The sequence below is a fragment of the Thermobia domestica genome, chromosome 13 (genome assembly GCF_964235325.1).
Source record: "Thermobia domestica chromosome 13, izTheDome1.hap1.1, whole genome shotgun sequence".
NCBI classification, from domain to species: Eukaryota; Metazoa; Arthropoda; class Insecta; order Zygentoma; family Lepismatidae; genus Thermobia; species Thermobia domestica.
In genome coordinates, this window is record NC_137466.1 from 102,757,844 (window position 1) to 102,889,158 (window position 131,315).

Below are 131,315 nucleotides of genomic sequence, written 5' to 3' on the forward strand. Positions count from 1 at the left end.
CACATCAAATTATATGCCCTAGCCAAAGCGCTTCTATAAAAATTGATGCGTGAGTATCTTAGAATTCTGAAACATGTATTTTTGGATAGTTCACATATTAGTTCCTAAGTGAAATCTTGACCCGACTATGGTAGGTCTTGGTTTTGGAACTATGGACCTTTAAAGTTCATTTTGTCATTTTTTCGACAGCCTATAACTCCGAAAGGAAGTATTTGTGCACCCAGGATGGTCTATACTTTTCGTCTTATCTTGGTGTCAGGAATCATCTCCCAAACGTTGTCAGTGTTGTTTTGAAATACCCTGTATCTATCTATCTATTATTGATTTGATCTGGGATTATTTGGGTAACTTTAATAGAGGATTGACTAAGATTCAATAAGTTCATGAAACGTAAGTTGTTCGAAGTGCTTATTAATGCGATCAGTTTAACTTAAATACAAGAAAAAAGGAAACATTACAAGTTATTATTAACTTGTCTGTAGAGGATTAAATTCAAAGATAGTCTTGAATATTACATTATATTTTATTACATTTCAATAAATTTTAAAAACAAAAATCATAAAAGTTTTGAATCGAAAATAATCGAACGCTTAATGTTTATTAATCTTTACTGGGTATTACGTTTAAGTGGATCATTTACTTGACGCTAAAAGTTTGTCCGGTAGAAGAATAATCTTCCAAATGTTAATCACGATTTCAAAGTACATTGTAACCATTAAATAAGCATATAGACAAAAATCTGATTAAGTTATGTTTTCCTATTAATTTTTTTTAGATGCTAAAATATGTAGTAGCACATACCAATTTAGTAGAATAACATTTTTTTAAAATTATTTTAATATAGATGTATTATTTTCCTGCGTATTGTGACGACAATTGAATACGCTTTTTAAAACTTAAACGTCCTAAAATTATGTTCCGAGACTAAGGGAAATGACGATGATATTGAGGAATAAAGGACAAAATGAAGAATGTGAGAGGAAACGGAAGAAACTCGAGAAAACCATGTACACGGTGTTTATCTACCTCAAGACCACTTGGAGAGAGTTAGGAGATCACAAGAATACCTATGCACTAGAGGTACGCGCTCTACCACTAAGTCACCAAGGCCCTTAATACGATTTATTTTTAATATAATCTGAGATATCAGTTATTTCTAGTCAAGTATGTAATTAAAGTCAACAACAAATATTTCAGAGTTCTGTCCATTAAAAAAAACGTTAGTTACTTAATTGGCTTTGGGAACATTTTTTAATCCTGTAAGGATTTAGTTTGGATAATAGATTACAACTATACGAAAGACAGTCAACAAATAAGGAGACTCCTAGACTAATGCCCACTGAAGTTGCCCACGTTATGCATGACAAAATAAGTAAAACGAAAATGGATGTTTAATTTAGTGCATAGTACTCATAATGGAAATAAATCGAGCAAATAATGTCGTATATGGAAGCGACTATATCATGCTACCTTTAAAAATTTTGTCTCTAAGCCTTAACTATGCTACACTAAATACAGCGAAACCTCTCTAAAGCGGACAGCCGTGGGGAATCAAAAATTGTCCGCTATAGAGAGGTGTCCGCCTTAGAGAGGTTTCAATATTTTCTTACATAAATTAATAAACAAGGTAATATGCAATTAGAAAAAAATATTTTTGCATGAATCACGTATTTATGAATATTACCAAAATGTTACTGTTCCTGCATTATTTTGCGTCATCCAATTCCCTATGTTCGACATGGAAATAAGATGTTATAGTTCTCTGTACTTTACACTTATGGCTACTTACTACGTTTTCGGTGTGTTGCTTTAATTTCTGAGTTAATTGCAGTCCAGTAATGACTTAAAAAAAAAAGACAATATGCGTACCCGTGATCAAAAATACGAAACTTATCTTCTGTTTGGTTAGAGATTCCAGCGGGACAGTAGAATGATGTGTCATCCCAAACAGTGGGCAACTGTCAATTACTTTTGTTTCTGAAGCAGGTTGGGTGGGAGTGGAATGCAAGCAAAGGATATAAGGGTGTTGTGAAACAGAGTACCTTCCTCTGGGTTGCTGAAGAAACAGTTGAGGAGGCAAAATGTTGTCACACCTTCATGTTCTTCCTTGATGACATACGTATGAATTACTAAAAGTGTATTTTTACTGTACTTTTCAACTTGTTTCTAGAGAAAGTGTCCGTAATACGGAGGTAAATAATACCTATAAAAGACAAGAAAGACTGTCCGTGTCCGTACTAGAGAGTGTCCGCTTTAGAGAGGTTTACCAATATGTTTTTTCCTATTACAGTGTTTGGGGATTACAAAATATGTCCGTTATGGGAGGTGTCCGCTTTATAGAGGTGTCCGTTAGTAGAGGTTTCACTGTATTGCATTTTTTGATATTTTGTACTACTGCTCTTCAACATTTATTCTTTCTCTTTTACTGATGCTTAACCTTTGTATCTAGAACAGGGTTTCTCAACATTTTCCATCGGCGTACCACAAAAGATCATTATTAATCAATACTATCATAAGTCGTACGTGCCTCTAATAGCGACTCGTGTGCCATAGGTTGAGTGCCCTGATCTATAATGTATCCACTAAGATCGTTTTCATTCGATAGGTATTTAATTTTAAATGTGTGAGATGTTATAAATAAATGTCTCTATGTGGTAAAAGTATTTTATTCATTTAGATTAAATGGAGTTCATAATGTGAATAGGGTTGAACGCGAGACGAGACGAGACAGATCTTCCAATTGAAACAAAATACACTTTTCGAGACGAGACAGAGAGCTCTTCCAATGAAAACAAATTATATTATTAGAGAGGAAACATCAGTTTCACGACACATTTTTGATACGACACAGCCTCAACTCTTGTCTTGCTTGCATTCCTAAGACAATTACTTAGCCCCATATCCTAGTAGCTATACTTTCCCGCAATATTTAGAAGAAGATTTGGATACATATACAATAGGCAACAAAGTAAAGCCTTTCCTGTGTTGCTTATTTCATTATTATACTATTTTTTATCTCACAGGCGCAGTGTAAAGTAAAAAAAAGGAATAAAACAGTATATACATATTACATTTATTAAAAACTAAAAATTGAGTTAAAGGCTTGGAAATGAGTTTTAGAAATTAAAATTTATAATAACTACCTAGTAATCAGAAATGTGAGGCTGTGAATTTATTGGATCAAAGAAAAATAAGTGTGGTTTTCACTCAGAGAAAACTTCATATGCTCAAATTGCTTTATCTCTCAGACAGAAAATAATCTACTAGGAAGCCTCATCTCTGTTCACTTTGATCTTACAAAGAGAAGAAAGTATTTTCTCTTGGTGTGGGATTAGATGCAGGCAGAGGAGTGGGTTGAGTGGGGAGGAACATGATTGAAGAAGGATTCTGCCTTCATTAACATTTCAACCGAAAATCAGCGCTGACTGACTGACTTATAACTGGTGACGTCTGACAAATTTGGGTTAGCCGAGCAAATATAACCATCACTGTATTTTACACCCTTCCCTCTATCCCCATTCTCTGCTTGTAATGCTAGGAAATTTAAAGAAAAGAAGCAGCGCGCAGCGGAGGGGAAATAAATGCGTGAAAATGCTGTGAAAAACCTTCAGTGCCTTATCCTTGGAAGATTAAAAACTGTAACTCATTACGCAAATGCATCACGTTCGCCCTTTTATCTTGCTGCAGCGGTACAGAAACAAAATTCTGCTTTCCATAGCTACACATAAAGAAGAAAGGCGTTTTGCGTGCCCTCTGGAGAGAAAAATAAGAAGCAGAAGGGAAAAGAAAGCGAAATAGTAGAAATGGTAAAAAAGAGAACAGATTAAGGTAAAGACAAGGAACTCTGGAGAAGAAGAAAAGAAGAAAATCTAACGCAATCACTGAAAATGAAAGAGAAAAAACAGGAGAATAAATTCGATAACGTAAAATGTGTGATGAATGAACGATTGTTGTGTTCTTGCGAAAGAAGGAAGAAATAAAGCATTTGCATGCTTTTCACTATTCTCCCTGAAGAATTAACAGTTGAGGAACTATTTTTTTCGAAGATTAAATTCATGTAATCTTTTTTTCAGGCATCTATATATGTGTTTGTGTGTTTTAAATACCACCTGTGATTGACTTGTTTCAAATGCTTTAAAGGGTATCATTCATTGTCTCTCTGAAACGGCGAAGTGTAGGCAATGAGTGGTGTTCACTTCAGGTGTTTACATTTTTTTCTTTGTTGATTGATTGATCGAAATTTAACACTCGTTTTCAGTACCGTAGTTATATGAGACAAAACAACAATAGTAATTCGAATCAACGACTTGGATTATGTGCAGGTGAGCAGCTCCACTGGGGATTGAACACTGTAAAGTTCCACCCTTATCCTGTAAGCTTTAGGAAATAGACTATGATTGTAAATGAATAATTATAGAAAAGCGTTAGTAGTATTAAAAGCTCACGAAGAAACGAGAGATAATTCAAATGAACTATGTTGTTTACCTCTCTTGGTATAAAACAACGTATCATATGCAGCAGAGGTGATCATTATGGAACTAAGTCACTTCGACGCCTCAGCTCAATCGTGATAATTACGGGCAAGTCGCCATATACGTTATAAGTAAAGAAACTGTTCATTATTGCTATTATACGAGGATCATTCCGAAAGTATTAATGTTTTTATACAACATCCGATCCCAGGCGGATGTTGTTGGCATTATAGTATAGATGGAATCTTCCAGCTAATACTCGGTTATTTTGTCATCTTCAGACAGATAGAAGAAGCAACTCAACAGTCAACGAAAATGGTGTCTGACATAAAGGTACGTACGAAACATGGGTGTGTTATTGAGTTCCTGACTGTTAAGCGAATTGCACTTATTGACAATCATCAACGATTGCTGAAGGTCTACGGAGACGATACAGAGGATGTGAGTACAGTAAGGCGATGGGTAGTGCGTTTCAGAAGTGGTGAAAAAGATATACACAGTTGAATGTCGGCTGTAATGAAAAGATATTGGATAGCCTGGATATCACAAAGTTTGTGCGAGATACATCCCGAGGATGCTTATAAACAATCACAAAACTCAATGCATTGACATGTGTCAAGATCAGAACGAGGCTAAAAGTGTCAGTTTCCTGAACAGCATCGTCGGCCAGGATGAGACGTGGTCTTACCACTATGAGCCGGAGTGCAAAGAAACAGTTCATGGGGTGGCGATATACGAATTCTCTATAAAAACAAAGAAGTTCAAGATAAAATCTTCTACAAGAAAACTTGTGTTTTATCCTTTGGGATAGGCAGACTGTGATTCTCTTGGATGTTTTGGAGCCTGCAGAACAGTTAATTCAGAACGTACAAGAAGACACTGACTAACCTAAAGACCCGAACTGCAAGAATCAGGTCAGAGAAAAACGAAAAAAAAATCACTTGCAAGATAATAACAACAGGTCTCATGCTAATATTGTGACTATGAAGCTTATTTCAAAATTTGGTTGGATTGTTCACATCCGTCATACAGTCCGAACTTGGTATCTTCCGATTTCCATCTCTTTGGTCCTATGAAGGATGGACCACGTGCGCAACGTTTTCCTGATGTGGATGTTGTCATCATAATTTAAAAAAAAAAAAAAAAAAAAAAACACTTGCCTCTGCTGGTCACGAGTTTTACGAACGTCGCATATAGGCTCTGGTTGTGGTAACGGGTGATGGTAACATGTATGAAAATTAGACTGTAAGTAACTGAAATTTAACTTATTGTGTTGTATAATTCAGTTATTTGCATCTCTAGTAGTTTACATAAAAAATAAAGGTATTATTTTCAGAAATGACCCTTCGGAGAAACAAATCCCATTACTAGAATCTTTTACAATTAGAAGTTTACAACCTATTTTGTACTCGTCGGCAGTGACAAGTTACTTCCTCAAATAGCAAAATATAAAAAAAAAATCATGTCAAATTCTTGTTTCCATATCAGTCCAAAGAATTTCCCAGAATAGGAAATTCCTGAGCTCCCTCGTGGCTAAGCGGTTAGCGTATTCGCCTTTGGTGTGATAGACTCGGGTTCGATTCCTGCGGGAGCTCAAGTGGTTCGGATTCTACGTTAAGCTGTAGCCCCAAGTCTCATATAGTCTCGCTGCTGAAAGGGACGCAAAACTAAATATCAAATCAAATCAATCAAATAGGGAATTCCGAAGTATATGCGAGTCCCAATATCCTTCTTCCTCTCTCGTTCACCTCTAATGCGTGGGGTTCCTGATCCCAGCTCGTGGGGTTCCCAGCTCGCTCTAAGTAGGCTTTGTAGAAACACCGTGTACTTGGGTTTTCTCGGGGTTCTTCCGATTCTCCCATTTACTTCATTTCATCATTTCATTCACTTTTATCATCACCGTCTTCTTTAACCTACACATGTAAGTTAAAACGGAGCAAGATACCGATAGACCTGGCCTGGAGAGTATAATTAACTGGCAACTTCAGCGTCGAGTTTTTCGTGCTCTAGGGATAACGTCTTCAGTCCTGGTCACCTCTGAAAGAAGTACTGTTTAAACACAACGGAATAAGCAAAATATCTTTTTCATCATCTGGGTTACCGAGTCTCAGTCGAATTGCCGGGTCACTACGGGTTTGAATCCTCGATCCAGTGGTGGTCCATAAGCTAACCAACATCATCCGACTGACACTATGATCCATTTGAGCTCTAGCGTGTTCATTCTATCTTGCAACGTTATATTCGCAAGAGATGAAAGTGATGCTGGATGTTCGGAACAGATAAATCTTCGGAAAAGTCTAGAAAATGGCAACCTCTTTGGTTATTTGGAAACAAATTTTATTAATACTAGTTCGACACAAATTTATTTCCATCCCATAATTCAATGTGATTTATTCACGTTGAAATTTGAAACATGCAAGGTCTGCTACATCTATAAGGAACATCCAATTTTCCATTTGAACATTTGTAACTTTTTATTATGATACGGTTTGGACTTCTAATATGAGATATTTCTGATAAAAAAAATTACCTGTAAAATAGCACTCATTCACTTTTATCTTTCTCTCTTTCTTCCTTTTTCTTTTCGTTTTTTCTTCTTTTTTGTTCACTTTGCATTAGTACTGTGGAATGGAAGATATGACCTACGCTACCTACTGGGTTTATTAGAATGTAGTTTGCATCAGTACGTCCAATGAACACTACCGAATTTACAACCGAGCCATGCAGAAACAAAGCATGTGTGGTCATGTCATGACATTATCTGTCATGACAAAGCATGTTTTGACATTATCTTAGATGTGTCTGTAAGATCTACAGTTCCAGTGGAAATTGAGTATGCTATCCTTTATGAAAGAGACTTAATGAAAGTTTTAAGCATCCTCTATATATTCGAACAGTCCTGAAAAAATATCTAAAAATAAACGTTATTTCTATATTACTGTTGGATTTATAGTAACGGAACTTTATAATGTTAGGTTCTTTACTTATTAAGTTTAAAATTCCGCATTTTTATCTGTTCTCGCTTTTCTTTTTCTTCTTCTCTCGCCTTCTCTCTCTCTGCCTCATTTCTGAACCTCTGTGTAATAGACATCCATTGGTTTGAATTTTTGATTGTGTGTGTTTCAGTTTCTCCCTAAATCAACTTATGAATCTTGTTACGTCTCGGTTTTGTTATTTCATTTTATCGATACTAATACATGTGTAGTTTGAAATTAGAATTGCGTTCATGTTGTTAGCAAATATTAGTATGGGAGAGAAAAAAGGAGGAGAGAGAGGGGATCTCTTTACCAGACATGATTATGGGATAAGAAGGTGTATATTTGGTGGCCTTGCTGCACGGCGTTAGCTATCGCAATTTTTTGATGCGGAGTGTACAAGACCTAAGAAATAATTTGTCCTCTGAAGGATTACTTTCCTAGGAGTTTGTATAGTGAATGATCTTTAGAATACTTTCTTCTTAGAAGAGTGCCCTTTGTTAGTCTGGATGGTGTATGATCAGTGCAACATGCATTAAGGAGTTTGAACGATTTATTTGAAATTTCTAGCGAAAAGCGCTTGGAAAATATTCAAATTCAAATATTTTTGCTTTATGTTGGAGTGACCACCTTCTATTTTCCACCATAGAAGCAGCACCATCTTTCCTATAATGTATTTTGACCGTGGTTTGATACTCGCGGTGCAACTTAGTGTAAAATGAAGAAAACAAAATTCGGACACGCCTGGAAGATATACAACCCACGTTACGCCATAAATGTTTTGGCCGGCACTGTCAAAGATGATTGAGCTTGAGTTTCTGACTCGTCATGAATGGTTCTACATATGAATATAACTCTCATAATCGTACCTCTTCCAGAAACAACATGGGAGCACTAGTGCCATTGGTTTTTCAGTCTGCTTTAGTAGAATACCAATATTTTAAATCGTGATTTACAGAAAACAATAGTTTTGATTATCCTTACATGTAATGTATAACATATATAAGGTAGAAAATATTATAATGCACAAGATGATGATAATACAAAAATATTCAAAATGTTTTTACAATGTTTTCCGGTACTAAAAAAACATTACAAGGAAAACGTATGTGAAACCTTGACATGGTATGTGAAACCTTCATCACTATGTGCGTTTATTACTGGGGTGACAAGATTGGCAACACACAATTTGCTCAAAATCTCTGTTGACCGAAACAATCTTAACAAAGTATCGAGTACGTGAAAGGTAATAAATGTTCGCAGCGACATATATGAACAAAATCAAACTATTCGATTGTCATGTGCACATTCACAATACGGCTTTAGACCCGAATACCCTATTGTATTTGGAACAAAATTAATATAACACCTGTATGTCTTCCTACTAATGTGTCGAGATCGTACCTCGAATTTAACGGTGTGGGTATTTTATTTCTGGAGATTGATGCTGTTATCTTCATTCATCATTGCATAAGTTGAGTTAATTTTAACATCCCTTTCAGCAGCGAGATTATATGAGAAGTGGACCTACTGATTAACGTGGAATCCGAAGTACATGAGCTCCCGCCCGAATTCGAACCCGGGTTTCCCAAGCCAAAGGCAAGTACGCTAACCGCTTAACCATGTAAGGAGTTCTAGTTTATCATTTTGGTCGAGTCGGGAACTGCCTGAGACAACTGCTAGAAACCTGTATAAAGCATTTTAAAGTTTTTTTTTTCTATCAACTCCTGGAAGTCCAGGATGTCCGCAGACGTCACATTTGCTAAAGAGCGTGTACACCTATCCCAACCTTGCTCTTCTACTTTTAATCCTAATGTATTTTTTGCGATATGCTGTCGTTCCATTTGTTGAACTTCCTCATCGAGGCCATCATCAGAATTAAGACAATTACCAAAGTATTACTAGAAAAAAATATCCATTACTTAAAAAAAAGAGTTGTACTGCCATGTAGAGACATTCATGACGAGTCAGAATTCAAACTTGGCCATCTTTGACTTCTGGCAGTATTAGTACTGGCTAAAACATTTATGGCGTAACGCGGGTTGCATATCTTCCAGGCGTACCCGAATTTGATTTCCCTCATTTTACACCAAGTTGCACCGCGAGTATCAAACCATGGTCAAAATATATTATAGGGGAGATAGTGCTGCTTCTATGCATGGAAAACAAAAGGTGGTCACTCAAACATAAAGCAAAAATATTTCAATTCGGATATTTTCGACGCGCGTTTCGCAAGAAATTTGAAGAGCGAAATAAATAGTTTTTTTTTTTTTTTTTGTGAAGCCCTTCAAACAAAGTGTATTCTTATTTTGTTTCAACCTCGTAACTTAGATCGTTTTCGAGATACGATCACTTTTTGATTTTTGAATTTTCAACAGTAACTTCGACATTCGAAGGAATTTGAAGTTGATTTTCTGGTCAAAGTTATCTTTGGATATGAGGTATTTATATCACAGCAATCCGTGTAAGGGCACTTTTCACTGCCTTATCCGGCTATACCTTTTTAGATACGTAAAAAATTTATATTAATTTAAAAAACTCTCAAAAAAGTTTTGTTGCAGTATATCACTGATGTTTGGTTCATTTCTGGTGTTTTGGTGTTCGGAGCAAAGGATTTGGTGTTTAAATCAGATTCATCGTGTTAAATAAATTTAGCCGAGTTTCTATTATTCTTTGCACGACATCTTAGTCATTGCTGGAACGGTTGCTGTAATACAAGCCCACAGGCCAATCATTATTTGGTTCTGAAAGCATGGAGATTCTTTGAACTTTCCAACAGGAAAGTCGCAGAACGTCATGTCCGGATAAATCGAAGAACAAAGTAGAAGTTTTCTTAGGATTAGGAATTAGATTTGAGCTTTCGGCATCTATAGCCATGTTAGCCCGTCACGTATGAGGGATGATGTCCCTTGGAGATGATACTATCAGAGGCAAGGGAAGGAAGGAAGTGGCCTGGGACCTGTATGTTAGATACCGTCCTGGCATTTTCCTGGTATGAATGAGGAAAATCCAGGGAAACCTCACTTAGGATGGCTGGTCTGGAAAAGCTTTTACGCTTTTTTGAACCGAGTGTCCCCACCGGGTAGAAGTTTTCTTATGATGATCAAAGTAATAAATAATTTATTGAGTTCAGAATTTCTGACTTTGTTGTAAAAATATGGAGGTAACGACGGAAGTTGAAACCGGAAAAAATCCTTCTTTAAATACCATTGACGATGGATTTATATAGAATGTATCTGAAACTGACATGAATTTGCTCCAATATATACTCCCTTACTGACAGACTATGTGTTGGTTTCTATTTTAAATGTATATAAACACTACTTACGAATTGTATACCCAGTGAGTGAATCGGTCCTGTAAGATTTTCCACTTCAACGGTGTTCCTAAGGCGCTTAGTTACGGAACTCATTTGCGGTGTTGTTTCAACTGCATGAAATGTCAGAAACTAATTTAAGTATGATGCATTCCTTTACCATTCCTGGGCCAAATGTACAATTGATGTTTTTCGCGGCTAGATATAAAAAAAAAAAAAAAAAAATCACAGTTTGAACTTGTAAAGGAAAATCTCTCGCAATTATATGTTCCCCATAGCGTTTTTACACACAATCCTGTTCAATAACACACTGTCTCCTGACTTATAAGAGCCCCATCCTTTTTTTTTAGAACATGTGTAGAGTTTGTGACCTCATAATCATGTCCTCCGTTCATCCATTGGTTCCGTTAGAGCGGTAAAATTGGTGATTTCAATCGCACTAATACAACACGTTCCATATTTAGTTGCTGTAGGTAGCAACATCTGCATATTAGATATAGTAGTAATTTCGTAGGTGCATGCTACTTGTATACTTAGATACTTTTGTTAACTCCTATAACAGTATATATATCTTGATATATGTATGATACATACATATCAGTTGTGGTTATGCATACTATAGTACTGCACGTATATTTAATTTTGTTTGCAGTACACAATAATATATTCTTTGATACGGATTGCAGTATGTCGCATACAGTCGAGGGTATATATGTTCCCTTCAGGCAAATCGTTACATTTGAAGCAAGATGCTTCTTATGCTATTTCATTTGGTCACGAATTTACAAGATTTAAGTATAAAACATTCCGATTACAGTGCTTTTTTCTCTTAGAGTATAGTCACTTGTTCTTGGGTCTACAATATTTTAAGTCTAAAATAGTATAATATTGTAGTTAAAACAACGGTATTTAATTTGGAAGTATTTTGAAGGGAAAAATATTTAACCCTTTCCGGATCCTGGCTTTTTGGGCTATTTTTTAGACTTTCAGTCAAGCAGCTACTGTATCGTCACTATTTATCCTAGGATGATGGTTCATATCTCATTCTCTTCAGAATAAAGCTGGCTTTCAAATGGTAGCACTTGCGTGCTCATACCATATACCAGAAGCGGGGAAAAAATGTCAAAGTGAAAATTTCGGAGGGAAATTTTTTTTCTCGAACTTTGGCCCCCCCTGGCCCCCCCTGTGTGATCGTAGCCATCTAAAAAAAATCTGATAAATAGTACTTGATATACTGAATGTGTGTGCCAAATTTCAAGTTTCTATCTTGAATAGTAAGGGCGGGAGAATTTTTATCACAAATTCCCACAGTGCCCCAAAGTACCATAAAACACTATGATCTCAGGGGAAAAAATCCTGAGACATCCCTAATTACCCTAGGACTATAATCCGCCAATCATTCTCTTCAGAATAGAACTGTCTTTCAGGCGGTACCATTCATATGTCTCCATCATGTATCTTAGGCGGGAAATTCCTGAAAAAAGGGATTTTTTGGGACAAAATTTCCCTTTTTTCAACTTTTGCCCCTCTGAATCCCCCCTGTTTTTACGCAGAAATCGAAAAAAAAACTTCTGGTAAATACTACTCGGTGGACTGAATGTTTGTGCAAAATTTCAATCTTCTACGTGAAAAAATAGACCCGCCAGCAAAAATTTCCCTCCAATGCCCCACTTTTACCCTATACAGAAGTATATTTGGATAAAAATTCACTGAGACGGCCCTAATTACCCTAAAATAATAATTCGACCGTCGTTCTCTTAAGAATGGAACGGCCTTTCAGACGGTATGACTCGCGTGGTCCTATCATGTTTTTTTGGCGGGAAAATGACGAAATACGGAATTTTGGGGGTAAAAAATCCCTATTTTTACCCCTTTTTCCCTCTATTTCCCCCCTGCTTTAGCACTGACATCGGAACAAAAAATCTGGTAAATAGTACTCGGTGGACTGAATGTTTGTGCAAAATTTCAATCTTCTACGTAGAAAACTAAGCCCGCCAAAAAATATTGAACATAGGCTTAAAAAATGAGAAGAGAAATTTTTGACTTGTGACGTCATTACCACCTGTGTCTGGACGCAGGACGGTCTGAAACCATATGTAATGTCTTCTACAAGGACTCTGGACTTGGAAAACAAAAAAAAAAAAAAAAAAAAAAACCCGGACGAAAAAGCTCAAATAGAAGAGAAATAACGCAATGTACCATGAAAAGTGCATATGGTACAAATTGTACCATAGGACCCCGAAAGGGTTAATATTTATAGAATTGAGAAAGTATAATACAAACAGATCTTCTAGGGGTTAGCACCCAGGTAAATACTGTTGTATCATATCTTGCAACGTTTCTAGGGCTGACATTGTTCTCATTTTCAGGCAAATATGTATGATGGGGCAATAGAGTGCGTGAAATATTGTATATACATTGTATATATTGTATGTGTGTGTGATTGGACTCTTCTGATTGGTGGTTGAAATGGCGGTTTCTGCTTTGTGCTTGAAATAGCGGGATATGATTGGTGTCCATGTTTGACTCAGTTAGAGTCCTGTGTCTCTGTTAATGTAATTTTATCACTACAAACTTGGGGAAAATACTTTTGTAAATTTATAATTTCTTTCGTTGGTTTGTACCAATAAAAGTGTAATGTTTTATTAATGTGACATCCCTCAATTGCAGCCACTGCTCTGCATATCATTATATCTATTTAAAAAAACAGAAATCGATTTAGAAATGAATTACTGCCGAAATACTGCAATCGTTCGAGGAAACAAAATTAAACTAGGAAAAGGTTGGATTACGTGCTCTTCATTTACTGTATCGAATTTACTTAATATAGTAATTAATAAGTATGAAGCCTAGAGCTTATTTTAAATGTTTACAGCTGGTAGTATTTTCGCAATCTTAATTTACTATTTGTACGCCATAGTGGCTCATACTGACCATTATTATTATTATTATTATTATTATTATTATTATTATTATTATTATTATTATATGAAGATTGTCTGGAGTTCATGTATTTGCTCGTAGAAAATTGCAATCGTAACTCTTCTGTGAGTTACAACCCTACTTATTTGAAGGAAATTAATCAGTCAAAAAGTTAAGAACGGAAAAGAAAAAAGAGAGGGAAGGAACGAAGGAAAATAAATTGGTAGAAAGATGGACAGCCAAAAAGAGTCAGAAAGTAACACTTTCTTTTCTTTCTCTATGCACAATATATTTCGTTCGTATTCATGAGAATAGAAGTTTAAAAGAGAGATCTGGTTGAGGGAATATCAGGTAAAAGTAAAGTTAGTAAAAGAGGGGAGTTAAAAAAGGGGAAAAAGAGAGAAATAGAGCAGAAGAGATCTATTTTTGCAGTTCTTTTTCCTTTATCTTTGAGCTGTATGTAATTAGTTGTACCTCGGGGCCCCATCAAATGAGAAAGGTGGGAACCTTGAGATTTAATTGAGTTGAATCTTCCTTCAATTTCTTTCTTCGTAACCTGGGAAAGGGAGTATCTAAGCGGTCTAAATGAGAAGAAAATGGGAACTATGAAAGACAAAGTTTAAAGGCATGTGCTCTCTTGTTGCCACGTGTGTATGTGTGCGTCTTTGGAGCGTACTGCCCAAAGTTCGATTCTTGATGAGAGTACATTATTGCCAGAGTTGACTCGTAACTATGACGTAATTAGGAAGCTGCTACTTGAATTAAAAGTTAAGAGTTCGGAACAGGTTTGCCCATCACACACTAAACAATTGCACATGCACCATTTAGCTCAGCAGAGCCTTTTGTAAGCTGTGGCGTCAGGAAATTTAGTTTAAAGGTGTGAGTATGTATGTACACTTAGTTCTCTCAAATTTGTTAGGGAGGTAAATACATTTAAATCTGTGGTGCTTTTCAATGGCAAAATTTGTAGCATATGCGTTCTATTACGGATGAACACATTTCATTATTGCTACTAATATTGAAAAAGATTAATATTTAAAATACATGAAAACATCAAGTTTCCTTTTGTGCTGTATGAATGGGAAAATTAATCAATAATTTCACTGAAATGAACATCTGCTAGCAGTTTCCAAAAAGAATAGTTTTAAATAAAATATCGGACAAAATTTAGACATAGAATGGGAAAAGTGATTTTTTTTTTGTTATCATTATTTGAGCTTCTTTTCGGTGTCGCAGCTATTAATTTTTATAAATTTATATGAAATTGAATAACTAATGATGTAATAATTATTGAATCAATAACTAATGACGTAATAATTATTGAATAAATAATTGGTATTGGTCTCTATGTCTTACGGTTCCTGTGATATGGGTCCTTAAATCTTCTGAAATCAGAACTTTTTTTACCAATATTTCGGGAGTGGCACGAAAGATTCCATCACTTCTTTCAGATACAAACTATTACATTCCTTTCAACTTGGCCAAAAATTATTACATTAGGTTGATGTGAATGAAGTGGCCGCTCCTAATGTGTTGTTTCCTAAGAGGAAAAAACCTACAATACTTGGTTACTCAAAATAATCGCCGTCTGCAACCACACACTTTACACTTTTGCCATCGCTCAGCCGTTGGGAAAGTCTGGAGTCTGCGATGTTAAGAAGTCTTCAACCCCACCTCCCGGTCATCACGGAAGGCTTTCCCTTACAAAAAGCGACCGAGATGCCGGAAGAGATGGTAGTTGGTGGGAGAGACATCAGCAGAATACGGTGGATGAGAATGAATTTCATACTGCAACTCATGAAGAGTCCTTCGAGCGACTTCCGCGCATGTGTTGTCATTCAACGCGAGGACACGATGTCTCTTGAACATTCCTGAATACTTGAGAGCTAAGTTGTGGTGCATTTAATGAAGTTCAGTGCCGTAACGATCTGCAGTGATGGTTTTGTCTCGCCTAGGAAAGTCATAATGGATCAATCCCACCATAGATGACCATATTAGCAACGTCGTCTTCTTGGGGTTTTGAAAACCGTCAACTTTGATAAAAGTTCAATCACTATCATTTCTAATCAAAAGTGACAATCTGCTTCCCGCTTATTCTGTACATTCAGAGAAACCTTCAGACATCAATCCTCCTTGACTGCTATCAACTCGTGTGATACGCTACTGATTCACGAGACACATCCTTTTACATCTTATCGATTGCACGAGTAGCCGAACGACAGTGGCATTATGTATGCCTAACTTGTCTGCAATGGCACGATTATTTTTCCATGAGTTTACTTCCACGGTGTTCCTGAGGAACTCATCCGAACACGACGTTGATCAGAGCTCCTCCGTGGCTAAGCGGTTAGTGTACGCGCCTTTGGCGTGGGAGATCCGGGTTCGATTCCCGGTGGGAGCTCATGTGGTTCGGATTCCACGTTAATCAGTAGGTCCACGTCTCATATAGCCTCGCTGCTGAACGGGACGTTAAACTCAAAATCACCTCACCTCATGACGTTGATTAGTGCTCACGTGGCTCATTTTGCACTGCTGAGTCACCGGGATGAACTTCGATAAACCAATAGCTAATGATTGGTTTCTCAATTTGAATGCATAAAGAAAAATCACCCGCAATTATGCCCTCCATTGTGGACTTTCATACGACACTATTCAACAACACATTGCCTTCTGACTCTCTGGGTACTCCTGAATGTATGTTTGGATATATGTTTTGAGTTTGTGATGTTAGATAGGTGGCTTTAGCCTATCGCTGTGTTGTGTTATGAAGACGAGTTTATTACCAGAGGACATTTCATCAAAGAGGATATTTCATTCACACCACCATAATAAAAGAAATAATTTCTAATGTTATTTTATGCAAAAGTTATTTTACAAATAACAATATGTAAATATAGTACACAAGGCATTGTAGTTTACGTAAATATGCAAGCAAGCATTTGAAAACTTCGAAAGAAAAACATATACGTGTACTTACATGTAAGCTCACATGCAGTGAGTACGTAATACAATAGACATTGTAATCGAAAAAGGAGAAACAGCGTGTAGTAAACAACGTGTTTGCACACTGTTTACTGTTGAATAATTTTATTACAATACAGTATTTTTGTCATGTTGTAATGTGTCCTTTTCTGTTCCTTAGTCGAGTATTCACTTGCAAATAAAATCATTTTATATTAATATGTTCATTTGTAATTTGGATTACTCTCAAGACGAGACTTTTTAAGTTGAAGTGCTCATTATACTATATAATTTTTAGGAGTACACCCCTGGCGCCTACCGGTGCTCCATCCCAGTCTTATTGCCTTCTTCGGCAACTTTAATGAAACTCTTTTATACATTACAACGAGCGCAAAGCTACATACCCCACAGTTTAAATATGCACTCAATTCTAACTTAAATAGAATCAGTCTTTGTGCAATGGATCACAAAATAATCAGTTTAATACAAAAGCATATTAAATTATAGTAAGACTAATCCACGGATGACTTGAACACTCATTGTTTCACAAAAATGCATTAGGTAAGCGGTCATTGCTATATTCAAAGTATTTTTTACCACCAAATTCCGTCATTCTGTAATTTCAAAGTAATTTTCACTGATTTATTCTTGAAAATTAAAAGAAATCAACAGTCATTTCAAATCTTAACTCTAATAATAAACGATAAACATCTTAGTTTGTGCGTCACACTAATTCTAATCATAAACAGTCATGCTAATAAATGTCACTATCTACGCTATCGGCAGTACTAGTTGTTTTAAATCGGGAAATTGCTTGCATGGCGTTAATAGGTGTGACTACCTGTGGTATCGAGTGTTAAACTGCTCAGGCAAATTGCCTATTTAAAACTATTAGTATTTGCAAACGATATTATCTTTTAAGAAAGATTCTTTGGACTTCATGCTTTTGTTCGCAGTACAGCTACAGATTGCTTGAATAGCAGGAAATACGAAAAATAAGTAGATCTGGTAACACTGCCTTTCCCATTGCTTCTATTCTCTCTGCCCATGTGACTATATTGTCAATTTGAAGTTAAGCATGAGCATATTTTTAGGGGCTATCAGACGGGCCTACGAGTATATAGCTATCGTTACGCCGCTGGTTCTTACATCTATTAATTTATTTATTTAAATGAAGAGCAAATTTGGAATAACTATAACGCCTCTTCTTAATGTATACTGAAGCTTCAGATTAAACTTTTCAATGCTATTTTTATATTTTTACGAAATATCTTTAGCGAAATATGAAATATAATACGAAATATCGATTATTCTCTGTAGATTAATGTATAAAACGAAAAATACGCATAAATTATAATTATAAAATAATTAATGCACAAGTAATAGAAAACAAACTGTCCTTGTGAAAACTGACTCACATATAGAGTTAGGGGCCGCGGTGGCTCAGTGGTAGAGCGTTCGCCTCTGGTACTTGGAGTCCCTGGTTCGATCCCAGCTAGCGTCATATGAACTTCGTGTTGGACAAACACCGTGTTCGTGGGTTTCCTCTGGGCTCAAGCTTTTCCTTCCACTTTTTCATTCCACCATTTCATTCATTTCTCATCATCACCGTTTCTTTTAGCCTATCCAGCATAATCGTGGGACGTAAAGCTCTAAGATTTTATTTCATTTCACGTATAAAGTTAGTGTATCCTGAATATCATAAGAGCTCGCTTGTGGCTGTATGATTCGCGATCGTTCTTCGGTGTAGGAGATCCGGTTTCGATCTCCGGCCATAGTTCGGACTCCACGATAATCTGTATGTCAACGTCTTATATAGCCTCAGTACTGAAATAACTCTAACTCCAATCGAGTCAATTAAATTAACCTCACAAAGGTTTTACTTCGAATTGAGTTTGTAACACTTCACTACTTTAAAAAAGCACTGTAGTAGAGTGTCCCCGTAATGCTGAATCTCAAGGGGGAAAAAATATATCGAAATTGTGATGAATATAAGAACGAGAATCTCTTTTCACTTTCTCTCGTATCCAATTATAGAAGCAAAGAATACAAATAGAGGTTCGTTCTTCTGTATTGTGCGGTGTGAATACGTTTCCTGCAACTAAGCTACGTTGTAGGAAGAAAATCAATCGAAAGTTCAATGTGATGTGGTGAAGCTTCCCAGAAACTGTGGGTTGCTTTGGAAACTCCTCTAGAGACCAAGTAAATGTTGTCTATAATGTATGAATCCAGGCCACTTGAATGCGTAACACAGCAACGATAGACCGACCGCCGAAGGTCGATTCTTGTTACCTTGTGCTCCATTTAACACCATTCCGCTGCGCGTTTCTTCTTTGTTTTCGTACATTGGACTCAAAATGGAGTTCGTGACATACTCCCGTGCTGGATTAACTTTCAGATACAAATAATCTACAGTATTATGCCTCATGCTTCTAGCTTGTAAATATAAATTATTTACAAAATTCCAGAGAGAAATTTAAGATATTTTGGAGACTTTTTAAACTTTTTAAAATTTTTTGTGTATGCCCGCTCTCCATAGTACATCTTTGATGCTTAGAAATTTGGTTTCTATGGTATAGTCATGAAATTGTTACACTATGAACCAGTGCTGTAGTCCTAAAATTTTCAGAAGGTATACGCTGTTTTGTGATCATCTATGATTGTCGTAAGAGACTTGAAGGCATTTTAATGAACAAATGTAAATCGTATGTATTATTTAATTTAATTAAAATATAAAGAATACACTACTGTTTTATAGTTTAAAAGCATTTCATGCTATTTCCTTGAAACACTCCTTACTTAAATCACACCATTAAAACATAAATGGGTGTAGGTCTGGATAAGGAACCAACTCACTCCGAGAAGGAACAGAAAAAATCGCGCCGGATTTTTTTCATGACTCATATATTTGAACACCTCTTAAGAATATGAGAAAAAAAGTGATATAGTCACATTACCATTGGAGTCGTGGCCCGATTAAATAAATAAATATGAGTGAAACAAAAATAGAAAGTACTATACGCTTTGAAGCAGAAGGTACACTCTAATGACTAAGGTTAAGCAGAAGGTATACGGCGTGTACTGCTGTGTACCTTTGACTACAGCCCCGCTATGAACATGGGAAATCATGATATCTATTATCAGCACTTCATTTATAAAAGACACTGTTGGTAATATTTTATCTTGAAACAATCATGAATTAATTGCTCGGTGTTCATATTTTACTAAATACTTTGAATCAGAAAGATTTAATAGTTAAAAAATTCATTAATTTGTAATCAAGTAATTAATTTTTTTATGTTGTTAATCTTATTTACTGTATCAATCCTTAAAAAGTAATAATAATCCACTTTGTAAGAACCTATCATTTAACAGACCTGTTTAAGCTGCTAAAATCAGCAACTTATTTAGTACCAGTAACAAAAAGTTAACCAATTCAGGAACGTCATTTACCAGGGCAGAGAGCAATTGCCTCTTTAAGTTTGATAAATACGAGGGTAAGTCAATAAGTATCTTCAATCAATTTTAATTATTTATTACCATAAGAGTACAATATTATTATTCATATCATTTCTTCAACGTAGTCACCCTGCTTTTCAATACACATGGTCCACAATTGCACAAGCTTTCCGATACCCATTGCAAAGAATTTTTGATTGCGCAGCAAGTCATGAATGCATAGCTTCCTTCACTTGTTGATCGGAGCTGAATCGACGGTCTCTGAGAGCATCTTTAAGTGGACCAAACAGGTGATAATCCGACTGGGCGAGATCGGGACCCTATGCAGTATGCTCCAACACCTCGAAACGCAGGGTTTGAAGAGTTTGAGCGGTGTAGGTGGCGGTATGTGGACGCGCATTGTCATGCAACACAAGAATACCTTCCGAACCGACCTATGCTTTTATTACGAATTGAAGGCTTCAACTTACCTACCAGCACATCATTGTACTTTTTACTCTTTATTGTTGGCTCCTTTTCCAGGCAATGTTCCAGGATTGACACTTGTGAGTTTCAAAACACTTCGAGCATCACTTTCCCTGCAGAAGGTTGACTCTTGAATTTCTTCTTAACAGAAGATCCAGGGTACTTCCATTCCATGCTCTTGCGTTTGCTCTCTGGTTCAAAGTGATGAACCCACGTTTCATCTCCAGTGATTATTGGCCTGAGAAACGTTTCACCTTCGTTAGTATACCGGTCCAGTAGGTGCTGACAGATTCTTACACGGTTTCGGTTGTGCTCTTCATCGAGTTTTTTCGGAACCCATCTCGCACAGACTCCGTGAAAGTTGAGCCTGTTATGCATGATGTCATATGCAGAACCATGACTAATCTGCATATGCTGTTATGCAGAATCAAGGCACAGACTCGTTTAACGATGTCATGAGTTGTTTCTGTAACTGAGCACCCTGCTCTTATCTAATCCTTTATGCTTGTTCGACCATTTATGAACTATTAAATCAACTGGTAAACACTTCACTGTGGCAACATATTGTTTTGAAAGTCTTCTATGAATTTCCGCTCCGGTTATAACTTCAGACCTCAAAAAATGGATGATAGAACACTATTCTTCTCTGGTGCACACAGAGAGTGGCGCGGCCATCTCTACTTCGCAACAGCACAAGCGAATTGGTGTGATAACGCTACAACTTACCACAGCCAACGGTGACACCTAGCGTCCGGTGAGCACACAATGCTGTAGAGTCAATCTGACAAGAAATAGAAAAATATTGCAGTTATGTATTGAGTTATCCTCGTATATAAATGGTACATATAAGGTAACTTCTGTATATAACGCCACCAATTCAACATATTGCTATGGTATTCAGGTGGTTTTATCTTTACATCCGTAAAATGGGCATGGATAAGAGAGTGAATCAGGCCGTATCCACGGGGGTCTAGGGGACGGCCCCCTAAAATTTTCACGGTAGGCTTGCAAATGAACTATAATATGATGATGAACTATATGGTTGGATCGGCCCCTCTAACTTCTAACGGGTCCCCTACATTTTTAGGCTGGCTACGGGCCTGGAGTAAACCCTTTGCTATAATGCAATAAAGAAATAGAAGTATTATGCACACCAGGGTTGTTTTGTTTAAAACAAATTGTCAAAAATTGCTTCCCATTCAGAAGGCTATTTTCTTCCAGTGTGAATGTTTTGATTTCTCGTGGCTGCTGCAGGTCAATCTGATGATCTACAATTGAGGAGTTTGATGCAATAAGGGCGTAAGTCTGAAATATGCAGTTGGAGAAAAATGATGTTGAAAATTTAAGTAATGTTTTTCTCTTACATAAAGCAATGTAATATGCAGCATTTTATTTCGATATTGAATTGAAATGTTACCAGGAGGCTAAACAAGCATGGCAAAAGCCACAAATGCGTTTGATACAAAAAGGGCGTAAACTTGCTTACGCCCTTATTACATCAAACTCCTCAATTTACTTTGTCTCTTTTTTCCTTGTTTTCAGCGTTTATTGTATTGTTTAAATGCTTATCAGTTAACGAGCGAGAAAGTGTCGTAATCGAAGGTTGGACTACTTATAGAAATGATATTAAAAAATAAATAAAAAGAATATCTTGGAAACAAGTTTTTGTGTTGTATTCAGAAAACAAACAAAGCCTGATACTTATTGTTACATCACTGCTGAACGTCAGTGAAGCTCCTGGGACCAGAGATGTGCGTCTACGCGTAAAAAACGATAGTTTAAGTTTGCGTGTCAACTATGCGTAGACAATGTAAACAACGTAGACTATGTAGAATATGTCAACCATGGGCGGCGATTAGGGGGGCAAAGGGGGGCAGTTGCCCCCGCACTTTTTTTAAGTAACCAATTAATGTATATAGTTTCATTTGGAAATGTAACGATTTTGTATGTGTTACTGATTAATAGGAAAAAATGCTGCCATATAATATTTGCTGTTGCGTGAATACGTATTGGTTGTCTTCCCGTGGAGTAAAGAAAGCTACAGTAATTGCGTTTTAATCGCCACAGAAAATAACCCCAAAAAATAACCTATTGGAGCACAATTTCAGCATACTTTCATTTCTTCTTACAAGGGCTCGATATGTTAGTGAGCCGCTTTGAAGCTAATCGAAAGAACATTATGCAAAAAAGTAGGGCTTATTTCACAAGTTATTCTTTAATTGCACAAAAATTGACAGTTCCTAAAATGTCTTTTCTTCTTTCTAAAGTAAGGAATATCGATTAAAAAGAGCGTGATAAGAAACAACTTCTACCTTTTCCATTGTTTTGTAGTGTAACATACGAGTGAAGTGTTGTGTTTAAGGATGTACGAGTGTATATACAATAAAATTTAGTAAATTGAACATAATTCTAGGTTTTAAGTTTATTTTGTATAACTGAAGTGTGGATTGTAAGTATTGTGTTTTGATGTGTTCCAAGAAAGTGAAATCTGCCTAATGGCAACGAACATATTTCAAGAAGTTGCAAAAGCAAATATTTCTTTAAATGTCGTAGCATATGCTTGTAGTATTTACTGTCTTTCATTTTCTAAGAGTAATAACATACATTTAATAGCATGTGTGGAATTAAATATTAAGTTTTTCATTAATCCTCAGTTTCAATATAACTTTTGCAAAACAAGCATCATTATTCATTACTATGATTAATATTATCCTTTCTATTTATTTGTTTTGCAAATTTATTAAATAATCTGATCACACAATTTTCCAGACAGAATTTTAAGATGTTCATGAGCAAGGAATCAAATCTCTTCTTACACTTTCGTTGTTTAAGAGTACAAAGGGCTAGTATCTACTTGCGTTGTTCTTCTCAATTTACTTAATAAACTATTATATACGATATACGGTATTTTAACTGAAAATATAGTATCCTATTAGTTATACAACCTTTCGTCAAACAAAATGTTAGAAACAACCAGGAAAACTAACATTTATATACAAATATTCAGATCATGTCTTGCCCCCTCACTTTTAACGTCCAACCGCCGCCACTGATGTCAACAACGCGTAATTTAATATGGCATCATGGACAATAAAGGAGCTTTATTTTGTCGTTACCTTGCGAAATTGCGTACAAAATAAAATTCCTAGACCAGCGAATAGTAACTTTCGAATACTTAGTTTCGTCTTGATGAAGGAAAATGAAAAATATTATGCATTTTGTAAAATATGCAAGAAAAAATTGGCAAATACAGCAGATTCAAGACTGAAAGCCCACAGGTGAGAATTAGTTTTGTAAATTTCATTATAAAATCAGTGCTCGAAGTGGAAAATCTAAAGAAGTGGTATGTGCAGAGCAGAGTAAACATACAGATTAGATAATTCCCTTTACTTTTTATATGTTAGTCGCTTCCCTAACCTTTCGCTGTACCGAAGCAAAACAACTGAGTGAGGAAATATGAACAAACGAGCAACGAAATTCTTCCTTACATTTGATAGTGTTTGTCTACATAGTCTACACGGGAAAAGGTGTAATGTAGATTACATATAGATTACAGTAGACAATCGCGTAGACGTATAATTATAGTTTACGGCACATCACTGCCTGGGACGACTTGATCTACATTTGTTTCTGTATATATATACTAGCAGCGTTCACCCCGCTTCGCTGCGGTCACCCCGGAACGCAATAAACGTTGTTACTTAGATAATTTTTACTTTTTCGCTTTCAAGTGATATGATAAAAACCATAGAAGATTGCAGTAAATGTTAACATTATATCGCCTGTCATTTATGTTAACCCGCCCCGCTTCGCTGCGGTCACCCCGGAACGCAATAAACTTTGTTACTTAGATAATTTTTACTTTTTCGCTTTCAAGTGATATGATAAAAACCATAGTAGATTGCAGTAAATGTTAACATTATATCGCCTGTCATTTATGTTAACCCGCCGAGTGACACGGTCATGCGGGTTGCATATAAATACGTTTATTTTTACCTATGATGAACTAACAAAGGATTTGTACGTTATGGACACTTGAATGGTCAATTATCTCAAGACACTGGTAATTAAAAATTAAAGTGATATGATAAAAACCATCTAGGGTCCAAATCCTAATAACCCCCCAAAAATGAAAGAAATTGGTTCAGCCGTATTAGCGTGATGAGGGAACAAAGGATTTGTGCGTTCTCTTTTATATATATAGATATATTTTAACAAAAGAGACACTGACCAAAGCTTAAAACTTTACTTTATTTTAAATTATAATTTGTAACTGTTTCGGATATCTAGCATATCCTTCTTCAGACACGATCGAAATTAATGAAAATACAGACATATATATAAATGTTGTTATAACAGAGTTTAAATTCTTCTCTAACGTAACGGAAGAACGTAACAAGGAGAAGGCCTGGTTACGAGGTGGTACCAGAAAGAGTGCTCAGCAGGAGTGTACTGCCATGAGAGGAGCGACGTGGATAGGAGTACAAAGAGAAATTTCATAACAAATATGATAAGAAGAATAGAAATGATGGAGGACGAAGAGGAAGGAAGGAAGGAGAGCATACAGAAATTCTACAGACAGTTAGAGAAGAACGGTTACAGCAAGAAAGAGTTAGAGAAGGAAGAAGAACGCAGGAAGAGGAAGAGAGGGAGAAAGAAGAATGAAGAGGATGAGAGTGGAAAATGGCATGGCATAGAAAGTATGGGAGAAGAAACGGAGAAACTGAAGAATTTATTGAAGAAAGGAGGGGTCAGAACTTATGGAAAGAGTGGAGAAACTTTATTAAGATCAATAAAGAAGAAGAATAGAAAAGGAACTAAAAAGATTAATGAAGAGGAAGAAGGGGTCATTTACAGGGTATGGTGTGAGGACTGCGATATGTCATATATAGGAGAGACAGGAAAGAGAATGAAAGAAAGGATAAAACAACATGAAGATGATGTTAGGAAGAAAAAAGATACAAATGCCATATACAAACATGTTAAGGAGACGAATCACGCAATTAATTGGGATAAGACGGAAGTATTGGAGATGGAGAAAAGAATGATAATAAGGAAGTGGAAAGAAGCGGATTGGATAAAGAAGGTAGGAAGAGATAAACTGATGAACTGGACAGGGGGCTTACCAATTAATGAATCATGGCAAGGAAGTTTGAATAACATAGAGAGGAAGAAAAAAAGAAAAAAAATAAATAAATAAAAATAAAAGGCCCTTATAAGAACCAAAAATAAAGGAAGTGATTAATTGGAAAGTGAACACGAAAACTTATAGGATGGGCTGAAGGCCTCGGTAAATAAGAAAAATAAATAAATAAAAAAATAAAAAGTACAACAATTACTCTATATATGACTGTTAAAAGAATTTAAAATTTTTTTATAACAATGAATATATATATATGACGGTTAAAGAATTTAAACTCTGTTATAACAACATTTATATATATGTCTGTATTTTCATTAATTTCGATCGTGTCTGAAGAAGGATATGCTAGATATCCGAAACAGTTACAAATTATAATTTAAAATAAAGTAAAGTTTTAAGCTTTGGTCAGTGTCTCTTTTGTTAAAACAATTAATCCAAAGCCATGAATAGTCTTACTATATATATATATATGGGGCCGCGATGGCTCAGTGGTAGAGCGTTCACCTCTGGTGCTTGGGGTCCCGGGTTCGATCCCAGCCCCCGCCAAGTGAACTTTGTGGTGGACAAACACCGTGTGCGTGGGTTTTCTCGGGGTTCTCCCGTTTCCTCCCACTTTCTTCATTCCACCATTTCATTCATTACTCATCATCACCGTCTCCTTTAGCCTAACCGGCATAACCGTGGGACGTAAAACTTAAAGATTTCATTTCATTTCATATATATATATATATATCATGCTACGGGCGCAATTTTCGGTCTTTTAACATTAAATTTTGAGGGTAGAGGCACGAGACGAACACGTTCGGACCCCACTTTAAATGGGTTGATTTTGAGTTTAACGTTTGAGAAAGGATGTGATGTGGGCTAGAGTTTCATAGGACAACCGCTAGACAATGGCGTTTCTGAAACAAGGGAACAGGAGGAATAATTTCCCCCTCCCTGCTCATAAAGTAAAGATATTAACATTATATTGTATACGCAGCAGCGTGGGAAAGATTAACAAAGTCAAGTTCCGAATGCCATAGTCAGTGATGCATAATTACGTTAAATAAATGTAGAGTATGTCAAAAAGAATACACCGAGGGAAAACAACCCCCTACCTTCGTAACCACGAATCCGAACGAAAGAAAGAAAAACTACGTGACAAGGTGCACTCTAGAATTTTATATGATTGTCGGTCGCTAGAGAGGGGCGTCCGCTTGGAGTTCATCCGCCTCCTATCCTGAATTTCAGATTTTGGGGGCAGTAATGCAGATTTAGAAACTTTTTGCTGAGCAAAGTCCAACAGAACAAATTTGAAGTATTTACTCCGAATAAATAGGGATTTTGATTAGTTATCATACATTTCCATTGGCCGCAAGGAGCTATAGGCCTATATTGCTTTTTTGTATTTCCCCCAAGGATTCCAAAGGTGGCTCTAGTTCCGGGTTTCATTCCTGCTTAAAATTCTGGAAATTGGGCCTAAGCAACTTTCCAATTTTGATCATCTGCATTTCCTCCGTATTTATCCGGTGTAAGGACCTCAAACTTGTTCTGTTGGACTTCACTTATCAAAAGGTTTCTAAATCTGCCTTACTGTCCCAAAATCTGAAATACAGATGGGGGTGAGGGTGGCTACTCTCCTGCCCCTCACTGACGCCCCTGTCTAGTGGCTGTCATATGAAACTAGTCGACGCCCTTTCACGTGGTTTTAGTTTCAATTATTTCGGACTCTTGACTTCGAAGATATTACGTTTTGAAATAGAATTCATTTGCTGAGCAACACTGAACCTTATTGAAAATGGACTTCGATCCATTGTGCTCTGAATGCCCCAAATATTACTTTTCTTCAATATAATTATTGACTTGAAAAAAAAAAAAAAAAACAACCAATACATAAGCTTTGCAGAAAATATTCTAAAGCTAGCACAACACGAAGTGTGCTTCAAACATTACTTTTCGAAAATTTATTATTTTAAAAGAATTTTATTAGCATCAGTGTTCCTAAATAATCAACTTTTGCAACTAAAATTTCACCCACCTCCAATGTGACATATTAAGTAAAAATTATGCACACGTGTGTACAATTCCGATAACAATACAATTATTTGAGCCAAAATGCTGCAAAGAATGCCATGTTAAATCCAATGGTCATTCGAAAGTCATTTTGCAAACCACTAGTGTTACACAAAGAAGTTAGGTAAAAAAAAAAAAAAAAAGTGCTTTATCAATAATAGTTTATGAAAATAGAAAGTCAGCGTTTTGAATTCGATATGGACACTCAAAAGTCATTTCCAAAAACCACTGGTGCTACAAACACGAAATTTGGTATGCTATATTAAGGTCCATTATCACTAGTGGACTACAAATATATATCACGAAAATCACCTTAAATCCAATATGGCCAACAAAAATTCATTAATAATCTATATAACAGCTTTTCCGGTGGCGCAAGCACAATGACATACGCACGCTCGTCACTAGTACGGAAAGAGTTAATATATTAAACGAGGTATCATTGTATGCAATGTTGGGAAGGACGTGAGTGTGAGCAGTAAAAGAGATATACGTATGTCAAATAAAAAATCAATATTTTACTTACGTTCCTTTAGAGACAAACATTAAAAGGAATTTCTGTGCTTCCTAATAGTTCTTGGTTTCTATTCCTGGTGGAAACTTATGTAATTTGAATCACATGTTAAGCTGTAGGAAATTCCATGTAACATTGATACTAAAAGGGGATGCTAAACTCAAAACCAAACAACTAATCTTAGAAATGTCTGCTTTAGAAGTAAAACGAATGTTAAAGATTTTTACTCGTTTCCTTCATATAAAATACAGGTACATGAGATTCAATCTGACTTGTTTATTTACGTATGTAGTTTACCTTATTAGAATTTGTTGTAACTATTTGTTATTGACAGATTTTGTAACTATATTTTTGTTTAAATTTCATATGAAAACTATATTAATTATCTAGTGTTCTGCAGAGGGGATTTTGCTGACCTGACCTTTATCCATATTCGTATCGTAAAGAAAAAATTGTAATGATATTCCTTAATTGTTGTTACTGTGTTCTCTACTTAGCGATCATTGGCGAAACAGACAGAGGTGGACGTTTCTTTTATGCTTGCAATGATTACATAGTGTGCTCCCTCGTGGCTATGCTGTATGGTTTGAATAAGGACTTTCGCGCAAGAACCTGAATTCGACCTCCAGTGGGAGCTCATGTGGTTTGAAGTAGATCCATGTTTCATATAGCTTTGGAGCTGGAAAGGACATTAAACGCCAATTCAAACACCAAAGTGTTAGTTTCGGATGCAATCATCGGGATAATCAATAATAAAAGTTTTTTTTTAACTGTCATTAGAAAATATTGAAATTACTCTTATTTATTAAATACAACTCTACTACTACAACTCAACAGTGTCCGTCCGCCCTGAAACTGCCTGGGAGCAATTCCTCCAAATTTATCATTCTCCACCCCCAGAAAGTAGTAGCCTGTGCTCTCTCCTTTAAGATATAATCAGTCTTGTATATTGTTCAATAGACATATAACTTTGGAAATATTTAACATGTATTAATAAAACTTAACTGACCAAAGCACTAAATATATCAACAGTTTCGGCAACGTAATAGTGCCTTCATCAGACAAGTTACCAAGACGTTATCACACACATCGCCTTCATCAGGCGCAAATAGATAACTTGTCTGATGAAGGCGATGTTATTTTGGCGAAGCTGTTACACAGGTGTTATTAATGTATTTAGTGCCTTAGCCACATGAATCAATCTATATCCGCTTACGCCATCCTACAGTTTTGTCCTTTCAGTCAAAAGAAAAAAATGAAATGAAATATTTAGTTTAACGTCCCACGATTACGCACCGAGACTGAGAGAGACAGTGATGATGAGAAATGAATGAAATGAAGGAAGTGGGAGGAAACGGGAGAACCTCGAGAAAACCTACACACCGCCACAAAGCTCACTTGGGACGAGCTGGGATCGAACGAGGATCCCCACGCACCAGAGGTGAACGCTTTACCACTGAGACAATGCGGCCACGTCAATCAAAAGAAAACTTATTCTTTGCCATGACAACTGTTTAAAATATTATTCATGCTAATATCTCCTTCACAGTTACTACCCTTAAAAGCTTAGTTATTATATAGTTAAAATTCGATTGTGTCATTTCGAATGAAAAATCCCCCATCCTCCAATATTTCATGACAGCAGCATGCGCTCTAAAATCCGTCTGTGGGCATCCCTACAAGAACAACGTACTACTACTACTACTACTACTACTACTACTACTACTACTACTACTACTACTACTAATAATAATAATAATAATAATAATAATAATAATAATAATAATAATAATAATAATAATAATAACAGACGAAGCATTTACGAAATGAGTGGCTTTTGAACACTAATGCAACACTAATGTCTTTATTTTTTCTTACCGGCTCTGCAATATTAGGTTCTCTAATTAGACTGCCATATAAAATTATACTGATAGAGCTTTAGAAATATAAACCAGATAAGAGTAAACCAATAAATGTTTTGAAACTGTTTTTATAAAACCAACTAAATTTCCATGTTCTCATTGATTTTTTTAAATATATATTTTCGCATTTTTCGTAACTGAAAGGATTGTACTTTTTTATATGGCTAATTTAGAAATGCAACTTAATTTTCTCTTACAACTTAGTGAGACAGGAATAGGCTTAAAGTTATTGATTAGTTTTGTAACCTTGTAGACGTGAATTCATTATGATTCTACTGCAAGCGACTTACGTTCTTCATTTGTTTACGGCTGCGCAATGGCTGATGGGAAATAGTTCTTTAGAAATTATAGAGCGGGCAAGATTAGTGCAAAGAAGTATATTATCGTAATTGAAACTTACAGAAAATGGTGTTGTTTATATCGTTAGATTACATTTCGGAATAAACATGTTAACTCCAGTTTAGTATGCCTGTAGATAGAGTAAGTACTGCTGGTATATAATGTATGTAATATAAATTATAAGGATAATTGATTACTGGTAAAAATTCACCCAACAATTTGTTTTCGAATTTCTTTACAATAATGCTTTTAATAATATTTAATTATTATAATACCTGACCTGAGCCTTGAAGTTTTACATAAATGTTAATAATAGGCCTACTCATCGATTATTTTATTTGTAGTGCAAGTCGTTTTGCAAAGTGGCCTATGTTTAGCAGAAGGGATCCAGCTCTTTTCTCTAATAAATGTTACAATTTTGGTAATTTCTGTTCACATTCGGTTAGTTTAGGGTAGGTTAGGTTAGTTTAGTTTATGTTATGTTATGACTTATTAGTGTAGGGGTCCCGCATAATTTTCCAAAAAATGATAGAATTTCGCTTATTTCTATTAATATTAGGTTAGTTTAGGTTGGTTCAGGTTACTTTATGTTAGCTTGTGTTAGATTTGGTTACGGTACGTTATGTTACGTCTAAGTACGTGCATCATTCATTTCTCCTGTAAATTTTGTGTTTTTTACGTGCTTTTGGACCCCTTGTACTAAACATACTCCGAGTAGAAGTCTGATGAATACAGATAGTATCTTGAAACCATTACTTGAGTGTGTTTTTATATGTATATACCGGTATATATTTTTTATCACATGCAGTGTCTTGTGTTTAGTTTGACCAGAGCCGTATTTATAAATTGTGCGCCCCTGTGCTCTAAATAATTTGCCGCTCCTCTACACACAATATTGTTTCTAACAAGGAAACAAGCCGTGATTTTGCAAACATACCAGTACTTGTTGAGTAGGAGTTTAGGTATGACAAGTTACAACGTAATTTTAAATAGCCTAATTCTCTCGATGATGATTATATTGTGGTGTTCTGACTGAAGGTAGGTGTTCGACCCGAAGGTCCTTGGGCAAGGTGAACCCATGGTAGATTGCCATTGTCATGATGATGATGTACTAAGGACGGGACCTACAGCTTAACTTGGAATCCGAACCACTTGTCTCCATCGGTAATCGAACCTGGGACCCCTTGATTACAAGGCAACGAGCTTAACCACTCATCCATTCGGGACACATTCTCTCAATACTGGCATGTAATTTATTCATGTAGGTTTTATGGGGTCAGAGGAACTGAGCTCTTATTGATCAGGTCTTATCTAGAAAGTAGGAAACAAGTTGTGTGTGTGCAAAATAAACAGTCAAACACACTTGAAATATTAACAGGAGTGCCACAGGGAAGTGTCATTGGACCTTTTCTATTTCTGGTATATATCAACGATTTACCTGACTACTTATTAGAAACCACTGTTATGTATGCCGATGACACTAATAACGAAAGATAATAATATCAACGCAATACACACGAAAAATAATAAAGCGATAGATAAATCTACTATTTGGCTGTTCCACAATAAATTACATTTGAATCATAATAAAATAGAGAAGGTATACTTTCATCTCAGCAGCTCTACAACTGATACAAAAGAATGCTCAGTTAATCTATTAGGGATGTACTTAGATACGAAATTAAACTGGAATGTGCATACTATGCAACTTTGTAAAAAATTATCAAGGGCAGTATATGTGTTACGTAAATTAAAAATATCTGTAAGTAAAAGTCTATTAATCACTGCATATTATGCTTTCTTTCACTCTCATCTGTCGTATGGCATATTATTATGGGGTAATTCTTCCGGGGCACAAACAGTATTTAAGTGGGAAAAAAGCGCGATAAGAACGATGACAGGAATTCCAGAGAGAGAATCTTGTAGACATTTTTTCAAAAATTTTGAAATAATGACCATCCCATCCCTGTACATATTATCGTGCGTTATGTATATCAAAGAGAAATGGAGATTAAAAATTTTAATTTTTTTTGTAAAAAGTGGCTCTTAAAAAGTGTATATAAAGTATTATAAAATATAAAGTATTTCAGAATTTCAGGATTAGAATAGAAAAGTAGTACTAGGTAAAATATAAAGTATTGTATTGATTAATTAAAATTGTAAATATTACATGTACGCAAACTTAAATTTTGACGTTGTCTATTACAACATCCGGAGAAAATGCATTCTATTAATTCTTAAGCTCTCTGTACCGCTTTTCCACTCGAGAACCATAATAGATAGAAACATGAAATTTTAATGTTTTAAGGCTCTCATAGAAATGATCCAAATGACCTGTTCCAGTCCCACCTGAGCTGAGGTATGGGGGTGTAAAGTCTCCATAAGAATAACATGGGGGCATTTAAAAAAAATCGTAAACGAGCAGTATTAGAGTTGAATTCATAGTTTGTGGGATAGCTGAGATGAATAGTGACAATTTTAATCCAATTCAAGTTCGAGTCATACTCCACTTTCCAGGGAGGGGGCGAAATTTTGAAAGTAATCGAAAACGAGAGATATTAGTGTTGAATTCATAGTTTTCGAGGTCGCTGAGTTTAACGGTATAATTTTTCATGACTTTCAAATTCATCCTCACCCCTTGGGGTGGAGGTGGGAGAGGTTGACTTTTTAAAGTAATCAGATAAGCTAGCTAATTAGTAACTACTGTAATTAGAATGAATTTAACACAATAACATATTTTCTCGCGCTTGCGCGGGACTCTGCAGGTTGCTATTTTTAAATATTACTTACTGTGAATCTTAAAAAATCCAAAATTCTGCCGCCCTGTTCTCGAGCATAGAATAGCACTTACCCAAATACGGGCTTGAGTTTGACAAATTAATTTCTAATTTAGAAGTTCAGACCTAAGTTTAGTTGAAGGCAGGCATTCTTTTTTTTTTTCTTCGAAAACCATACAATTTCACTAATTTCTGTTTAATACTAGATTAGGTAGGGATAACTACTTGCACCATTGCATTCCTATTCTCTTATATGCACTTCTGGTAAGTACATATAGTCTCTATAACATTTCTCATTTCTACAACAATGTACTTTATTCGATTCTTAAATGAGACACAAATCAATTACGTTTCCCTTAGTTAAACTCATTTATCCTTTTTTTTTTTTTTTTTTTTTTTTTTTTTATAACCTACTGCTGACCCCCTTGATCTAAGCATTCCCCGATGTTAATTTGCAATATATTTTCGCATAGTAAATGCTACAGTATGATGTTGTCTTAACAGAATAACAAATTTTGTAACTGTTTTGGAACTTTTATCAAATAATCAAGTCTTTTTCGTACATCTTGTCATTGAGCTGTTTTATTACATATAATTTTAATTGTATTCTCAGAAAAGCGGACGAATGTTTGCTGTGCGTATTCCTGCACTGTTCTAGTAGATATTCTTAGATGGAATTCCCTTGTAACTATATGGTTAGCGTACGTGTGGAAGACCCGGGTTCGATTCCTAGTGGGAGCTCATGTAGTTCGGATCCCACGTGAAGCTGTAGATCCACGCCTCATATAACTCACTGATGAAAGGGACACTTAATTTTAATCCAACCAACCAATCTTAGGTGGTTAATTTCAGTGACCTTCTATTGAAGGGAGGAGGTTAAAGGAATTAATTTATCTTTTTATTTTATTGTTCTACAAATATAGTTTAATCAATATATGCTAATGGTAGACTCACCGACTTCTGGAAAATGTAGGTAACAGATATTGGGGTAAGTTAGTTTGACCCCATATATTTGTTTCCTATCCTACCGAGAAATATCTTTAACTAAAATAAAAGATTAAATATGAATATTGTCCTAAAATTTTTGATAACTGCGAGCTTATTAGCAAATGTTCGAAAAACATGACAGCTTTTGGTCTTCTGAAAGCTATGTATTCTAAGCTGCAAGTAGAATATTTTAACCTTTGTCCGGGCAAGCTATTTTTGTAACGTAGACGACAACTGGGGCCTTACCAACTCGATATGTTCATGACTTTAACTTCGACTAAAGATAGAGAATTCAAAATTTTATGTCATCGAAATATTTATGGTTATTGAGAAATTCAAAAAAAAAAAAAAAAAAAAAAAAAAAAAAAAAAAAAAATTGAAGCTACTGGGCCTGGGAGACCCCGCTTGTCCGGATAAGTGTTAATGGTTAATGACTCAGTGAAAGAGACCAGCAAGATGAGCTTTTGTTTTATATAATTTCACCTATGGGTAATTGAAACCGAGAATATCAAACTAGTTTAAACTTTGCAGAAAGTTTTAGTCTTAATATCTTATCATTAACAAATTATTGGTATCGAGAAGTATTGATAGTGAATTAATTTGAAATAAACCTGTGCTGTGTAGAAAGCTTATTTTTCGTTGGAAGTTTAAGAGATGGATGTCTTTAAGGTGTCTTGAAACTTCTATGGAAGTATCATAATGTTAGAAATTGATATAAAACGAATAGTACGACTAATTATCTCAAATATATATTTCTGTTAGTTATATTGAAAATCGTTATACCAGGTTTCAGCAAAGTATTGAAAGCATAAGTGTCGATTTCTTTCTTCAATTGAGTTTATATTTGTTACACAAGTAAATAAATTTATTACGTTTATTATCCTGTTTAACAGATGTTATTAAATTATTTCATCATATTCTTATATCTTCTTCAGTAATTCATAAGTTAGTTACCTTACTCATTAAAAAGATTTTATATATGTGTTGAAGTATCAAAGAGGAATTAATGAGACGTAAATTATCAGAAAGCCCAACATACAGAAGAACCTTTTAATCAGTCAGATCATGGATTACTGAAGACGACACCAGAACATGTTGAAGATATTAAAAATTTGTTGAACCAGTTACTGAATATAATAAATTATATCCATTTTTACAGAATGCATCTTACATAAGTCATAAGTAAATATTTGTTACGTTAATAATAATAATAATAGTCTTTTGGTTATGTGTATTTAATTTTCCAGTGTACTATGATATGATGCAATTGTTTATTTTGCAACATAGTTCAGGATTATTAACTGTCTTTCTTGTGTCCCAGGGCGCTGTTAGCAGAGGATCGAGGAAAGAACTAAAGAGAGATCCGAGAGGTTCAACTTTAAAAGGAGACAATGTGAAAGATGACAGAAGAAATGCACTGAAAAAGAAGGAAGCAAGTGAACCCAGAAGTAAAAGCAATGAGAGAATTAGAGGTAGATATGAAATTGAGAAAAGAGATGCCTCTTTAACAAGAAAGAAGGACAAAGAAGCAGAAGAGGTACCTTTGAGACGAAAGGCTCCAACTACAAGGTCCAAAGCTCCTGAAATATCCAGAATAAGGAATGTGAATAGAGACGTGGCAAGAGACACAGAGAAGTTGAGGGAATCATTAGCAAAAAATAGAGCTACTAAAGATGATACTAGGAGGAATGCTAAACCATTAAAAACACGAGATCAAACTCCAAGTAAAGTAAGCTCTAAAACTAGTAGTGAAAGGAATGCACCTGCTAAACAAGTTTCAAGAGGTGAGTTCGGTTTTTCTTTCATGTTTTGAAAATTAATTCAGTTGATTACCCATACTGTAATGCTGGGATTTCCAACTATTTTTTGACTGGCAACATACCGCCCACAGCATCGCATCACACTTACGTTAGGGACTGTGCTATTGATTCATATATCATGTATCGAACTCAAGGTCATCAAAATTGATTTTCAGTCATTATTAAAGGCTTCATAAAAATAAATGTGGCATATACTACCTAGACCTATACAGCATTTATTTTTAAATTCTAAAATTTCGCGTCGCACCTGTTGGGAATCACTACTGTAATTCATTTTTAATACAATTTATTATTTCTTACTCATAGTTATTCTCGTATATAGATTAAAAAAAAAAGAAAAAATAAACAACGAGAAAAGTACTTAATGTTTCTTTCAAAAAATTATCTACGTGGCCTGTTAGAAGAGTATCCGATTTTTTTTTTTTTTTTCGAAAACCTGATGGAGTTGAAACAAGCACGCTTGCGTGAGCCGACCTTAGACCTTCGTGCGCATACATTTATTTTCTCCCGCCTGTCGATAACGTTAGTTGCTGGCAAGCAGCATTTCAGTGAAGTAGGGTGTAGTGCCTGGTCGGGTGTAGTGCAAGAGAAATGACAGAATACTGGAGCAGCACTACTGCATCAAATTTCGTCAAAAACTGGGGGACGGCCAGGTGGGAACCATTCGGAAGATCCAGACGGCTTTCGGGAACGATGCTATGGGCTTCACATAGATAAAGTAGTGGTGGTTTAAAAACTTCCGAACATCGGTGGAGAGCGAGCCATGCTCCAGTCGCCCATCAGCGTGCCGAAATGACTAGATCATTGCCAACGAGAACGCTGTGGTGATGCGGGACCGTCGTGTGGCTATCCGAGAAATAGCGGGAGAGGTGGGCATAAGCACTTTTTTGGCACATTCCATTTTGACCCAAGATTTCGGCGGCGAAATTTGTGCCGAAGGTGGTAACGGCGGAGCAAAAGCAATTTCGTATTGAAGTCGCACAGGACATGTTGGCCTCTGCAAACAGTGATCTCGGCTACATGAACACATCACTGGTGACGAGTCTTGGGTGTACGGGTACGATCTGGAAACCAAATCCCAGTCGTCACAGTGGAAGCATTTCTTGTCACCAAGTCAAAAGAAGGTCCGCCAAGTGCTTAGCAACGTCAAAGTGATGCCGACTGCTTTCTTTGACTCCCACGATGTGGTACGCCACGAGTACGCACCACAAGGTCAATCACCAAAGAGCACTACAGAGATATCCTCCGTCGCCTACGTGATGCTGTGCGGCGCAAGAGACCGGACTTGTGGTCAACAGGTGTTTGGCGCCTCCATCACGATAATACTCCAGCACATTTCTCGCACTTGATTCATACTTTTTTGACGAAGCACCAGACTCCTGTTCTATTAAAAATTATGACCTAGCAGCTGTTTTCAATAAATCATATGAACAAATATTAAAGTGTGTAAACCAGGGATCGATTCTCACAGACTTAGTACAGGAGGATACTTACTAAGGCAGTGGTTTCCAACCAATGTGTCACGCAGTCTCATAGGGTGTGTCGCGAAATTTTAGAACAAGTTACGAAACCTATAATAATAAATTGAAATCAATTTTGAGGCACACTGTACTTATTAGCGCCTCCAGTAGTAAGAGTAATGCACATACTACATAAAGTGACTACTTTATAGAAACTTATAAACCTTCACTATTATAATAATTTATATTATTATTAGTAATCAAACCAATGTGTTGCGATGTCGTAGGCCTTCAGTAACGTACGTTGTCAGTGAAAAAAGTTGAGAACCACTGCGCTAAAACACTGTGGTCCTTTTGCAAACCGTCTGTTCGACCTCCTGAGTAAGTAGTATGTTTTGATACATAGGCTTCCAAAGATGAAAATTTTGTTTGCCACAATCCTACACACGGGTAAGAATACAGAATTGAGAAAACAGGTATGTTTTTTTTTTTTCTTCTTTCTTCTTCTTGGTTTGGGCTACTCTTGTGACAGATCTAAGTATTAAAATGTTAACGATGTAGAGGGAGAAAAAAAAAACGTTTTAGAGATAACTAGATGAACATCTTTGTTAATAGGATGGTTCAAAAGTTGATAACTCACTACAAAATTTTGTTACGAAAGTAATGTGTGAGTGGGTAAAAATTATTTTTGTAATTTTTAAAGGTTTTTAAAAATTATTTGAAAGTACAGGGAATTTTAAGGCTTTATAGTATTTATTACAGTTAACTTACAATTATAAATAATACATCAAGTGAAAGCAACTCACGCATGCACATGCACTGTTTCCTCTGTCTGCTGTTAGAAAGCGCTAGTAGCAAAGATGGTGACATCTAGTGAGCAGAAAGCTTTTTGTGTTTTACATTTTGCAAAGACTGAATCTGTAGTTACAGTTCAGCCATCTGTGTGGAAAATTTTAAGCAGACGCTTTCAACTACGTCCTTATCATTTGCAGTTGCTACAAGCTCTAATACCTACAGACTATGGTTTACATGCCAACTTTGCAAATGAAATGTTGCTGTATGACGATGTAGATTTTCTGGATTGCGTCATTTACAGTGATGAATCGACATTTCACCTAAGTGGTTATGTGAATACTCATAATGTACGCATCTGGGGATCAGCAAATCCCCACGAGGAAGTACAGTTGCAACGAGACTTCCCTAAATTGAATGTGTTTTGTACCGTATTCCAGCGGAAAGTTTATGGACTTCTCTTGCTTATCGACTCTATGTGTACCGTGGGGGGCGCGGTGGCTCAGTGGTAGAGCGTTTACTTCTGGTGCTTGGGGTCCCGGGTTCGATCCCAGCCTCCGCCAAGTGAACTTTGTGGTGGACAAACACCGTGCTCGTGGGTTTTCTCGGGGTTCTCCCGTTTCCTCCCACTTTCTTCATTCCACCATTTCACTCATCTCTCATAATCACCGTCTCCTTTAGCCTAACCGGCATAACCGTGGGACGTAAAACTCAAAGATTTCATTTCATTTTTCTATGTGTACCGTGTGACGAATGTTGCTCACATTAAACACTTGTAGCAAAACTGTTTAAGTTGCCCTTTCATGTGATGTATTATTTATATAATTGAACGTTAAATGTAATAAATACTACAAAACCTTAAAGTCGCGATATTCATTTTGAAACACCCTGTATACTGAAATTGTACGTAATCGATAGCGTCTGTACAATAACAACGGAATGTATTAGTGCTTGTTTCCGTGAGTATAGGGCATTGTTTATATTATAGTTACCTCATACAGTAATAAAAGCGGTAGCTGAGCTGACTTGTAGAGCTTATCTCTGGTGAAAGTTCCTGGCTCGATCTCATACTATCTGAGCTTATGGTGGACGACATATTTTATATAGTGTTCTCGGAATACTCCTTTGTCCTTTTACTTTAATTCACCCTCTCTCATCATGATTCGCTTGTATTTATCGATCCCCTCCTTTTGCCAACAGAGCATTAGACTGAAGATCTCATTTCAACATTATAAGATTTGCCTTTTTTTTTTTCTTTTAGGAGCTGAGAGATTATATGGATCGAGAACTAGTAAAGAACCTCTAGCTGTACCTAGAAGTAAGAGAAGTGTCCCAAAGGTACAGGTGGAACCAGCCAACGGCAGTGGCGATGGTGACAAAAAGGACAAATCACGAAGCAGAACGAGCAGAAAGGAACAGCCAGTGTCATATCAAAAACTTAGCCGAGAAAGAACCCGTACGAGGACTTTGAGTCCGAAAGAGGTTAAAATTGCGAAGAATGAACAGAGTTATTTAGCGGCAACTTCAAAATCAAAACGTAGTACTAGGGTACCAACTCCCCAGCCTAGAGATGAAATTGAAGAGGATATCCCAGATGAAGCAGTTGAAAGCGGCATTACTGCGGCAACAGCTGGACTCGAAGCTTCAGGAAATGAAGATGAGATTGTAGAAGCCGTTGATGATGATGGAGATGGAGATTATGACTATGAGGATGATTTTGAGGTGAGCACATTTTGATGCAGACAAACATATGATCATTAGTTTCTAATGGTTAAAGAATGACGATATTACATGATAAAAATAGTTTGTTTTGTGGTATTTCTTGTACTGTTTAACACTGAAAGAATAAACTTAAACATTTACTAATTGAATGCAAAGAACACATTTGACATAGAAATAATACCGACCTGGATGTGTTCCTATGGTATCGATCTGTATATTAAAATGCTAGGTTTATATGCTTGTGGTCAAGAAAAGTTTATATATTTGTGACCATTCTTTTGACAATGATATCTCGAAAACCACAAGCTCTAGAAAGATGCGGCTTACACTTATCGAACGCAGATTTTGTGTTGATTGTTTAGTTCGAATTGAATATTAAAAAAAAAGTGGCCGTTATTTCTTTATTACATTTTTTCGAGGGTACACTGGAAGTATTGAAATTTTAAAAAGTAAAGCGTCATTACTCAACACCACACATTTGAATACGGGGTTAGTATATCTCCCCGGCGTTTGTTTCATGGCCAAAATAATAATAAAAAAACGAAGAATAACTATTTCTCCAGTCTAAGTTGAATCTTTATTGTTTGGAGTGTTTTTTTGCCCAATGAACACCATATATCGCTTACATTATAATTAATTGTGTGTGTAATGTGTTTGCTTATTACATACTACATGCAAGAAGAAAGAAAACACTGATCATACGTAAATTAGAAACTCCAAGGTGGTAGGTTCAATCTTGCAAACTGAGCGAGATATTGAAAAAATAATCGGAGAAATCTCTCCTTTATGATACCTCTTGCCGATTTTTATCAAGACGTCCTTCACTTGTATCTGTAAAGGGACATGTACAGATGTTGTGAAAAATGACAGAGATATTCATGCTCATATGTGAATGATCCGCTATGTAAAGAGCGCAGGTTCAGCTAGTGTTTTTCCTTAAAATCTTCATCAATCTATAACTTTGCCTGAAATATTGATAAGACTTTAGTGAAAATGTTATCATAGGAACACATCCAGGATAATATTACTTATACGTCAAAACTTGGTTTTTCAACCGATGGTGTCAAATTAGGTTGTAGAGAGGAGTGACGATTTTCGTAGAGTGGAGTCACATTTCTAAACATTATCTTATTATTATTACCCTTGTTCAATCATAAAATTGTCAAATCAGCTAGGTAGATAACACCGTACATTTTGTTGACATTATTGTATAGTTGGCTTATACTCTTTTTTAAATGTTATTTATTTTTATTAACCACAAAAGAATGGGCCAATTGAATGTAATTTTCTGTAATTTAAAAGTTTTGAGATGTAGATATCGATAAAATTGCCTTATTACTTATTGTCGCTGGTAGTTGCTAGCATTAATCACTGTTCTTACAATAATTATTTCCAATAATAAGAATAATTACTTACTATAAACATATCATATTTATTCTCCAATCACAATACGTATCATGAATACATAAACATAACGTCATTTTATCCTTTTCTATCTCTTTAACTACCTGGCGTTACATACTTAGCATCTATTTGCCAACTCTGATCTACAACTTTATACTCTTACTTGAGGCTTTCTTTGTTTTCTTGCCCATTAGTGTACATAGGAAAATTGTTCATTTTACTTTCCTTAATTTTGAACCAAGATTTTAATCCTGCAAGTCTTTTCCTCGTGATTATTATATCAGCTTGGCTTCTCATTTGATGAGTTCTGTATGGGTCAAATTTTGCTATTCATAAGTTTCCGATTTCCAGCTTTCAGGGTGTATGCAAGACATCTTGCTGAACTTCTTTCACGTCACCATTCTTCTTCCTGAAAGTTTTCTATTTTATTCGTCTTTTTTCCATATACTTTCCTACTCCGCTCGTCCATCTGTTCCGTATTTTTCCACGGAGCCGTTTTCCTATCATTTTCATATTAGGAAATTCTTAGAGAAAGAATGTAAGCCATTGCAGAGGATGCGGTTTGATTTTGTAACATACAGAGACAATCATATATATATATATATATATTGTAAGGATCCCCACATCACGACAAAAGCACATGTCAACACAACACGTGTTATTGATTGTAAACAGCGTAGCAGACGAGAAGCCGACCCGAAAGACACCGAGGAACGCCGAAAGAAGGCGGACCACACGAAAGGACCCGAAGAGGACAGATAAAAGCCCGACCATCAAAGGACCTGGCATCCCTGGTACACCTATCCTTATCCGAAATCGCATTGGACTAGGGATCCTTACTACAACCAAGCGTCGCGAAGCTGCCTTGGGCTGAGGTGGCTATCCTTGAAGACTCACCAGAACCAGCAGGTGCCTTGGAGACTGCCTTGAGAGAAGGGGCACCGTGCAAAACACCTATTTCCTCTCATCTGGTCAATAACAATTTGGTCACTATTTTACTCTTTGTAATCAAAGACATTTGTATTTACCAATTTTTATAATAAATTGGTGAAGGGGAAAAGACTAGCCCGGACCGTCATTTAGCCTCTACCTATAAAATCATTACAATATAGTTTGAACTTTATTACAAAGTAGTTATATTTCTCAATGATACATATCACTTGTTTAGCTCACTTCAATAATACACATTTGTTTGGTATTACAGCCCATAAAAAGTGTTGGGAGTTTAAAGATTAAATGTTTTAATTTTATTTAATAAATGCCAAAAAATCTCTCATTTCTCAGTCCTTAAGAGTAATACAAATGTTCGTATATTTATATATGTGTAGGATTATGAATCTGACTTTGAGGAATGTACTGATTCAGAAGATGAGATTGAAGAGGAAGATGATGATGAATCTGGTCATGAAGAAGGTGAAGATGAGGAAGAAGCAAGCGTAATTGAAGCAGAGGAGGAGGATGACACAGTGCAAAATACAACTGAAGAAGAGAAGAAAATGGACTCCGGCAATTATGACTTGGCTGGTCAAGAGCGAACACGGAAAGAAATGGACGAACTTAAAAAAGCGATGGAAAGAGAGAATTCTGCAGCAATGACTAGAAGGTGAGTGGTGTGTTACTTGTTTCTATATTGCTGACGGTAGAAAGAAAAAAGTATTATTTCACCCACTTAAAATAACCAATTGCTTTCGTGTGTGGTTGTAATTTTACGCGTAGCAATTCAAGACTTACATGCGAGAAACGTTCGGCATGCTAATTTTGTATATCAGTAACAGCATTAGCGTAACTAAAAATACTACCACAGTATTTGCATTTTGTAATTTGTTACTCCGGAACTGGAATTTGACACTATCTGCTATTCGAGTGCTATGTTGCTATTCCCATTCAACTATAGTTATGGATTTCTGTTATATGTATGTACAAAACAATTACAGTTTTGCTTTAAGCATTTTATATATAGGAGATATTGCAGCATAAATCGACAAGCTTTTCAATTATTTTGACCAAGAAAAGGAACATCAAAATCAACCTACGTTCCTTATAGGAACTATAAAATCTGTTTAGCTACATATTGCTTCACATGAAGCTGGATTTCTAATAATTTTGAATTTTAACATTCACTTTTCACACGTGTAACAGATATGCATAGCAGGGTTGACAAAAACCATGTTTTTTATTGAAAAAACCAAAAAACCCGGTTTTTATGGCTTAAACCCTTTTTTTTTTTTTTTGTTTGTTTGTTTGTTTGTTTGTTTGTTTAAATAATTTATATCACATATGGACAGAAACAAGTTTGATTCGCCTTGGTGTTATTATGCAACAACCGGGTTATGCTGGAAGGGGTCACATAAGCTTAAAGCGGAATCCAAACCGCTTTTCGGCTTATATCTGAGAGAAACTGTCCTCCATTTGAATTCGAAACCGGGACTAATTGTCCACAAATTCGATACGTCTGCCGACTCACTCACGAAGGACTCCTGATAAAAATACACTGTATTGATCTTTATATACTTGTTAATATAATTGTCAAGAGTAATTTCAGAAGGACAAAAGGATAAACAGATGCACAAGTGAAACCATTATACAGAATTACATATTGACAATTTCAAAATACTGCAGAGTACAGAAGAACTAATTTAGTCCAAGTTAGTTCACTACGACTTTTATTAGTCCAAGTTAAAGAAATACAACGACTTAATTTGCATATCAGTAAGAAAAGTGAATAAAGATACGGATTATTTGAGTCCACTTTGGCTCTGACCCATTTATACATAAATAGATACCAAAGATACTTCTGATTTCAATAAATGCCTATCGTTTGGTTTGTATGACCCTTCCCCCCAAAAAAAGGGGGGACGGCATTTCGATGTATTTTATCAATAGTAAACGTTATTAAAATGAAACAACATTAGGATTTTTCTTTGATTATAATTGCATAATAAGAATAACAAATTATGAAAAAATCACAAAAGAAACATTCATAAACTTATTTTTTAAAAAAGGTTGCTTTTGTAGATAATCTCTTTGAGTAATGAATGGGGAATTTAGGTCTGAATATAATACGAATAATATAAGGAGTGAAACGTGATAACTCACATATGTGTGCTCATCAAGATTTTACTAACACTTACACTTTTACGAAAATATTTCGTTTTTTGGTTTAAACCAGTTGTTTTTTTTATGAAAAAACCAGCTGGTTTAAACCAGCCAACCCTGATGCATAGTGTGTTTTATTTTGTTTTTTCGAGGTGCGGGGGAGGGTAAGAAATTTTTTAAAAAATACACTTTTTAATAGAGTTTATGCATCAACATGGAATGTCCATTAAATTATATTCATCCATAGTGTATGTAACACTCGTAATTAAAGTTGATTTGTGGCATGGTATCGTAATTAATACGCTTAAAGGCTTCAGAAATTATGTAAAACTATTTTACCGTACTCTTCCTTTGCTCTTTACTGTTTATCACAAATTGTCGATCTAATGCGCAGAGCAATGTGTCATGTAGCATGCACTATGGATTGAAAAGTAAAACAGCTTTGATAGAAATAGGATAAGGTTGTTCTGACGCTTTTAAGGACGAGATCAAGGGTGGTGATTTTAAGTCAAGATATTAAGGGATTTCAGTTACTCGCATACCGAGGATATTGTGAAATGAGTATGTTTTTATTAATTTGTATTAACAGTGATATACATCTATCATTTAATAACAAGTTGAGGAACTAGTTATACTTGATTACAAATATTAGTTAAGACTAACGTTAGTATACAGTGTTTTTATTTATTGTTTTTCCACCTAGGTGTGTGTGTGTATTACGAAGACATTGTTAATATTTCATTGTCAGTGTTTGTAAATGTTTAATACAAAAATGTATTGCAGCCGATTGAAAGCTCTTGTGCTGGAACCAGAAACTGCAGTACCTGACGAAGGCTTTGAGGATATGAAGGTTGAAAATAAGCAATATAAACCCTATGGGCAAAAGGAGCCATCCTCGAATTCTAAAACAGTTTCACCACAGAGAAATTTCATTAATTTTGCCCAGGCCAAGAAGAGGCAACAAGAAAAAAAGGTTTGAACTTTTATTGTTAAAGCTGAGGAAAGCGTTATCATTGTGAGATCGCCTTCAGCACCTCTTCTTCAGAATTCGTTGATTTTCGATCACTTCGGTTTATCAAACTTAAAAAGTGGATAGCTTGTAAAAACGGAATAAGTGCATATCTCACCTTAATTGATGATTTGTATGATATTACCTTTCTGCATTTGTGTTCGGAGAAAGTTCAATACGTTGATTGAAAATCAATAATTTCAAAATAAAGGTGTCGAAGACGATTGAGGTAGATGTTAACTGAGATTAAGATTAGAACTTATTTTTGATTTGTAAGTAAATTCACATTCTTTTCGAATTCTGTATTTTCTATTTATTTATTTATTAAATTACATTTCTAGTTAGTGTGTTATAAATTGTATCATCTTGTTTAATTTTAGAAAGTTATATTGAAGAACAAGAAATAAATATAAAAATACAAAATTTAGATTCAGGATGAAAATTGTTATTTTCCCACGAGCTTATTTAATATGTTCAAAATCTTCGAAGCATCACAACTGATATGTTCCCGGAAATAGTATTGATTGCTAGAGGACGTAATAAATTTTTGTATTACATTGTACTTGTCCTAAATCTTAGCAATCTCATTTTTAAAAATTAATACTTAGCCTTCTATATTGCGATTCTTTAGAACTTATTATTGTATATGTATAAAGTTTTTGTCACGAACTTTTAAATCAAACTAAGATTCATTCACTTGTTTCGTTTGTTTCCAACGTTATATTCTTGGCGATACAACTCATCAATCATTCATAAGTTTTAGGAAAATGTACGACTGGTTTAAAAAAAAAAAAAAAAGTATACCTAAGTATATCATTTTGGAAACTATATACCTAACCAGATTGTAAAATTTGTGAAGGGCTGTCTTAGTGAAACAGTCTGTAAGATAAGAATTTTTCAGATTCGTTTTGGGATTCATAACAGCCTAGAACAGGGAGAAGCCTGCTTTAGAATTGATCATCAAGAAAATCAAAATTAGCAACAGAGGATAACACTGAACGGCCGTAAGCAGATATTCGTACACTCGGACAACATAGCTTGGCAGATGATGATTTACGAACAGCGCAAGAAAATGCGATAAACAATGGGAGTAAAGTAGAAGAAGTAAACAAATTTAAATACTACGCCTATTTGCACCGAGTACGAGTGAAGTTGACGAAGAAATTAAAGATAGACTGATGGCGGGAAATGCATATAATTTCTCGGTACATAAAATTATCGTCGCGGCTCGCATCAAGGAACTTAAAATAGAAAATTTATAAGAGATTAGTATTGCTCATCGTACTCTAGATCTCAAAGTCGGTCATTAACATAACTGGATCAAGTATTCAAAAATAAAATATTTTGAGGAAACCCACTGGGGTCAAAACGAGTAAATGAACAAACGTGCAATAACGCAAAACTCTCCAATAAACATTATTCAAAAAGAGTAATGCAAAACTAAAGCGTATTCTTTTTTACTGAAACGACAAAGAGAAGCGAAATCTGTCGGAAAGAAGAAGAAAGGAAGATTCTAAGTTTTTTATATTCCGTGTTTGTAGTGTACGTCAAAGCTACTAGACGTTCTAGTTGTGTAAACAGTTAACAATGCAAATAGCGACCATGAAGGTAGAGAGTGCACTTTATGTGATGGAATTGAATTTGGGTTGCAGAAGTTTGAATCCACTGGATGTTTGTGCTCCAGAAAGGCTCCTGGTTGACTACAAACATCGATGTAGGCAGTGGAAGGATCCATGCCGCATTTAAAAGTAGTCACCCGATCCTGCAACTTCTTTCTGGAGGTGAGAGTGGGTGGGTGAAGGAATCTGTATAGTTTCTCCCATTGTCAGAGGACCTACATGATTTGAAACGACGCATCTCTAATGCATTGAAAAAAATAACCGGAATGCGTCTAACAAGAATTAGATTATCGGTTGAACGTCTGCCGTGTTACCCAGGGTGCTCATATTCAACACTTGTAATGTCTACAAAAACTTACAATCTTCTTTTTTTCTTTGCGACTAATTTGGTTTTTGTATGTCGCTCCAGTACGTTTTAGTTTTGCACTATCCTTTTTGAATAATCCTGTACGCGAGTCACCAGTTGTTACAAAAGTTATTAGATCAATATACATAAGATTAGCGAGACACGTCGCTTGTATGGCCAACTCGCTTAAGGTGTAAAAAAATTCAGATCGGAAAGAATTTGTTTAAAAACCTTTGGATACGCTTATAAACAAGACTTAGAGAAGCAGATATACCGACCCCGACTTTATTGGATTCGCACAGGATTCCATTTGCTTCAATTGGATTCCAATGCCAGTCTTTTATTTTTCTGGCGATGAACCTTCAGGTTCCTTAAATCCTTAGAATTACTCCAAATTAGTCATCTAGTAATGTTCCTCCGTCAATTTTTCTCTCAATATTTCGAGTGTAAGGCTTTGAACACTAATCCTTAGGGGCATGAATGGCTTAAGTTTTTTTTTCTTTCTTTCTTTTCTTCAGAACACGGTCTTCATATTGTTCTTTCCACTTTAGTGTAATGAATACGTAATAACGAATTCCCTATCAGAAAGTACAAGTATAGTGATGGTTATCTAAATATTGCAAACATCTGCAGCTTCCAACACGTAAGTTGTGTGAGGTGATAATGGAGATCGCTCGGACTTTCAAAGAGGCCGAATTGTGAATATGCGACTAGTTAGTGGAGCTATATCTAAGGTGGCCAGTGTGTTAGGTATGTCACGAGGAACAGTATCTGAGGTGATGACGGCTTACAAAACTCATATTTAAACATCATCGAATAGTAATAATGGACGGAAAAAAAGCTTCAGTAACAGGGGTCGTGGTTTCGTGTGTGCAATAAGTTATACAAGATGAGAAATCTTTTCCGATTTTCAAAGGGGATAAATTGTGGGTATGTGGTTAGTTGGAGCATAGAGTATCTAACACTACAAATATATTAGGTGTATCGAGAGCGTCAGTGTCTAAGATGATAATGACGTACGGAACTCGTGATAGCACATCACTAGAGAAAAGGAATAGTGAAATGGAAACTAATCCTAGATGAGAGAGATCGCTGAACATCAAATAAAACTGAGCATCTGGAATGATCTGTTTTTACAATCATAGTTCGACAAGGGCTACGTGTTGCCTTGTAGGCAGAGGGTATTGCAACAATACAAGGGTATTGTTCGCAGTCGAGTTGCGATTTGGAAACCTCTGGTACTTGATCGGAAGAGAGTAATATGGACGATGAGTCATCTCTCCCCTTGTTGTCTCCTAACAATAAGGTGGGATTATATATGGCGAATGCTCAAAGAAGCATATGCTTCAGATTGCTTACCTCGTATCGGTAAATATGGCGTTGGCTCTGTGCTACTGTAGGCTGTAATTTCGTGGTATATCATTATCGTATTATTATTCTCAAAGGACAAACTACTACCAGTGAGTATTAAATATTTTAGAAAACCGTGCTCCTATGGTACTGATGTTATTCACTAGCAAAATGGCAATGCACCAACACATACAGCCAGACCTGTTCAGGCGTGGTTTGAAAAACTTCAGCAGTTCCCCTAGCCCTCCTTGCCCTGATTTGAATATTACTGAACATCTCTTGAGCTCATGCAGATTTCCTCATCGAGCAACTGAGTGCTCATTACTGGCTGTCAATATCCTGACTTGACCATTATTGAACATCTGTACGGGTGACACATTTCCTCGATGACACAACTGAGTGCTGCATTGCTGGTTCTCTCAATGCCCTAACTTGTACAATACTGAACATCTTTGGAACTGACGCAGCTTAGTGCTACATTGCATAAGGAATTGTCCAGTATTTCTCTGGAAACGATTCACGAGCTGTATGACTGAATCCTGCGACGAATATAATCTGTGTTATAGGCTAAAGGTGTCCCCAATCAGATAAGTTGTATTTTATTACTACAATGTACTTAAGACAAATAAGAAATGTAAATGGATAGTAGAAGAAAATTTTAAACATGATTATATTGTCAGTTGAAAACTTAAATTTATCTTTCCTTGCGTGTTTTTCAGGCAACAGCTAAATCTCGTAAAAGAGGCGAAGTATTGCTCAGTATGATTTCTTTAGATGAAATGAGTTTTGCTTTATTTGAACTTCCACCCATACAGTATGAAGTTTTCATGAAGAACTTCGGGAGATCTAATACGTTACAGGTGTGTATTTTTTTATTTCTTTGTCGCAGCAACTAGGGTGGTATTGAAATAGAATGAGTTTTTTGAGGTTTTTATTGGTCTTACAAATTGTGAAAATTCGTGTGTTAGGAAATATGCTTGATGGGAAGGAGAAACGTTTTTTTAATTCATTTTATTTAGTGAAATCTTTATATAAGTGTGCGTGTTGCCTTGTCCTTCCCCTTTTAACTTAACTTCTGTAAATATAAATATAACACTAGCAAACTCCTTTGGATTTTAATGAGATATATTTAAAATGCTTGCAAATGCAACTGAAATGAAATTTCTAGTTTTACGTCCCATGACTGTATTCGATAGGCTAAAGCAGACAGATGTGTAATGAAAGTGAATTATTATGAAAGAATTAGTGGAATAAGAATGGCAGAGGAAACCCAGAGACACAATGTTATCCACAACAAACTCATTACCTGGGATTAAAATGCTTGCATTTAATACTACATTATGTTTTAATAGTAGCTGAAATTATCTGATAAATTTAACTTTATACATAATAAATAAATCAAGTCATACTGTAATTCGTGTGTCTCGATTAACGAATAAAGAAGAGGATTTTAAAACACGGTGAAACACTCTATGCTAATGAAGACTGTGGGCCCACGGTAATAAAGCGTTTACTTTGGTGCGTAGGTCTCGGCTTCAATCCCAGATAGAGGTCTGCACGGGCCGGAATTTTTAGCCCGACCTGGCCCGGGAATTTATAATGTAAGACCCGACCCGAGTCTGAAATATGTTTTAGCATTTAGGCCCGAGCGCATGTGATAATGAAATGAGCCCGAAATTAGCCCTTATTACAGAAACTTAATTAATATCTCAAAATTGTATTTTTATGTACAGCAATTAGAGGTTTAATTTTGCAATTGTGCTTTAAAAGTTTTTCCAGAAAGAACGGTCCAATAAATATCGTTATAAAGTTAAACCCGAGAAATATGATTGTATATTTAAAAATTTTACGGCACGAGCCCCTTGCAGCCTCTAATCCCAGATCGCATCAACTTTGCTTTGTGCTGGACAAATACCATGTGTGTGGGTTTTCTTGGAGGTTCTCTGTTTTCTCCCACTTTCTTCATTCCAACATTTCATTTATTCTCATCATTACCTCCTCTTTCCTTTAGCTTACACGGCATAACTCTGGTACGTAAAACTGAAAAATATCATTTATTACGTCCCACTTTGGATTTATCAAACTGAGATCCACAGTATAGGTATTGTAATACCTATTTGTAATACCTTTGAAATATTTCCTGTACGAGGAACATTGGGAAGAAATTTACTGGTTGTGGCAAAAGAGAGAACGATGGTGTCATTTCATATTAAGTATTTCTGGAAAAATATTAAATAAAGGAGAAAAAAGTAATTTAACGAGAATCAGTAGTTAGGATTTTTGTTCGCTCTTCAGATGTAATTTAGTTGTTAAGTTAGTACACCTAGTATAGATAGGAAAGTTGTAAAATAGAGTTTAATTAATTTAGTCATATAAACCGAAGTAGATCGGAACTATAGGTTTCAAAGCAAGAGTGCATAACGAATAACGTGTAATTCAAACATGATAATTAGTGCAAGGGATACATTTGTAGTGTAAACAAAAGGGGTTGGCTGGATGATGAGATGGATAGTTTGGTGCCATACTTTAATTAATTTTGCAATGTAATAGTAAACTCATACCTTTGGGAAGGTAGAGAGGCATATCATGTTACAAAATTCGTGTTCTGTGTAAGAAATTCTAACCTAAATTAAATTTGTGTGGCTAAATGGTAATAAGTGGATTAAAAAAGTATAGTAGAGAAGTACACGAAAAAGTATCGTCTCAAGAGAGAGTATACTCTTGCACTAGAAAATTGTATCCAACCTCATGCTTTTGTTTAGCTTCTACTTTAGTAGTTATTCCGCAGTAAGCGTTTCATTTGTTTCAAACTTATAAATGATTTAATACTAATGATACGGCCTACTTCACTTATACCCTAATTCTGAATAGTAAATGATGCAGTAAAATCCTAAGATTCGATGGTAGCATAAGAGGCTGCCAATTCGTACTTTGCTATGGAAATCATATGTGTAAAATATTTTAAGTAGTAAATAAAAGTAAATACAATGTGCGGTGTTTTAGTAAGTTTCAGTGTGAATATTTCCTGCTGTGCTTGGTTCTGAACGATTCATGAGAGCGAATTGATTTGTTGCCTATGACAGGGAGCGAAGATGTTGAATATGCTTTCTTACCATTTCAAGGTAGTGATATTATTATACTGAGGTACTGTGACCTAAAAATGTGAATTTCATTTTTTAATTTTTTAAAAATCGATTTATACTTAAAAACAGTATTTTTGATTTATATGTTTTAACATTTATCTTATTTTTCAGGCAACCGTCCAAACAAATGAAGACAATTTATCAGAAGAAGTGCAAACGGATGAGATTAAGATGAAGAATAAGTGGACCCAAAAGCCTGTTTCCTTTCGAACTAAGAACAGTGAAACGTTAGAAAATAGTAAAGTTTTTGATTATTCTCAGGTATGAATTACGTGTAGAGTTATTAAGGGATTCGCTAGATATAGTACACAAATGTACAGAGATTAGGCATATTTACAAAATACTTAGTTATTTTATTTTATGTATTTCTTATTTTAAAGATTACGATTAGGTATCAGATTTCTGGGCTTTCGACATCTCTAATCATTTAGCCCGTCACGTATGAGGGACGATCGCACTGCCCGGGAAATTCGAGAGGAAGAAAGGAATGGGGAAGGAAAGGGGCGGTCTGGGACCATTATGTTACACACGATCCAGGATTTGCCTGGTGTGAATGAGGAAAACCCAGGAAAACCTCACTCAGGATGCTGGTCTGAAAAAGCTATTACACTTTTGCGACTTAGTGACTCCACCGAGAATCGAACCTGGAATTGCTCGCACCAAAGGCGAGAACGTTATCCACTTACGCTACATTTCTTATTTTAAGTATCTTCGGTTAACTATTTCATTGTTACGATGTAAATGAATTGAACACCGATCTTCTTGAAAGCTGTGTACTTGCATCCATAGATTGCATGTTTGGAAATATTTTAGTGAGAAAGTCAAAATACGTACAGAATATATGATTATGTTTGCTGCGATTGTAACTGAGAAAAAGTGTGTATGAAGATGCTGAGGAAGAGACAAATGTTCGTTTCGTAAGATAGAAGAATACTTGAAGCAGTTAGCATTTATTAGAACACGAAACTAAAAATTCCAAGAAACGATTAGATTACGCTGTTGTTTAAATACTGTTTTATTCTTTCTTGTTTCTATTGGGTTCGTACTTCAAATCCTGTATATCTACTGTTTATAAGGTACGGTAGAGATTTTGACCATGTTCTGTGACGAAGCAGCGTAGGAGCGATGAAAGTAATGAAATTCCAGTCATACCTAGCAGCAGGAACATCATTTAGGAAAGCAGGATGATGCATTTCTCCCCTTTCCCTCAGTTATATATATATATATATATATATATATATATATATATATATATATATATATAAATCATAAGTATAATATTATTATTATTATTATTATTATTAAAAACTGAAATGACTCCTGCCGGGAAGTGCTGTAAATTCTATAATAGTATTGACATGTGAAGAATATGTAAAGAGAAAAATAGGTAATGATGCAATAATATATTTTCTGTAGGTAATGAATCACTCGATGTCCTTCTAGTTAAGAAAAATACGTAACTGGGCCGATGATCGGACCCTAGCCTTAGACTTAGCATCGCAGGGCGCTAACCCCTATGTCACCTAGTTCTTTCCCAGACGAACCATTTAGTTTCATTCTTGAAGTCGATGTTCAGCCAACTGTCTAGCTCCCTTTTTTGTCCTGGATACTAAAAGAATGGGTGCATTTTCTGAAAGAAATGACAGTTTAGCATGCAATAGCTGCGAATTTTCAGTTGTTCATTACTGTGTATTTTGAGGGTATGTGTGCTTGGATGAGATAACCTATACGTATATACAGTATTTTACTACATATACGTGCTTGAATATTGGCCTTTCTTTCCAGCACAGGGTAAGTCAGGACGCATGAATAAAATCCATAAATTTGTGAAATACAAGCAAAATTTCGCGTAGGAACAGATTGTCTTAAAAGAGTTTTTCCTGATAGAATGAGACATATTACTAAGCTGAAAGAGAAAGAAAAGGATGAATGTGTAATATATAATGGCAAACTGCTTTTTCATGATTCATCTAATATATAGGAAGAGAGGATTATTAATTATTATTTTGCCATTTTCATTTGTGTGGACACAACCACCTCCTCCTCCTCCTCCTCCTCCTCCTCCTCCTCCTCCTCCTCCTTCTTCTTCTTCTTCTTCTTCTTATTATTATTATTATTATTATTATTATTATTATTATTATTATTATTATTATTATTATTATTATTATTATTATTATTATTATTATTATTATTGATTTGTTTCTAATCGTAATTTACCCTGAAAATCCGTAAAAACTAAATTTCATGGAGCTACAACCCTCGTGAGTCTGACCAGATTACGTTTATTTTGGTTCACTCACAATCTTTCAGCAATAATTTCTGGCTTCTGGACAAGAGTTCACTGTTTCATAATTCAACTAGCTCTCCAGTAGGTTATCATTCGGGATCCGCATCAGGAATCGAACCTGGGAGGACGCGCGCTAATGGTTCAGGTACACAGTTCCTGGTATTCCATTGGATTTTACTTATGTAAAGATCGTAGATAAGATACAGACAGTCCCATTATCATCATCATCGGTATTCTGCCATTATTGGCAGGTCACTTGCCACACCTGAGAAGCTTCCATGCTCCACGGTCTTTAGCTAAGCTCTTCATCTTTACGTATGATTTTTCTGTTTTGACACTGTCCATCAGCTTTAACCTCCTTCGCTCTCTCCCTCTCTTTCCTGCGAGCACACCCTCTAGCACGTCTCTCATCATACAATTCCTTCTCAGTCAGTATCACAGCTAGTTACGTGAACTCCAAGCTAAACAAATTCAACATACATAAATTTAAACTTAGGTAAGGAATTTGTGATATAAGTAAAATCTACAAATAGTACTTAGATATGAAATAAATATTAAATTTCTAAATTCTATTTTGAGAACCGTCTAGTGAATGAGGTATGAACTAATTAGGTAATTAACTATTGTGGAACTGTTATTAGTTAGATTTTTTGTGTCATCGATGTTGTAAGGATATAAGATACTGTACTCTATTTGTAAAGCATAGTATGCAATTGAGTTTTTCATTTCAGTATTATTTTTAAACATGTATTTTTTAAAACATATTTGCGACAAGGCTTAGGTTATTATATACGCTAAGTCGAGAACTGTGTGGAATTAAAAAAAAAAATCCCATATCTTTCGTTGTGCTTTACTGAAACTAGCCTTCTAAGAGTAAATGATATCTTTCAATTCTTCATGTGCATTCATTGTAATAGCAGAGAAATGACTTGCCTTAACACTTTATTTCCAGGATCATCTTGGCGTAGGTGGTGATATGGAAGATGAGGATCCTAATGCTTGGAAAGAAAGACTGAAAGTAAATTCCGTGAGACTAAACAAGTTTCTCGAGTATGCAGGACAGGTAATTTATTTCTATATTCATTTATGTTAACAACTCTTAGTTCATATGTGTTTTCGAGTTATGTTTCGCCATTTATGATTGCTGGTGTTACATGTATTAGACTTAAAAACTATTCTAATCATGTGTCGAAAGTCTTATAGAACGCTATGTCCATACGTTGACAGGTAACAGCAAAACAGGTCAGATATATAAAGAACCTGTATTTTGCAATCGAGTCAGTATCCCAAGAATAAGTTCTCTCTCCTCTGTTAGCCTGTTATTCACACCGGAAGTGGTTGAAATTAGTCATTTCCGATTTCACCTTTTTTTCGCCGTAGAACAAATTCAGTAATAGGTAGCGACAAGCAATCGATTCAGCAAGGAAACATATGGTCACCATCTGCAACACCTGCCAAAACCGGAAGTGGTTGAAATTTTCTACTACTTTCGGTGTCAAGCTTTCAATACTGATTTCTATAGACGAAAACGATAGAAGATACTGCGAAGCGGTTTTTTGCAATCGAGTTAGCCTTCCAAGAATAGATATCATCTGCTAGGCTAATCCTCTATTCAAATCTGAAGTGTTAGAATTCATCCATTTTCGGTATTAGAGTTTATTGCCATAGAACAGAAATGGTAGCGGATAGCGACAGGCAGTTTTTTGCAGTCGGTTCAGCATCTCAAGAGATCATGTCATCACCACCTGCAACACAGCACCAAAACCAGAAATGGTTGAAATGTACTAGTACTTACGGTTTCAAACTAATTTTCATGAAGCAAACGGTAAAATATATCGAGAAACGGCTTCTTGCAATCAATGTAGTGCCCTAAGAATAGGTTCCATCTCTTCCCTTGCTCCTTTATTCAAACCGGAAGTGGTAAAAATAAATCATTTCTGGTTTCAACGTTCATCGCTGTATAACAGAAACGGTTATAGATAGAGAAAAACATTTTTTGCAATCGATTCAGCGTCTCAAGAGAACATACCACTACCATCTGCAACAGTCTACTGATACCGAAAGTGGTGGAAATGTACTACTCGGTTCCAACATTGATTTCCATAGAGCAAGAACTGTGAAAGATATCGAGAAGCTTTATAATTTTATTTTAAAAATCGATTCAGCATCCCAAGAGTAAGTCTCAAATCTTCTTAACCCTCTATTCAAATCGGAAGTGGTAGAAATTAACCGTTTCCGGGTTTAACGTTGATCCCATAGAACAATAACGGTAATAGCTAGCGACAAACGATTTTCAATAATTGATTCAGCGCTACCAAAAGAACATACCATTACTATGTACGGCACTCTACCAAAGTCAGAAGTGGCTGGAATTTACTAATACTTCCGGTTTCAGTACTTATTTCCATAGAGCAAAAACAGTAAGAGATATCAAAAAATTGTTTTGACACAGATTTAGCGCCCCAAGGATGAGTTTTGTCTTGATTTTTATTTGTCTGTTGAAACAGTAAGTGATGAAAATCTAAGTGTATTCTATTACAACGCTCGCACAATGGAGAAAACGGAAATAGTTAACGACAGACAGATTGTTTTATATGGATTCAGTAATAAGAGTATGTTTCATCTCTGACTTTGTTCTTTTTGTTGCAACCAGAAGTGATAGACATCCATTACCACTTCCAGTTTTAATACTAATCCTCATAGAGCAAGATCAGTAAGAAATAGCGAATAATGGCTTTTTGATATGGATTCAGCGTCCGAGGAACAAAATCTATCTTTGATCTTATTCATCTATTGCAGTTAGTAGTTATAGACATACTACTGCAAGTTTGAGTATTAAATTCACAGAATTTGGAAGTCAACCATAGATTTCACACTGTGAAATGAAACTCATGTATTATTACAAATATGAAATAAACTCTGTCTTTATAAAATCTCGAATAGTAACCAATGTCAATTATGGATTTATAAAAATTACCCGTATTGATCCCTACACAGGAAATAAAAACATATCAAATAGGTCTATTATTTTAAGGAATTATCAAAAGCAAACTTCAATAAGCGATTGTCAACAATATATTCAGTAAATAATCGATTATGACAGAGTCTTAAAAAATTACCTTCCGTATAAATTTTCGCCGCAAACATAATTCTATTGCAGTTCTAGTATAATATAACATGAGCGTTGTCACAGATAACCAGGGTCAACGACAGTTATTTGAACAGCTTAAAATATTTGATTGCATTGTGGTACATATAACACTAATATAAAGTAACTGTAGAAATATGAAAGAGCTGATATTGTTATATATATGCAATGTGAAGTTATGTTTTGCTGCAATATTTCATAAATTTCACAGTTTGCTTTTTCCAGCAGACCTTTTTCGCGACTACTTCCTGAATCGTTTCGAATCTGTGAAATGAAATTTCTAGTTTTACATCTCAGAGTTATACTCTTTATGCTAAAGAAGACGAATTCTTAATGAACGTGAATGATAATGAATGAATTGGTGAAATGGGCATGGAGGAGGAAACCTCGAGAAAACCCACGGATATGATGTTGTCCACAACAAACATTTGACCTGGGATCGAACTAGGAACACCTAGTATTAGAGGTGAGCACTTTGCACTGGGTCGCCATATCTCCTCGCAACATATTCATATTGTTCGTCTTGTATACGAGGAAAAGGATAACTTCAGCACTTAAGGTCAAAATCAAGCAAGTTAATATGCCTATTGTCTTTTGAGAATTGATATAAAATGCGCACAGAATACTTTATTATGAATGTATGGTAACCGCTTGAAACAGTGTTTCCATATCCATTAACACTGAAGAAGATGCAGTGTATTATTCAGTCTCCTCAATTTCAGGGATTAATCTAAAGCTCGGGGAGGAGGGGAGTGAACAATAAGATTTTAATTTTGCTGTAGTTATAACACTCACTTTTTAAAGAATGAAATCATGAAAAGAGGGAGGAAACATGTACCATATGAACTCCCATTTTATGCGCATTTACTTAATTATACATTCATTCCCTGTCAAGAGGATGGAAGGGTCGAAGGTACAACAAAATATTATCCTCTTCAACATTTGGGAATATTAACTAGTTTGTAATAACAATAGACTTTTTAAAAAAAAGTTGCAATAACACGAAAAGAGTTATATTTTCCCTTGAGGAGGGCGCGCGCGCTTACTTTTAGATCCGCCACAGATCCATATAAGAACGTTGGAAAATGATTATACTTGTAATTTTTTTCATAAGCTGAAGATGCATACTCATTCAGTCAAATGATATGCAACATTTTCGTGTACTACACTTTTAATATAACATGGTCTATTTTTAATACACCATTTTCACTTTTAAAAAGAGGTAGTCCAACTCTTGTAGGGGGTGCACGGTACCATATTTTAATAATATTTCTCATGTGGGAAGATTCCAGTTCACTCGTGCCTTCCATTGATATTAACACAAGCGAACTTAAGTAACCGGATATTAGTTGCAGTTTTAATTTCGTGCAAATTCGTGTCATACTTGAAAATGACCTTTCAACTTTGCAGCTACTGACAGGACATTTAATTTGGCATCTGGATGTCGTAATATAGGACAACTATCCTCTGTGTCCTCTACTTGAAGTTCACAGATCACTCAACTTCGTACTCTTCTCAGCAACTTCTTAAAATGGAATGAAAACACTTATATTCACTTATGCTCTTTTCATAGTTTAAGGAGGGATGGGGGGGGGGGGATAACAAAGATTTTATTACTTAAATAGTATTATCCATAGGCATTAGCACAGTTGAACACTTGAGAAAACGAAATTTTGCCGATCAGAATCTCCAAATCTTCTATCAAAATTTTGTAACAATGTTATGACATATGACCGCACTACTATTTTCAGAATTTTGTGGGGAGGGGGATTTTCATACCCGAACGTATCTTGATAAAACGCTGGTAGATGGATGTTTTGTTGCGTTTACTAATACACATACTACATTTAAACCTAGTATTTGTTGGGAAGGTTAGAAACTTGTCAACAATTTCTCGTAGATGTAATGTGTCCCTTTGACTCCGCACGTAGGTAGCCTTTCTTAAACTGTAAACCATGTTCTTCTAATTGTATGTTGCTTAACCTAGATGCTAGCTGCGATATTATTGCGAGACATGAGTTAAAGTTCGTTAAGTAAACTTCTGACTTTTTATGGACTTACTACGCTGTAAATAAATTATAAAGAACATTCGAATTTTGCATTTTTAGCACGCACACACAGTCTTTTTGGTCAGTTAAAGTCGCTGACATTTCATAGTTGTTTATAATATTAAGACAGGGAAAACAATCTCTCAATACAGTTCATGTTTAGTTAAGTTGAGGATTTGATTACGTAAAAGATATTATCATTCATATAAATAAAATACATAAAATATGTTGTAATTCATATAAATATGGAAAAGTGGAATTAAGTACCCGTGAAATCACAGTAATAATGTCAATTTTAGAACAAAGATCCTAATATAACAGTTAATATACATAAATATTACTGTAATTATTGTCATGTTTCATGACTAACATTCCTTATATAAAGTGTTTCATATGCTTTATATACAGATGTATGTTCCTTGTGAATTATTATTTTAAAAGCATAACATTAGATTATATTTATGATTTACTTCATTGTGCAGCACAAGGAATAAGAAAACATGAAACTTACGGCTTTATGACTATTAATCAGATTTATATTCGAGCTATCGAAACGAAAACATACTCGTCAGTCGAAAAGATCATTAAAACCTAATGTGTATAATAATATAAGAAATATAGTAAAGAAGAAGACATAAGGTAATTGGTATGATCATAATTATCTTCCTTTCAATATCACTCATTATTTTGCCTACGTTTGCCTACGAAAGCGGCGCTCAGATATTGATAGCTTTTGTATGTTAATCTAGATTATCAATAGTACCAGATTTTTTTTTTTAAGCTACTCATTAATTTTACCAAGCTGTTGCATTCTGTCATAGCAATAGGCGAAGTCACGCAGCTTTCTTTTTTCTCTCCTACTTTTTTATTTTTGTGTGGAAACTTGTCATGAAGTGTTTTTCCTTAGCTTAAACGTATAAAAAAATCTTTTCTCTCTTTGCAGTCGATGTTAGTTCTTTTAGAAGAGGAAGATTGTAGCAATGTAAATAACCTCAAATACAATTCCATAGAAATTGCTTTCAGTGAAGGTTTCATATTTTTGGGAACTGAGAACGTATCCTTTTTGAAAGGTCGTACTGTTACTGCACTCCAGTTCCCAGCAAATGAACCTAATCTGCTGCTAACGATACATCAAAGTATTCATACGGTATGTATATTGTTTATTTTCATTCACAATGACAGATCTACATTATAGTAGTGTTGCGTAACTCATGTAAGCACTGAGAGAACCTTGGCCACGTCTAATACGACTGTCGATTTCGGAGTAACCTTTTAGTTTTGGTACATTAAGCAGTGCACTTTTGCTGTTCCTTCTCAACCTCTGTAGTAAGTATGTGGTAGACAACTTTGTGTTCGTGGGTTTTCTCGGGGTCTACCATTTCCTCCCACTTTCTTATTCTACTAGTTCTTTCATCATCATTTACTTGAGTTAATCATCATCTCGCATAACGTGGGACGTTAAACTGAAAGACGTTTTATTTCATTTTCATGAACCCGGAACCTTGGATTGCAAACCAAGCAGCATTGTTGCATCGAGGACAAATGCCTGTCAGCTAAACTGGACAATTCCAAGGAGCTGTCCAGACAACCAACATTGCAAGAGAAGAATCGACACTAAGATTGCAGTAAGGTAAGAGAAACACGCCTGAAGTAATATCAGTCATCAAACCTTAGGAATACCCCGAGATGAGGAACAATGAGAATTACAAATAAAGGAATGGAATCATCGATAGGTGGAACTTCGAGATATTACAAATATATAAAAAGAAATATAAAAAATATCATGTGACGACGTAATTGACGTGTGTAAAGATTCTTCGGTACCATGAACTTTTACCAGGATTATATTTCAGGCGCACTGACTTCTGGAAAACGCCGATTCTCTACTTTCACAAATCTCTTATCTACCATTCCTTTCAAGCTTGTACTATCTTCTGATACCAATTCTTGTGTTTTATTTCGTATTTTGAGCTATGCAAGTACACTATGGAATTTGAGGTGTATCTTCTATTAGCTCGTACTATGTGAAGGTAACAAACCTAGCACTTTTAAGCTTTACTTTTCTGGTAGACTTGTCGGTGGAACTCCATTAGGAACCATTAGGTCCAATCTTTTTAGAAGTTGTTTTCAGGGTACGAACTATGGTCCCTAATTCTAAGTATTATTACTCATGTACACCCTAATTGGGCATGCAACATGGTTGCAGATGACTGGGATTCTGTCTCTGTAGTATCTTTTTCCTTCTTTTCATCGCAAACCTTCTTTCCTGTTTTTTACTAGTTCCTTTTCTCTCTTTCTCTGATCTAGTCAAGTCACTCCTATATCCACTTTATTATTATTATTATTATTATTATTATTATTATTATTATTATTATTATTATTATTATTATTATTAAAGAGCTAACTGTAAACGATCTTTTTACAGTGGTGTAGTGCTTATTTACAGTGTACAGAAGTTGTGGCTCGGAGGTCAACTGTCATACTTTGGCGTGGCTGTAGATTAGCTGTGAAACAATCCAGAAAATCATGTCTTTCTTTCTGGGATCGCGGATCGAACCAGGGTTCTCCTAGACCGTAGACAGGTTATGCAACAGTACTGTAGAATAAGTACAGAAGTATCAACATCTATTATATAAATCGTGAGATGGGGAAGGGAGGAAATGTTCGAAGTTTTTTGTTCTAGTATTTATTTAATAATCGTGTAATAAGCCATATCAGTACATAAGCTATGCCAGACAGAATGTGATGTTGCACGTTTTCGATTGTTTGCCACTGATGTTATGTATTCATAATCTTGCAAATATTGTATTCTTTAACTGTTATGTGTTAGTGCCGTAGTTTACTGTTGTTACTGGATAAGGTTAAAAGAGCCCGAAACGTACTACGTATTGACAGCTTTTTAAAGACTTAAATTGTGTTTCCTATATTAGAAACTTTTCTTCTTCTTCTTCTTCTTCTTCTTCTTCTTCTTCTTCTTATTATTATTATTATTATTATTATTATTATTATTATTATTATTATTATTATTATTATTATTATTATTATTATTATTATTATTATTGATAGTGAAAATGTTGTAGCTGATTTTTGCTTCCGTTTGTTAGAGTGAAAAAATTGACAAATTGACAAAATTTGTTAGGAAAACTATGTTGGTGTGTGATTGTTTACTAATGTGTTCGCAGGAATCAACAGAAGAAACATTAGTACCTGAGCTGTCTAGATGTATGATATGTGTTTGGAATATTTTAGAACCGTCCTTACCACAAAAAATCCTTGTAGCGTCTCATGATGTAACATGTTGCTGCTTCAGTCCAGAAAAAGCGAGTTTAGTTTTTGGAGGCCTCAAAGATGGGTAAGTTACCAACCGTTAAGTCAATTACCCTTCGTTCATTGAAATTTTCACTGTATGAGTTAGCTTCAACATTTATGAAAGAAAAAAAGCAAAAGAGTTCACGTATATGTAATAAATAGTTAAATCAAATAAATACATATATATAGATACACGAAAAGAAAAGTAGATTTTCTTGTCTTTCTTTCCAGTGGAAAGTTTTGTATAGAAAATACTTGTTGCGATTTCACTGCCTGTATGCTTCATTTATACTATATGTATAGAACGAATTTTCAAATTTGAACGTATTTGGTATTTCAGACTAATTTTCGAATTTCATCTGAAATACCATTTTATAGTCAATTGGAAAGAAAGCTTCAGTTTGTGATTAACAAATTTAATACTTAGTCAGTGGTTGCCACGGTGCCATTTTTTTTTTTTTTTTCTGCCATTTTAAAAGATAGAACAATAATAGATCCCATTTACAAAATTACTGTTACACAACCATATCGGAAACTGAAAATTTGTGGTTAGTTATGAAGTAATTTTCAGTTTGCCGTACAGTTTTTTTTTTTTTTTTAAATAATGAAAATTTACTCTTTAAATTGTTGCTAATCCATTTATTAAGATGGTATAGGAAAGATACAGCTTATAAAGTGGAATTATACAGATATGGTTAAATATACTATATTACTGCCATTTTTCACCTGTTGATGTTTTTAAAAGAGGTAGAAATTTAAAGAGAGATCGTATTTACAATAAAAAATACAAGTGAAAAAAACGCATTATGAATTATGACTCAGAAATAATATTTCAAATCTCGAATCTTGTACAGTTGGTAAGATAAAATATTAAATTTTCTGATATCGTGTTTACTAATTGTCAGTGTACTAAGAAATTTTACTAAAAGGGAATTTAGCACGTACAAAACACTAATTCCAGTATAGTACCACTCTTAAAACAGAACGACTTTGCTTAGGAAAACACATAGAGTGTTTTCAAAGTTGGTCTGCCGGATTGAACAATTTTCTAAAGACAAGGCCCATCAAAATCAAATTAAATGGAAAACTTTGCACAAACTTTAATTTTTTTTTAAGACACTGTAAGCTGTTATCCTCCATTCACATTCAAACACTCTTCAGCACTTTCCAGAATCCAAGAATCAGTATGTTGACGATATTCATTGGGAAGTTCTGAATATTATTTTCTAAATACAGATTTATACAGGTCATACTAGGTACAGGTTTAAAATTTTTCAGCATACAGTTTTGTTTTAACACTCTTCAGAACCAGAAGTCGTAGGGTCTCAAAGCTCTGACTTATTGTTGAAAAAGTGTTTCCCTGCGATCAGTCAATCTCTTTCCAAATATTCGTCTAAATAATGTCTTACTTGAATGACGAAGTAGGAAATTAACTCTTTCATTTGAAACATTATGATATCTCTTGAATTACAAAATCAGAAATGTTTGCAAGTACGTTTTTCCAGTGAGAGTACCCTCCTCGAACAAAGATAGGCCTATTAAATGTTTCCCTGAAATTACGTATTACGTATTAACTCGGGCCATTCCTTCTTTAAGTTCTTAAACAACTTTGAAATATTCTAGAAATTCTGATCCCTAAAAAATTTTTGCACTTCCGAAATGAAATGTGTGTATCGAGGATGTTGTAAATGTAGAGTTTCCATATCTACGTAACTTTCCAACTAAAGTTTATGTAGAGTTCGCCCACATTCTTTCAGAAAAGTAACGAGAGTAAATTAAACTTGTCTGAATTTATTTTACCTCTCAGTCCAGACCAATGTGCTTGTGTAGACTAAAAGAAGCAACTGAATGACTCTAGGCTCTTCCAGTAGACACGCTGCCTCCAGCGTAGTCTCGAAATTCCCTGTATACTTTTCTCTTAGAATTTTTTAGTATACTATACGAGCTGCTATCTAAATTAAGCACGCAGAATAAAACCTTGATTATTAGTCCAAGTAACAAAATAAATCAATATGAGCAAAGAAAACTAGACTGCAAATATAGTGCAATTGTGGTGTCATTTTTACAGATCTGTGTGTGTTTGGGACTTAAGAGAGCAATCATCTCATCATGTGCCAGTTTCTGTAGATGGAAAAGATTGGACACTTCGTTCTCCAACATACAGTACAGGTAAGTAAAGTGCATTATTATCCTGGAGGAAAAAGCATGTTTTATATATAGTCCATGAATTTTCTGTTTGCTGTGAAACGGATTCATTCCTCCAATCAGTTAAAAAAATAAAAATTGTTTTTGAAGCTCCATTGTTACTAAAATACAGGTGCCATGAAAATTACATTGTTAATCTACGTCCACTGTGTTTAGCCAACATTAGTTAGATTCAATACATAAAACTCACATCCTAAGCGTAATTTCCCGAATAAATGTCCTGAACTGCAAGAGGGAAAAAAATTATATGAATGACTTCTAGAAATAGTATAGCGATAAATGAATGCCTCTTAAGCGCTCAATATCCGAGACGTGTAAATTAAATTAGATGTTTCACTTTTTAGGAAGACATCATGCATGATTGCTGTCATAATTCTAGCTCATCGTCAATATTACCACTCTTATATAGAACAAGATGAAAAGATAATCCAGACCCATCTTCGAGCCACATTAGATAAACCACATAATTTTATAAAGAAGCAGCTTTCAATGCTTGCAGTTGGTGATTGGGAATTCAGGAGAAAGTTTGGTAAACTGAAACACATAGATTGATGAATGCATTCTATTTAACTTCCGTATTTTTTTTTCTTTCTTTATTAGAGGTCTAAGACCTTAATACTTTGAATGTTGGAGATTAATTGTCGAATATTGCTTAACTTCTTGGACAATCACAGGTAAAAGTTCTGCATATCGTAAAGTCACCATGATTTGTTTCATTCGCATCGCTTCGCCAGTGAGTTTATAATGCCTTTACGACACCAACACGAAAACTTGCCAGTACTTTTGTTTTAAGAAAATGTGAGTTGGGGATGGTGTAAAGGACGTGACAGATAACTGGTTCTTTTAGTAAAGCGATCAAATTGCGTATGTAAACACTTCACCATGTGAAAAAAAAAAAAAAAAAAAAAAAAAAAAAAAAGCTGGCCGTTAGATTAAGATGTAAACATGTTCTTTTACTGCGTCTAGTATTTAATGTACTATAAACTGTATTGTTTCGTGTACGGAAAGACCTTTAAAAGAAGAGGGTTCTAGTACAAGGAAGGTGTCGTATTACGGGGTATCTACTGGTACTTGAAATACTGGAAATTTGTATCGATATTGGAAATACTAAAAGCCTACTGTAAGTTATTGTGTAATACTGAAAAGATACACAGTCACTTTCTTCTGTGCTCTGAGGCTTTCCTATTTGTGTCAGCACTACTTCCTTTTTTCGTACTGAAGTGCCTATTTGACTTCTCATCTACTTCTTTCATCTTTGAACATTATACATGCTGCTCTTTGATATTTGTAATTAATTGGTCTTCTACTTAATAATGTTTTCTGTACCAAATGTAATACGAATATTTAAAAAAAAAAAAAAGTCTAAATATATGTAATACGGCGAACCAGATGAAGAAAGGGCTGCAAACACTTACTCCTCTGTTTTTTTTTTTTTTTTCTTTCTTCGATTTTAACCGACTGCTTGCTGTGCATTCTTTCTATTAAAATATTGAAGAAGGAGACTGCTTTTTCAACATATTTTACATACTGTTAAATATTACATCATACTGCGCAGCAAGAAAAGAAGAAAAATTACAAATTTCTCATAGTTCACACACACACACACACAGAAAAAGAATTTTTCTTGGAGGAGAGGGAGAAAAACTATAATTGTCCTTGGTCTACGAAAAATAGGATAAATACTCTGAGAGTGATTTTCACAATGTGTTTACTTCTAAATGAGCAAATTTGCTCCTTAGAGGGGAAGGGTGAAATTACTCAAAATTTTACAGCACTGACTAAAAAAAAAAAAAAATAAAAAAAAAAACGCAAGTACAGAGATTTGAAACCATAAATCTTCCACCATGTGCAGTGGAGTAATTATCAGCGCCTGGAGCTCACATGTAATTGAGTAATCAAGGGGATGATCGGGGATAAAAGCTGACAAATCTCCCTTGCATCTTATATATTACCAAATTATGCTTGGAAATACATAAATCAAACTCTGCACTTAGAAAATGTAGAAAATAGACCAAAATGGTGAAGGGTAAAAAGGAGTGGAATAGCGAGAAGAAATTCACTTTAGGATACGGAAAACGAGCACAGTACTTTTAATGTGCGTCGATCATTAGTGCTTTCTCGGAGACGTGGAAGATGGAGATGTGGCTATGGCTGAATGGACGGGTCTCAAACATAGACGATACAATTGCAGACGTGTTCCATGGTGCGTAAGTGATTCATACAGTCAGCAGTCTAGGAGCGACAAAATAGTGCTCTGTTGAATATGAATCTGGTTTGAACCTGTATTAGAGATGATTGCTTCTGCGGTGTTGTATCTCAACGAAGATTAGCAACGGTTCCTCAGCCGGGAGACAATCTCTTGGCTTCATGGATGGAAGCATTGACCTGAGTACCTCATTAGAATTCTAACCACAATCAGCCACACCTGCTCTTATTGATTGGTTTTGTTCAGATTATCGATGTGAAGTGGGACGTTCAATTAGCTTTCAGAGGTACACTCATGTCCAAAATTATTGTCGCATGACTATAAATATGTTGTTCTAGTAATATAATTTGATAACAAATTCGCCCGGTATTTCTTATAATGTTAGTATGTGTATAATCGGCAAAGACAAGTATGTGGTAAATTTCATGTCAAAAGAGCAGTAAATAAAAACAATGAAAGGAAAATAAAATTTTCTTGTCCATTTAGTTACATTTTATTTTACTCATTATGATTTTCGTATTTATAATTCTTTTCCTATGAAATTTACCACAAATATACATTTCCTGATTATACACATAGTATCAGTATTAAAAGTACTCTGCAAAATAATTATCAAATTATATTCTTATAAGAAGACAGTTATAGATATGCGACAATAATTTTGGACATGAGTGTACATGTCCAAGGAGACTAGACGGGTTTCAATGGAACACGGTAACTGTGGAAAAGGACTGAGTCTGTCATTTTATTTCTAATATTTTACTAGCTGATGAAATGAGGAAAGTGATTCTACGTATGCGTTGGCTGTCTGAATATAGCATTGATAAAAAGTTTTTTAAGAATGGTCGTTTTAAATTGAATGAGTAAATGTTTCCAATGTTCTTGATAAATAATTAAATATCCAAATGAACCAGATTCCGGGGACAATCGGATAACTTCACAATACAATTATATGTGACACTTTTTTTTTTCACTGTAGTGTACTGAAAATTTTTCTAGCACGATATTGGAAATATCCAGGTCAATTCCAGTAGACAGCCTGTGCTATTTTTTTTTTTTTTTTTTTTTGTTTGTTTGTTTTGATGATACACAAAGTGTGAAAAAGTGCGTGACTGGACCAGGATCCTTGGCGTACCGTGCCGATGCCATACATTGGCATAGTATTACGTCGAGGATCCCAGGTTCGAGTCCTGGTCCTCCAGTCATATACTCTTTCACTCTTTGTATGTCATTGAATTCTCACTTATATACTGTACAAACTTGTGTGTTCGAAATTGGTTGTATCCTCCATTCTTTAATATAAAGTGTTTTTTTGGTACCTCATCATTGTTTATCATGCACACGAAATAGTACAAGATAAAATTCTCAAAAGAGAGATGAACTGCACATGAGTTTTCCAGATCTGCTGAGAAAGGTGTCAGGGAAAGCCCAAACAGTACAATTAATGCTACGTTAAATAAAATAAAAGACGTAGTAAATAGAAGAGTACGTTTACAAGTTATGAAAATGCTTAAATTCATGTTCTTACATATTTATACCCGTCACGTTGCTTACTGTCATCCTGTTCTTGTTGTCTTGTTTATATATGACCATTTCTAGTGGTTTCAGACGACAGGTTTTCGCAATTGATTTTTATATTTCCTTTTGATATATAAAATAATCTGTTTATTTGTAGGCATAAAAAAATAAGTTTTCTAAATAGTGTCAGTGAGGTAATAGTTATTTCTTTTTTTATAGCTGAAGTCCTGAAATCTGAAGGACATCTAGGACCAGTGATAGCCATACAGTCTCTTACTAGTTCCAAAGATAGTTCAAATTCCAATAAAGGAAGCGATGTCATGTCATTGCAGGTATAATCGTCCTATATTAGAAATTTTAAATTTATAATAACCATTAATCGAAGCTATAATTTGAATTGAAATACTATTACAACATATGTGTTTGGTACCGCAATCCAAAGTAATAAATTTTATTTCTCTAACCACTGCTCGTTATTCGATTCAAAGTTCTATATCTTACGATAATTTATATCATTCTGTAAATGAGTGGTCTTTGATTGAATATGTAATTCGATTTTCAAGAAAGTTAGTTGATACGTGTGTAATAATTAGGTATTGCAATAAGAAGAGCCAGCTTTAAATTAATTGATACATTGCACAGATAAGAGGAACAATTCAGACCATTGTACTGTATGAACAATAAAAATACTATATTGGCCTGAATATAAGATTTTTTGTTTATTTTTTTTTTTTTTTTTTTAAGAAAAAATCGAGATAATGTTTATTTTATATCATTCGTCTTATACTGGATTGCTAAGTGTGTAGTGAGAATTACCACATGTAAAGTTCCCACGGCCAAACATTCCACTGACACAGGGGCTATTGCAACGAAGTTGATTCAGTTCAAGGGTAGTCTTTCTTCATGGACTTCTTCAAAAAATTGGGCAATATTGCTATTGGTATACTTACTAGCTCATTCTTGTCTGTGTATTGTAGACAGCAATGAGTGACAATATTTTAATCGCTTCTTCACATTTTATAATTCATTTCTTTGCTTTTGTTATTTACGTTTATCTAATTGAGTCTTATGCCTACCTTCTGTCGTTAGCAAGGACTTTAAAAAGCATCAATACTTGACAGTCTTGGGATACAAACCAAGTAATCCCTCTCTCAAATTTTGTTGCATATAAATTTTCAAATCCAAATGACTCTCAGCGAAGTATCAACAGTTATGGATTTGATCTTGAGATAACAGGATAACCAAAATTTCAGTCAAAGAAATCAAACGTTTGTATAGAATATATACAATATGACGGAAAAAAATAAGGAAAAGCTAATTTTAAAAATTCCGAAATTAAATCGAAAACGAAAAGAAAGAAAAACATAGAGATGAAATTACACCTCAGGGCAATACTAGTGTTTAGTGTTACTTTTCAGACAGAAACATGTATTAATGATCTGACTTCTTGTCTGTATTAGAGAACTGCATGTCGTGTAATAATACGTGCAAGTGAATATCGGGGTAATTACTCAAGCCACAATTACTAAATTTTTGTATTTTGAATTTAAATTTCCAATCTATTCTTCTACAGTATTAAGTCTCATGTTATCAATACATTTCAGCTCCCTATTGTTTTTGTATGTAAATGTTGTATAATTAGCTCTGCCGTTCAGATGGGCTAAAACATCTATACATTCACATACATACATCTAGAAATAATTAGTAAAATTCCATATTTTTGAAATGCTTTAGGTAATGACAACAACGCGTCACTAAAACACCACACATGGGTCGCTTATAACTTGTTAGGAGCCTTGTGGTCGTCGGAAGATGCCTTGCTTGAGTACAAAGACAGTCGGATTGACCGCGGCCAAGTTAGCTATTAGCAGAAATTAGTTGTTGTCTTCGTTTCTACTGGCTTTATGCTATTTCGTGTTAATCATTTCACTAAATTTTGAAGCTCAATGAACTTGAGGGTAGATACTCTTAAAAAGCGAGAAGCGAGCGCACTGCATCGGTAGAACAACGGATATTTTCCTGTTAATTTTACCTGCGGTTTACAGAATATCTTGCAGGCGAGAAATGAAAGAATATAAAAAGTAATAAGATATTTCTTTTATGAAGAAGTAATGTAAAATAAAAGCAGTATAAACATCTCTCTCGTAATTTGTTGATGATGATACTGGAGATCCGTATATATGCCGTTTTTATTTTACTTTATGATGTATATTCCTGTATAGAAACTTCTTCTCTTCAGTTATATCGTTCCTTACACGCTTCATAGCTGTTGTATTAATAGCCTATCACCGCTTTGTAATAATCTATATAATAAAAATGAATATGAGTTTCTGTCTGATCGCATCACCACTGAATCAATTAAAATTATACCAACTAAAATTATAGCGTGATTATCAATCTTAGCCCCCACCAAGGATCATATATTAAAATTATGAAAATGCATATCCTAATGGGGGAGCGAGATCGTCATAATTTATGCAATAATTGAACATCTCACAAGCCCATTGAGTTAAAAAGATAAAACTCGGTATATAAGCTTTTCATTAAAATTTAACGTACCACTTTTTGATAATTACCGTTTTAAGGGGAAAGTTAGAGGTCATAATTTATGCGAGTATTTCAGTGACATGTAGAAATAATCGATAACGACCGATATTAGTGTCCAGTCCATAGTTTACGGAATTGCTGAGATGAATAGTGATACTCACGATGTCGTGTAGGTGCAAATTCAACCCCATCGACATGAATCCGACATATGTTTTCGGATGTTTTCAAAAAAGTGGCCTTGTAGTGGCCAAACGGTCAGTGATTGCTGGTTGTACCCATTGATTTTTTCTTCTCAGGATCATAATATATACAACATACCACGGTTTCAAGCAAGGATTGTGCGGAGTCCTTTCATGTAAATTTTCTCCAAGCATCCTAAGCTATAGGTAAGACGCGGTTTAGCCAAATACGACTCCTGAGAAACAGTAGGGTGCTTGAATGATTTTTATCCTTTTCACCATATCTATGAAACTGTCAGATGCTGAAACTTTGAAAATCTATAGCATCTTAGGAACCAAATTAGACAGGATTTCTCAAATGCGAGCCCTAAGATAAGAATGATTTTTTTTAATATCAGATTTTCGGAACTGCTGAGCGCAGAACCATGAAATTGTTTTTGTGTAATTCACTAGTATTCAATATCGAAGGCGAAAAGGAATGGAATTCAGGGAGAGGAATAAATGAAAAATATTGTCTGTGGTAACACGCAAGGGCATAGGCTAATAATAATAAACTGATAACTACACCTAAAATATAAGGGAAAACTTCCATTATTCTACGGTGGTAGTGGTAAATGGTCTTCCGTTTCTTCTATTAGTCCATTAGTCGATTAGTGATTTTGTTGTAAAAGAGGTGATTAATTGAGTAATTTTGTTTATTTTTCTGTAAATTTCATTGGATGCCTTTGTCAAATAAATGACTTCAATAAAAATTCATGATGATTACTTTTAACAAGTGGTTAACATTGTACATTTTGTGCTTTAGGTTTGCAGCATGGAAGAAGATGGTGTTATCATTATATGGACTGTGATTCAGAGTCAATTTACGGCATTAACTGCAAACTCCAATGACCTTGGCTTAGCGCCGTGGGGAAGAGTGCGTCTAGTTCATAGTTCTGTTATTTCGTTGAAAGATATTGTATTGTTGTAAGTATTTAAAATAGTAAAGGACTGTTTTTTTACGTTGTTGAAATCCTTCTCTTTCAATGGTTTCGTATGAAATATTTATGAATCGTTTTAAATTATTCTTCAAGTTATCTAATTTAGCACTTTAACCTCTGATTATTTATTTCAGTATCTATAGGGTGGCTCATCATTATATATGATGTTGTTTGAAAGACTACAAAATTACAAGAATTTTAATCTCTGTTCTCCATGGCAAGGTCCACCAATGCACTATCCAAATCCTTACATGCCTGGAGACGAACAGCAACGTTGTCACAAGCAGCTTGACGAACTTGTATTGGTATCCTGTGGAACTCTTCTGTGATAGCTTCCCGTAGCTTGGCCAAATTGCGTATGCGATGTTGATACACTTTGTTCTTCACACATAAGAAAAAGTCAAGTGGTTCCAAATCGGGAGATCGAGCTGGTCACTCCAGACCCATGTCGACCGATCCAACTGTTCAGGAAAGTTCCGTTCATCCTGTCTGGCGTACACTATCGGTTCTAAGTCCAGTGACCATTATCCCCACTCTCAGGCTATACAATGTTGCCATATCGAAACCTTTTGTCCAGAATTACAAATACTACAATCACTCAAACATCATATACATAATTATGGGTCATCCTGTACAAGATTGACTCCGGTTACAGAAATGAAAAATGTATTTTTCTACAAAGTACAAGCGGAAATAATAAAAAAAAGGAAAAATTTGAAATAGTTTTTTTTTTTTTTTTTTTTTTCACATTTGCCAGTATGTTCCTGTGTGTGTATGTGGAAATGTCTGGGAAAGGAGAAAATTCTTAAGATATATTTTTCGCTTGTGTTTGTTATTTTATTTATTCCTTCGAAATACATATAATGATTTACTTACTGAAAACTTGTCAAGACATAATCACACATTACAGGTACACTATAAGCACTTTCGCTGAAACACTTTCCTGAAGTTGGGAAGGATAAGGAGGGATAAAAGGAAAGAAAAAGAGCTGTAAAGCATCCACATGGATATCATGTTCAATACTAAATAACGTGTTCATGTGGTAGTGTTTCCTAGTTAGAGCTTCATCATGACTATATACGGTTAACGCACGCATCCTCGTTCGATTCTCGATGGGAATAACTGTTATATGGATTCTACGTTAAGTTGTAGCTCCACATTTCACATAGCTTCGATGCTAACTCCAAATCAACTGAGGTTTTCCTAGGTTGAAACTAAAGTTTGGTAGAGATAAGACGGGAGGTTAGCAAGAGTGCAGGAAAGTGAAGGAATAATAAATGAAGAGGAAAAAATTCTATAAGATAACGAAAAGTCATTCAAAATTAAAACCAGTTGAGAATGCTCCAAGAGCATTGCTAGAACGAACTTAAAAAAAATTAATTTTTCTTATTAACTTTTATAGGCTTTATACCAATTGTTCTATGTGCTTTATTATTAAACAAGTAATAATTAAATAACAATAAACAATTATTATTAAACAATTAATTTATTATTAACTCATTAAACAGTTCCTGCAATATATCTATCCATTTATAATTATATTGAGTACTAAATTTTTTCCACATGTTTTGTTTAAGAGTTCTGTTATGTTAAAATGTTCTGCGATATGTTGTTTTACGAAGACGTATGCTCAAAATGAAGGGCTCAAAATTGAAAAATTCACAAAATATCATCTCCCTATGACTTACCGTTCCCGAGAAGTGGCTCCTTAAGTTTTGGGCCAATATCTGGGAGTTGGCCAGTGGCCACCGCTTGCTATTTGTACCAAAATGTTCACCATCCTCTTAGGTGTTGATGAACACCAATATGATCTCTTTGTGAGTTACGGTTCCTGAGATATGAATCTTTAAATCTCCCGAAATCGGAACTTTTTTGGCCAATATCTCGGGAACGGAAAGAGGGATGCGAAAAATTCTGTCACTTCTTTCAGATAGTTTTGACGAATGAAGGGCTCAAAATTGAAAAATTTGTAAATAATAGACACACACGCGACTTAGAGAATTCAGTAATGAACTTTTTAAGTTCTTTGAAAAAAATCACTGAATAAATAAACAAAAAGTAATAAATATAAAGAAAAAATATAATAATAAATTCTACTATATTTTTAGCGTTTAACAGAAAGAAATGTTCGAAGATGACACATATATTAACCTATAGAACTTATTTAGCAGAACAAAATGGTATTTATAATTGTAAAAGTCCATGCTTAGTTCTCGAGAAAATGGGGGAAAACTAATTTCTTTTTAATCCTAAAAAGTGAAGCTGTACGAAAACTGTGCCACTTACTGAGATGAAACTGTTAGTAAAATATATCCTCATTCAGCTCTTCTATATGACACTAATACGATGACAGTACGTTGTGTGTAGTTAAGTTGAAAACATAATCTAATCTTTATAGAACTCAGAGCAGGGTGCAAAAGACCTCGCTGTCGACGCACCCATTCAAACTCTTTCAACCAATCAATCTTTATAGAACTCAGTACTTAATGTTTTTTTGAGATCGCTGATTTCGAATTTGATATTATTACTTGCTGAGAAAACAAAATGGCGGACTTAAAATGAAAAATAATTTAATTTCAGTAAAAATTGGTATTGACGATTTTCGATGTCGCTCAGTTCAAATTTCGTATTATTATTTTGCAAAAAAAAAAAAAAAAAAAAAAAAAAAAAAAAAAAAAAAAAAAAAGGCAATATAGTAGTCTTAAAACAAAGATAATTTTATTTGTTAAAATGGTATTGAGCGGTTTTTGGCCACTGATTTTGAATTTTAAATGAATTAGTGACAAAAGTATTTCGTTACTGCTTTCTATTGAATAGTTTTATTCATTTTACATCAAATACAAGAGAGGTGTTCAATGTGTACCGAATGTATACATTGCTGCAGAAAAATTTCGATAAAACGAAATGGGGTAGCAAATTCTTGCTTTGAATTCGTGAATTAAGATTAAAAGAAAGAGGAAAAAATTAGTGTGGGATCTCGTAGGACTTTTTCAATTTTTGCGACATTACCTGAAAACAATCAGAAATATATTGTAAATGTTTCAGTAATTTAAAAATAATACAGTTTTATTGCATGTTATTTACATAGTTGAAATTTACTTACAATGAGTCGTAAATAAATAAATAAAATAACTACAAGGACAAGAAAGTGAAATGTGATTGAAAGCTCCGTTTACTTGCGTTTTGAGCGAGATTCCGATATAACAAGTTTAACGCTCAGATTGAAATAGATTTGACGAAGTATGTGCATCTAGTCCTCAAAAACTATCGTTTCTGAGGTGAAGATACCAACCTAACTACTTAGGATGTTAAAAGTCTCCAAATTGAAACTTCGATTTAGGAAGTTTTGGCCACTTTTCTGGCTGTCAGGGCTACAGTGCGCCGTGACGATTGTCAAGCGTTCGAAAGGGCGAACTTGAGATCTGTTGAGGTAAATACAGTGACTTTTCTGTATCTGTGATAAAACTTAATAAGTTTTCTCTTTGAAAAACGAAACCGGTGAATCCGATCGCTATTGGTTGCCAAGATCTTTTCATTTGTTAGTGATAAATATTTACCCGAATATCCTATATTACCTGGGTATACAATTATTGTCTCTTCATTCATTGTCTTTTCGCTCTTCTGCACTCTTATCGACCTACTCATCCCATTAGTTTTATCTTCATCCCCTGAACTATCGTATAACTGGTGACTTTCTTACATTTTCTTAGCTGCGCTTGACCTTAAAAACTACTTCACCCTTTCAGGGCCCGTGCGCAGTCAAGATATTGTCAAGGAGCTCTCGGTCAATGCGCAGCCTAGAGATTGTGTTAAGAAGCTCTCAGAACCCAGTGCATCCAAGAAAATACACACTGATGCCTTTGAAGGTGCTGCGGCGTCTTTTATATATATATATATATATATATATATATATATATATATATATATATATATATATATATATATAATATCATATCTTCATAAGTCCTTGTAGATCTTTCTGTGGTGATGATGTTGATCTTTTTTTCGGATTACTGTTGATTTATGACATCTGTCATGTGCTGGGTGTTCTTGTTGTGATTGACTGCGTAGAATGTTGCCATCTGCAAAATATATTACAGTATAGACGCAAAATTTTAGCTGCCGTCACCTACTTATATATTGGTGTGGGTGTATGGAATAGTGAGTAATCCCTTGTTTTAGTTATAGGAGAGCACTAGCACAAATTTAATGTATGGTGCTCTCGGTGTATATTTTAATAAGAACCGCAATGATGTAGTCCGTAAGCCATTTGTTTATCTACCAACCGAACTGGCTGCTCCAACTGATCTCCAGTGGAAGCGGGTTTAGTTCTCCCATTCTGCCCTTGTCCAGGGGATGTGATATGTAAAGACAATCGTAGCTACTTTTTCCAGGTGTAGAGGCCTGGAAGTCTTAAACTTCACTTACTAACCGCCCTAGGCTACATTTGCATTCTTAACAGGGCACATGCATTTGTTTGTTTCTATGTATGTATTTTAATTAATCGACTTCTTCAGAAGATTGAAAAATCCGGCTTATCCATTTCTCGCTATAATACTGTAAAAAATCGATATCGACATTAATTTAGGAGTTCGAGTCTCGCTTTAAATTACGTGCCTTGGTGTTGGAGAATAAATTAATTAATAAAACGACAAAACATTTTTCATACCTTTTGTTTCGTATGATCTTTTAAAAATTCTGTACAGTTATTAACACAATTACTTGTAAGGTTTTTTGATAGTCGTATTGTTAGTTATAGTCTTCTAATTTTATTATCAAGTTTCTGACATTGTTTATTCAATTCATCATTCAAATTAAAACTTGTAAATACTGTGCATTGCATATTTTTTTCATGTGGTTGAATTTTGTAGTATTTGTTAGACATTGAAGAAAGGATATAATAGAAATAGGAAATAAAAAAGCCAGATTTTTTTAAAATCACTTTCATTTATAGACTATTTATGAAATTTAATGAACGCTTGAGACAAGACTTTTTCGTTTATTATATTTAGTGTGTGAAGGCACTTTATATTGTCATTTGTGAGGCAAGAAAATCAAATAAAAATGAAGATTTGAACTTGACAAGGAAAAGTAATCTTTGTACTGCAAATGTTGTCTTTAAAATTCTGGAAATAAATAGATATTCTTACAGATGAAGAACATCCAGTGTATGATGAATTACATTATACTTATAATATTTGATACTAAGTTGATATTACATTTCTGTTTGTTCGTAAAATATAAATCGATTTGTAGTTTTGGTTTATAATATCATTCTATGTTTAAAAATATTATTTCCATTGATTTTTAGGGATCAGAGTTTGAGATACAATCTCCAGTGTTCTGATCTACAAGCTAGTCCTCAAGATTCAAATCATTTGTTCGTAGCGATAAATACAGGACATATTGTTCATTGTTTAGCAAGTGGAGGAAAGCCGGTTCCTCGACTGTATAATCCAAGCTGTGGTGAGTTATTTCTGAAATGCGAGATAAAATCAATAGAAAATTATTTCAATGGCAATATATAAGCTTGAGAGAATATACTACCATGTACAAAATTCATTGCCTCCCTAGCTAATTTCTTTTATTATTTTTTGCTATGCATCTCTCTTGCCCATTACTTCATTTGAATATTATGTACTAGAATATAATAATGCTACTTTTAAATTCAATAGTTGTGTGTACATTAATCACCTTGGTAACGATTGTTTTTCATATAGAATTAATCTTCGAAATAACTTCAAGAGTGTACGGCACTATTCAGTAGTTGCTTCTAATTGATCATTTCCGACTATATATATATCTCTCTTCTTTCTTTGCCTATACTCTAAAATGTCAGAAGTTAGTATTGATAAATTCACATTACTGGAGACAGTCTTCCACTTACAAAAACTTGTTGAGTTCTAAATAGCTTAAGAGAGTCCAACTGCTGTTATTACAGCAATGGATACTTCGCACACTGAGAACTAGTGGCGAGAAATTCTAAAATGTGTGTATTAATCACAAAGTTTAATTTAAGAACAATATGTACGAGGGGCATTCAATAAGTAAAGAGACAAATTGCTATAGCTCAATAAAGATTTATTTCAATCTTTCAAAACTAAGGCTATTTTTCAATATAATCACCCTTTACAGTTATGCATTTGTCCCATCTTTCTTGCAGCTTCCTAATTCCCTTGGCGAAGAAATCTTTCGATTTAACCCGAAGCCACCTTTGCACCGCTGCCTTAACTTCCTCATTGTTAGCAAATCTTTTTCCACGTAGGGCGTCTTTGAGTGGTCCAAACAGGTAAAAATCAGATGGGGCGAGGTCTGGGCTGTAGGCAGGATGAGGTAAGACCTCCCAGCCCAATTCTTGAAGCTTATCTCGGGTCAGCTGGGCTGTATGAGGGCGGGCGTTATCGTGCTGAAGAATGACTCCTTTTGACAAGAGTCCACGGCGTTTGCTCCTGATAACTGGTTTAACTTTGTGTTCTAGCATCTCAGAATAGTATAGGCTATTGATAGTTCGCTGATCTTCAAGGAAATCGCAATAGATTGGACCCTGTGAGTCCCAAAAGATGGTCAGCAGCACTTTACCAGCGTAAGGTTGAACCTTGAATTTTTTTGCGAACTGGAGAGCTAGTGTGTTTCCACTCCATACTCTGCCTTTTGGTCTCAGGGTCGTAGTGATGGATCCAGGCCTCGTCGCAAGTCACTATTCTTTCAAGAAAAGCGTCTCCTTCAATCAAACTTCGTTGCGTTAAGGCTTGACAAATGGAAAGCCTTGATTCTTTATGAGCGTCAGTAAGCTGTCTGGGAACCCATCTGGCACACGTTTTTCTGTACTTTAAAATGTTCCTAATGACATTGTGAACAGTTCCAACACTTACTTGAACTTCCTCAGCTATCATTTCAACAGTAATTCTTCTGTTATCACGAATAAGTCCGTCAATCCTCGATTCCAACGAAGAACCAGAAACTTCCACTGGACGTCCACATCGGGGTTCATCACCTACACTTGTTCGGCCACTTTTCAACCGATCAACCCACTTGTACACATTCGCACGGTTCATACAATTGTTACCGTACTGTCTCAACATTCGAGAAAAAATTTCACTTGGTTTTACACCTTCTGCGATTAAAAACCTAATGAATGAGCGCTGTTCTTCTAAGGTGCAATCTTCTCGAGGACTTGCCATGATGAATTGATATTTTTCGAAGTTATGTTGACATAAAATTACGAAACAGCAGATCAGAGCATATCCCAAGGTTGCCAGCTAACAACCCTGAAAAAAAAAATTGATTAGTGTTAAAAATATAGACTTTGTCTCTTTACTTATTGAATGATCCTCGTACAATATTCACACGTAAGTTACAGTCTGTAATACAAATATGCTTAAAATTGCGTCGTAATATTGTATCCTACTGACCTGAAATTGATCAACTTTGCATAAATACATGGAATAGTGAGTTTTCCTTATTATAATATAGTGTTGTTGGTAATAGATATAAATAATAAGGTCATCATGGATATTACTAGATGTACAACATTATATGCGCGGTATAGTAAACAGATATTTTGTTCTCTTTTCAGATTCATTTGCATTAGCGAAATGCATCGAATTTTGCCCGTTTCAGCGTCCATATTTCTTGGTAAGTATATCTAAGAGCACCAAAATGAAGTATAAAATAATTTGTGTATAGATTTCCTTTCACTGATAAACGAAAAAAAAAAAGAAATTTGAATTTAATTTAAGAAAGTTCTTACCAAACTTCATGTAATAGTGAAGTATGTGGTAATAAAGTACGTGCTAAGTAATGGATCTGCTTATTAATCGAAATAATGGAATAAATGCATATACTGCTTTCTTCGCTCCCAGTGGAACTTGGTGAAGATGAGCCAATGAATAATGAATATATAAGTGGAATTTAAAAAAAAGTACGAATAGATGAAAATTGAGTATAGGCGACATTGATCTACTAGAGTTGTGAATGTGCTTAATTTTGGCGAATTTTTGAGATAGTTTATTGTTCAAAACACTAGTGTAAGTTTATCTCAAACGAGCCAAATTTTAAGCCTAAATTAAAACTCAATTTCGGCTTAACTTTATTATACTATTCGTGTTGTCACTTTTTGTCATCAACCCCGAATTAAAATGGTTTTAAGATCATAAAACATAAATAAGTAAACATACCTAAGTGTGTACCCAAGGAAGCGAAAGAAGGATAATTTATTATAAGAAAGTACCCGAAACGAGAAACAGTACGGATGTGCAAAAAGAATAATATAATTTCCAAGCTTTTCTTTATTTCAATGAAGATGCGTGTGTAGTGAGTTGCCATATTAAAGATACAGAGGTTGATTCATTTATGTTAAGCCGAAGTCAATGTACAACTGTACATTGCAACCCGTTCGCGCAACCCATTTGCGTGAGATTACCACGAGGAAGTAACAATATCATTAGGCTTGCAGTTGAACAGTGTAGTCGAGCGTAGTCTGATGCCGGCGGAACGACAGATTTTTGGAAGGGTTCATTGTGGTCCTTTCTGGCGCTAAGTCACGGTATCACGCATCGTAGTAATAGGTCAAGCGCGTAATTTTTGTGTAAGTCTTGCCACTGTTAATCGTATTATACGAAATACATGGCACAGAGTTCTGGGCCCACCACACCAACACGAGCAGCTGGAAACTGGCCTCCCGTGAAGAGGACCCAGCATGTATTGCGTGTGGTTTGGCGTATAGCAACCTCCGAAAATTCTCATACACAGTGTGCGACTGACCAGCAAATGTTGCACATCGCAGGCGACAATCAACCACGCCACTCATAGGGATTTACGCCTCACGGTTGTTCTCTGAGCAGTGTGCATACCCTGAAACCGTATCATGTGGCGGAGCAAAAAAGGAACTGCAGAAAACTGTATGAACCTCATCTCACGGGTGATCGATGGAAGTTTATTGTTATCCTGATGAGGCGTAGATTTTACCTCACATACTGTGATTAAGTTCATGCCATTACATACAGACCTGTTGATGCCAAGGGCTGAAGCACATTCTTCCGCCAGTTCGCAGAGAGTTCCCTTAAAGGGTTCATTATTGTGGTCAGTTTCTCGTACAGGAGCAAATTCCGCTTCGAAAGGCGGAGCGAAACGTCAAAATCAATGCTGCGTACTACCAGACACAGGTCCCGACTGAAATGTACCAGCATAAAATACCAGCATTGTGCTGAGATGTGAACTAGGTTGAACTACACCAAGACAAGGCATCTAGCCTCACAGCGAAAACATCGCTGAAGTTCTATCGCCGTATGGAATAGGAAACGGAAATTTCGGCAATTCCCTTCTCTGACACACTTGTCAAAAGTCCAGTTCCCAGCCCAATGGATTCTCGTCTTTTTAGACTCCTCAATCGGCGACTGTCCCGTCATCGAGTCCGCACCGTCTCCGGCCTGTGGAAAGCATGTAAAAAGGAGCAGGATGCAATATCAATTGTTCAGTTGCAACACAATGTCTTGCAATGGAAACTCCGATGCCGATCAATAGTCAGTAGATGTGGCCTTCAAATCGAAAACAACCGGTGGTGGAAATACGACATTTCCTAGATAAGTTGCACATTCAAATTCTCTCAATATAAATGAAATCAACCTCTGTAAAATCAAATTGAAACTAGTAAGGTGTTTGTGTATTAGTAAATAAATTTATTTCTAATTTCCCGGTAGTAAGCTCAAGTCAAGTGTAGCTGAAATAAAAGTTATTTTAGTAAAGCTTATTTTATTTGAAAGTTTTTAGTTTGAGAGTGAGTTTAGCTCAGTTCCTAAAATACGCTAACATGTAGGCCCTAAGTTAGGATTTTTTTATGTGTTTGTATATCCAGCTTTCAACTTAGGATAGAGTTTACTTCTGTACTGGTGAAGAGTAATACCGTACGATTGAGCCACTGGTTTTCCTACTTATGTTAGATACTATTCTTGATATTAGTGGGAGAAAAAAAAAAAAAAAGAACTAGTGTCAACTGATGTAGATTATATGTTCTAACAATTCAGTGATAAAATTACTCTGTGCATTGTATATCATATTCCCATGTATCCAAATGTTTAACGTGCCCACCTTGATCAGCATATGCTGATAAGTCTTAAACTTTACTAAGGAAAGAAAATGTTACACGAATGAAAATTGGTGGTCATTCAACAAATAATTGATTGAATTCACTTGTGACAATACTCCTGTAACTTCTTTAGACCCTCTAGGAAAATGTTTTTGATTGGGTCTGAAATCACTGCTTCGCAGCTTCTATCATTTCCTTATAGATATGAAATTGTGTTTCCTTTAAATGTTTTTGAAATTTGGGAAAAGATGGAAGTCACTGGGTGCTAGATAAGATCTGGTGAATGTGGTAGATGTTGCACTAGTTCGAACTTCAGATTAGTCAGTTTTCGCATTGGGATGCCGGCTTTGTGTCCGAATGTATTGTCAGGAAGAAACAGCACGCCCTTCTCCAACTTTCCCAAACTTTTAATTTTAATGCGAACTTCTGTGTCAGTTTGTCCAGAATGAAGTGTAATATTTTGCTTTGATAGTAACACGTTTTTCCAGATAATCGATAAATACGTTGCTATCTTTGTCCCGAAACACAGATGTCATCACATTGTTTGAAGATTATTATCTTAGAAAATGCTTGGTCGTGGAGAATCGAAATGTCTCCACTCCTGTGATTCATCGTTGCTTTCGAGATCGTACAAAAATAACCAGATCTCATCCATTCGGAGTAGCCTGTCCAAAAAGCCGTTTTCATTATACCCAAAGTGCCGCAGAATGTCCATGGAACTTGTTATACGTTCACGCTTCTGGTCCGCATTAAGACATTGGGAATCCATTAAGGTCAAAACCTTTCTAATGTCCAGTATGTTGATGATTACGTGTAGTCTACTTGGTTCCGTGACATTTTCAGTGTCCTGTTTAAAGTACCATGTCATGTTTAGTGCCCGTATCCTCAAAGGAAATCACCTTCATAAGTTTCTGGATGTTCCTCATCCTCATTACTGAAATGTCTTATCTCTTCACCCGTTATTCCCGTCTTATCCCCTACCTCTTCAACCGTTGGATATGACGGAGCATTGTCCCCTGGTGTATTTACCATTGTATCAAAAAATCCTCCTTCGCAGACTTCCTTTATAACACGACTCTTTTCTTAAGTGGCTTGCGTGAAATCCGTACTGGCTTACTATTTTATACTTCAGACCTGATAAAAAATTAAACCAAAAGCATTAGAGCTTTGAAATTTGGAACTTAATATAACGAGAGAGGTAAACCCGAAGATCTATAAACTCCCCTTCTATTCGGGTTTTCGATGTTGACTCAGCATGATGATGCAGTCGACAAGTTACCTAAACCAGAGACAAAAATCTCAGTTTAGAGAGCGAGAAATAATTGCATTGGGAGTTCATGCATTGATTACTGTCACCCGGTTAAAAATGCATTATCTGGCCGACCATAGCAATTCGGGTGCCTTTATATCTGTATGGTTAAGTGTATGTGTATGTGTATGTATGGTGAGTGTATGTCTGATGAGGATCTTGGCTAGAAGATCGAAACGTCACGTGTAAATGTGTTTTTATATTAAATAAGTGTAGTCTTGTTCAGCAGTGTATATTTATCTGTATGGTTAAGTAGCTAATAATCGTGATGGTCTTGGAATCTTCGGTGGACATAAAGCCTCGGGTAAAAACCCGAGTTCGAATCTTACTTTAAGTAGTAGGTTCTGCATCAGTGGTGAAACAGGACATTGAATTCAACTCTGATAACCTTTCGTGGACTGTAGTGCAAAGTACTTTTAATCTTAGTGTGCTATATCAAAACCTATAAAGACTATCAACCTCGCGCTTACATATTAAAGAAAGCCGACTTAACAATTCTCACTAATACAGATAGCATCTTGAATAGGTGGAAAGATTTCTTTGACGATTTGCTTTGACGATTTGCAGCCAAAACTAGTGTTAGTGAAGAAAGGAAAATACACACTGCAGAATCATATATTCTAGAGCCTAACCGAACAGAAGTAGAAATAGCTATAATTAAAGAAACACAATTCTTTGGGTGTAGACGAAATTCCGGCTGAATTGATTTTAGCTGGAGAGGAAAAATTGTGGAACAAGGTACACAAACTAATATTTCTAATCTGGAACAAGGAGGAATTGCCTCAAGACTGGAAAGAATAAATCATTATTCCAATTCACAAGAAAGGCAACAAAATTAATTGTAATAATTACCGAAACATTTCTTTTCTGCCAACATCTTATAAAATCCTCTCAAACATTAGCAAGATTGATCTCTCTATTTGCAGGATTGATCTCATATGCAGATGAAATTGGTGGAGAAAATCAATGAAGATTTAGGAGGTTATCGATGCAAATCGATCAACCATCTACCAAATATATACTATTTGACAAACAGTCGAAAAGAAATGAGAATACATTATCTTAATGTATCAATTATTTATAGATTTTAAAGATACTTACGACCCGATTAGGATGAAAACATTGTACAACATACTTACAGAATTTGGAATAGCGAAAAAGCTAGTTAGATTAATTAAGATGCATTTAAATGAATCCTAAACTAAAGTCCGAGTAGAAAAATTATTGTCCACGATCTTTCATGTCGAAAATGGTTTGAAACACAAAGATGAGTCGTTATGATTATTATTCAACTTTGTTGTGGAGTAGGCTATAAGGAAAATCAAAGATAGCAACCAGGATATAGAGGTGAATGGTATTTATCAGGTTATGGCGTGTGCTGATGATATAAATCTCAAAGAAATCCAGAGGTTTTTATTAAACGCCTGTAGGGACATGAGTTTAGAAGTAAATGCAGAAAAAACTAAATACATGGAAGTTCGCTGGGATCGTAATACTCCAAATTATGGATATGTCAGAATATCAGATAATACTTTCAAACATCTAGGGTCAATATTAACAGACCAAAATCATGACCACAAAAAAATTAAATGTCGACTGAAAGCAGGAAGTTCATGTTATTATTCAGTTCAAAATCTTTTGTCGTCGCGAATTCTGTCGAGAAATTTGAAGCTTAAATTATTTAAAACTAATCATTCCTGCTGTGCTGTATGGTTGCGAAACGTGGTCACTTACTCTGAGGGGAGAACGCAGACTAAAAGTATTTGAGAATAAAATCCTGAGACTAATATTCGGAACCAAGAAAAACTGGAATGGGGAATGACGGGAACTTTATAACGACTTTGCAACGCATTTAAACTGTTGCAAAACTTGCTAAAATTATTCTCTTTTTTCTTTTCTTTTGTTTTCTTTCTTTCAAAAACGCAGCTGATGTAAACGTATGTGTTAACTTGCAAGACATGCTATGCAGAAATAATAATAATAATAATAATAATAATAATAATATTAAATTTTATTTTTAAGGTAGGGAGCAATGATGGAACAGTGAGATTACATAAAGCCGTTTCCGAGAAACCTGTAACAACATGGAATGTCTGTGGAGAGCCTGAAGTTGTAGATTCTTCTGTAATATCTCTTCAGTGGTCTCGCTCTCGCCCATGCGTGTTCTTCATTCTTGATAGCCTCTCAAGGTAGGTTTATTACATTCTCATTATTTGTAACGCTTTTTATTTTGATTTATTTTTAGTGTATTGTTTTTATTATTCCTTATCAGACGGTGATAGTGTGGTTTAACGGTGTATGTCATAGGTGGCTATTGCATGATCTATCTGGATGTTATGTGTTTATCCTTTCATCATTCCTAATCGTCTTCTTTAGCAAACTCCTTCGTGGCTAAGCGTTAGCGTACGCTCTTTTGGCGTGGGAGACCCGGGTTCGATTCCCGGCTGGAGTCCATGTAGTTCGGATTACACGTTAAACAGTAGGTCCCGTCTCATATAGCCTCGCTGCTGAAAGGGACGTTAAACTCAAAATCAACTCAACTCGTCTCCTTTAGCCTAAAGCGTGGTATGTAAAACAAAATAATAAATAAATAAATATAAATCAAATTTTTAGGAAAGAAGTAAACATCAGTTTCGTATAACATCATTTCAGGGCTCATAGCGAGTCACTTTTTTTTTTTTTTTTTTAACTAAAAGCTACTTTTTTTCAAGTTTGTCACTAAAAGTAATTTTTAGGGGGTGAAGTCATTTTTTTTCGTCTAATTTATGTTTTGCATTTGCAGTTTTCTAAGAAAAATATAGAAGTAAATGGAAAAATGGCAGAAACTTGTTATTTATTCTTCTTCTGAAACTTCAGTACTTGCTGCCATGTGCAGCTGTGCTGCCACATGTAAAGCAAGTCAGCTTTATTCTCACTTCAGCCTTTTATTCTTTCTAAAGCACAGTGGGTTGTTGGTGAGTGATTAAACTCTCAGGGTGAGTTTGAGAGCCCTTCTGTGTCTATTCTTTCTTCTAGAACCGTGCAAATATGTAATTAATAATGGACCTCTAAACTAGAGGTCTGCACGCCGGGTCCGGGCCTACAAAGCATATACCACTTCGGGTTCGGGCCGTAAATTTTTAAATATACAACCATATTTCTCGGGCCTTTTCGGGCCTAACTTCGTAAATATACTGTACAACAATAATTATCGGACCACTTTTCCTAGAAAAATTTTAAAGCACCTTCTAATTGCTGTAAATAAAAATACAATTTTGCGTTAATTATTAACTTTCTGTAATTCGGGCTTATTTGATTATTACACGAGCTCGGGCCGGGCTCGGGCCTAAAGACTAAAACATATTTCGGACTCTGGTCGGACCTCACATTGTAAATCAACGGGCCGGGCCGGGCTCGGGCTAAAAATTCCTGCCTGTGCAGACCTCTACATTAAACACAAGTAATCCATTTTTTTATTAGCTGACAAAGTATAATTTTTAATCTTGATATGTTAAAACATTACGTATTTCAGCTATGATCCAGCCGGCCCTATGTTGGTTATGCCCAAGTTCGGTATCAAGGTTTAATGTTATTTTTTGATGAGATTTTGGTCACTTTTTCATGTGCTTTTGGTCACTTTTCAACTATTTACAAGAGACCAGACCACTTTGAGCCCTGTCATTTTCATATATATTAATGAAAGGAGGAAACAACCTTTTTTTTTCACACCAGATCCTCTGTTGGTGCAAATTCAATAAGACACAAAGAGTGAATTAACAACTGGACCGGCTCTCGAAGGGCTCGAACCCGGAATCTTCGGCATACCGTGCTGATGTGTTAACCACTACGCCAGCTAGTCCAATTCCCTGAACAGCCACATACTCTCTCATTTCTAAAGTCGAGCATCTCGTCGAGAAGAAATCCTTTTAATTCGACTGCGTATTGGACAGTCATTTGACGCATGCATATATTTTACGTCGAGTTGCAACTCCAGATTTTTTTTTTTTTTTTTTTTTTTTTAACCTTTTATCTATTTGTCATATCCTTATCAATTGCCCTGCTCTGACTCGGCAGGTATCGACAACATTACAACCTCTCGGTAGACCTGGATCATCTTCTTGGGGATGACATTCGTTTTCTTTCTGGACTTGTTATTTTTACGAGACATTAAGTTTTTACATGCAGTTTAATTTTAACTCGTGCGTAGATGTTTTTTCTTGTATTTTAATTAACTTATTTCTAGTTTTATTATTGTTGATTATGTGTTCAATTGGTTTTCCTTTTTAAGTCCTGACTTTGTATGGGTGCACAAAGACCTCGTCGTCAACGCATCCAGAAAATTTCTCACTCTACTCTACTCTTTCCTGAAGTCGGTCCTCTCCACTCAGACCGCATGGCTTGTACAATCCTAGTTACTATGCTTGGACAATCCGGTGTCCATGTATATTGAGAACACCGTTTGAGGGTTGTAATTTCATATATATTAATGAAATGAGGAAATAACGGATTTTTTTCCCACACCAGATGTTTTGTAAGTGCCAGTTCAATAACACACGACAAAGAGTGAAAAAGTGAGTGACTGGGTCAGGACTCGAAATCTTAAAGAAAAAAACTTGAAGAAATCTTTGTTTTCTTTTCTTTTTATCTTACTTTTCATCAGTTTTCTTAGAGATATTTAAAAATACCAAAACATAACATAATGTGAGTCTACTCGTATTATTATTATTAAAAGGTTCAGATTCACGAAATAATGAAAGTTTTCTAAAAGATCTTGCAAGACGGCGAAACTAGTTGACAAGAGTTTACAATTATTATTATTATTATTATTATTATTATTATTATTATTATTATTATTATTATTATTATTATACAATATACCAGATAGAACAATGGCGAATTTATATATTTAGTTGATAACTCATTCTAAATATTGTTTTTTAAGTAGAGCAAAATTTACATTGAATAGATCGATTTTCAGAGATTTTCGTTTATATTCTCTACACTAATAAATAGTGGAGTACCAATTAATTTGTTATTACATAAAATGGATTGATAGTCCCTGGGGTTATGTGAAGGAACTCTAATATATATATGTTTAGTTAGGTTCACCCTAGCATGCATTATATCGTGAAGAAGCTTGATTTACTTCCTACTGTAACATTAAGAGAGAGCAAATCAAGCCTAGTAAGAGTCTCCCCAATAGTTATGTCATTCAATTTAAATTTGAATCTAAGCTAAGCCAAGAAAGAGATTTGAATTGACTCAAGAACTTGAGCAGTACTAACAATATTTCGGTTCCATATTAAAGTTGCATATTCCAGAGGAGATCGAACATAAGCACAATATAAAATTTACAGATTACAAAATCTTTAAAGTCTTTAGCAACCTATTTAATAAGCCCAAGATTCCTTCTGGCTTTAGATACCATAGTAGAAATATGTTGATCAAATAATAGCTTTCTCCTTTAACCTAACCGGCATAATCGTGGGACGTAAAACTCACTCAAATAATAGCTTATTATCCATCATAACACCTAAATCTTTATTAGTTGAAACTACTTGTATTGTATGATGGTTGATTAAATATGAGAGAAAAGATACATTCGTTACGATATAATTTTGGTTTTATTCATGTTCAAAGTAGTGCATTCTGAATGGGCCATTGACAAACTGAATTAATATCAGTTTGTAATTTAAAGTGATCCTGACACTTTACTATTTAAGAATAAATCTTCAAATCATCTGCATACAATAGAAAGGAACACTTCAAAGATTTACCAGTATCATTTTTATATATATTATAAACAAAAGAAAACTCAGATTGGATCCTTGAGGAACACCCGAAGAAATATTGTACACAGATGTTTTGCAACCCATATATCTGACCACAAATCTACTACCAAGCAAGTAGGAAGCGAACCAAAGTATCAAGGATTTAGGAATTTCAAAGGAGTCAGGTTTCTTGAGAAAAATATAATGAGATATCCTGTCGAAAGCTTTAGCAAAATCAAAATAGACTGTATCAACTTGACTACGATTATGAACAACAGGAAAAGCCAATGTCAAAAACCTATTCAGGTTTAATTCCGTAGATTTGCCTTTCATAAATCCATAATGTTCAGGAATAATAAAATGTTCAACGGAACTATGAAGATAATTATAAATAAGTTGATCAAAAAGTTTAGGTATTACATCAAGAATAGAGATAGGTCTATAGGCAGTTACAGTTCTTCCATCAGTTTTCGGAATTGGAGTTACAGCAACAGTTATGCGCACATTTGGATAGAAATGAGATTCTAAACTCCAATTAAACAATGATGTCAAGATTGGAGCAATTATTTCAGATATATCTTTAATTATAAAAATCGGAATTTGATCAAGACCTACAGAAGCTTTAACATTCAGAGTTTTAATAACATCAAGTACCTGTTTGGTGTTAAAAGATATTTGATCACTACAAAATTGATTGACCATAGAAGTATCATTACTATTATTTACATTAATTTCATCTTTGTGATGAAGAGCTTCAAATTGCTTGGCCATATCCTCAGATAACAATCGAGGATCAGAGATCAATTCCTCGTTAACTAATACTGCCTTATGACCCTCTTTAGCATTAATTTTGTTTCTCACGTGCTTCCATAATCTTTTAGGATTATTTTTTAAGCTCTTCTAAATTTTACTATAATATTTAGTTTTATCAATAAGAAGTTGCTTCTTAAAATTAGAACGATATTTGAAAAATACATTATAATCCTGAGGAGATTGGGTTGTTTTATACTTTTTATGAGCATTATTCTTTTTATTAAGCAAATAAATTAAATTACGAGAATACCATCTCGGCTATTTAGAAATTGATTTAGTTGCTAATGGAACATTATTCCTAATTGCTTCCAATGTAACATCACTAATATTCTGAGCGACAGTATCAATATCTTGATTCAATAAAATATTGGCCCAGGAAAGCCCTTGGACTTCTCTATATAAGTAAAGATATTCACCCTTCTGATATAACAAAAGACTATCACTTGGTATCTGCTGTGTTAGAGATGATAGTTTGTAATAGCACTGTTCAATACACTATGTAGCTCCTGTCTTTCGATATAAGTAGTATTGCGCAACGGAAAACTTCTATTTGACAGGGATCGTAAGAACACGCATCTGTAGATTATTTCATTCCGGATTCGTTGATATCGAGTGTGACACGTTGGATTGGGACTTAAAGACGACATACTGGAGCCATCATCCAGAGGGCAGCATGATACGTTATTAACAAATTATTAACAATAATCTTAATAGAAAATAACCAGAATTTAGAATATGATTGATATTATATTATTAACAAACTAATAGTAATACAAGTAGCAGATACAAAAGGAAAAGAACATGAAAATAAAGACTTCTGATAGTTTTCTTGGTTATCAACGTCTTCGATAGATATCTTCTATGATGAATCTCAGTTTTGTATAAAATTCCCATACTTCTTATTTAATTTGTGAATACTAATAGGAAAAAAATTAAAAGGAAGATTATGTGAGGTTAGATTTCATAACATGATACATAACAACATCAGCAGCAGTAGTTGAAGTAGGATGGTAGATATTATTCTTAGTAACAGAAGTGCGATGAGGAGTGATTATAAGTTTATCGTTGTTGATCCAAGTGGGCTATTAAAGTCGATAGCGAACAAAAAATACGATGGCAGAACAATAATATACACATAGTTAGTAAATCAGTTCCTATTCTCCCTAAGTTAATAGGCATGACTATCTCCACGAAACACAAAATACAATAAATATCTACTATTCATACAATATGCGATATGCCTCTGCGGTCATATCAAAGTAATTCATTTGTATTTCATATTTACTATGTAATATTTAACTTCACCTTTAATACATTTTTAAAATTCGAAGAAGACATATTTGTGTTCTATCTAGATAGCCTTAAAATCTGGAGAATAACTATGAAATTCCTCGATAGATATATATTCGCTTCGATACCCATGAATCACCGCAGCACATCCAATATTCTTGACCTGATATACATCGCAAAAATCCAGGTAAAAGAAAGATGTATTTAATGATAATCAGAAAACTTACCATCATTTCAAAATACATACTGCAATAATTATCGAAATACGGAAATTTTGTCAACTATTATTGCATATTTAGTACTGATAATTTTGACAGACTTGTTCATATGAAGATTAAATCATATCTGAAGGCTTCGGTGGTGTTGAGGGAATAGGACCCTCAAGCCTAAAACAAATTAAGCTATCATTTTGTTTGTCATATCTTTCTATTACAAAAATACTTAATTCTTACTCAGGCAATGTTATCTGGTTCACTTCACACTGAAGATAGAATTTCTCCAATAATAGAATTCTCCTTTGTCTGAGCAAATTTTATAAATTATGTTGAAGTTTGATAATTCCAAACTACAATACGTATTTAATTTATAACAGAATAATATTTTCTTTTTTTTCACTTCCGAGAATAAGTTTCTTCAAGAGTGTTCATGGTCTATTTACAATGATGTTTTCAAATTAACTTAAGTACAGATATATAATCTGGGTACTACTGATAAAATTAATTAAACAATATAAATTTCTCAACTGTTTTACAACAAACTTTCATAACATTAAAATGAACTGCGGATTGCACATCAAGCCATAGAATTAACTGTTGTATCGCACGTAGTGGAGCACTACAGCCGGCCGCTGGTTTAATTTAAAATTTTAAACTTCGTTTAAAATTTTATAATTGTATACTAACAATGAACTCAGTCCATGTATGTAAACAAAAGAAATTATGAAATATCATTAACGTAGAATACCAAAAAATTATTATTGTTAATTATTAGAAAATACTTCTTCGGGTGACTTGTATTTAGTCATCAATCTGGTCCTTTCTTCCTGTGTACAATTGTAGAACTTCTTCTGAAAATTGTGAGTTCTTATAGACTTTCCATCTAAAGTGTTTAAGACTGCACAATTTCGAAGTAGTTTGGTTATCACATACGGACCTTCTCATCGGATAGGAGATTTAGTTTTCTCGGCGGTTATCCGTGGCGACTACTGTATTAACAATAGTACTAAGTTCTGGAGTTGGGTCTGTCATGGTTTCTACAGAATTCGTACTTATGTTCCGGACATATCGATTACTGTACCCTCTACTACAGTTCCGATTCCATGTGCTACCACGTCTATTGTTCCATGATTGATTACACTTCATATTGTTATTATAATTATAGTTTATCCTATTAGGAACCAGGCGATTACATGGATTTGCATCATCTTCTGACTGCATTACGAAATCTGTTTTCAAACGTTTTACAAAATTCACCCTCGGATTTCGCGCAATTGACTTGGTTTTTTCATCTCGATCCCAGGGTTTATTCATTGGTTGTCTATTTCCATCTTGCATATTAGTAATTCTAGTAATTAAGTCATCCGAGTTCGGACTAGGAGTAGCTCGTAGTATTTTAGCGTCTTGGGCCGGAATCGCATTCAGGATAATTTCCATCAACTCCGCTTCGTCCGGCTCTTCTACAATATTTCTATAGTTGTTAACAATCATCCAAACAAAATCAACGATATTACCATTTTTCGTACTGTCATATCGCATATACTGTAACTGACGCTTCTGGGCTCTTTCCAAATTTTGATTTAGATATTTTTTTCTGAAAAGGTGTACAAAATCATCAAAAGTTTTTATTTCCGATTTCACATTCTTAAACCATGCAATTGCGTTCTTTGTTAAACAACGCTGAGCCACTACAAGTTTTTCTTTGTCCGTTAGAGAGAATAATTCTATAGTCTGTAATAATTCATCTAGGAAATTTTTGGCATAACCGTTATTGTTATTCTGGCCATTAAACCTTGGGAAATCCCGTAAATCTCTGAAGCTAATATTACTAGGCATTCTGTTCGCACTTTCTATCGTTTGCCTGTCTGATCGTTCGGTATTTTGTATATTCCTTATATTTAGTTGTTTATGCTCCGAGTTTTCGGCTGGTGTTAAATTTAGCAGCTCCTTATTTCCTTCTCCATGTCCGGTTATATTTGTCAATTGTCTAGCTTTAGTATCTATCTGATGTAATTCGACTACCTTCTCCTCTAAGACAGTTATTCGAGTTGTCATTTCATCTTCTAACTTCGTGATGTACAGGGTATTAGTATCCATATTGCGTTTGCATAAAGTGATCTCATTCTGTAGATCCACTACACTAGTCTTTATTTCGTCATTGTCTTTCATGATAGATGTTGCGTTTTCTTCCAGTGCACATATGCGTTGTTCGTTATTTTCTGTCTTTTCTTTAGTCACTTTAAATTCTTCTCTCAAAGAGTCAACGATTTTCTTTGTTTCCATCCGACATTCCTCTCTAAATTTTGTACATATCTGTTGCATTTCACTCCTGACTGCATCAAACTCATTCTTCAAATGAATTTTAACTTCAGCGATCGCATTATCAGTTTTCGATACTTGCTGGCGTGTGTCTTTAATCTCACTCTTCACGGATTTCATTTCGGTAAGTATTAATCTTAACATATCATCTGTAGTTAAATTAGATTTATTTACGTCAGTTACCCCACTCACTTCATCTTCCTCCAATTTCTTCTTTTCATTTTCTTTTTCTTGATCTTTACAAGGTTTCTTCGACATAGTTTCATCCTCTAGGCTATTCTCATTGATTGTTTTCTTATCACACGAATCACACTTCCAGGGTAATTCTCTCTTACCTAAAGACTCCTGTTGATCTTCCGGTATATTCAAACACTTAAAATGAAAAGATAGTTTACACATTTCACATTCAACCGACCTAGCATTCATTGTGCTATTATCGTCCATAGTTATCACTATATCATCACAACATCCATATTTCTCATTACTATTAATGCTTTTGTTTTTCACGTTATCAACGTCTTTACGGTGAACTTTATGTCGAGTTTCCATTAATACACTAGTCACTAGCTTGACGGTCACACATCCCGTCACCACCTAAAATCCTTCTTCCATATTTTGTCATCAAACGTATCATCTTCCTTATAGCGTACTTCCCAATCTTCTATTTCTCTACTCGTTACCAAAATCCTGAGATGGATGTCGCCAAAATTACTGTAATATAGCACTGTTCAATACACTATGTAGCTCCTGTCTTTCGATATAAGTAGTATTGCGCAACGGAAAACTTCTATTTGACAGGGATCGTAAGAACACGCATCTGTAGATTATTTCATTCCGGATTCGTTGATATCGAGTGTGACACGTTGGATTGGGACTTAAAGACGACATACTGGAGCCATCATCCAGAGGGCAGCATGATACGTTATTAACAAATTATTAACAATAATCTTAATAGAAAATAACCAGAATTTAGAATATGATTGATATTATATTATTAACAAACTAATAGTAATACAAGTAGCAGATACAAAAGGAAAAGAACATGAAAATAAAGACTTCTGATAGTTTTCTTGGTTATCAACGTCTTCGATAGATATCTTCTATGATGAATCTCAGTTTTGTATAAAATTCCCATACTTCTTATTTAATTTGTGAATACTAATAGGAAAAAAATTAAAAGGAAGATTATGTGAGGTTAGATTTCATAACATGATACATAACAACATCAGCAGCAGTAGTTGAAGTAGGATGGTAGATATTATTCTTAGTAACAGAAGTGCGATGAGGAGTGATTATAAGTTTATCGTTGTTGATCCAAGTGGGCTATTAAAGTCGATAGCGAACAAAAAATACGATGGCAGAACAATAATATACACATAGTTAGTAAATCAGTTCCTATTCTCCCTAAGTTAATAGGCATGACTATCTCCACGAAACACAAAATACAATAAATATCTACTATTCATACAATATGCGATATGCCTCTGCGGTCATATCAAAGTAATTCATTTGTATTTCATATTTACTATGTAATATTTAACTTCACCTTTAATACATTTTTAAAATTCGAAGAAGACATATTTGTGTTCTATCTAGATAGCCTTAAAATCTGGAGAATAACTATGAAATTCCTCGATAGATATATATTCGCTTCGATACCCATGAATCACCGCAGCACATCCAATATTCTTGACCTGATATACATCGCAAAAATCCAGGTAAAAGAAAGATGTATTTAATGATAATCAGAAAACTTACCATCATTTCAAAATACATACTGCAATAATTATCGAAATACGGAAATTTTGTCAACTATTATTGCATATTTAGTACTGATAATTTTGACAGACTTGTTCATATGAAGATTAAATCATATCTGAAGGCTTCGGTGGTGTTGAGGGAATAGGACCCTCAAGCCTAAAACAAATTAAGCTATCATTTTGTTTGTCATATCTTTCTATTACAAAAATACTTAATTCTTACTCAGGCAATGTTATCTGGTTCACTTCACACTGAAGATAGAATTTCTCCAATAATAGAATTCTCCTTTGTCTGAGCAAATTTTATAAATTATGTTGAAGTTTGATAATTCCAAACTACAATACGTATTTAATTTATAACAGAATAATATTTTCTTTTTTTTCACTTCCGAGAATAAGTTTCTTCAAGAGTGTTCATGGTCTATTTACAATGATGTTTTCAAATTAACTTAAGTACAGATATATAATCTGGGTACTACTGATAAAATTAATTAAACAATATAAATTTCTCAACTGTTTTACAACAAACTTTCATAACATTAAAATGAACTGCGGATTGCACATCAAGCCATAGAATTAACTGTTGTATCGCACGTAGTGGAGCACTACAAGTTTGACAACAATTTCAAAAGGATCGTGACACTGATCAGGCGGAACCAGAGGTGCTACATTATTACTAGATTGAACATAGATATACAAAATTAGATCGATTAGATCGAGACCAGACATCCCAGAGTCAACACTTAAAGTCATATCAACCAAGAAATTGAATAAAATTTTAGCCTTGGATTTAGAATAATAGTTTATATAATAATAATAATAATAATAATAATAATAATAATAATCTAAACTCTGTGACCATGATATGGAGCTCCTCCGTGGCTAAGCGGTTAGCGTACGCGCCTTTGGCGCGGGAGGCCCGGGTTCAATTCCCGGCGGGAGCTCATGTGGTTCGGATTCCACGTTAATCAGTATGTCCACGTCTCATATAGCCTCGCTGCTGAACGGGACGATAAACTCAAAATCAACTCAACTCAACTCTATGACCATGATCGGTTAGACGGCTTTTTGGTGGGTGATATATGATCGCCTCATCAGCTCCCATCGCCCTGTTCGTAGCTTTCTAGATGTCTAGTCAACACTGAAAATGTGAACCTAGCGAGAATCAAACCTGATACCGCGCAAGTAGTAGAAAATGGATCGATCTGGCTCATAATAGGCCAACATAGGACATAAGAGAACAACTCACAAGCCCCTGGGAAAATGACCATCGTACACCGTGAGCCCACGGTCTTTTACGACCTCCATTTTAGGGGTGAATTTATTCCCTTTCATGACCACTTTTTAGGGGGTGTATTCGTTCTCTTTTACGACCTCCATTTTAGGGGGTGTACTCGTTCCCTTTTATGAGCATATTTTCCAACCCCTACGAACACATAACAGAACATCAGACTACGTAACATAACGAACATACAGCAGAGCAGATTGAACTCGTTCCCTTTTATGAACACTTTTTCAGGGGTGAACTCGTTCTCTTTTATGAGCATATTTTTCAACCCCTATTTTAACATAGGAGATAACACATACGATTACGAACACATAGAAGAACAGATAACACATAACACTACGTAACACACAGGAGAGCAGATAACACTTTTTCAAGGGTGTATTCATTCTCTTTTATGAGCATATTTTTCAACCCCTATTTTAACATAGGAGATAACACATACGATTACGAACACATAGAAGAGCTGATAACACATAGCACTATTTTAACATAGCAGAACATAAGACTACGTAACATAGCAAGGGTGTACTCGTTCCCTTTTATGAGCATATTTTTTCAACCCCTATTCTGAAGATAGGAGATAACACATAAGATTACGAACACATAGAAGAGTACGTAACACACAGCAGAGCAGATAACACATAAGAGTACGTAACATAACAAGGGTGAACTCGTTCTCTTTTATGAGCATATTTTCCAACCCCTATTCTGAACATAGCAGATAACACATAGAAGAGCAGATAACACATAGCACTATTTTAACATAGCAGATAACATATAAGATTACGAACACATATAAGAGCAGAAGACTACATAACATAGCAGGCCTCCATTTTAAGGGTGAACTCGTTCTCTTTTATGAGCATATTTTTCAACCCTTATTTTAACATAACAGAAATGACATAAGAATACGTAACATAGCAGATAACTCATTCCAACACTTATTTTAACATAACGAGCAAAGATTACAATCAAACACCCACGGTCTACAGATAATCATTTTAGAGGGTGTATTCATTCATTCTGTTTGATGACCATTTTTTCCACCCCTAATGAAATTACATAGGAGAGCAGATAATACATAAGATTCGTTCCCTTTTATGAACACTTTTTAAGGGGTGAACTCATTCCCTTTTATGATTACTTTTTCAACCCCTATTTGAACATTATAACATAGCAGAAATGACACAAGCATGTCCCCAAACTACTGACCATCGTGAACAAAGGTCAAACTCGAAAACGAAACAACATATCGAGGTGCTGTTTCCACATTTAGCAATTGGTCATCAACTAGTACATGTTAAAAAAGTACTGACCATCAAGGTCAAAAATTAAAACTCGAAAACAGACCCATATTTAGTAATTGGTCATCAGGTACTACATGTCCCAAAATTAGTGGCCATCGAAGTCAAAGGTCAAAATACTTAAAACCCAATAACTCGAAAACGGTGCCACACATTGAGGTGGTGTTTCCACATTTAGTAACTGGTCATAAAATACTACAAGTTCCAAAATAATGATCATCGAGGTCAAAGGTCAACATACTTAAAACCTAATAACTCGAAAACGGTGCCACACATTGAGGTGGTGTTTCCACATTTAGTAACTGGTCATAAAATACTACAAGTTCCAAAATAATGATCATCGAGGTCAAAGGTCAACATACTTAAAACCTAATAACTCGACAACTGAGACACATATTGAGATGGTGTTTCCAAATCTAGTAACTGGTCATCAACTACTACAAGTTCCAAAATAATGATCATCGAGGTCAAAGGTCAACATACTTAAAACCTAATAACTCGACAACTGAGACACATATTGAGATGGTGTTTCCAAATCTAGTAACTGGTCATCAACTACTACAAGTTCCAAAATAATGACCATCGAGGTCAAAGGTCAACATCCTTAAAACCTAATAACACGAAAACTGAGCCACGTATTGAAGTGCTGTTTCCACATTGAGTAATTGGTCATCAACCACTGCAAGTTTAAAAAATAATGACCATTGAGGTCAAAGGTCAAAACTCGAAAACTGAGCCAAATATTGAGGTGGTGTTTCCACATTTAGTAATCGGTCACCAAAGACCACATGTACCAAAAGTGTCGACCTTGAGGTCAAAGGTCAAAATACTTAAACCTAATAACACGAAAACGGAGCCAAATATTGAGGTGGTGTTTCCACATTTAGTAATAGTTCATCAATCACTGCAAGTTCCAAAATAATGACCATCGAGAGCTCGTAAACGGAGCAACGGATAAATTTTGTACCAAGCAGAAAAAGTGAAGGAGGAATAAATTTGAGTGGCCTATTGAATTTTGCACCAACGAGCAATCTAATTTGTAACTAGCTCAGAATTTCTGTAACGAAAAAAATAATTTGGATGGACTAACGAAAAAGAAAGCAAATATATGCCATTTTAACTAGCTGAGAATTATAGGTCTTCTTGTACTAATTAAATAAATGAAGGAATATTGTACCAATGAGAAATGTCATTTTTCTAGATCATGTTCTAATATTTAAACAAACAAAGGGGTGAATTTGAGTGATCTATTCAATTTTGCACCAACGAGAAATAACTGCGTATTTTAAATCATTTTGTACTATATAAAGAAACAAACAATCGGATAAATTTAACCGGCTCAGAAGTTCAATAGGAAGAAAAAGTGAAGGGCTATTATTTAAATAAACGAAGGAATAGAGTATTTAGTTTTTGTACCAACTAGAAAAAAAGAAGTGAAGTATGAATAAAATTTAGGTGGACTATTTTCTTTTGTACCAACTGGAATGTTCTATTTTTGTATCAATCAGAAAAAAAAACGAAGAAGAGCCATTTTAACAAGTTCATAATTTCTGTAACGAAAGAATAATTTCGATGTTCTACTTTTTATACCAACGAGAAAAAATGAACTAGCAGAATATTTAAATATACGAAAGAATAAATTTAAGTGACCTATTCAATTTTGTACCAATGAGAAATGGCTCAGCAAAAGGCGAAGGAGGACTATTTTATATAATTTTACTACTCAAATAAACAATGGAGTATTTAGTTTTGCACCATTTTGGAGTATTCAAATAAATAAAGGAATAAATTTGAGTGACTTATAATTTGTATCAATTCTAAAATCAATTAAACGAAGTAATGCATTTGAAAAACCGAAGTTGAGTATTTTATACCATTTTGTATTATTTCAACAAACAAAGGAATAAGCAAAAAAAAGGATCATTTTATATCATTTTAAACTAGTCTAATAAACGAAGGCATAAATATGAGTGAGCTATTTAATTTTGTAGCAACCAAAGGATTTTCACGAAAGAACAAAATTGTACTAATAAGAAAAAGCGAAGAAGACCCATTTTAACTAACTGAGAATTTCTGTACCTTTTTGTACTATTTAAACAAACGATGGGATAAATTTGAGTGACCTGTTTTTTTGTACTAACTAGAAAAATCGAAGAAGGTACCTTTATACTAGCTCAATGAACGAAAGAACAAATTTGGGTGTTCTACTTTTTTATACCAAACAAGGAAGAACCATTTTAACTTGCTGAGTATTTTGTACTACTCAAATAAACGAAAGAAAAAGCGAAAAAAGACCTTTTTAACTAGCGCAGAATTTCTGTAACGCAAAAATTAATTTGGATGGAGTAACAAGAAAGAAAGCAAAGATATGCCATATTAACTATTTAAATAAACGAAGGGATAAATATAAGTGATCTATTCCATTTTGTACCAAGGAGAAATGCCATTTTTATCTAACTTAGAATTTCTAGTGCATGTTGTATTATTTAAACAAAACGAAGGGCTAAATTTGAGAAAGCGAAAATGAACCATTTTACTCAAATTTGGATGAAGTATTTAGCTTTGTATGAACCAGAAAAAAAAGTAAAGAAGAACCATTTTAACTAACTTAGATCTTTATACCATTTTGTACTACTCCAATAAACGAAATTTTATTTTTGTACCAATCAGAAGAAAATCAAAGAAGGGTCATTTTAACTAGCCAAGCAGAAAAAAGGAAAGAATTAACACTTTGTACTAATCAGAAAAGGAGAAGAAGGATCAGCATTCTATACTTTTTGTGCCATTTATTGGGGTGTCCTATTTCTTTTTTTACCAACGGAACCATTTTTAACTGACTTAGAATTTTATACCTTTTTGAAAAATTTGTATCAAATCGAAAAAAGCAAGGAAATACCATTTTAAATAGCTCAGCATGTTATAGCTTTTCGTGTTTTTGGTCTACCCAATTTAAACAAACAAAGGAATAAATTTGTGTGACCTATTCACTTTTATAGCAAGCAGAAAAAGGAAAGAATACATTTGAGTGGCTTAAGCAAAGAAGGTCAATGGTAACTAGCCTTTTTGTGCTATTAAATTTGAGTGACCTATTGAAGAATGAATAAATTTTGTTTGCAATTAAAAAAAAACGGAGAAGGTCTACTTTCTGTACCAACCATAGAAAAACAAATTTGTTTGACCTATTCACTTTTATAGCAAGCAGAAAAAGCACGAAAAAAAAGGGAAGAAGGTTCATTATAACAAGCTAGGTATTTTTATACCATTTTGTATTACGGGTGATCTATTTCTTTTGTGTAACAATCAGAAGAAAAGCTCAGAATGTTATACCTTTGTGATGCTACATTTTGTATTTTTGTCAACCAAAGAACAATTTAAATTGCCTCTGCCGTCACTAAGTAAGGCTTATAAAATATTTCAACGTAAGATTTAACAAACCAGAATTGCGTCATAATTGTGTAGAACAGACTCCATAGTAATTTGCGTAACATCATGCATGGCCATTTTTGATCACAGCAGAAGAGGAGATCATATCAAAGTAAGAAAAGTTTTCAAAGTTCCATGTTGCTGCAGATATTTAACATTTGTATTGCTAGTATAGTGAAGGTTGTAAGGTACTGCCCATTGTTCAACGATTCAATTATTTTGTAGAACTTTCCTTCCTCGTCTAAGTCAAAAAGACAAATATATATTTTTGCATTTATATATTTTATTATAATGGAATATAAGTTTATAGAGTATATTTGGAAAATAATAGAACATACATCATGATGTTATATTGCCTTGAAACATATTATTAAACACAGAGAACGCATAGAATGTTTTTATTGTAGATATATAAAATTATTTATTTGATTGGTTTTTGCTGAAGAGCATGGAAATTGTTTATGTTTCACCTAGAGAAAAAGAAATTCAGCGTGAAAACGAGAAACCAATACTGTTAATCCAGCCGTCTGACCCCGATTTGCCAGATGAATTACGTGATAAAGTGAGAATCATATATCCAACACAAGAACTAGAAGAACTATATTATTTTAGACGCTATAATAGATATAATGATGAAATACTCCCGGAAAGTGATGATGACAGTGTTTCAAATATTACCTGTTTTGAACTGGAAGCTAATGAGTGCGAGTGTACTAGTGAAAATATTAGTAATACATGTGTTATACAATTATTTAATGAGTATACACCAAATTCAGTATTATTATGTGAAGCATGTTCTAACCATAATGAAAATGAAAAAGATCACAACTGTTTGCTGCAGTATGATTACGAATTATTACAAAAGGCGTGGACAATCTTAATTAAACGTGCAATGAGAGAGAAAATCTATAAACTCTATTTAAAGAAGCATTTTAAAGGTTGTAATATTAAGAACACTTATACTTTGGAGAAAAAATTTAATCTGGTATATGAATACATTACAGAGTGTGATTATTATATCAACAAAATAGTAGAAATGTTTTTAGAGAAAGATAAACAATTATTTAATTCTGTAAATGAACACTGAGACACTGTAGCATATACATTTGATTATGTATGAATAGACGAACATGTTAGTGCTAAAATTACAAAAGGTTACAGAGAATTGAACTGATAAATGGATCAATTTGTAGTATTGTAATATTAAGAATTTAATAGATTACAAACATTGGACTCTGGCAACTGATTTGTCAGGGAGAGGCAATTTAAATTGTTCTCTGGTTGACACAAAAATAATACAAAATGTAGCATCACAAAGGTATAACATTCTGAGCTTTTCTTCTGATTGTTACACAAATGAAATAGATCACCCGTAATACAAAATGGTGTAAAAATACCTAGCTTGTTATAATGAACCTTCTTCCCTTTTTTTTCGTGCTATTTCTGCTTGCTATAAAAGTGAATAGGTCAAACAAATTTGTTTTTCTATGGTTGGTACAGAAAGTAGACCTTCTCCGTTTTTTTTAATTGCAAACAAAATTTATTCATTCTTCAATAGGTCACTCAAATTTAATAGCACAAAAAGGCTAGTTACCATTGACCTTCTTTGCTTAAGCCACTCAAATGTATTCTTTCCTTTTTCTGCTTGCTATAAAAGTGAATAGGTCACACAAATTTATTCCTTTGTTTGTTTAAATTGGGTAGACCAAAAACACGAAAAGCTATAACATGCTGAGCTATTTAAAATGGTATTTCCTTGCTTTTTTTCGATTTGATACAAATTTTTCAAGAAGGTATAAAATTCTAAGTCAGTTAAAAATGGTTCCGTTGGTAAAAAAAGAAATAGGACACCCCAATAAATGGCACAAAAAGTATAGAATGCTGATCCTTCTTCTCCTTTTCTGGTTAGTACAAAGTGTTAATTCTTTCCTTTTTTCTGCTTGGCTAGTTAAAATGACCCTTCTTTGATTTTCTTCTGATTGGTACAAAAATAAAATTTCGTTTATTGGAGTAGTACAAAATGGTATAAAGATCTAAGTTAGTTAAAATGGTTCTTCTTTACTTTTTTTTCTGGTTCATACAAAGCTAAATACTTCATCCAAATTTGAGTAAAATGGTTCATTTTCGTTTTCTCAAATTTAGCCCTTCGTTTTGTTTAAATAATACAACATGCACTAGAAATTCTAAGTTAGATAAAAATGGCATTTCTCCTTGGTACAAAATGGAATAGATCACTTATATTTATCCCTTCGTTTATTTAAATAGTTAATATGGCATATCTTTGCTTTCTTTCTTGTTACTCCATCCAAATTAATTTTTGCGTTACAGAAATTCTGCGCTAGTTAAAAAGGTCTTTTTTCGCTTTTTCTTTCGTTCATTTGAGTAGTACAAAATACTCAGCAAGTTAAAATGGTTCTTCCTTGTTTGGTATAAAAAAGTAGAACACCCAAATTTGTTCTTTCGTTCATTGAGCTAGTATAAAGGTACCTTCTTCGATTTTTCTAGTTAGTACAAAAAAACAGGTCACTCAAATTTATCCCATCGTTTGTTTAAATAGTACAAAAAGGTACAGAAATTCTCAGTTAGTTAAAATGGGTCTTCTTCGCTTTTTCTTATTAGTACAATTTTGTTCTTTCGTGAAAATCCTTTGGTTGCTACAAAATTAAATAGCTCACTCATATTTATGCCTTCGTTTATTAGACTAGTTTAAAATGATATAAAATGATCCTTTTTTTGCTTATTCCTTTGTTTGTTGAAATAATACAAAATGGTATAAAATACTCAACTTCGGTTTTTCAAATGCATTACTTCGTTTAATTGATTTTAGAATTGATACAAATTATAAGTCACTCAAATTTATTCCTTTATTTATTTGAATACTCCAAAATGGTGCAAAACTAAATACTCCATTGTTTATTTGAGTAGTAAAATTATATAAAATAGTCCTTCTTCGCCTTTTGCTGAGCCATTTCTCATTGGTACAAAATTGAATAGGTCACTTAAATTTATTCTTTCGTATATTTAAATATTCTGCTAGTTCATTTTTTCTCGTTGGTATAAAAAGTAGAACATCGAAATTATTCTTTCGTTACAGAAATTATGAACTTGTTAAAATGGCTCTTCGTTTTTTTTTCTGATTGATACAAAAATAGAACATTCCAGTTGGTACAAAAGAAAATAGTCCACCTAAATTTTATTCATACTTCACTTCTTTTTTTCTAGTTGGTACAAAAACTAAATACTCTATTCCTTCGTTTATTTAAATAATAGCCCTTCACTTTTTCTTCCTATTGAACTTCTGAGCCGGTTAAATTTATCCGATTGTTTGTTTCTTTATATAGTACAAAATGATTTAAAATACGCAGTTATTTCTCGTTGGTGCAAAATTGAATAGATCACTCAAATTCACCCCTTTGTTTGTTTAAATATTAGAACATGATCTAGAAAAATGACATTTCTCATTGGTACAATATTCCTTCATTTATTTAATTAGTACAAGAAGACCTATAATTCTCAGCTAGTTAAAATGGCATATATTTGCTTTCTTTTTCGTTAGTCCATCCAAATTATTTTTTTCGTTACAGAAATTCTGAGCTAGTTACAAATTAGATTGCTCGTTGGTGCAAAATTCAATAGGCCACTCAAATTTATTCCTCCTTCACTTTTTCTGCTTGGTACAAAATTTATCCGTTGCTCCGTTTACGAGCTCTCGATGGTCATTATTTTGGAACTTGCAGTGATTGATGAACTATTACTAAATGTGGAAACACCACCTCAATATTTGGCTCCGTTTTCGTGTTATTAGGTTTAAGTATTTTGACCTTTGACCTCGATGGTCGACACTTTTGGTACATGTGGTCTTTGGTGACCGATTACTAAATGTGGAAACACCACCTCAATATTTGGCTCAGTTTTCGAGTTTTGACCTTTGACCTCAATGGTCATTATTTTTTAAACTTGCAGTGGTTGATGACCAATTACTCAATGTGGAAACAGCACTTCAATACGTGGCTCAGTTTTCGTGTTATTAGGTTTTAAGGATGTTGACCTTTGACCTCGATGGTCATTATTTTGGAACTTGTAGTAGTTGATGACCAGTTACTAGATTTGGTAACACCATCTCAATATGTGTCTCAGTTGTCGAGTTATTAGGTTTTAAGTATGTTGACCTTTGACCTCGATGATCATTATTTTGGAACTTGTAGTAGTTGATGACCAGTTACTAGATTTGGAAACACCATCTCAATATGTGTCTCAGTTGTCGAGTTATTAGGTTTTAAGTATGTTGACCTTTGACCTCGATGATCATTATTTTGGAACTTGTAGTATTTTATGACCAGTTACTAAATGTGGAAACACCACCTCAATGTGTGGCACCGTTTTCGAGTTATTGGGTTTTAAGTATTTTGACCTTTGACTTCGATGGCCACTAATTTTGGGACATGTAGTACCTGATGACCAATTACTAAATATGGGTCTGTTTTCGAGTTTTAATTTTTGACCTTGATGGTCAGTACTTTTTTAACATGTACTAGTTGATGACCAATTGCTAAATGTGGAAACAGCACCTCGATATGTTGTTTCGTTTTCGAGTTTGACCTTTGTTCACGATGGTCAGTAGTTTGGGGACATGCTTGTGTCATTTCTGCTATGTTATAATGTTCAAATAGGGGTTGAAAAAGTAATCATAAAAGGGAATGAGTTCACCCCTTAAAAAGTGTTCATAAAAGGGAACGAATCTTATGTATTATCTGCTCTCCTATGTAATTTCATTAGGGGTGGAAAAAATGGTCATCAAACAGAATGAATGAATACACCCTCTAAAATGATTATCTGTAGACCGTGGGTGTTTGATTGTAATCTTTGCTCGTTATGTTAAAATAAGTGTTGGAATGAGTTATCTGCTTTGTTACGTATTCTTATGTCATTTCTGTTATGTTAAAATAAGGGTTGAAAAATATGCTCATAAAAGAGAACGAGTTCACCCTTAAAATGGAGGCCTGCTATGTTATGTAGTCTTCTCCTCTTATATGTGTTCGTAATCTTATATGTTATCTGCTATGTTAAAATAGTGCTATGTGTTATCTGCTCTTCTATGTGTTATCTGCTATGTTCAGAATAGGGGTTGGAAAATATGCTCATAAAAGAGAACGAGTTCACCCTTGTTATGTTACGTACTCTTATGTGTTATCTGCTCTGCTGTGTGTTACGTACTCTTCTATGTGTTCGTAATCTTATGTGTTATCTCCTATCTTCAGAATAGGGGTTGAAAAAATGTGCTCATAAAAGGGAACGAGTACACCCTTGCTATGTTACGTAGTCTTATGTTCTGCTATGTTAAAATAGTGCTATGTGTTATCAGCTCTTCTATGTGTTCGTAATCGTATGTGTTATCTCCTATGTTAAAATAGGGGTTGAAAAATATGCTCATAAAAGAGAATGAATACACCCTTGAAAAAGTGTTATCTGCTCTCCTGTGTGTTACGTAGTGTTATGTGTTATCTGTTCTTCTATGTGTTCGTAATCGTATGTGTTATCTCCTATGTTAAAATAGGGGTTGAAAAATATGCTCATAAAAGAGAACGAGTTCACCCCTGAAAAAGTGTTCATAAAAGGGAACGAGTTCAATCTGCTCTGCTGTATGTTCGTTATGTTACGTAGTCTGATGTTCTGTTATGTGTTCGTAGGGGTTGGAAAATATGCTCATAAAAGGGAACGAGTACACCCCCTAAAATGGAGGTCGTAAAAGAGAACGAATACACCCCCTAAAAAGTGGTCATAAAAGGGAATAAATTCACCCCTAAAATGGAGGTCGTAAAAGACCGTGGGCTCACGGTGTACGATGGTCATTTTCCCAGGGGCTTGTGAGTTGTTCTCTTACGTCCTATGTTGGCCTATTATGAGCCAGATCGATCCATTTTCTACCACTCGCGCACACTGAAAATATACGCTCTAATCAGTCGGGAACAAAGGAGCATTAAAACACTGCATTAGGAATGTTTTTTGTTAAAGATATTACTATTTTGTGCTACCGAATTTTATTTCTGGTTCACTCCTTGCTATATTGGTTATTGGTAGTGTGCCAATCAGTTGTAAACACATTCCTTTAAATAATGTTAGCATTGTGGAGACGTATGTGTTAAGAAGAGTTTATTTGGTTTGTTCCGCAGGATCCATGTTTGGGACCTCAGCACTAGTGACATTTGTCCAGTGTATTCTGTGCCTTTCAGAGATAAGACTGTTACAACTATGGCGCTGTCACCCAGTTTACCTGATGGAAAGATGCCTCCACATCTAGTAAGTCGTTATTATTACTGTTATAATTATTACATTACTATATCTTTTTTTTTATAATAATATCTCACTATGGTATATAAAAAGGGACTTAGTTGTTCCTAATCCCTCTGAAAGCAATATTGTGTGAGCAACAGCTGAGTGAACTGCATCGATCAAACTTAATACAACTATGGGGGGCGCGGTGGCTCAGTGGTAGAGCGTTCACCTCTGGTGCTTGGGGTCCCGGGTTCGATTCCAGCCTCCGCCAAGTGAACTTTGTGGTGGACAAACACCGTGCTCGTGGGTTTTCTCGGGGTTCTCCCGTTTCCTCCCACTTTCTTCATTCCACCATTTCACTCATCTATCATAATCACCGTCTCCTTTAGCCTAACCGGCATAACCGTGGGACGTAAAACTTAAAGATTTCATTTCATTTCATTAATACAACTATTAGTAACTTACATAAAACATTGTCTGTGATAGTCTAAGCAAATAATCTGTGTAAAGCATTTTTTTTTTAGCAAACAAATTTATTTAAATTGTAGCATATAAATATTCAATATTGTGTGTCTAATCGATGCAAATTAATTTTTAAGTCATGTTTATTTTAGTGATTCGTTAAGTACCAGTAAATCTTTTATTTTCAATCAAAATTTTAGAGTAATGTTCATGAACTTTAAAATTGATTAGCTCAGGAGCCTATGATATCAAATATTTATATAATTGAAGACCTTGATTCCAATTTTTATTCAAAGGAAAGAAACTATTTGTAATTAATTTGTTAAAATTTCTTGGAGCTTTTAGAAGTATTGCCTCTAGGTGATACGAAGAGGCATTTTCCTATGCAAAAGTACGTGAACTTCACATTTTGTTAGAAATAAAGCTTCATATCAGGAGAATAAGTAACTTCGATGACTCACCTTATAAATTAACACCTTACAGAGTCAATCCCTAGTATTATTGCTTTCTTCACAGATTGCTCTCTTTTAGATTTAATTTGACCAATTCTTCTTGTATTATTATTTTTGATTTATAGTTCTTCAAGTGCATAGATTATGCGCATGACTCTCAAGACCGAGAGTTTTTAATATTTTCTTTAGTCTATGTGTGAGTGAAACTTCTCTTACAATGTATCAGCTTTATGCAAATAATTATAAAACTTCATGGAAATTAATCTTTATTTTAAACAAAGATTAGTTTATTTTAAAGAAATTCTTGTCTTTAATTTATAGGAAAGTAATTATTTAATTACTTAATGTTAAGGAAACGTATCAAGAAATGTGGATTTCTGCATTACTTATACATATCTCTTTCATTTTTATTTTAGTGTAAGTGTGGAGGTTAACATGAATATTGTGTATATCGAATCAGATGTGCTATATTTAGTTGGTATGTTCGATTCTAATAGTAATAATTAACACTATTTTATTTCAGGCTTTAGCAACCTCTTGCGGGAAAGTTGAAGTTCATCAAATTAAGAAAGAATATAGTTCTCAGTCTGCTGAGGAAACTGAACGAGAACTTGATAAGTTTTTGCGATATATTAGTATATTGTAAACATCCAATGCTGTATGTATGATAAAATAGTTTTATTTTTACTATACAAGAGCAGCAACAGTGTTTATACTCAACTGAGGTTTTTTTCAATCACATTTATAAGTAAAAAAAATGTTAATTTGTAAATTTTTTAATTCAAAGAATTGTACCTACAAGAGATTTTTCTTGTAACGATCTAGTCAAGCAGGAAAAAAGAAACCAAAAATTATTTATTATTGTATTTTACTTAATGTTATTTATTATTTATTTATTACTGTACATCTTTTATTCTATGTTCGCTAGAAAAAGGAATTTGTAATAATTTGAAGATTAGTATATTCAGGAGTGCTCGCGTAAGATTTTCTTTTGTTTATCGAGCTTCACGTATAAGAAATACCACCATATTATTAATAGAAAGAATGAAGTCAGGAAATAAAACATACAGTAAACCAATGTCGATAGCGGTAAGAAAATTTAAGTGTTGTATTTTAGTATTTAAAATATCGAGTGGCGAACAAAGGTAAGAATTGAAACCTAAAATAGTAAGCTGATAAAATTACTCATTTTCTCCGATATTAATTAATAGAGATCAAATCTTAAAAAATATTTTTATTTAAGTGTGAATAGAATTTATAAATTTCTTCCGCACATTCTTAATACGAAGTTAAGACAGAAATTAACATTAAAGGTAACAAATATGATGAAATAAATTAGTGTACTTTAGTAGTAATACTAATAATTTAATGAAGAAAAAAAGATACAGCTTTGTTACGAGGATGGTCGTTTATCTTTTCTTAAAATCATGTATTTTCTGAGCTGTAAGCCCTGTGATTTGATATACATGTCGTGTTCGGAAATTAAGTATACCGAGGTATTGAAAAGTTAGTAATCACAAATCGAAAGATGAAAATTATTTATTAACATATATGGTTCTTTTTCTGGTTAATCACCTCCATTATTAAAGCACTTGTCTGGTCTGAGAACCAGTTTTTGTAACTTTGAATCATAGAAGTCAGCCTCCCATTATTTGTGCCACATCATGACCTGCTCTTTTGGGTGCTTAGCAAGAACAGAATTTTTTTATATAAGTCTAATCTGTTCACCAGAATGTCATAAATCGTTGTCTTAAGACTCCTGGATATATTTGATAAATGGTTTTCAACACCTCTGGTCACAATTGATTCATTTCTTGTATCGTCACTCGTCGTTTGGCACGAATTCCTTCACATTTTATAAATTAGCAATAACCTAGTCCTCCATTTTTCATCATGAACGTTGTTTCATACTTGCGATAATTCCCAGCACCACTTCCAGCCTTTTGTCTCGTGATCGTCTCAGCAGTCATATCTGTGGTTGGTTGTATGCATTTCTGTTGGTGTATTTCCACATTGAATTGGTGACGCCATTTCAAACACGTATCATACATGCCTTCCTCTTGTAGATTTTATTTTGTATTACTAATAATCTACCTTGATCCGAAGACACATCAGTGTTGTCAAAACTGCCATCGGATCTTTTTTCTGGCAGTCTATATACACTGTATCTTTATTTTTGAACTTGTTTTCTGTGTAGTAGCAAAACTAGATGAAGGAAGAGATAGAGATTATTTATATAATCATACAGTTCGGCATTAAAAACTTGAAATTTTGCAATACAGATTTTATATAGTTTAAAATATAAAAATGCACACGAGTGTGTGAGCGAAGCATTGGTTTTATTTATCACTGAGAGAGAGATACAAAGTAGCTGACAGTTAAACAAAAACGGATACGTGTATGTCTGTAACATGCTGAAGAAAATTGCAATCTCTAATGCTTATCATTGGCATTATGGTAATATTAATATGATAAAAGAAATTCTTACGCAAAGAATTAAAAATCAGATATGTTATCTACATTAAAAGTTATGCGCACCTTCTGTTGTCGCGCAAGCCTTGCGTTATAAAATATCATGAACTAGTATGGGAGGAATTACGAAGTAAATGTATTTATTTTACAGTGAAGCTTTTTAATAAAGTTATCGATGTTAGTGTTAGAAATATTTTACAGTGTAGTTTTATAATTGTAAACACAATACGTGTGTTATTATACTAGTTCATTCCGTCCATAACTATTGTTAATCATTTTTTTTAAATGACAAAAAACATATATTTTTCTAGCATGTACTTGTTATCTGTGGAAAGTAAGAATGATTGTTTGGCATATAAATCGAATAGGATTGTTATTATCTTACATTTGTTGTTCTTGTAAGTTTAGATCTGTTAGGTAAATGCAAACTTTTTCATGTCAAATAGTGTATAAAATTATAATAGCTGACATCTTATTTTTAATGAAGGACTGGGTGAATTAATAATTTTGTGTTACTAGAGGATAGGAGAAATAAATGATACACGCAAAAGGAAAAGAATCATGTTAGTTTTGGCCATTTAGTTGGTCATAGCCCTGAGTAAGCAATCGAATCGGCAAACTTAGTTTAGCTTTTAATTTTTAGTTTAAAAAAATCAACATTGTATCATTGTGCTGCACAATATATCTGTTTTTTGTGTCATATTATGTTCATTTAAAATAAATTTCGTATAAAATCGAAATTAATAAAATATGCATAAAAAGAAATAAGATGTTTCCATATAAAACTGCTAATACCTAAAGGTATTGTGAAAACAGGCACACGTTTACGAAACACTAACAAAAGTTGCTATAGTGACTTCCAAATTCTTCAGTATATACCTGTCTGTAAATTAAAGATTCGGGAACCATAATTAATTTTAGATGTAATTAATATAGACGGACACCACATTAATTAGCCCTCTTCTGCAACAGTAAGACTGAAATATATTTCTGGGAAAATATCCCCCCCCCCCCAAAAAAAAAAAAAAACTCAGTAGAATTCGGTATCTTGGATTATCATTAGAAAAAAATATACATCTAGCACATAATATATGGATGCATTGATAGAAAAATGTCTTACTCTGATGTTATCCCATTTGATGTTGAGTTTAAATGTATATTTGTACTTTTGTTACGTGCAGTAGTACGAGGGCTGATCAACAAAGACTGAGACTTTTTATTGTACCGCAGTTTCCTTTGTTGCCGAATGCCGGCACGTTTGATATTGAAAGAGTTGTGTTTCATGTATATTCTCACTGGGTGGCAGCATTGTATCGGTAGGTTGGGAGTAATTCGCTGTGTTTTAGACACTGCTTCCATTTCGCCTCACAACGTGCTATGTATATGCATACAATGGAGGTTACACGTGAAGAACAATACGGAGCAATACAGTTTTGCTTTCGCTTGAACCATACAGCTTCTGAAACATACGGAAAGCTCAAGTAAGCTTACGGTGAAAGTGCATTACCTCGAGCAACAGTGTTTCGGTGGTTCAAAGAATTCAAAGAAAGACGAGTTTCATGCTTTAAGCAAGGTGGACCTGGTGTTTCGGCCTCTGCTGTGACAGAAACCTCAGTACTGCTGCTGTGATTGTCCGTGAGGATCGAAGGATAACATTACGTAAACTAACTGAAGTGTTGGGAATTTCACATGGTAGTGTTTTTTTCAATGATGTACGATCACCTCCATATGTCCCATGTTTGCGCCCGTTGGGTACCACGACTGTTGACTCCGGAACAAGCTTGCTTGAGGTTTTCGTATATTTCAGAAGCTGTATGGTTCAAGCGAAAACAAAACTTTATTGCTCTATACTGTTCTTCTCGTGTAACCTCCATTGTATACATATACATAGCACGTTGTGAGGCGAAATGAAAGCAGTGTCTAAAACACAGCGGATTACTCCCAACCCGCCTATATGACAATGCTGCCACCTAATGAGAGTATACATGAAACACAACTCTTTCAACTATCAAACGTACCGGCATTCGGAAACAAAGGAAACTGCGATACAATAATCAGTCTCAATCTTTGTTGATCAGCCCTCGTACATTTTGGTTCTGCAGAGATAACAAAGATTTAATGCAATTTTTTGAAAAGTCGTTTACGCAATCAAAATAGTTTCCAGTCTGTCTCACTCATCTATCTACAAATTTTTCATGATAGAAAGAAAAAATCCAGTCGCATCATTGTTTACTGGAACCGACAATGTAAATTCCACAATTTGAAGTAGATTCGGTGTTTCACAAGATTTTGAAATCTATTTGTCTTCTAACTTTTTCGCCCATATGAAATCGGAAATCACACACTGTAATCTCACATTTTTCACAAAGTTAGTTCTCATTTAAAAAATAAAAATGTCGTTACAGCTTAACATCGCTTTTAAGCCAACAACAAGGTAAAGTTTAAATGACAAAGGATTCAAATCATGTTATTTTTCCGAGATATCCAGGACTTCTTTTCTGCACCCAATCGATGTCGTTCTTAGGTTTGTTCTTCCTTTTCTTCCAGGTAAGTGGATCTTAAGTTTTCTTCCCCACTAAAATTCACAAGAATGGTCAAAATAATCTCACATGCACTCTGGTTCGAAGGTATTCCATTATGTCATGTATATCCATAGAGCACTAAAATCGATAAGTAGGCCATATAATTGTCCGCGAAGTATTCATAGCAGTGAGAAGAGTTCTCATCATTTTGTTCTTTGAAGAAAGGTCAAACAAGATGATTTCGCAGCTCTGCTGCGGTAGAATATATAATTTAATGGAAACCCAGTGGGACAGGGTTCAATCGACTGCAAGTGTCAATTATAAGTCAACGAAGTGAAACATATTTAAGAACTATGCTATATTCTTCTTTTAGAAATATCCTTAAAAAGCAATAATCAGTAATAAAACTTTAAATCGTTAAACAAGGACGAAAAATTCACACGCGTACTTTTAAAATGGCCGCTTTTACGTAGAATTTTAACGTACGGTAAACATATTTCTCTATCAATTACATGATAATTACAAACTGATCCAACTGTTGTCTTGTTCTTATTGGAAATCGTTTATAGGTTGAATGATTTTTCTCCTACACGTTGTCTCTGTAGCAAAGGAAGAAATGGCATTTTTTTACACCACACTTATTTAACAAAAATTTTCTCAATAATAACATCAGAAATTTCATTCACGTCTTCTGTTTTTTATGTGACCGTTTACTAGAGAAAATGTTTGCTTCTGGCAAGATAGTTTATTATTATTTGGATATGTGTTAACTACATTGTCAACTATAAATTGACACTCTGTACGAACGCAGTAAATCTTGTTTGTTATGCTTGAAATCTCTTTCTTCGTTGGATGATGTACGTAAGTATATTTGTTATTCATTGCCAAAATTAGTTATTTCATATCAGGACGAGAACTCTCTCTCTCTCTCTCTCTCAAAAAAAAAAAAAAGTTATAAATAGCTGAAGAAATGCATGTCGTAACTTCTGGTTTATCTTGAGGTGCACTGGCTGTAACAAGAGCACCTTTTAGTAGACAAACATCTGTAAGCCCTTTAACTATCCTGTTTATTGTTCTAGTGAATAATCTTAACTGACTAGAAGCGCTATATAACTGGACTTCCCTGACAAATAGGTTCTATATCATCTTTACTTATATATAAGCACCCTTCCCATGAAGTAGACCACAGTTTTCATAAACTTCTTGTGCCATTTGCAATCTGAGGATTTGGGTGGTGGATTCCTTTATTATTTTGTACGGGAATAACTTGGACTTAATGTAACTAACTTTGCTTGTTTGAACCATGTTACACATTGGATCTTTTCCTGGGGTATCGTCAGATTTATGGGTCGTGCTTGAAAGTAAACAAAACAACTTTCGTATTAATGAAACTTTTATAAGTTTGCTCTTGTATGCACAGACGACAAAAATATTTCTTTAAATTTTTTGGGCAATCAAAATTGTACATGTAATTTCGGAACACGCCTTCAAGTCTAACAAGGCACTGTATTTAATTGAAATGGCTTTTATGTGAGTTATTAGCAGAAATTGTTAATATTTTTTTCGTGTGTTTTGTGGAAGCGTCTTTGACATATTGAAATATTAAAATGGCATTACTAAGTTTAATGTCATACTGAATTGACGGGCAATAAACTACAATTTGGTAGTGTGTAAGAGGTGCCTTGCTGAAACGTGTTCTGGTAGCAACGATGTATAAAATCATACTATATCGGCCAATGAGAAGTTGCCGTAATAATAATAATAATAATAATAATAATAAAAACAAAATTATGTATCTAACGAAAATTATGTGAATCAGTTGATTAATTGGACATATATATTTTTACTGTTTTAGAATGAAACAAGTTACGTCTAAATTAGAGACAACTGTAATGAAAGAGGTTTATTCTTTAAAGAAAATTGTAATTTTCTATAGAAATCAACATGTTTGAACGTTATCATACAACGTGTTAAGCGAAAAAGAAGTGCATAATCCCAATAGTTTGTCTATATTTCATGTGTTGTATATATTTCCCTTATAGAACAGTGAATCAAAATTGACAAAATAGTTTTGTTTGTTATATGTTTCGTGAGGTGTTTTAACACGTGTAATCCACCTTTTGTGAATTAGTTGTTGGAGCAAAAGTGACGTGAAATGGAAAGGAAAAATCTTATATGAAAATCACTACTTATAAGTAAATAAAAGCATTTTTATAAAATATATGTTTCATTGATTTTTTGTTTCAAATAAAAATCAATAAATTCGTAATATATTATCAACATCAAAAGTTGTATTCAGTTCTAAAAGCTTTGATAGAACTTGCTCCTTTTTATGTATTTATTATAGAGCGTATTTCAAAAGATTGTTCAATTTATATCGGACCAAATTAGGAAAACCACTGCCACATGAGGGAGTGATGCTAGAACGACGGCGTCCTCTGTCGTGAGTAGTAGTGTGTTAGAATTTGTGGGTGAGTGTGCGTCATCAAATGGCCTCTAAATTAAACAGTGTCCTATTCTATGTCCCTTTCTGCTACATAGGCGTAGTAAAACAGTGTCGGGAGAATAGGTTGATGCTCCAGATGACTACTGGGAAATCTATTGTGGCTCATTACACAAATCAGGAGTCTGTAGCAAAACAGTTGTTCACAAAGAGCATCAGGACGAGGACTCTCATGAGAGCGAATCCCGCAGTGCTGCAAGGGACCCTATGATTGGCGTGCCAGCATCTCCGTTCCAATGCGCGATGGGCTAGCGCACAGTGCATCGACCAATGGACAAAAATGAGAAAAGAAACAATTTTCTTCGGACTTGCAAATAGCACGGAATGAAGCACAAATGATTCACAAGACAGAAATCCCTAGCCACAAACTGATGACAACTCGTCAGCCTACAGGAGGCGCATGCAAAGTCACCACATTAGACGGACCCGAATCGAGATGACACTCTTACATATAACAATTCGCATGCACAACTACTATATTAAACCGACCTGAGTCAGTGTCTCCACAACGGTCGCACTGGTGTTTCAGACCAAAGCGAAAGGTGAGACTTTTTGTCACTAGTGGGCAGTTATAGCACAGGTATGTTCTTTCCTTTACGACGAACGATTGGTAACCATTTTTTATATACGATTAGTATATTTGGAATATCTCAAAAAAGCCTAAACATGTCTTGAGATTTCTGCAGGAATATCTTCCTTTGATGATTTCCTTTAGATTCAGCAATAGTGTGTGTGCAAGTGTCCGCAATTGTGACTGTAATTAGTGAAATTGCGAAAGAAGACGCCATGAAAAACAAGGACATTTTTGAAAGATAGATAACCACCAGTGCTAGTTGAAAGAAAGCGGAAACTATGAAGGCTATTTGTAGTCGTTATAAACTTGAAGACGCCACAGAAGATGTGTACAACAGTTTAGAGAAGTTTAGTAAATTATTAATATGACCTTGAGCAAACAAACAAACAAAAAAAAAAAAAAAAATGGAGGATGTCGCATAGAGTTTGGTCGGTTTTCCAAGCCAAAAATAGAGTGGTTTGATCGTGCATGTACACTTCCGGACTATGTATCAACAGTGTTAACTGCTCGGTATCACAGCAACGTGAAGACTGATGTAGATTGCTCTACTTGCGGTAGAACTAGTAAACAGTTCACAGAGTGTTCAGTAAAAACAAAGAAAAGGCGCTTAAATCCTCTTGTAGCGACTAAATCGGCAAAGGAGCTTGCCTTTGCTGCCAAAGAAGCAGCAGCGAAATTAAATACACGAAGAAATGACGAATAGTCCACAGGATTGTCGGATATGCGGAAGAAGCTTTAGAAGCCCTCCACAAAGTCTTCTGTCACACTAGGCTACATCTTATACGGAAAACTTTTCTCTTCAATACTTATTTAGACCTGATGAAGCATATGCTTATTCTATCTGACTCTATTGTCTCATCCAAGATACAGATTCACGCAAAGAAAAGGAGGACAGATACGGATCTGGAAAGTTATTTCAAAACTGATGCTGTCCAGCTTCATAATTCTGTCGCTATGGAATTTGATAACTTAGACAGTGATGGTACTGACTGATCAAAAAAAAAAAAAAAAAAAAAAAAAAAAAAACCCTCCAGAACTGTTTCAGTTATTTCATGCACTGCTTTTCATTATATTTTAGTGTTATGTAGTTTTGAATCGTATGAGTTCGTGTTTACGAGTGCCGTAAACAGTAAAGGCCTTATGCAGAGTCGTTTTGACGTATGTTTAGCGTCATACTAAAGCCCTGACTACTGCAGGAAACATATGTTAGTTAACTCTTTAGTATACACTAATCACGCGTCAGAACTACTGTGCATAAGGCCTTAAATGTCTAACATAGTTTTTTTTACGGCCCTGAACGGGATATTATTTTCTACATAAGTGAGACTTTTTGTCTCTAGTGGGCAGTTATAGCACAGGTACGTAAAAATCGGTAGTTGTCAAGTTCGATAACTTCAAGAACAACTTTGCTTCAGTCTAAGTGAGCAAAGAACGCCTTGCGGCACAATAAATATGTGATAAAAACTTCAGTATGATTTGTTTTATTTTTGTCCATTACTCCCACATGCTCGACGCACTGTGTAGCGATTCAATTTGGCACCTTCAACTATGAAGACTGCGGCTTCATGATGTACATAGGCCTTATGGATGCGGCTGAGGTGTGCGTACATCACCTGCTCCCGCGCCTCTTTGCAGAACGAAAAACTGCATAGAACTATACGAAAAGCACATGGCCAAGTCCAACAGGCTGATAGACGTAACAATGATGAAACATACTTCCATCTTATTGCTGGTGATTTCATTCGGGCGTTAATATACCGTGAGAACGATGCCAAATGCTGCTGCAACTTTGTTCGCCATTGCTAGAAAGTTTTCCGCATGGTTTGTGATTCAGTTGTGCACGAAAATTGGTAATATGCAAGGTTGATGAAAACGTGAAGGAGAATGCAAGATACTTCCAAAAATCCATTATGATACCTATCTTTCTCATCATGCAATTGTAGGGTGCGAATGCCAATTAGGTGAAAATCCATCCGTATGGATAAGGCCATACCGATCATCTGAGTTTTTATCAGGAAATGGAACTGGAATTAGGAATTCGTATAATACTTTCGTTCAAAGTATTCTTGTGAGGAGCCCTGATGCCGTCCCAATGGGCTTCTGCGGTTTTGGTTTGTTGAAAATACATCAACGTCCGTGTCCATACATCATCACTGGTCTCTGGAAAGCTTGCAAAGAACAGTGGAGCCGAATTACCTTGCTCATGCTTCGGTGGAGTTTTGTTTCAACGGGGACTTTGATGTCAGACTACAGTCCAATAGAACATCATCTGTTATGACGGCGAGAGTAGCTTGTTAGATAAAAGTAAAGCAAGGTCATAATTATGTATTCATAACACGTAGCAAGCTGCTTTACTTTTCTGCTTGTTAAAATCAAACTTGACATTGATGAATAGCTTTGAATTACATATTCCGTGAAGATGTTGTACATAATAATTGTTTTTACGGGCGGTCTTTTTTATAGTATGACAGTTTGAAGAATGGATACACCTTTTTTCCGGTGAAAAGAAATGTTAATTGGACAAGCAGAATACAGAAAAAACCTTTCGGAAATAAAATATGCAGATCACACACGTAGAACAAGGTAATTCATTAATATGCAGCACATGTAACGCGGCAGCTGCTGCTGGAGAATATGCTAGAAATTTGGATCGTTGGTATGAGTGAAAGAAAGCACTGGAAACTTCCAGATCTTTTTTTAATTTATTATTGTTGGAATAGGGGAAAGAACACACTCGAAACTTCTGGAAAGATTGAAGGGCATATAAATACTGATGCATTTGCATGATGTGTATATTTAGAAAGAATACAGCAGGAACATCAAGTGTTAACTTTGCGAAGAAGATATTTTACTACTAGGAGAGATTGGAAGATTGGTAAGTAATAACGTTGTAGTTTTCTTGTATTATACTTGTTTACTTTTATATGGGAAAGGGACATATTGTAATTGTTGGGAGTATAAGGGGGACGGAACTGTTTGGTTTTATCGGGAATTAATTGCGGATTTTCCGGCATTGAAAATGATATGACTCGGTGTACTTTTATGGAATTATAACGTGACTAAGATATAGTATAATGTAATATGGAGGGTAGAGGGAATCATCATTAATGATTGCACCGGGAATCGAACCAGAGCTTTTCCACGTGAAAAGCCGTACGACAAACACTTTGCTTAGCAGATGTTGTTACTTATATGTAGCTATGAATTGTGTAAGACATAACAGGTATATAAAAATATATTGTACAGAAAGTTAGCAGAATGCGCCCCGGGACTCGAATTACTATTCTCCCACGTGGAGAACCGTACGACAAACATTTTGCTTGCAGTGCGAACTTGTTACTTATATATAGTTATGAATTGTGTAAGACATAACAGGTATATATGAATTATATTGTACAGGAAGTCAACAGAATGCGCCCCCGGGAATCGAATGAGTATTCTCCCAGGTGGAGAACCGTACGCTAAATTTTATGCTTAGCAGATATTGTTACTTATATATAGCTATGAATTGTGTATGACATAACAGGTATATATAAATTATATTGTACAGAAAGTTACCAGAATGCGCCCCGGGAATCGAACCAGAACTCTTCCACGTGAAAGCCGTACGACAAACATTTTGCTTAGCAGATGTTGTTACTTATATGTAGCTATGAATTGTGTAAGATATAACAGGTATATATAAATTATATTGTACAGAAAGTTAGCAGAATGCACCCCCGGGAATCGAACCAGGGCTATCCTACGTGGAGAACCGCACGCTTGCTTGCACTGTAGACTTTTTTAGTTATAAATGCTATATTTTACAATCTTATATTGGATAAGTAGTTAACAGAATGCGCCCCGGGAATCGAACAATGGCTCTTTTACATGCAAAGCCAATATGGTTGAACGTTATTGTTACGTTGAATATTATATTTTGTAATTTGAAAAGTTGTAATACGGTAACTAATTGCATTTTTTCTTTTTTGTTTTAGGTGCTGAAGCAAATAATAAAGTGATAGGAGCGAGAAAAGCAGAGAGCACGAAAGGCTTGGATTGGAATTGAATTATCACTTAAACAGAGATAAATTAATATTCGGTAAGTATTATTATTATTATTATTATTATTATTATTATTATTATTATTATTGTAAACTTTTGTGTTTTATTTCATAAACGCTAGTGTAACAATGAGGATATATGGCGACAGAACGTTTAACGTTACCGCAGATTGAACTTAAGGGTTTTTCATGTTGAAAGCTAATGCAATAAAAAGAGACCCGAGATTGTTTGAACATATTACCCAGGACGAAATGTAGTAGTGAAGTTGAAAGGGAACTTATATTTTGTAATTGGAAGTCGTAATACATCAAATAACTAATTCTTAATTTCTTTTATTGTTTTAGGTGGTGAAGGAAATAAAAAATCTTAATAGAAACACTGGAGAACAAACCTTATTTTCCTGAATTGTTTGCTGTTGAAATATAGAGGTGCTTTTAGTGAAAAGGAGTTATAGATTGCTTTTAAAGCATGGATTCAATGAAACCGTTGGATCTTAGTACAAGAGGTGAAAGTGATCTCGCAGAATCATCATCTTTGCCGGGAACAGAGGTTTTATCCCAACCGCTGGTGATCCCGCACTTTCCGCCATTGGAAACAGAAGTTACCCCGGCCAACTTGGATGTATTACCGGGAACAGAATTTTCATCCCAACCGGTGGTGAGCCCGCAATCTCCGCCACTGGAAACAGAAGTTACCCCGGCCAACTTTGATGTATTGACGTTTTTATCGGGGACATCCCAACCGGTGGTGAGCCCACAATCTCCGCCACTGGAAACAGAAGTTTTTCCGTTACTTGATGTTGAAAACGAAATAGAAGAATATCCCCCTACACCTTCACCAACAGTGAGTAATTCCCCGGTGCAGAATTGGGAGTTGGAAGAATTTTTGAAGTTACCATGTGAGTGTACTGTGGAACGTACATCATTGGATTGTATAAAAGAGTGTATAATATATTGGAAACCAGACGATATTTGTATTTGTATTGCATGCGGTTTTTTGGAAGGTGGACAGTTAAAGCATGATTGTTTGATGTTGGATACGGAATGTCTTGAACGGAAAGCTATAGAAACCATAACAAAAGTTGAGGTTCGTAAAGAATTATTATCAATTTACAGAAAAAAGCATGGACATTTGTTTTTGATTACATGGAACTTTATTGAACGTTTCCGAGATCTTGTGTGTGACTTTGAATACAGGCCCACTCTATTAAAAATTTTACTAGAAAAAGATTTTGGGAAATATAGTGATATGGTGTAAAAAATGTACAAAAGTACGATAAAAGTAAGCTTAGTGTGAGTAAAAGATTTTATATTGAAGTAGAGTGTAGAATATATTGCCAATAACAATAAGACAAATATATATTTTTGCATTTATGTATTTTATTATAATGGAATATAAGTTTATGGAGTATATTTGGAAAATAATAGAACATACATCATGATGTTATATTAACGAATTATTTCTTGGAAAAGATTTATTTTGTATTGCCTTGAAACATATTATTAAACAGAGAATTCGAATAAAATATTATTTGATTGTAATATAAGACACAGAATGCATAGAACACTTTATTAAATGTAAGGGAAAAAATGTGTTTTACACATGCGCAGAAGCTTTTATTGTAGGTATATAAATAGATGTATCACACTTGAAAAAAGTATTTATGTGTTTTGTTTTTGCTGAAGAGCAGACAAATGAGTAACATGGAGACTGTTTATGTTTCACCTAGAGAAAAAGAAATTCAGCGTGAAAACGAAAAACCTATACTGTTAATTCACCCGTCTGACCCCGATTTGCCAGATGAATTACGTGATAAAGTGAGAATCATATATCCATCACAAGAAATAGAAGAAGTGTATTATTTTAGACGCTATAATAGATATAATGATGAAATACTCCCGGAAAGTGATGATGATGACAGTGTTTTAAATATTAACTGTTTTGAACTGGAAGCTAATGACTGTGAGTGTACTAGTGAAACTATTAGTGATACATGTGTTATACAATTATTTAATGAGTACACACCAAATTCTGTATTATTATGTAAAGCATGTGTTGAACATAATGAAAATGAAAAAGATCACAACTGTTTGCTGCAGTATGATTACGAATTATTACAAAAGGTGTGGACGATCTTAATTAAACGTGAAATGAGAGAGAAAATCTATAAACTTTATTTAAAGAAACATTTTAAAGGTTATAATATTAAGAACACTTATACTTTGGAGAAAAAATTTAATCTGGTATATGAATACATTACAGAGTGTGATTGTTATATCAAAGAAATAGTAGAAATGTTTTTAGAGAAAGATAAACAATTATTTAATTCTGTAAATGAACACTGAGACACTGTAGCATATGCATTTGATTGTGTATGAATAGAAGAACATATTTAACCTCATATATATATATATATATATATATATATTAGGGCTAAATACTTTGATGTAAGTTGAGAAATTACAAATTGTTACAGAGAATTGAACTGTTATCTATATTATTTTATAAATGGATCAATTTGTAGTATTGTAATATTAAGAATTTAATAGATTACAAACATTGGACTAACACATGTAAATAATAGCTAGAGCTAAAATACTGAATTACTGGCAACTGAATTGTCAGTGAGAGTAATGTATTTTAAAGAAATAAACTGATATTAGAAAAAATAATCTTAGTTGTTTGTATGCTATATGAAGAAACTAGTGTTTAAGAAGAATATGGTAGGAAACTGAAACTATTTAATACTTTATTTTAGATTTTTTAGAGACATTACCAACGTAAGTAAATGATGAACTATTGTCGATTGAACGGGAATCACTGAGGTTGATACCTTGTGTTTAGTTTATGATATGAAGACTTTAACATTCTTGTTTACACAGTTACTTTTAAATGAATACTACACATAATCTTGTATGCAGAATGGATTGAATTAAGGGCATACTTACGCGAGGGATTCATTGGATGCGGACCACATTTAAAACTTTATAACCCAACAAACATTTCAACACTTTCTTAAGAGAATTATGGTTGCAGTAGGAGAGAAATGCGTGATATACTGTAGAAAACTCGATGTTACAGTACCCTTGTACTCTTTATGTCTTATAAAAAGAAGTTAGTGTACTCTTTTGCTGAGAATATAGATGACAATATTGTAAAATTACGTGTCGTTTTATTGCAACTAGAATAATGTTACTTCAATAATGCTTAAACGCAGTCACTGTTAGTGCAGAATCCACCCTCCAACAATTTTCAGGATGTGCAGACCCTTACTTGGTATATGGTGTTAAAAAGAATAAACATTGTACGGTAACCTCTTGAAACTTGTAGACCCACAGTGAAGTATAGTCGGATATGGGGGAGGGCACGGTGACTCAGTGGTAGAAGAGATTTTGATGTTTGTGATTTAAAAACCGAGCAAGTGAACTTTGTGGTGGACAACATTTCTTTTCTCCTGGTACTTCCATTTCCTACATTTATTTATTGGCTTAAATAGCTTATCCGATCTTTCTTTCTTGTAATAGAATCGTTGCAAGGCTATGATCATACCTTATAATTATTATTAAATAATCCTTATTGAAGGTTTAATTTACTTCATGATTTCTTTGGAACAATAAAAATTTTTTGCTTGAGATGGATTGTTTTCTCAGGGAGGAAATGTTAGAATCATGAGAACTTGCTTACATGCTGTGTGCCAAACATAATAAGCCCTTGGCGGGCTAAGATCGAACCATGGACCCATCACGCGCCAGAGGTGAACGATTTGAAGGCGATGAAGAATATTTTATAATCTCACAGTAGTATTAATACTTGTTTGAGATTCTTAGTATACTATGTGATACACAGGTTACACGAATTTTATTTTGTTCTTTGAACTAATGTTTAAGAGGACCAGAAGGATAGATTTCAAGAACCACCTATGGTTCAAGGATTACAGTTTTAATTTTACAGCTTTATACACATGCATTCAAAATTATATGGCCATTAGATGGTTGTATAAGATTCTTGTTGGAGTTGATTTGATTTGAGTTTAACGTCTCTTTTCATCAGCGAAGCTATATGAGACGTGGACCTACTGATTAACGTGGAATCCGAACCACATGAGCTCCCGCCGGGAATCGAACCTGGGTAGACTTTTGTTGGAATAAATGTTTTCGCTGGAACCTTTTTTAAAATTTAATGTAAAACTTTAAACATAATGAAGAAAATAAGAACATACTGAGGTGAAATAAACGTGAAAACTCTCACCGTGCAAAAGAATTAAGGAAAACAGCCTCTGTTTTCAAGCTGAGACTATCCATGGTTGAGATTGACCACCAAATATAACGATTATTTTTCTCAGATGATGAGTTTGTATGCTTATGCCAGTAGCTAAAACTGGAAAAGTGAACCAGGTAGTGTTTGCAAAATGTATCTCCTCACGTTCAAGTCTATCAATTCGCTGACGACACAGCATTTCTAACAACGGCTCGTACTATCCAACGTATCAACAGACTAATGCAGCCAACCATCAACACATTTGTCCAATGGTGTGACTTAATCTCAGAACATGTGCAATTGTGATGGACAAAAATTCTATGGGTAGTAGGGCTGGTGGACAACAACAGCTTCACGAAACATCTGTTGGTATTAAAATTAACGATACATGAACTTTCAAAAGACGAAATGTTTCTTTATCTGGACTGTTAATACTTTTTTGAAATTTCATCGGAACAAGCATTCAACTTAAACTATAATAAACGAACGAACTATCTAGTTGCATTATAGGAGGGCGATACAGGTGTGGACGAAAAGTTTATGTATTGATTTTTGAATACGAGTTGTGTGCGAGTAATTCAATTTTATTTAACTTTTAATATTAGAGATTATTTTATACGACCATTTAATATTTTATTATTTCTTATACATATTCGCTTTCATCATTTGTCCATTGTAATGTTAGTAGAAAAAATGTTTTATTTAACAACATGAGCACGAAAACCTACAAGAAAAATATTAGACAACATTCATAATTATCACTGTACGGAATACTTCTTTAAATGGAAACAGTTTGATCCATTGGTAGAGTGCACCCATCTGGCACGAAGATCCCTAGTTCAATCCCAAGACCGTGACAATTTGTGATGGACAACACCCTGTGGATATTCTCGGGGTTCTCCATTTCCTACCACTTTCTTCATATTCAACATTTTTACAATCATTAACCATTCAACGTTGCCTACTTGTAAAATGTCTCGAGTAGATGAGTATATAAGACTCATGCCAGAACAAAATGTTTTCTCTTTGCTTTCAAGCCAGAAAAAAAGCAGAGACTCATATCTACTTGCCAGAATAAGTGTTTTCGCTTTGCTCTCAAGCCAGAAAAGAAGAAACTCGTATCCACGAAACTTGTGAAATTTGGCGAGTAGCAACTCGAGAAATTTCACTTCGTGGATACGAGTTTCTTCTTTTCTGGCTTGAGAGCAAAGCGAAAACACTTATTCTGGCAAGTAGATATGAGTCTCTGCTTTTTTTCTGGCTTGAAAGCAAAGAGAAAACATTTTGTTCTGGCATGAGTCTTATATACTCATCTACTCGAGACATTTTACAAGTAGGCAACGTTGAATGGTTAATGATTGTAAAAATGTTGAATATGAAGAAAGTGGTAGGAAATGGAGAACCCCGAGAATATCCACAGGGTGTTGTCCATCACAAATTGTCACGGTCTTGGGATTGAACTAGGGATCTTCGTGCCAGATGGGTGCACTCTACCAATGGATCAAACTGTTTCCATTTAAAGAAGTATTCCGTACAGTGATAATTATGAATGTTGTCTAATATTTTTCTTGTAGGTTTTCGTGCTCATGTTGTTAAATAAAACATTTTTTCTACTAACATTACAATGGACAAATGATGAAAGCGAATATGTATAAGAAATAATAAAATATTAAATGGTCGTATAAAATAATCTCTAATATTAAAAGTTAAATAAAATTGAATTACTCGCACACAACTCGTATTCAAAAATCAATACATAAACTTTTCGTCCACACCTGTATCGCCCTCCTATAATGCAACTAGATAGTTCGTTCGTTTATTATAGTTTAAGTTGAATGCTTGTTCCGATGAAATTTCAAAAAAGTATTAACAGTCCAGATAAAGAAACATTTCGTCTTTTGAAAGTTCATGTATCGTTAATTTTAATACCAACAGATGTTTCGTGAAGCTGTTGTTGTCCACCAGCCCTACTACCCATAGAATTTTTGTCCATCACAATTGCACATGTTCTGAGATTAAGTCACACCATTGGACAAATGTGTTGATGGTTGGCTGCATTAGTCTGTTGATACGTTGGATAGTACGAGCCGTTGTTAGAAATGCTGTGTCGTCAGCGAATTGATAGACTTGAACGTGAGGAGATACATTTTGCAAACACTACCTGGTTCACTTTTCCAGTTTTAGCTACTGGCATAAGCATACAAACTCATCATCTGAGAAAAATAATCGTTATATTTGGTGGTCAATCTCAACCATGGATAGTCTCAGCTTGAAAACAGAGGCTGTTTTCCTTAATTCTTTTGCACGGTGAGAGTTTTCACGTTTATTTCACCTCAGTATGTTCTTATTTTCTTCATTATGTTTAAAGTTTTACATTAAATTTTAAAAAAGGTTCCAGCGAAAACATTTATTCCAACAAAAGTCTACCCAGGTTCGATTCCCGGCGGGAGCTCATGTGGTTCGGATTCCACGTTAATCAGTAGGTCCACGTCTCATATAGCTTCGCTGATGAAAAGAGACGTTAAACTCAAATCAAATCAACTCCAACAAGAATCTTATACAACCATCTAATGGCCATATAATTTTGAATGCATGTGTATAAAGCTGTAAAATTAAAACTGTAATCCTTGAACCATAGGTGGTTCTTGAAATCTATCCTTCTGGTCCTCTTAAACATTAGTTCAAAGAACAAAATAAAATTCGTGTAACCTGTGTATCACATAGTATACTAAGAATCTCAAACAAGTATTAATACTACTGTGAGATTATAAAATATTCTTCATCGCCTTCAAATCGTTCACCTCTGGCGCGTGATGGGTCCATGGTTCGATCTTAGCCCGCCAAGGGCTTATTATGTTTGGCACACAGCATGTAAGCAAGTTCTCATGATTCTAACATTTCCTCCCTGAGAAAACAATCCATCTCAAGCAAAAAATTTTTATTGTTCCAAAGAAATCATGAAGTAAATTAAACCTTCAATAAGGATTATTTAATAATAATTATAAGGTATGATCATAGCCTTGCAACGATTCTATTACAAGAAAGAAAGATCGGATAAGCTATTTAAGCCAATAAATAAATGTAGGAAATGGAAGTACCAGGAGAAAAGAAATGTTGTCCACCACAAAGTTCACTTGCTCGGTTTTTAAATCACAAACATCAAAATCTCTTCTACCACTGAGTCACCGTGCCCTCCCCCATATCCGACTATACTTCACTGTGGGTCTACAAGTTTCAAGAGGTTACCGTACAATGTTTATTCTTTTTAACACCATATACCAAGTAAGGGTCTGCACATCCTGAAAATTGTTGGAGGGTGGATTCTGCACTAACAGTGACTGCGTTTAAGCATTATTGAAGTAACATTATTCTAGTTGCAATAAAACGACACGTAATTTTACAATATTGTCATCTATATTCTCAGCAAAAGAGTACACTAACTTCTTTTTATAAGACATAAAGAGTACAAGGGTACTGTAACATCGAGTTTTCTACAGTATATCACGCATTTCTCTCCTACTGCAACCATAATTCTCTTAAGAAAGTGTTGAAATGTTTGTTGGGTTATAAAGTTTTAAATGTGGTCCGCATCCAATGAATCCCTCGCGTAAGTATGCCCTTAATTCAATCCATTCTGCATACAAGATTATGTGTAGTATTCATTTAAAAGTAACTGTGTAAACAAGAATGTTAAAGTCTTCATATCATAAACTAAACACAAGGTATCAACCTCAGTGATTCCCGTTCAATCGACAATAGTTCATCATTTACTTACGTTGGTAATGTCTCTAAAAAATCTAAAATAAAGTATTAAATAGTTTCAGTTTCCTACCATATTCTTCTTAAACACTAGTTTCTTCATATAGCATACAAACAACTAAGATTATTTTTTCTAATATCAGTTTATTTCTTTAAAATACATTACTCTCACTGACAATTCAGTTGCCAGTAATTCAGTATTTTAGCTCTAGCTATTATTTACATGTGTTAGTCCAATGTTTGTAATCTATTAAATTCTTAATATTACAATACTACAAATTGATCCATTTATAAAATAATATAGATAACAGTTCAATTCTCTGTAACAATTTGTAATTTCTCAACTTACATCAAAGTATTTAGCCCTAATATATATATATATATATATATATATATATATATATATGAGGTTAAATATGTTCTTCTATTCATACACAATCAAATGCATATGCTACAGTGTCTCAGTGTTCATTTACAGAATTAAATAATTGTTTATCTTTCTCTAAAAACATTTCTACTATTTCTTTGATATAACAATCACACTCTGTAATGTATTCATATACCAGATTAAATTTTTTCTCCAAAGTATAAGTGTTCTTAATATTATAACCTTTAAAATGTTTCTTTAAATAAAGTTTATAGATTTTCTCTCTCATTTCACGTTTAATTAAGATCGTCCACACCTTTTGTAATAATTCGTAATCATACTGCAGCAAACAGTTGTGATCTTTTCATTTTCATTATGTTCAACACATGCTTTACATAATAATACAGAATTTGGTGTGTACTCATTAAATAATTGTATAACACATGTATCACTAATAGTTTCACTAGTACACTCACAGTCATTAGCTTCCAGTTCAAAACAGTTAATATTTAAAACACTGTCATCATCATCACTTTCCGGGAGTATTTCATCATTATATCTATTATAGCGTCTAAAATAATACACTTCTTCTATTTCTTGTGATGGATATATGATTCTCACTTTATCACGTAATTCATCTGGCAAATCGGGGTCAGACGGGTGAATTAACAGTATAGGTTTTTCGTTTTCACGCTGAATTTCTTTTTCTCTAGGTGAAACATAAACAGTCTCCATGTTACTCATTTGTCTGCTCTTCAGCAAAAACAAAACACATAAATACTTTTTTCAAGTGTGATACATCTATTTATATACCTACAATAAAAGCTTCTGCGCATGTGTAAAACACATTTTTTCCCTTACATTTAATAAAGTGTTCTATGCATTCTGTGTCTTATATTACAATCAAATAATATTTTATTCGAATTCTCTGTTTAATAATATGTTTCAAGGCAATACAAAATAAATCTTTTCCAAGAAATAATTCGTTAATATAACATCATGATGTATGTTCTATTATTTTCCAAATATACTCCATAAACTTATATTCCATTATAATAAAATACATAAATGCAAAAATATATATTTGTCTTATTGTTATTGGCAATATATTCTACACTCTACTTCAATATAAAATCTTTTACTCACACTAAGCTTACTTTTATCGTACTTTTGTACATTTTTTACACCATATCACTATATTTCCCAAAATCTTTTTCTAGTAAAATTTTTAATAGAGTGGGCCTGTATTCAAAGTCACACACAAGATCTCGGAAACGTTCAATAAAGTTCCATGTAATCAAAAACAAATGTCCATGCTTTTTTCTGTAAATTGATAATAATTCTTTACGAACCTCAACTTTTGTTATGGTTTCTATAGCTTTCCGTTCAAGACATTCCGTATCCAACATCAAACAATCATGCTTTAACTGTCCACCTTCCAAAAAACCGCATGCAATACAAATACAAATATCGTCTGGTTTCCAATATATTATACACTCTTTTATACAATCCAATGATGTACGTTCCACAGTACACTCACATGGTAACTTCAAAAATTCTTCCAACTCCCAATTCTGCAC

General features: G+C 34.6%; 2 protein-coding genes across 2 annotated transcripts; one reads left to right on the plus strand and one right to left on the minus strand.

Moving 5' to 3' along the window:
* Positions 1 to 30,496: 30,496 nt before the first annotated feature.
* Positions 30,497 to 115,164, plus strand: LOC145668403 (cytoplasmic dynein 2 intermediate chain 1). Its single transcript, XM_081736203.1, has 18 exons — positions 30,497 to 30,684; positions 35,629 to 36,091; positions 39,641 to 40,101; positions 42,834 to 43,108; positions 45,385 to 45,574; positions 49,645 to 49,785; positions 52,180 to 52,329; positions 55,308 to 55,418; positions 60,495 to 60,698; positions 62,734 to 62,903; positions 64,929 to 65,029; positions 69,009 to 69,121; positions 72,321 to 72,481; positions 77,807 to 77,961; positions 80,072 to 80,130; positions 85,911 to 86,077; positions 108,221 to 108,347; positions 109,761 to 115,164. Exons 1-18 carry the CDS (start codon positions 30,670 to 30,672, stop codon positions 109,881 to 109,883), a joined length of 3,186 nt encoding a protein of 1,061 aa, XP_081592329.1. The 5' UTR covers positions 30,497 to 30,669; the 3' UTR covers positions 109,884 to 115,164.
* Positions 115,165 to 130,129: 14,965 nt separating this feature from the next.
* On the minus strand, positions 130,130 to 131,315 carry LOC145669257 (uncharacterized; the record flags this gene model as incomplete). The annotated part of the gene is given in 1 exon segment (XM_081737577.1): positions 130,130 to 131,315. A coding segment is annotated over 1 exon segment (399 nt), but the record flags the coding sequence as incomplete, so codon positions are not given.

Coding starts and splice junctions, on each gene's coding strand:
- LOC145668403 (XM_081736203.1), top strand. Junction 45,575..49,644: donor AGAGGCAACAAGAAAAAAAG/GTTTGAACTTTT, acceptor CGTGTTTTTCAG/GCAACAGCTAAATCTCGTAA. Junction 55,419..60,494: donor TTCTCGAGTATGCAGGACAG/GTAATTTATTTC, acceptor CTCTCTTTGCAG/TCGATGTTAGTTCTTTTAGA.